We start from the raw sequence: 144,179 nt of genomic DNA, 5'->3' as shown, positions 1-144,179 counted from the left end.
GAACTCAGAAAAAAAGTCCTAATTTTAGTTTTTGAGAGCACTAACCATAATTTTGATGTAAATAAGGCCCTCTCATTTCTATAATTTCTAAAGGAAATGCTTTAGGTATTAGAGTTTTGATTAGATCAAGAAGACGTCAGGTGTGCCACACTTTTGTAATGAACATAGAATGTTAGCAATCTAGTTGTTCATTAAGATACTGTTGAGTGGCAGAGGGCAGGGGCACAGACTCAGAAAATTGAAGGCAGGTAGGAGGGTGCATAGGTAACAGTTTGTCCACACTGGGCAGGCAGGAAGGGCAGTGGCAGCACAACAGACTATGGAGGGCAGTAGAAAGGGGGGCAGAGCAACAAACCAACAGTGCAGGACAGGCAAGAGAGGCTGTGGCAATATAATAGACTATTGTGGGCAGAAGGAAAGGGCAGTGGTAGTACAACCATACAAGACAACAGACCAGTTTCAGCCAGGAAAATACCAATGTTTTTAAGCCCAAAGGGGTTTTATTTTATCTGTCCCCTGTCTACAATCGTCTCTTTTTCAATGTAAGTCAATGGGGAAAATCAATTCCCCAGTTTGTTTCCGAAATCTCCCTCTTACCAAGTTCAAAATGTTAGCAAGTGTGGTACATTGGATCATAGAAAGCAGGAGGAATTGGGGTAGGGACATGGACTTGGATAACAATTCAATTCAATTTAATAAAACTTGATTTCGGTTTTTGTTCAAAACCATAAAAGTACATATACAGTAATACTCACAATTCATAATACTTTTGTTAAAACACATATCTTGATAAAGTGCAAAAAGGTGCAAGCATATAATTTCTTCATTACATAAAAACCAGGAGATTGGAGAAATTCATTAAATAAAGACCACTACAAATCCATACATTTTCTGTATTTAACAATTGATTTTAAAAAATCAGTAACTTGGAAAATACTATCATTGTGTAAAAGTTGTAAATACATCAGGGCCAGTCTGATCTGAGTAAAATTAAGCTGTCTTAAAAGAGTCATCAGATAGCGCTTACGGGGGTATTCGTAAAACCTACATAAAAAAATAAAATGCAGCATATCCTGCGGAGACTTTCCGTCGCAGCCGCAGGGAGCTGCAGTCTTATTAAAATTGGCAGTTTTTTCCCTAACAAGCAGATGATGAAAAAGATTCAACCTGAACCTAGTTAATAGAAACTTTTCGTAAGAGGTCAGGGAACCCAATAAATACGGCTCGGTAGTTATACACGTTTTCAACATAACATAATTTCTGACACTCGGCTTCTGGAGCTCTGCTACTTCCCTTTGGGTCTTCCTATCCATGAGGAAGGCTCGCTTGATTACCTCCAAGTCCCCCTTAACAATGTCACTGGGATTATCAAACAATTCAGGGCGCCCCAGTCTAGAGAAACTGGATTTCAAATATTTTGCCCATGGGATAGCCAGTGCCTTGTCCCGAGACAAACAGTCCCTCACAATCAGGTGTGTCAGTGGGATGTCGGGATTCAACCACAGTTTTATCCAGCAGGTCAGTGGGCATAGGGAAAAGGTGTCACATATATATTGTGTCCCCAATTCTTCATGAACTGCAAGATTGGACGTGCCTGAGGGGACGCACAAAAGTCGCTTCATAAAAAAGTTTTCAGCAATCTGCAGCTGCTCACCACCAACATACCCCCATATTTCGCTGTCATATATAGCCGTTGCCACTGATTTGGTATTATAGAGTTGCAACATGGTGCCAGTAGGTTTTTTCCCCAGCTTTGAAGCAAAGTTAAAAATAGAGGCGTTCACCCTGACCAATTCTCCTTTCTTTTTAAGAAGATGCGGGCCCAGTTTAATTTAGTATCAAAAAGGACCCAAAGATAGGAGAATGTTTTTGATATCGGAATTACCGCTTCATCTATTTTAAATAAAACATTTCTTCTGGGTTTTTGACCTACTTGCATGACAAATGATTTAGAGTTATTAATCATTAGGTCTCTACCTGTCATAAAGGACTTAAAAGCATTTAAAAGAGCTTGAAGGCCCCTTTCAGTCCTAGATATTAAAACTGCATCATCTGCATATAAAAGTACTGGAATACCCCGCCGACCGACTCGACAGTCAGCCGGCACCTCCTGTAAAACGCTATCCAGGTCATTAATATAAAAATTAAAAAGAAAGGGAGCCAAAATGCATCCTTGACGGACTCCCTTTCTGATATCAAAATTATTTGTTACGCTCAGATCTTGAGAGTATCTGACATTAGCTCTAGTATTGCTGTGGAGATCCAGAAGAAAATCAACAATACCACTGTCCACCCCCTTCGCCCTCATGGACTGCCACAGCTTCCCCCTTTTGAACCAGTCAAAAGCTGAGGACAAGTCCATGAAGGCGAGGTGGATGGTACCCCTATGAGCCACTGTGTACTTGCTTAGAATTAGAAATAGGTTAAGGCATTGGGTTATTGTTGAACGACCACTGCAGAATCCATACTGGAAGATTGACATGATGTGATTTTCCATCCCCCCCCAGGATTGTGGACAGCCACTTTGCACTGCGGCATTAAATACAGACTCTAAAATAGGAGCCCAAAAGGAAGGCTCTGACTTAAATAAGTGAGGAGGAATCCCATCGGGTCCAGGTGCTTTCCCGGCTGTTAGTCCCATAATACCCTCAAGAACTTCACCCCTGTCAATGCTAATCTTCTCTCCAATAGTACAGAGTGCTAAGCTAGAGGTTTCTTCCATCGGGCTGCAGTATAATTGCTTAAAGTGCACTTCCCAGTCCCCTTTGGGTATATGGCATTCAAGTCCGTCGCCGGTCTCCTTAACAAGAAAAGGCTTTTTCATAATGGCCCAAAATCTGGAGCTGCTCTTTAAAGTTATGGGATACAGGATCTCGTTCCAGGCCTTTTCCCTTGGGAATTCCTTACGTTTGCCTATAGTAGATTTATATTCTTTCCGACAAAGTTGGACTGTCGCCTGTTCTCTTGGTTTAGCTACTAGGGCCAGCCTAAGGTTACTTGCTGCTTTAGTGCAATCATGATTGAACCACTTTGGGCCCACATTGACTACATTTTTAGCTGGTACCGACAACAGCTTCGAGACCTTATCTGAGAGTGTCTGGAACACCCCAAGCACCTTACTAGGCTCTATACCTTCTTGGGTGCAGATTTTAATTTCGTCGGCACATATGACTTTAATGTCTTTATACAGCAGATCTGGGGTGATCTTAGACCATCTCAGTCTACGTCTCCCATCAGTTGTGATCAGCCTTCCCTGACTGGGGTTAGCTATCCATGGTCCCAACAAACGTACAGTGAGCAGATTATGATCGCTAAATTCGCTCTCTTCAATGATAAAAGAGTCCACAAAAGACTGCATAGATAATGAAATCAGTACATAGTCAATGAAAGTTCCCCTTCCGTGGCCCTTAAACGTCGGTATCTCAAATCTCTTGGCAGGATCCATCAAGGCCATGGTTGTTGTCACATCTAGATCATTCAATAAATCATTAAAAAGTTCCCCCTCAATTGAATGTTCTAAATGTAAGCCGTTAGATCGTACACAGTTTAGATCCAGAATGCATTTAAATAGGGGGTCACCACAGGGGTGAACATTAAAGTCACCCATGATCATAAGATTATGTAGACTCTGTTTCATTGACATACTGATGAAAGCATTCAAAGTAGATAATTGACTAAAATCTGAGTATGAATTAACTAAATTATAAAAATTTACCAGACCAGCTAGACAATTTTCTCCATTTAAAATTATACCAAGAATTCCAGGGTTAGCAGTTGGTACTTTACGTACTTTACAAGTCAGTGCAACTGAAATATACGTAACCATCCCCCCTTAGGTCTTCCCCTGTTAGTTGCAATAGCAGGGACATAATATGCCTTATACCCTTCTAAAAAATTATTACATTCAATAGACCAAGTCTCCTGCAAACAAATTATAAGATACTGTTTAATGTAAATAATCCAATTATAATCCTGCATCTTGGCACCTAAGCCCGCAATGTTCCAGGAAATTACATTGTTAGGGCTCATGTCCCTTCCACTACTTGTTATTTCCACGAGGGAATTAGTGGAGGCAATACAATTAATCATTTTATCGTCAACTGTAGGATGGAATACAGGTTGCCTTACTGCGTGGTTAACAGAATAACTATCACTAGGAGCCGGATTAGAGAGTCAATCCACTCCTTCCAAACTGGAAAAAGCAGCAAAATGATTCAAAGTGGGGATGTTAAAACGAGGGCCCTCTATGTATCCCAAATTGAGTAACCAGGGTCTTGATGGGTTAGACAATAAGGTGGGGGATAGAAATACCTTAGATCATGTGTCATGATTCCTCCCTCTCCCCGGTCAGTGTACCAGTCTACAATATGTGTAATTACCTGGCTGTCTCTAAAGTTAATAATAATAACATCCCCCTGAATGTCCTTTGGTCTATGTCCGACCCATCCTAGTCTTCTGTCATGAAGAATCTCACCGTCAATATTGGGGGGCAGAGTCCTGTTTTGCTGCAACCAATAAACTACTTTATTTTTGAGTTCTTGATAGCTTTCTGTTTTCCCCACCGCGAATTCTGGAACCCCGGTGACTGTCACTACGTAGGGTGCTGCCTCAGGTGGCAAATCTATTTGTTGTGTGATTCCCCTCTGGTTCTTATTGGGTGGCCGCAAGTTGGTGATAATTTCATGGGGGTCATCTGATTTAGTAACTAACCCTCCCGAGCTGTTTCCATTATGTGTTGGTTGGGCTACAACTGTTGTCCTAGGTGCAGCGGTGTTATCCTTATTTGTGGGCGGTGGATCCTGATTGATCATAAGATCAGTTGGTTTCGGCCCTATATTAATTGCCTCAGTGGGCTGTTTCAAAACATTAATGGTTTGTTCCCTTGTTAATTCTATAATGGTAATAATTAAAGTTTCAAGGGACGACAGTTGTTCTCCAATTTTTTTAACCCTCTCCCCTAACGGCAAAATTAAGGATTTTACCAATTGCTCGATATTTCCCATTAGATCTGGGATGGGAGGAACTAGTGGCTGAAAATGGTCCCGTATGGTCTTTCTTGAAGCTATCGTGGGAGTCTTAGGGATGTCCGTGACATTTATTGGTGTTTCTTTACATATGCTGTTTTGTCCATTTCCCCCACGCTTTCTTTTTTTAGTTTTCTGCCCTATTGCCATAGGTTTTCTATATGATTTCTTTCTCTTTTTGTGCTTGAGAGGAGATTTAGATATAAATTCCTCTATTGAAGTATCAGATAGTATAGCTATTTTTGGGTCATGTAAGTGACTATCCCTGCAAAGTTCAGATGAACCTATTGAATCTTGAAGTAGCAGGGGAACACTTATGTCCCCAGTTAAGTCCGTAGGCGTAGCATCAACTGGAGGTGTAATTGCGTGTTGGATTTGTCCCAGAGAAGAACGCTTATTATAAAGCAGTTCCGACGAAAGGCGCCGCTCGGTGATGGCTATCTCACGTTCCAGGACTGATGCGGCCCTGGTGATGAATTGGTCCAATGTCCCTCTAACAGAGCCGCCCACCAGAGATCTTCTGCCCTGACTGAGGCGGGGTATCATCGTTTAGATGCTTACGTCAACAGTACAACAGCAGAGTACAACAAAAGGGAATAAGAGACAGATGGCAAAATTCTTCACAGTATGAACCACGTTCAGGCGCCCAAGTTAACTGTAGACAATAAAAGGATACAATAAGCTTACTGGTAGGGTCCCAAAGAGCACATGAAGGGGGGGAAGCCCAGCCCGGCCTTGTCTGGCCTCGGATGGCCGTAGACGGCCTGCCCTTTGCCCGGGCTTAGCCCGGCGTGTCCCGCGCGCGTTCCCGCGACACGGGGAGTAAGCGTTATTTAAAGTGCCTCCGGTAGCGGAAGATGACGAGGGCGGCTTCTGCCGCTGTGCACCATGGGAGGCGTAGTCCTCCTGTAGCGGCCGCTGTGGTTGGGAATGCGGCGGCGGGAGGACAGGGAGCAGCAGTTCAAAATGCCCAGCAGCGGCTTAGAGGTGGGACCAGGCAGGTCAGAAAATCCCCCGAGTTAAAGACAGTAACTTGGATAACAGAGGACAGGAGGGACATGGATAGATGCACCAAACTGACCTTATAGGGCAGGCATCCGGATTAGCAGCAGCACAATACACCACACAGTGCATGCGGGACGGCAATGCAGTACAAAAATCCATGGAAAGCAATAGGGATGGGACAGGACCATGCACATGGAAAACAGAGAACAGAGGGGTAAGAGGCAATGGCAGGAGAGAAGCAGCATAATGGACAATAAAGGGCAGGAGGAAGGGATCAGGGGCATTACAATGGAACACAAAAATCAGTAGGGAAGGATTGGAGGTCTGCACATGGAAACCAGAGAGCAGGGGGTAAGGGGGCAGGAGCAGCAAGCTGACCATGGAGGTCAAGAAGGATAGACACTAGAAGCACAACAAACCATGAAGGGCAACAGTGAGACTATAATGACATAAACATAGACACTGAAGGGAAGGTGGGAGGGGGTCAGGGGCAACTAGCTGACCACACACAGAAGGTGGCAGCACAGAAGACCATGCATGGCAAGCGGGAGGGTAAGTTTCAGCACAATGGCCATGATGAGCAAGAAGGAGATGGCAGGGGCATGCACAAAGGGCCATGGAGTTTAGATGGGAGGGGTCGGGGCTGGGCACAGACAAGATGGTTCAGGGGAAGGGGTGTCACAACAGACCACGTGGGGCAGGCAGGAGGTGCAGTTACAGCACAACAGCCCAGGAAGGGCAGAAGTGTGTGCCAGTAAAATGGACCATGGAGGACAGAAGGAAGGGTATAGAGGCATGGAACGTGGCCAGGCAGGGTAGAACGGTCAGGGACAGGTTACAGTCATTTGACAATGCTAAGTAGGTAGGAGAGTAGTGGCAGCTCAACAGAACACTCAAAGTTGATAGGAGGGGCAGGTCCATGGAACATGGTAGGCAAAAATTATGGAGCAGGGCCATGCACACAGACATAGGAGGGCAGGAAGCTAATTACAGAGGCTAAGCAGGAGGTCAATTATGGGGCATATAATTGGGCAATAGAGTGCAGGAGGAGTGAACTGGGACATCATGCTAAACAGAGGGCAGTGGCAGCACATTAGACCATGCATGGCAGGAGGGAGGAGGCTAGTGCATGGATTGAGACAACTGAGCATAGGGAGGAAGTGGATGGGCAGCAAGCAAGCTGTTCAGAGAAGGCGAGAAGGCCAGTAGCAGACCAACAGCCACACAGTGCTGAAATGGGGGAGCAGGAGCATGGACTTGGACAATGGATGGCAAGGAGAAAGGGAGGCAGGAGTAGTAAGCTTGGGTGGGGGCAGCACAATGCCAGGCAAAGCCCTGCTTCCAAGCCCCCACCATCCCTTGTGATAGGCATCTTACTTATCGTTAAAAAAAACTAGAGATTTGCTGAAAAAACCAAATATTACAGGAACGTTATAGTTAGACTCAGATTTCACTCATACAAAACCAGTGAAATTCAGCAGTTATAGTTACTTGAGTAAACTATAACTTATGCCCCTGCAATGCACTGCTTATGACATCAGACATTACATCATTCATGACATGGTCAGTGACATCGCTCATGACATCACTCATGACATCTCAAATGAGCTGTGAATGGAATGGAACTATAATTGCTAGAACGTTATTTAGGGATAGTGTGTGTATATTAACACCCCTTTATTTTATTTTGTCTAAGAACCATTACAATACGCAACTTGCCCAGATAAATATGTCTGATAGCCTTTCACTTTAAAGTAAAGTGTAGTCCATTGTTTATGTTGATGCTTGCAATCATAAGTATGTTTATTATGAACAAGTCATGTTGACGAACATACAGGTACGGCGGTCGAGGGGCAAAATATTCTGAAATTTCATTGTGTGTATATTAACACTTGTTTTCTTTTCTTTATTGTATGAATTCCTGAATTTTCGCATCTCAACCAGGCTAATATGGCCACCAGCTTTTTGGATTAATGTAATATGTAGTCCTTTGTTAATTTTGGCAACTGGAGGCATTTGTACATTTAAATAAGGAAGTTACAATGACGTCTTGTATCGTTATCAAGGTTCGGACGAGCCGAAATGCGTGGATCGCGTCCTTTGCAGAATAAATACTTCCAAACTACAACCTGAGTGCTGATTCCTTCCATGTAAGGGTGAGAGGAGATTGAATACATATATATATATATATATATATATATATATCTATATGTACACTGCACAATTCACCTGAGGCTTGAGCCGGGCAGTCTATCTTAAAATCTGTTGCTTCATTTTATTGCCAGCACCTACCCTGTGTGTCCGCTCCCCTCCTGCACCAGCGTGCCGTTTTTTAATCGCGACGCTGTAATCTCACCGATTTAAGGGTGTAGATTTAATTTTAAAAAACTGTATTTGCACTTTAGTTGGACTTACTTCTGCCAGCGCTGCCTCCCCCCAGAGTGTCCGGACGATTTTAGGGCTGGGTTTCCTGGGACTCGGGTGGAGTGATTTACGGCGGCCATCTTGGGTGAGTCAGCTGTATATAACCAAGGCAGGGGCTTGTATCTCGAGTACACTGCACAATTCGCCTGAGGCTTGAGCCGGGCAGTCTATCTTAAAATCTGTTGCTTCATTTTATTGCCAGCACCTACCCTGTGTGTCCGCTCCCCTCCTGCACCAGCGCGCCGTTTTTTAATCGCGACGCTGTAATCTCACCGATTTAAGGGTGTAGATTTAATTTAAAAAAACTGTATTTGCACTTTAGTTGGACTTACTTCTGCCAGCGCTGCCTCCCCCCAGAGTGTCCGGCCGATTTTAGGGCTGGGTTTCCTGGGACTCGGGTGGAGTGATTTACGGCGGCCATCTTGGGTGAGTCAGCTGTATATAACCAAGGCAGGGGCTTGTATCTCGAGTACACTGCACAATTCGCCTGAGGCTTGAGCCGGGCAGTCTATCTTAAAATCTGTTGCTTCATTTTATTGCCAGCACCTACCCTGTGTGTCTGCTCCCCCCCTGCACCAGCGCGCCGTTTTTTAATCGCGACGCTATAATCTCACCGATTTAAGGGTGTAGATTTAATTTTAAAAAACCGTATTTGCACTTTAGTTGGACTTACTTCTGCCAGCGCTGCCTCCCCCCAGAGTGTCCGGCCGATTTTAGGGCTGGGTTTCCTGGGACTCGGGTGGAGTGATTTACGGCGGCCATCTTGGGTGAGTCAGCTGTATATAACCAAGTAACCATGGCTCCGCGCAGCCCTCATTCATAAATCTGAGCTAGAATGTACCTTAACGAAAGCCAATGTACCCCATAGTGAAAGCGGTCTATTTTCCGTCAAACTAGGACCTAAAAACGTGGTCAATGGTCTACTGATATATCGCCCGCCTGGAGCAGCTGGACGTTTTATTAGTCAATTTATTGACTTTATTACTCAGCCAGCTCTCCGATATAAAAAGTTTGTCATTCTAGGCGATATAAATCTTCATTTTGACAATAGGGAATGTAAGGAGGCACAGGAGGTAGCGTCAGCTCTGGCTTCATTGGGGCTGAACCTACTATCTACCGCCCCAACTCACCTACATGGTCATCTTCTTGATCCCATTTTTGCCAACTGGGACGGTATCATAGCCCTCCCTCCGGTTGGCATAATCTGGTCTGATCACTTTGTCGTCCCGATCCTGGTCGACAACACACTTATTGAAAACAAATCAGTTAAACTCCCTTCCCTGAAGCGTAGAAACTTGAAAAAGTTTAACCAAGAAGCTTTCAGACTCGCTCTCCACAAACACTCTCCTCCGCATAGTAACTCCCTCCTGGAGGCCTGGCAAAACTTTGAAAAATGGCTGTCCACGGCCCTGGATGAGATAGCCCCCTGGACATCCAAGCCTCTTGCTAGACAATCCAAAACTGCTCCTTGGTTCTCGGAAAAATTAAAGCTTGCTAGTGCAAGATGCAAAATGTTGGAACGGAGCTGGAGGAAATTCTATAGGCCGGAGGACAAACTTTTATATAAGTGTGAATTACATAAATATTACAAACTAGTAAGATCCGAAAAAAGCTGTCATCTTAAAAGCAGAATCGACTCAGCAGACAATCCCACAAAAGAGCTCTTTTCTATCTACAAGGAACTTACGATCCCAATGAGGTTGGAAGCTAAAGACACTCACTCGAAACTACTATGCGACTCCATGGCTGACTTATTTGTGAATAAGATAGATAAAATCTATGCCACCTTTACGGAGTATGAGGCCAGCTCAAGTAAACTTGGAATAGCCAAGACCAGCAACACGGGGACTCCCGGTCTCACGAGCTTTATCACTCCTGTTAAACAAGAGTTATTGAGCATTGCAAATAGCATCCAAACTGGCTCTCCGAGCGATGTGTGCCCGCCGACTCGATGTAAAGGAATCTTGGAGACCACATTAATTGACCACATCAGCCTTATGGTGTCTCTCTCCTTTCAAGAATGCCAGGTCTTGGATGCTTGGAAAACTGCCCAAGTAATCCCCCTTAAAAAAAAGGCTAACATTCATATTACCCAATTTCAAAATCTTCGCCCTATCTCCCTTCTCCCCTTCTGCGCTAAACTTGTGGAAAAAGTAGTTAATAGACAGCTGATGAGCTATCTAAAAGAACACTCTCTCCTGCACCCCACTCAATCTGGGTTCAGAGCAGAGCACTCTACGGAGTCTGCCTTGCTTTTTTCCACCGAAACTCTGAGACAGATAGTGGATGATGGAGAGACAGCAGCGTTGGTACTTTTAGATCTGAGTGCAGCCTTCGACACCGTGCTGCACTCAACGCTGCTGTCTCGGCTATCTGACATGGGAGTAACGGGACATGCCCTGGCATGGATGGAGTCCTTCCTGGCTGACAGGCATTTTCAGATGCACTGCCCCCCCTTTAAGTCTTCTCTTAGGAAGGCGAGCCATGGTGTTCCTCAGGGCTCTAGTTTGAGCCCTACTCTATTTAATATCTATATGGAACCCCTGGCTCGCATAGTGGAGACTTACGGGGTGGGTATTGTCAGCTACGCTGATGACACCCAGCTGATGTTCAAGCTTACACCGGACCACAGAGAGGATGCCATTAATTTTTCCAACTGTCTCTCCTCTGTGGCAGCCTGGATGAATAAGAACTGCCTTCGCCTCAATGGCGATAAAACCGAGCTTCTGGTGGTAGGAAAATCTTCTTCCGCATGGTCCCATGTGTGGTGGCCTGCGGAATTAGGTAGCCTGCCTTGTCCAGCGGTCTCGGTGCGCAAATTGGGCATAACACTCGACTCAAATCTCTCATACCTACCTCAGGTCAGCAAAGTCTCGGCCAGATGCTTCAGCGTATTGAGGGTTCTCCGAAAGGTATTAGACCTCCTCCCCATGGACTCCAGGAAGACCATTGTCCATGCCCTAGTAACCCCCCATCTGGACTATGGGAACGCCTTGTTACTGGGATTGAGCAAAAAGGGACTCCACCAACTCCAGTGTGTCCAGAATGCCGCTGCACGACTTGTGCTCAAGCTTCCTCGCAGAGCCTCAGGGAAATCTGCCCTGTCCAAACTTCACTGGCTCCCCGTCAAGGAGCGAATCAAATTTAAAGCATTATGCTTTGCCCATCGCATCGCTCATGGCACAGGGCCTGATTATTTAAAAAGCCTTCTTACAATACACCGCCCCTCCAGAAATCTTAGATCTTCTGGGGATATGCTGTTTAAAATCCCTAGTCACCAGAGCCAGGATGGGTGGCTGCTCGTTTGGATATCTGGCTTCTAAGTGCTGGAATGAACTCCCACTCGAGATCCGTATGGAGCCCTCTGAAACTAGGTTTCGGGGAAAACTGAAAACTCTATTATTTCCACGCACTTAACCGTTTCCCCTCAGATGGCTATCCAGCTCTCCCTTCTCTAGCGTCTGTGCAGTCTTCAGCGCGGGGACACTCTGTTCTTGAGTAACCAGGCGCTTTACAAATGGCTTTAAATTAAATTAAATTAAATGTATATATATATATATATATATATATATAAAATTCACTGAAAAAACCACAGGTTTCAGGGACGTTATAGTTAGAAATTAGCATTTAAAAAACCTTAGATATTCACTGAAAAAAAACACAGGTTTCAGGGACATTATAGTTAGTCTGACATTTCACTCATACAAAACCAGAGAAATTCAGCCATTATAGTTAGCTGAGCTAACTATAACTCACGCCCCCGCACTGCACTGCTAATGAAGTCACATATTACATCACTCTGACATGGTCAGTGACATCACTGATGACATCTCAAATGACATCACTGATAACATCATCCACTGATTGTTCCTAAAAAGTTTAAGAATGTGATATATGTTATGTTATGTTATGTTATCTTAACTTATAGAGCGCAACAGCTGCCCCAGCAAAGGGGCGTCCCGGCACTAGAGCAAGAAAGACAACAGAGCAGAGACCATGCAAGAGACTATGAAGCCGCGAAAAGATAGGTCTTGATGGCCTTTCTAAATGCAAAGTAATTATCAAGGCCACGAATCTGCGCAGGGAGCGAGTTCCAGAGGGTGGCACCTCTAAAACGAAAATATTGGCTACCAGCCCGGACTCTGCAGGGCCGGGGAACCACCACCAGATGCTGGCCCTGTGACCGAAGACATCGAGTGGGGGCATAGGGCAGCAGGAGATCAGCCAAAGTGGGAGACGTGGCCAGCTTCAAAACCTGGAAAGCAATGCACAAGGGCTTGAATTCAATGCATCTGGCCACCGATAACCAGTGCAAACGGCGGATAGCATTAGTAACAGAGCAGAATTTATGCAGACCTAAGGGTGTTCTAGCAGCTGCGTTCTGTTCCCTCTGCAACCTCAAGACCTCAGCCTTGTTGGACCCTAAATACAGGGAACATGCATAGTTGAGTCTTGGCAGAACCATTGCATGAATGATGACCTGATGCGTGGAGGCATCAAAAAAGCCCAACAGGGGTCTAAGCCCCCAGAGGAGTCCAAAGCATGTACCGGATGTTCTTTTTGTTTGGACTCGATAATTTAAGGAAGAGTCAAGCCATACCCCAAGGTTCTTTATTGCCTGTTTGGGGGAGGGGGGTTTACCAAGGCTAGTTGGCCACCAGGGATCACTCCACCAACCATGGTCCCTTCCTACTAACAATACTTCAGATTTTTTAGAGTTCAGTTGGAGGCAATTGTTGTTCATCCACTCGGCCACTGCCGCAAGGTCGCCCTGAAACTTGAGGGCGTCCCGCTCGGTGTTATTAGGGAGTGCCACCACCAACTGAGTATTGTCAGCATAGGAGACCATGGTCAGACCCCTACAACTGGCAACTGCAGCTAAAGGTTGAACATAAATATTAAACAATAGGGGGCTGAGGGAGGAACCCTGAGGCCCCCCTTGATTAACTGGATGATTGCCAGAAGCAAACGGGGGAGCAATGACCGAGAATAACCTGTCATGGAGAAATGAGCTCAACCACTCCAGAGTCGAGCCTGTAATTCCGACCTCCCCAAGGCGTCGCAGCAGTATGTCATGCAACACGGTGTCGAACTCAGCGCTCAAATCTAACAGAATCAGCGCCGACGTTGGACCCTCATCAACAGCTGACCAAAGATGTTCCGTAAGCGCTAGGAGTGCTGATTCCGTGCTATGACCCGTCCTAAAACCATTCTGAGAGGGATCCAGAAGGTTATTGGCCGTCAGATGGTCCGATAGAATGGAATTCACATAGGCCTCTGTGATCTTAGATGCCCATGGAAGCAAGGAAATAGGGTGGTAATTCTCTGGTCTGGCTGGATCAAGAGTCGGTTTCTTAAGTAGAGTAATATATATGATGATTCAGTCAGTGTGTGACTGACTGTATAAGTGAGGGATTATACGTGTCGGCATGAATGTATGGGTGATTGACTAATCTGTGTGAATGTCTGTATCAGTCTGTCAGTTGGTGTGTAAATGGCTGTATGAGTTGGTGAGTCAGTACATGATTGGCTTTATGGGTTAATGATTGTTATGGGTGCTTGACTGTGTGGGTGACACCCTGCAAGAATGTGTGAGTGGGTGAATCAATGGGTGTATGGTTTCATGAGTGTCTCTGCAAGGGGCTGTATGGGTGAGCAAGTGTGCATATGGTTGTGCTCATGAGGGAGTGGATATCTCAGTGGTATGTGTGTGAGTAACTTCATATGTGAAAGGCCGTAAATGTAAGTGTTGTAGTATATAAGTGACTATATGTGAGAGTGAGGATTGTGAGAGTGACTGTATGGATGAGTGTGTGCTTGTATCAGTGATTGTATAAGAGAGTAAGTTTGTGTTAGTATCTGTATGAATAAGTGAGGTGGTGTATGTATAACTGTATAGCTGAGTAAATGGTAATGTGATTGATTCTTTGCGTGACTGACTAGTTGTGTGAGTAACTCTATGGGTGAGTTGCAGTGTGTGAGTATCTGTATGGGTATATGATTGCATATATCAGTAGCTGTATAGAAGAGTGACTGCATAAATGAGTGACTGTATTGGTGAGTTAGTGGATGTCTGTACGCCTATGAATCAATTAGTGGGTATATACTAACTGGTATTGGTGTGTCTATGGTTTCGAGAAAGGTAGTCTATATTTTAGAGTGGGTGTATCAAAGGTTATATTAGGGTGTGAAGAGGTGCATCAGATATTAAGTGGATGATGTCATCAGTTGTGTCAACAGTGATGTCATTTGAGATGTCATCAGTGATGTCACTGACCATGTCATGAGTGATGTAATATGTGACTTCATCAGCAGTGTATTGTGGGTGTGTAAGCTATAGTTAGCTCAGCTAACTATAACCGCTGAATTTCTCTGGCTTTATATGAGTGAAATGTCAACTAACGATAACATCCCTGAAACCTGCGTTTTTTCTGTGAATATATATATATATATATATATATATATATATATATATATATATATATATATATATATATACACACACACACACACACACACACACACACACACATCACACATATTAGTTGTACTAATTAACCAGTTTTAATGTTTCATTACCTAGGTTGGTTTATCATCAAATGTGAACAATAATGCCAATATAAGGCCCCATAAATTCGAGAGGACTATTGAATATTGCTAACACTTATAATTTAATTATTGCCCACGGGGGTGAGTGAATTATTGACTACTGATAACGCTCAAACTACGCTGGCATATTAGAGACAACATGTCAGATAACTTAATTTTCTGCCCACTGGGGCTGAATGGGCTAATTTAGAATGACAAGATTTCCAGCCGAACCGAGCATTTCCCTTTGGATATGATTGGATGCCTGTCAATGTTTTCTGAATGTAAAGCAATCCAAGTCACTATATATTTACATCCTTTTCATTTTTTATTTTGTTCGCTCTCATCACATGACGAGGCATTTAGTATAGGAATGTATTTAACTGCTAACTGTTATGCATAATGTGGATTCTAATGGAAATTTCCCCATTACAATCAAAAGAGTTTGTCTTCTAGCTCCGAATGTATGAGACTGCTCTTGAAGTCTGTTACTTATGTTTACACTTATGGTGAAATCACGTGATTTGTATTTAAATGTTGAAAAAACATATACTCGCACTCGTGATCAAGGAGGCTTGTCCCCCGAAGCGCGTCGAGTGAGCATTACTGAATTAAACACGGCCTGGACATTGTTTTGTTTGGAATTGTATTGAAACAATCTGGGCCCGCCGCTGCGAGTGGCAGGGGTCTGCTGCGAACTTTGAAGTTTGGATATATATATATAAATATACACACACACTCACACACACACACACATATTAGTTGTACTGATTAATCAGTTTTAATTTTTCATTACCTAGGTTGGTTTATCATCGAATGTGAATAATAATGCCAACATAATGCCCCATAAATTAGGTTTAGTTATTCCGTAAACATCCTGGTGTTGCGTCCTGTTGACTTCACTCTGCTTCTGTTGATTGGATCTTGTTTGCTATCCAGTGGTCAAGTGTTGGGGTCCGTGATTGTTTGCAGCCATTGGCTACTTTTCCCAGTGCTAGCCCAAAGGCTATGAATTTGAGGATTTTTGCTCCCCAAATTAGGGCGGTGTAAATTCCATGGACTACAATGTGTGCATTGTACTTCTAGATATGTCTACTGTGCTGGCTTAATAACTACGCTTTAAATATTTTAGTACTCATTCTGCCTCCCTCTACCAGTTCAAGATGTTTTTCCTATACTGACAGGTATATTTGCTGGAATTGTGAAGTAGGGCAGCACTGCACTGCCCCGCTTCACAGGTAAAGGCCAGGAATGCACCATATCCTGTAAAGTGCATTCCTGTACTTTACCCTTGTGCTGGCACCGTTTTGGCACCCTAGTGCCAATGCAGGCACCCCTGCACCATGGTGAAAAGGTGCCTGTATTACAGGCAGGATTGTATTTTTGCTGGAAGGGGTAACTTCCTGCACAAAAAACAATCCAGAGAGGTGTTTTCCTCTTTTTATGTGTGCTGCAGAGAAGAGCACACATAGAAAGAGCAAAATACAAGGAGAAATAAAGATAATTCTCCTCATTACGCCTCACCTGGGGAAGTGGCAGATTTTGATGCATTCTTAGGTTTACAAGTTCTTGTAAATATGGGAATGGATCAAAAACCATGGGAGTTGCAATTCCACCAATTTCTTCTTTGTACATTTGTTCTAGTATGATCAGGCCCATTTGCACGTATGTCTTTAATACACACAGACTTTTAAACAAGCACAGGAGCCCGCGCTTCGTTTTTATTTTTTTACGGGGATGCATGCACCCACCGCACATTTCTCCATTTTTTTCAACAAAAAAACAAAAAAATTTTTAGGGCCCTAGGGATCCTTGTGGGACCCCTTGAGCAGGTCTAGAGGGTAAAAATAATTCTTACCTGCCCCCTTTATACATTTTGAACACTTGTTCCACTAATTTCTAGATCCTCGCTTCTACCGAGGCACAAAATGGCTGCCAACACTTCCTGGTTTCGAATGTTGACAACCACTTGACAGCTAATCAGCATTCAGCGCATGATCGTGACAGTGAGCTTATAGTACGTGCAAGATGCGCACATCCACTGAGGCCATGGATATATGTGTACTTTTAATTGTCATTTTCTCAGGAACTACTGAACAAATTTACACCATATAAGCAAAAGGCACGAGTCTGAACCAAGGACTACAACTTTGCCAAATTTGGTGTAATTCCGTTCAGCTGTTCGGCCTGTAGCCGCGATGAACGGTACCTTTGGAAAATTGCATCGGGAAAACATGTTTTGGGGCCCCCCTTTTTTCTCAGCCCCCGCTACACGAATCACCCCAAGACTTTGAGGATAGGAGTGGACTGGAGCGCCACACCAGTTTTGAAAATTTCGCGAAGATTCGACAACCGGCGCCAAAGTTATTCCAATTAGAATGTTGCGGATTTCCTAATGAAAAAGAGGTCCTAACTATACCTACCTACTGGCGACCCCCAGCAGATAATATGTATGTATATATATTTACATATATATATATACATAGGAGGCGCTTTGTTTTCCATCACAAGCAGGAGAATTGGGCTTTCAAACTACTGCAACCCTGCATTCCGCCAAAAACATCAGGTGCAAATAACATTTTATGCATCACCTACCTGGAATGAAAACACTGCATTCTGGGGGTTGCAGTCCATGAACATTTCCGTGAACTGAAACAGGTAAAATTACTTCTCTGGGGGCGGAGCCATCTTGCATGTATAGGAAGACAGCAGGACTTTTACTTTCTGACGATGGAAACCTCCTGAAATACTTGGGCGCTGAGGAAGGAAAATCTATGCCGAAATGCATTCGCCAATATGTTGTTGAATAAAGTGCTTCCAAGGCTGTCCCCCGTGTGGCCTCTGCTCTTTCATAAGGAGAAGTTGCTTGGTGAAATTTTCTGTGTTTGCCAGAGACGTAGTTGAGAGGCCCCCACTTCGAAAGTTGGCCCGGACCACACTGGCTCTGCTCCGGCAGTTTTTTTGTGCTCTAAGTCATTGGATCGGCCTGGGCCCGCCATGATGTTCGGGGAGAGACAGGGCGGTGGTGAGGTTATTAACCTCATGCTTGGCAGTATGTATTGCCATTGCTGCCTCCGCCGAGATTTGACCTGAGCTTCGTGGCTGAAGCGGTGTGGGGACCCGAGGAGGCCCTTTGTTTTCCATCACAAGCAGGAGAATTGGGCTTTCAAACTACCGCAACCCTGCATTCCGCCAAAAACATCAGGTGCAAATAACATCCTATGCATCACCTACCTGGAATGAAAACACTGCATTCTTGGCGTTGCAGTCCGTGAACATTTCCGTGAACTGAAACAGGTGAAATTACTTCTCTGAGGGTGGAGCCATCTTGTATGTATAAGAAGGCAGCAGGACTTTTACTTTGTGACGATGGAAGACTCATGAAATACTTGGGGGCTGAGGAAGGCAAATCTATGGCGAAATGCTATGACAATATGTTGAGGAATAAAGTGCTTCCAAGGCTGTCCTCCATTGTGGCCTCTGCTCTATTATGAGGAGGAATTGCTTGGTGCTATTTTCTGCGTTTGCCAGAGATGCAGTTCAGAGGCCTCCGCTTCGAAAGTTGGCCTGGACCACACTGGATCTGCTCCGGCAGGTTTCTTGTGGTCTAAGTGATTGGATCGGCATGGTCCCACCATGATATTCGGGGAGAGACAGGGCGGTGGTGAGGTTATTAACCTCACGCTGGGCGGCATGTATTGCCATTGCTGCCCCGGCCGAGAATTGATCTGAGCTTCACGGCTCTAGCTGTGTGGGGACCAGAGGAGGTGCTTTGTTTTCCATCACAAGCAGGAGAATTGGGCTTTCAAACTACCGCAACCATGCATTCTGCCAAAAACATCAGGTGCAGTTAACCTTCTATGCATCAAAAGAAAGAATTTGCTCTCGAATGATGATGCAGCCACAAGTAGGTTTTTCCACTTTTAATGCAGACTAAAACAGGCCAGCAACTGACATCCCATCTCTTCAAAAAGAGGGCCTAACGCGTTTCAATCTGCCTCGCCCTTGCTTAAACGTCATGGAAGAGAAGGTAACAAACTGATTGCAGCCACATGATTCACTTAAATAAAGTGTCCGCCCACAGTGGGCCTTCCACTGCATCCTGGTATTTGTGGTACAATATTCCAATTTAATACTGGTGGGCTTGTTACTCGCTCGTAAAATGAATGAACGTTCACATCCCCAGTGGGTACATTAAAATGTCACTTTACCAAACTGCTTTACATAACAAGTCACACATTTTAGGCCTGCCATTCTGTTGCTGACTTGCTAGCACGTCACCGCAGATCCGCTGCTTCTCGTGGCGGTGCATCCTCGCGGTTGGACTAGCCATTAAATGTCAAAAGAAAGAAGTTGCCCTCGAATGACGATGCACCCACAGGTAGGTTTTTCTTCTTTTAGTGCACACTAAAATAGGCCAGCAACTGACATCCCATCTCTTTAAAAAGAAGGCCTAACGCGTTTCGGGCTGCCTTGCCCTTCCTTACAGGCCATGAAAAAGCAGGTAACAAACTGATTACAACCACATGATACACTTAAATAAAGTTTTGGCCCACAGTGGGCATTGCTGTAAGTTTCAATGCATCCTGATATTCGTGGTACAATACTCCATTTCAACCCTGGCGGGCTTCTAACTCGCTCTAAAAATGAATGAAAATTCACATAAATAGTGGGTAGATTAAAATGTCCCTTTACCAAGCTGCTTCACATAACAAGTCACGCATTTTGGGCCTGCCGTTCTCTTGATGACTTGATAGCATTTCACCGCAGATCTGCTGCTTGTCGTGGCGGTGCATCCTCATATATATATTATATATGATCAAGTGATCAAGTCCCCAGGGAGAGACAAAACGCGTAATGGCTGCCGCAGTTGTTTGGGAGTAAGAATAAACATTGGGGTTTAACAAGATTCTAGTGGTCCGTGCTCTTTCTTTGCGCATCTGGGAAAGGGCATATATATATAAGGTAAGGAGGCACCCGAGGTATTGAGAGGAGCAACGGTTGGTGTAAAGAGAGAAACGGATATATATATATATATACATATATATATATATATATATCCGCACAAATTCGGCGAGTACGCACCACCGCCAGCTTAGATACGGCAGGCTGCAGCGGAGTTCGCCAACCCCAATAGATCCACACAACAGTTGTTTTCTTCAAACTTTAAAACAACACGCTGCAGCCCATAGTCCTTTTCTACCAGTGAAATTTGACCCGTGACAAAGAGGCTAAAGCTGCGAAACGCGTCGGGTGAGGTGATTGTGCCGAATAAATTTCACTGGCAGAAAAGGACTATGGGCTGCAGCATGTTGTTTTAAACATTGAAGAAAACAACTGTTGTGTGGATATATATATATATGATGCCATTGATGTATTTGAAGACTCAGTAAAAACAGAGTTGGCCAAACTCAGATCTAGAAGTCCAACACAATCCAATAACAAACAATGGAATCTCATGAAAGAACAGCAAGTGGTTTTGGAAAAATTAAAATCGAATCCTAATTTGGTGTGCAAGCCCTCCGACAAAGGAGGTAACATTGTCTTCATGAGTCGGGAATATTACTGCACAGAAGCCTTGCACCAATTGAAAGACTCTACTTGCTACAGCAAAATAAGCAAAGAGGAATACAATCATGGCATTATCCTATATCATGAACTGCTTGAAAAATGGGTTGGTGAAGGAATGCTAAACAACAATAAACATAAATTCTTAATCTGCTTGAATCCAGTTATCCCAACATTTTACCATCTACCCAAAATTCATAAGAATGCAGAAACGCCTCCGGGTCGACCCATTATTTCTTCTAAAGGCAGCCTCACAGAAGCCATGTCCCAATATATCGACTTCTTTTTGATCGATGTTGTAAAGACCTTACCCTCATATATACGGGACACAACAGATTTTATCAGGACAATTTCCAACATAACCTGGGAACCGGATATGCTTATGATTGTTCTGGACGTTACTGGATTGTATACATGCATATCACACCATCAAGGCATTGAAGCAGTGCAGTAGTTTCTCAAGAGTTGTTCCTTACAATTTGTAATACACAACCAAATGCTAATTGAGTTTGTTTCCTTTTGTCTCAATAATAACATCTTTTTATTCCAAAAGCAACATTACAGACAGGTCAGAGGTACGGCGATGGGAACCTGCTTCGCACCCAGCTACGCAAACTTGTTCGTGGGCTGGTGGGAGAAGCAGGTTGCCTGGGCGAACGAAAATCAGCAATGGGTCTCATCAGTGATCGGGTGGCACCGGTACATTGATGGACTTTTCATTTTTTGGAAGGGTCCCAGGGTCAAAGCAGAGCCATACATCAAACATCTGAATAACAACTCTTTGAATTTACACTTCTGTGGCCAAATTAGCGACACTGAAGTGGAATTTCTAGATCTCAAAGTCACAATCAGGGAGGGTAGAATTTATACCTCACTATTTCGAAAAACTATGGCAGGCAACTCTATCTTAGAGGCCAATAGTTGCCATCCTAAACCCCTGAAAAGCAGTATCCCCTATGGGGAATTACTGTGGTTAAAAAGGAATTGCACATTAGAAAGTGATTTTGAAAAAGCGGCAGAAGAGTCAATTCAAAGATTTAAAAATAGAGGTTATTCAGAGCAAATCTTAGCTAAATCCTTTGAAAAAAGTTAAAAAGATATCTCGACTATGCCTTCTGCAAGATAAAGTCAGATTAGGGAAAGATGACCAAGACCACCTTTTCAGAAGATTCCAAAACAATCCAACAAGTATTTTTACGTAATTGGCACATCTTGAAAGCAGGTAACACCATTAGAATGGACATTTCGAATTATCCAAAAATAACCTATAGAAGGAATCGCTCACTCAGAGATTTGTTTGTGCATAATCAGTTCGATCCTATTCCTAGATCACCAAGATTGGGTAATCTCACAGGTTTCTTACCATGCCATCACTGTAAAGCATGCAGAACCAGTTCTAAAGTTACAAACTACCAAATACCTGGTAAAAATGTATCTAAAAAGATCAATAAATTCATGACATGCTCTACACTATACTGTGTTTACTGCTTAGAGTGCCCCTGTAAACTGCATTACATAGGCGGTATGATAAATCCCGTAAAAAAGAGAATCTTAGAAGACGCAAGAGCAATTGAGCATAATGACCCGAACTATCCGGTCGCCAGACATTTTGCTAAAAAACACCACAGTGATCGAACCCTTCTTCGCTACTTCTGCCTTGATCATATTTCCATCAAAGATCGGGGGAGACAGAGAAACACAGCTACATATATTAGAATCTAGATTCATTATTGATCTACAAACAAGAACACCCCTAGGCCTGAACACAGAAGAGGAACTATCTATACATTAGGCTAATAACATTACTCTGTCTCTTATGCCTCTTGAATCCTGAAACTAGTGTAATTATAATGAATCTCGCAGACCGTACTCTATTTGATTTAATTTATTAACTTTTACATTTGCACAGATTGAGATTATTACACAGAAGGTCCACTCCAATGATTATCGGGAGGCTTAATTGTTAGAGTAGAGGTACGTAGGCATGATGAACTAATAATGTGTGAAGCTAATGCTATTAACTTTTTAAATTTGATTAGATTTTTTGGACCATTAAGTGTAATGAGTTGAGCATGTATAATCAGTGTATATACTTTGTTTTGTAGTAAATGTAAACCAAAATGAATTTGTATATAGCCGATTTATGGCTCAATTTTGTTTGATGCAACCTTAACACAATCAATGTAAATATACACTATAAGATGGCCGAAACGTTAATGAATTCGCCAGAGTATATCATTACATTCCATGACTTAACCTGAAATGACATCACTGAATACCAAATAGTGTCAGTAAACTTTATTGTTAAAATGCAGAGCAATATGTCGTGCAGTCACAGTAAGAAAAAGGCGCTATGCCGAAACGCGTCCTGTGTTACTAAATCATGGTGAATAAAACCGTTTTGTGACTTCAACCATACAAGTGCGGTCGATTCTTTTGCAGACTGTGAAGGAAGCTGAGCCAGATATAAATATAATATATATATATATATATATATATATATATATATATATATATATATATATATATATATATATATATATATATATATATATTCACTCAAAAAACTATAAGTTTTAGTGGTGTTATAGTTAGCTGGACATTTTACTCATACAAAACCAATGAAATTGCTCCTATATAGTTAGTTGTACTAACTATATTTCGCGCACCCGCAATCCACTGCTGATGATGTCACATATTAGATCATTCATGACATGGTCAGTGACATCACTGATGACATCTCAAATGACATCACTGATGACATCACTGATGACATCATCCAGTGAATGTGGTTTGCTTCGCTATTTAAATATGCATTATATATATAGCAATTTACATTGAAGAATGAGTGGATATATATAAATAAATATTTGGATGGAGGATTTAGTAGCAGTGTAATTGACTGTTTACTTGACCAATTTATAATGTCTCACTAAATATAGTGGATAGTGACTAAACTGTGTGAATATCTGTATCACTTTGTCAGTTGTTGTGTAAACTGATTCTACAGTTGGTTACTAGCTATGTGAAAGTCTATATTAGTTATTGATTAGTTAACTGAGTATTTGTATGGGAGTGTGAAAGTGTGTGTGGTTTGGTGGGGGGGGGTGTGACTGTCCAAAGATGTGTGAATAGTTGATTCAGTAGATATATGAAGTTAAACTACATGTTCTAACAGTTTGGGTGAGGGAATCTCTTTATGGGTGTGGTGATGAGCAAATATATTTCTCAAAGGTACAGGTCCAACAAACTAGAAAAATAAAAGGCAGTGTATGTGTCAGTTGTTGTATATAAATAAGTATACATAAGACACAATGATTGTGTGAGTGACTGTATGTATAACTGTATACTTGTAATAATGATTTTATAATTCACTAAGTATGACTTATTATCTAAATGAATAGAAGAAGTGGTGTTTGTATAAGTGTTTTGCTAAGTAAATATGTAAGTATGATCCATTGTTTGCATAAGTGAGTAGGATGACTTCATATGTGAATAGGATGCGTGCTGTTGTTTAATGTTGATATAGATGTATAGGTATTTTTGATAGTGTTCTATTGTTCATTGACAGCAGGTATGAGTGAATCCATAGGTAAGTGATTAGATGTGTGTATACATCTATGAATCACTGAGTGGATTTTTAGATACTTGTATTGCTGTGACAATGGATTTAAATATGATACTCTGTATTTTACAAACAGTGATGAAAAATTGTAATAGTGTATGAAAAGGTGTATGTGATTGTCACGTGGATGATGTCATCAGTGATGTCATTTGAGATGTCATCAGTGATGTCACTGACCATGTCATGAATGATCTAATATGTGACATCATCAGCAGTGGATTGCGGGTGCACGAAATATAGTTAGTACAACTAACTATATAGGAGCAATTCCATTGGTTTTGTATGAGTAAAATGTCCAGCTAACTATAACACCACTAAAACTTATAGTTTTTTGAGTGAATTTCAAAGGTTTTTTAAAAACTAATTCCTAACTATATAACTCCTGAAACCTATGGTTTTTTCAGTGAATTTCAAAGGTTTTTTTAAATGCTAATTCCTAACTATATAAGGCCTGAAACCTATGGTTTTTTCAGTGAATTTCAAAGGTTTTTTAAATGCTGATTCCTAACTATATAAGGCCTGAAACCTATGGTTTTTTCAGTGAATTTCAAAGGTTTTTTAAATGCTAATTCCTAACTATAACTGGTGTGTAACCTATGGTTTTTTCAGTGAATATATATATATATATAAAATTTCTATGGCAAAATGAAACCCCTCATTTTGTTCCTTTTCAAACTAAATGTATTAAGTGTTACCACTTTATTCCAATCAAGATGACTTCAGGTGTGCCATACTTTTGTCATAAGTAAGACTGTTAGCGTTCTAGTTGTTCTTTAGAACACTCTGGGACATTCTGTCATTGGGCTATAGTTGGGCTACATCTGGCTGATATTTGGGCTACATTTGGGCTCTTTTGTCTCTGGTGGCCATCTTGGGAGACTGCATATCAGAATTTTTTTAATGAAATATAAGAGGATTTGAGAAGTCACTCAAAATGTGCCCTAATTTTTCTATCTTCAGCACTAATCATAATTTCTATGGCAAAATGAACCCCCTCATTTTGTTCCTTTGCAAATTAAATGTTTTAAGTGTTAACACTTTATTCCAATCAAGATGACTTCAGGTGTGCCATACTTTTGTCATAAGTAAGACTGTTAGCGCTCTAGTTGTTCTTTAGAACACTCTGGGACATTCTGTCATTGGGCTATAGTTGGGCTACATCTGGCTGATATTTGGGCTACATTTGTTTTTTTTGTCTCTGGTGGCCATCTTTGGGCTACATTGGGCTACATTGGGCTACATTGGGCTACATTTGGGCTCTAACATATATATAGCCCAATGTAGCCCAATATATATTTTTCAAAGTTAATTTTAGTAAAAACCACTGGAGCACATATCTTGAGACATAGCAAAGGCACATCGGGCTACCAGTCCCTACAATTTTGCCAAGTTTGGTGGTAAACCATTCAGCCGTTCGGGCTAAAAGTGAGTCCAACCGCCCCATGGAAATTAACATGGGGAAAACACGTTTTGGGACCCCCCTTTATCTCGGCCCCCGCTTGACGAATCTCCCCCAAACTTTCAGGGAGGGAGCGGAGCGCCGCGAGGCAAACTTAAGGAAAATTTCAGGAAGATTCCTCAACCGGCGCCAAAGTTATTCCCACTAGAATGTTGCGATTTCCCTATGGAAAACAATCCTAACTATATATACCTACTGGCTATCGCCAGTAGGTAATAAAACTTCTATGGCAAAATGAAACCCCTCATTTTGATCCTTTTCAAATTAAATGTATTAAGTGTTACCACTTTATTCCAATCAAGATGACTTCAGGTGTGCCATACTTTTGTCATTAGTAAGACTGTTAGCGTTCTAGTTGTTCTTTAGTACACTCTGGGACATTCTGTCATTGGGCTATAGTTGGGCTACATCTGGCTGATATTTGGGCTACATTTGGACTCTTTTGTCTCTGGTGGCCATCTTGGGAGACTGCATATCAGAATTTTTTTAATGAAATATAAGAGGATTTGAGAAGTCACTCAAAACGTGACCTAATTTTTTTTGCTTCAGCACTAATCATAATTTCTATGGCAAAATGAGCCCCCTCATTTTGTTCCTTTGCAAATTAAATGTTTTAAGTGTTAACACTTTATTCCAATCAAGATGACTTCAGGTGTGCCATACTTTTGTCATAAGTAAGACTGTTAGCGGCGCTCTAGTTGTTCTTTAGAACACTCTGGGACATTCTGTCATTGGGCTATAGTTGGGCTACATCTGGCTGATATTTGGGCTACATTTGTTTTTTTTTGTCTCTGGTGGCCATCCTTGGGCTACATTGGGCTACATTTGGGCTCTAACATATATATATAGCCCAATGTAGCCCAATATATATTTTTTCAAAGTAAATTTTCGTAAAAACCACTGGAGCACATATCTTGAGACATAGCAAAGGCACATCGGGCGACCAGTCACTACAATTTTGCCAAGTTTGGTGGAAAACCATTCAGCCGTTCGGGCTAAAAGTGAGTCCAACCGCCCTATGGAAATTAACATGGGGAAAACACGTTTTGGGACCCCCCTTTTATCTCGGCCCCCGCTTGACAAATCCCCCCTAAACTTTCAGGGAAGGAGCGGAGCGCCGCGAGGCAAAGTTAAGGAACATTTCAGGAAGATTCCTCAACCGGCGCCAAAGTTATTCCCAATAGAATGTTGCGATTTCCCTATGGAAAACAATCCTAACTATATATACCTACTGGCTATCGCCAGTAGGTAATATATATATATATATATATATATATATATATATATATATATATATGCAAAAAAGAAGGAGAGAACTCTGGGTAGGTCTCAGTTAAGGTGGAAAGCAGCTCCTGTTAGAGCACTCTCAACACCAGCAACACTCTAGATCTGCTCACCTCAAATGTCTGTTTTTCTATCAAAGTTTTTAAGCATAGGATTAGACAGTACTATCCATGCCGAGATAGAAAATGACAAAGTCTTTCGCCATTTAAACAGCAAAGTCTTTAAGCATAGGACTAGTACAGTGCAGTCCTTGCCGAGCTGTCAAATATCAAAAGCCATTTATCACTCCAGGCACAATATTACAGCTTTGAATTGGTAAAATACCAACTCAAGCCAACCTGAAATGAATAAAAGCAACCCCTGACACAGTGTTTCGCTCTAATTAGAGCTCTTCAGAGAGGTATAGCTTTGTCCAGACACAAGGGAGCACCCAGTATTAAGTCAAAACAAAACCATTTCAGGCATAGAGTGACGCATAAATTATGCAAAAAAGAAGGAGAGAACTCTGGGTAGGTCTCAGTTTAGGTGGAAAGCAGCTCCTGTTAGAGCACTCTCAACACCAGCGACACTCTAGATCTGCTCACCTCAAATGTCTGTTTTTCTATCAAAGTTTTTAAGCATAGGATTAGACAGTACTATCCATGCCGAGATAGAAAATGACAAAGTCTTTCGCCATTTAAACAGCAAAGTCTTTAAGCATAGGACTAGTACAGTGCAGTCCTTGCCGAGCTGTCAAATAACAAAAGCCATTTATCACTCCAGGCACAATATTACAGCTTTGAATTGGTAAAATACCAACTCAAGCCAACCTGAAATGAATAAAAGCAACCCCTGACACAGTGTTTCACTCTAATTAGAGCTCTTCAGAGAGGTATAGCTTTGTCCAGACACAAGGGAGCACCCAGTATTAAGTCAAAACAAAACCCTTTCAGGCATAGAGTGACGCATAAATTATGCAAAAAAGAAGGAGAGAACTCTGGGTAGGTCTCAGTTTAGGTGGAAAGCAGCTCCTGTTAGAGCACTCTCAACACCAGCGACACTCTAGATCTGCTCACCTCAAATGTCTGTTTTTCTATCAAAGTTTTTAAGCATAGGATTAGACAGTACTATCCATGCCGAGATAGAAAATGACAAAGTCTTTCGCCAATTAAACAGCAAAGTCTTTAAGCATAGGACTAGCACAGTGCAGTCCTTGCCGAATTTATGCGTCACTCTATGCCTGAAAGGGTTATATATATATATATATATTCACTGAAAAAACCATAGGTTATAGACCATATATAGTTAGGAATTAGCATTTAGAAAACCTTATTTTACTCACACAAAACCATTGAAATTCCATATATAGTTAGTTGCACTAACTATATATCGCGCACCCGCAATCCACTGCTGATGATGTCACATATTACATCATTCATGACATGGTCAGTGACATCACTGATGACATCACTGATGACATCTCAAATGACATCACTGATGATATCTCATTTGACATCAATGGTCACATCAATGATGATATCATTAATGTGATAATACAATGCATCTCCTCACACTTTAATATAACCTCTGTTACACCCAGTGTTAAATACAGAGTATAATTTTTGAAACCATTGACACACCAATACTAGTTACTACATACGCACTCACTGATTCCTACGTCTACACACACATTCACTCATTCACCCATACAATCATTCATACATACAATCACTCATCTTTACAACACTATCATATGCACTCATACACCTATACAGACACTCACACTCTGCCACTCATCCATGGAGTTACTCACACACCTAGTCAGTCCTGTAAAGAATCAATCACACTTCCATTTTCTAATCTATACAGTTAAACATAGAGCACCTTACGTTTTCAACCATATACTAACACATACTTAGTCTCTTATACAATCATTGATACAAGTACACATTGATCTGCACAGAGTCACACACCTCCCAGCCAGCCACACACACACTCAGTCTCCCATGCAAATACTTGGGCAATCAATCAATAACCCATATAGTTACTCATATAGCTACTGATCAACACATGCTGCAGTTTACAGAACAACAGACATAATGATGCACAAATTAAGACAGTTTAGTCACTAACCCATGCACTCAGTGAGACACATTTAATCACTCACTCATACATTCAGTCATGCACCTACTAAATCCTTCGTCCAGACACTTATACTTCCACTCATTCTTCAATATGTAAGACATATTTTAACTTTACAGAAACACACAGTCACTGGATGTTGTCATCAGTGATGTCATCCGTGATGTAATTTGAGATGTCATCAGTGATGTCATCAGTGATGTCACTGACCATGTCATGAATGATGTAATATGTGACATCATCAGCAGTGGATTGCGGGTGCGCGATATATAGTTAGTGCAACTAACTATATATGGAATTTCAATGGTTTTGTGTGAGTAAAATAAGGTTTTCTAAATGCTAATTCCTAACTATATATGGTCTATAACCTATGGTTTTTTCAGTGAATTTTCAAGGTTTTGTAAATGCTAATTCCTAACTATATATGGTCTATAACCTATGGTTTTTTCTGTGAATTTCATTGGTTTTTTAACAGCTAATATCTGTAGCTGTAAAATGTATTCTTCTTTAAATCCAAAAATATATTTTATATGTTTATGAATAATTTTTTTTAAAAATATTTTTTTTTCTTCGTTCCCGCTTCGCGAATCGGGAAGCTTCCCGTTAGCTGACCTTGATGCCGCGAAATAGACCGCGAGCCGGTAAACGTTTCTTTACCGCAAGTGCCGCGTTAGAAAACAACATCGTGACGCCTCCCGTCCGCATGACGTTTCACGTTGTCGCGTGATACGTCATATGACGTGCTACGTTAGCGAACTGGTACGCGAAGCGAGTCGCAAAGCGCAGGTTTCTGGAAGCAAACCGGGAGGCCCTGCAAAGCGCTTAACGTAAACACAGCAAGTCATGTGACTTGGTAATAACACTTTTCATTGGTTCATTTCACTTTTGGTTTCCTAATGATGTAAGACTAGGTCATATAATCTAAAATGAACACTTTTGATTGGTTGAGAACTCTTGTTTTTCCCAAATGATGAAAATCCCTCCTTCTTTCCTCACTCTGACTTTCATCATTGTGAGAGAAAGACCCTTTGTGATCACTGAGCAATGGCTTCTTTAGTAGCTTCAGCTGGTGCTTCCCCACCACCTCCACCACATCCAAGGAAGAGTGGACCACCTGCTCAAGTTGTAATTCAACAAGAAGAAGAAGAAGAGGAACAGGAGGACGAGCACGAAGAGAGGCAGTTTTTTCCTGAGCAGCCCAAGACGTCTCACCGGAAAGAAAACTTCATTTGGCAATTTTTTAAAATTCCCAAAGGTCAGAAAAAAGTAAATGCAAGATACGTAACTTGCCTTATATGTCAAGATAGACTGTCCAGAGGGACCGACAAAAAATACAGTTTCGGAAACTACACAATGCATCGCCATATGACTAGGTGGCATCCTAACAACTACAGTGCTGCACAGTTTCGGAACGACCTAGATAATCTCCCTATTATGGCCAGAAGATCTGTTGTACCGGAAGTAACGGGACCAGAGGGCAGGGAGATGGTGCCAAATATACAAATGAGATTTGGTGATGTAAAACACATCTGCGCATTTTGCGATGGATTCATTTCCTACGGAGAAAAAAGCATCACTCTGATCAACAGAGCTATTGACTATCATATGCAAGTTTGTCCGAAACGCCCAAAATAATAAATACTTCTTTTTTTTGTTTTGTTGCTCCTGTTGAGCCCTTTACAATGAATCGTTTTCATTGCCCCCTCCAAGAAAAACCCCAAAAAATATAAAACTGTTCCGAAAAATTCAAAAACAGTAAAAAAATGTTCAGAAAAATAAAAAAAAAAGTTCTTTTCAGAACTACCTCCCCGTTATTAAAAAATTGGTACAATATTTGGAACTGTGCCAACCTCTATTTCTCTTAGTTCGCTTCCTAGTTCGCTCGCCGGTACGCGAACCGGAAGCGAACCAAAAACAGTAAGTATAAGGAAAGGAAACAGACACTTATGTTAAAAGAAACACAGCTATAAGGGAGTAAACTAGAGATACCATTACCCGTAATCCACTGCTGATGATGTCACATATTACATCATTCATGACATGCTCAGTGACATCATCAGCAGAGGATTGCGGGTTTTTTGGCAACATGCCTTATCCACGGTTTAATAACGCTGCCTTTTGCTTTATATAAGTTTTCAAATTGTATGAAATATATACCAATAGGTCGTTATGAACCTTTAGGTAGTGCTTTTCTTCATGAGGTCTGGTCGCTTCCATACACATACAGATGTTTCAAAGATGATCAAGAAGTTTATCTGAATGGAGAGGAATGCACTGAGACGCCAGATCATTCACTAATGTGTAGGCACATACAGTTACACGGTTCATGCAACAAACACCGACCAAATATGGCTTGCGTGTTGCAAGGCACGCCAGTTCCTGCTATCATCCCCACGTTCAAGTTGTTGGAAAATGGTAGTTATTTGATGCTCAATAATGAAGATTGTTCTGAGTTAATTAAAAGTATTCCTTTTATCGTAACAGTAAGTGAACGGGTTATTTGCTGCAGAAATGTTCTATTTCCTCCCACACATGAACATAGGGAGTTTTCAATCTGGCCACAAATACCAACCTTGGGACACGTTTCAACGGCATGGCAAGAATAAGAGCTCTTTTGTCTCAGAGAGAGGTGGCCTTGAGTTCGGCCCGTGAAACTTTCGTACTTCACATAGCGAACACCCATACAGAGGTGCACACCCTTTTCAATTAAGATTTGCCTTTCAATTTCAGCAACATGTTTCCGACTATCTTTAACGCATCCTCCACAAAGTCCCTGGCACACTTTTTTAAAGTTGTTACCAGTGGTCTCGTGACTTCATTTGAGAAAATCTTTGGAGTCATCCCTGCTTCCTTTCATTGTATTTTCTGCACTCTGGTTCGTAGATTGGCATTTTTACTTGCATTACCAGCGGACGCTCTTGTGCTTTTTTACATTTTTAAATATGGATGTCCCTCCTATGCAACCTCCGACCCTGCAGCTGCTGACACTGTTCCGCAATCGCATGCTAGAATATTATGGCACAATGCCGTTGGCGATATTAAGCACGGCATATGGATTATCTTTTCGGTTCTCCTACTTCACCTGTGTCCAGCCTGTATTTCACTGCCTGACCTGTGATTTCGATTGGGCCATTGATTTGTGTCTCTGCGGACCGGTTTCTCCTGACGTCGACTTTAATCAGCTGATGACTCCTATCATTACTCACGAGTTGGTTTGTCCTGGCGAAAGGATTATGGCTGTGGCATTGATGCATGGACTACTTGGTCCCTGGAATTTACTGGCGGCAGCACAGTCTTTCTTGGAACAGAGCTTTCTTGAAAACCCACCGAGCTGTCCTCTGATGGTGATAGAGGATCCGGTGCTGGGAGAGCACGTATGTTCTTTTCCGCTTTTAAATTGTTTTCGGATGAAGACGGTGACTTCCTATTGGAGGCTGTTGCAGCTTATTTTGCATACACAGTTATGTCATAGACCTTTTTCATGTTTGATATGCTGAGTACTAGCATTTCATTGACAATTCATTGACTTATTTGTCAAGTTTTTATTATTTACCTTGCCTATTGGCTTAAGACTCGATAAAGTACTTGGCTGTTTTATTTTTCTTTAGCATTAAATTTTCCTAGTTTTTAATGCTTTACCTTGCGGACCGTCCACATATAAACTTGCAATCTGCTCTCATGAGATGGCACTTCTATTATCTTATTCAGTTCGTTTCCGGATCATGAGGAGGTGTCATCTAGGTCCTGGATATCTTTACACCGTGTTAAGTTAGCATGGGCTCATTACCGGTTTAAACGCCATTTTTCCTTTTTTGCAACTTCTGCACACGACACTTAGTTGTTGCTTTAGCTTTCCACCTAGTAGTTCATCGTGGTTTACATGAGAATAATATGTTATTGGTCTACTATCTGCTTTACTTGTTAAACTATATCTGTACAGCGAGTGCTAAAGTTTCAAGAACAACACGATACAGAATTGTTATGAGGTCTGATCTCCACGACTTCATACTCATAACATAAGTGCAACTTCTGCCAATTCTGGGCATGAGGCGGGTTTTATATTGCTTTGCCGAACACACATACACAACAGTTGATGCGGTTCACATGAAGAGAGAGCTGGTGTATGCTGATGTGATTCCTTCAAATCTAAGACACTAAAGTATGGGCACGCCCTAAACCAACACAAAGAGACCTTCTTAGCAAATAATATAATATGTGTATTAGGGAGGGTGAGATATAAGCAGCCGCGGGCCGTGGAGGGAGTTACGATGGGGCAGGGAGGCGGGGAGGGGGAGAAGCAGGGTGGAGCCCTCTCTACCTTGCCCCTCCCCCTCCCCGCCTCCCTGCCCCACCGTAACTGGGGGTCGCCAGTAGGTATATATAGTTAGGATTTTTTCTCTATGGGATTTTTGAAAATTCTATGTCTAATAACTTTGCCGTTTGTGGACGGAATTGGCTGAAATTTTCAGGAAAATGGCACATTTTGTTTCTGAGCAGCCCTTGAAAATTTGGGGGGGGTTCGTCCAGTGGGGGCCGAGAAAAAAGGGGGGTCCCAAAACGTGTTTTTAACATTGAGTTTTCCATAGGGCGGTTGGCCTCACTTTTAGCCCGAACGGCTGAATGGATTTGCACGAAACTTGGCAAAATTGTAGGGACTGGTAGCCCGATGTGCCTTTTGTAGGTCTCAATATATGTGCTCCAGTGGATTTTGAGAAATTAACGTTTAAAAAAAGATATATATCTGTAACAGCGGACCGGGCAGCGGCCTAGGACGCGTACTTTTCGCGCAACGGAGCTTTGTGAAGCGAAGCTGATTGGTTCTCCGGCGTCTGTCAACATTCCAAACAGTCCGTAGTGGCCGCAAACAGTCCGTAGTGGCCGCCATCTTGTCTCTCGGTAGGATCGAGAGACAAGAGGAGGCCAAAGCGAAGGGGTAAATGACCATAAGGGGGAATAGTAGATCCTCGCTGACCCCCTAGGTTTGATGTGGAGGTTTTAAAAGGGCCCCGCGGGGCAAAAAAAAAAAATTATAATAATAATCTTACGGCTGAATGGATTTGCACGAAACTTGGCAAAATTGTAGGGACTGGTAGCCCGATGTGCCTTTGCTAGGTCTCAATATATGTGCTTCAGTGGATTTTGAGAAATTAACGTTCAAAAAAAGATATATATCTGTAACAGCGCACCGCTTCGCGTACTTTTCGCGTTACGGAGCTTTGCGAAGCGAAGCTGATTGGCTCTCCGGTGTCTGTAAACATTCCAAACAGTCCGTAGCGGCCGCCATCTTGTCTCTCGGTAGGATCGAGAGACAAGAGGAGGCCAAAGCGAAGGGGCAAATGACCATAAGGGGGCATAGTAGATCCTCGCTGATCCCCTAGGTTTGATGTGGAGGTTTTAAAAGGGCCCCGCGGGGCAAAAAAAATAAATAATAATAATAATCGAACGGCTGAATGGATTTGCACGAAACTTGGTAAAATATTAGGGACTGGTAGCCCGATGTGCCTTTGCTAGGTCTCAATATATGTGCTTCAGTGCATTTTGAGAAATTAACGTTCAAAAACAAGATATATATCTGTAACAGCGCTCCGCTTCGCGGAGATAAAATTATATCTGTATTACCTAGCTGTTGCTAACACCAGTTAGCGACGGCTAGTAGGAGATAGCGACCATCTTGGCCCCCACTTTGCATGTGAGTGATATTTATCACTAATGACATGCAAAGTGGGCATGCCAAGATGTTAGCGACTGGAAACAGTCGCTAACATCGCTATCTCCTATTATCAACTTTTGGAAATATTCGAGATAAGCGCGAATATCTCCAAAAAGTAACAGCTGCCCTGAGCAGTTCTTAGCCATGTTATCCTATGGGAGGTGGATAACATGGCTAAGAGGATTAGCTCGGTAATGCATGAATATCGCTGAGTTTTCAGCGATATTAATGCATTGCGGTCGGTTTTTATCGTATTTGCGATAAACTTTGATAATAGCAAGGTTTATCTGCGATAATTTCTGACGGTAAAAAAATCTTTGCAATGCATCGTTAGGGATAAATATCGCTTAACTTTGGTAATATGCCCCAACGTCTGTTAACGTTCGATTCGAAGGAAATCAGGAAGTGTTGAAAAACATTGTCTGCGCCATCTTGTCTTTTTTCAAATGCCACACTTTTGTCGTGCACGGCAGCCATTTTAGATGCCTTGACCAGACCCACTCTGTGCACGCTGTCGATCCTTAGCATGGCTCCCCACCCTCGCAAGCATCTCCCCCAGGCAGTGGTCACCCCCGCTCTCTGTCTTATGCATGGGTAATAAACCTCCCCCCATCTGCGCTGCTCTTTCCTGAGAATCACACCCTGTGCCCGCCCGACACCTCCCTTTCGCCCTATTCACTACTGCACCCTCTGACACTCCTTTTCCTCTGTGTCCGATTGTCCAGGCTGGTCCTAGGGTATCAGCTAGCCCTGCAGATGTAGTTTATGGCCACAGCTGTAAAGATTCACCCCTCTTCAAAGGAGTTATAGTAGATCAAGGCCCACACTCGATGAGATCCGTCACAGCAGAAGCGTTGCTATTATCTGAAAACCATCCTGTATTGTGATTGGGGAGGGGACCGAGCGTGAAGCGGAAGATTCCAGGGATGACTCTTTGTACATCAAAGTTTTTACAATTATGTGTCACATTAAAAATATATAGCACTCCGACAAAGTAGTAAGATTATAAAACTTTAATAATTTATAAATATATACAAGAAAACAAAAATAGTAATAACATATAAACATTTTTAGGGAAAAACAACGAAGTAGCGGTCGGCTGTGCGAATAGTCCCAACGCAGCACAACGTCCAGATTTCCGGCGTGGGGCGGGTCATCAGTAGCAAACTGTTGTGCGAATAGTTCCAAGGCAGCAGAACGCGCTGAAATCTAGATGACACGAAAGTGATGTCTAGTAAGTTGCCACCCAGCAAATAACGGCGTGGGGCGTCGCGGGGGGTGGGTCTTCAGTAGCAAACTGTTGTGCGAATAGTTCCAAGGCAGCAGAACGATGGCACCAAGGTGATGTCCAGTAAGTTGCCGCACTGGTTTTGGTATCCTACAATGCTGCTCCGAATAACGGCGTGGGGCGCCCCGGGGGAGGCGGCGTGAACGGGCCTCTCCAGGTGGAGTGTCATCTGTTGTAGTGGGGCGCCCCTTTACCGTTTCAGTTGCCATTCCGTCCGTTTTTGGTCCACTGTGTCAAAAGCCGCAATTCAGCTGAGTTGCGCCCACTCTTGCGGTGCAGCGATAGGCGGCTGTCACAGGACTCTCAAAATGGCGGCAGGCTCTTTCCTTTTTGGGCCTGGTCCACTGAAATGGCCCTGGGACACCTTGGAAATCGGACGCTTGTCTGCTAGGTCTTGGACCCCATTCTCGAAAGCGTCCCCTCCGCCTTGAGAATTCATCAAAAGTTTTGGGGGCCCCGACTCCTGCAGGCTTCTGGTGGGGAGCGGCTGCCATGATTGCTCGCGGAATGACTACGACGGAGCTACGAGATGGTGGTGCTCTCATGCTGACGCCAGCTTCAGTCTGAAACATCCAGAAACAAGGTGGGGCTTTCATCGTTTGGAAAAAAAAAAAGTTTTCATCCAATGAAAAGTGTTGTTTTTAGGTCATATGATCAAGCCTTCCATCATTAGGAAACCAAAAGTAAAATGAACCAATGAAAAGTTTTATAAACAAGTCACATGACCTGTTATGCGGCATAGGGTATAAAATGCGGAGAAAATACGTTGGCACGTGAGGCGGCGTCAGTAGCGGACCGATGTGCGAATAGGCCGAAGGCAGCACAACGCGCCAAGATCCGGATGGCACCGAGGTGGTGTCCAGCAAGTTGCAGCACTGGTGTGGCCATCCTACAATGTTGAAAGTCGGCGTGGGGCGCCCCGTTGGCCTGTGAGTTTGCGTCAGTAGCGGACCGATGTGCGAATAGGCCGAAGGCAGCACAACGCGCCAAGATCCGGATGGCACCGAGGTGGTGTCTAGTAAGTTGCCGCACTGGTGTGGCCATCCTACAATGCTGAAAGTCGGCGTGGGGCGCCCTGTTGGCCTGTGAGATGGTGTCAGTAGCGGACTGATGTGCGAATGGGGCCAAAGGCAGCGCAACAATATTTTCTGACGAGAAGACACCACAAGGCGCTGAGATGCCAAGATCCGGATGGCACCGAGGTGATGTCTAAGTTGCGGACTGATGTGCGAATGGGGCCAAAGGTAGCGTAACAATATTTTCTGTATGGAAGATACCACTAGGCGTTGAGATGCCAAGATTCGGATGGCACCGAGGTGATGTCTAGCAAGTTGGTGTGGTCATCCTACAATGCTGAAACTCGGCGTGGGTCGCCCCATTAGCCTGTGAGATGGCGTCAGTAGCGGACCGATGTGCGAATAGGCCGAAGGCAGCACAACGCGCCAAGATCCGGATGTCACAGTGGTGGTTTCATAGTTGAGAGGCACTTCATCTGCAGTGGGGCGCCGAGATCCGGATGGCACCGAGGTGATGTCTAGCAAGTTGCTGTACTGGTGTGGTCATCCTACAATGCTGAAAGTCGGCGTGGGGCGCCCCATTAGCCTGTGAGATGGCGTCAGTAGCGGACTGATGTGCGAATGGGGCCAAAGGCAGCACAACGCGCCAAGATCCGGATGGCACCGAGGTGGTGTCCAGCAACTTGCCGCACTGGTGTGGCCATCCTACAATGCTGCGCCGAAAGTCGGCGTGGGGCGCCCCGTTGGCCTGTGAGTTCGCGTCAGTCAGTGGGGGCTGTTTGAGGATCTGACTGCATTGGAAAGCAATGTGATGCTGTGCGTCGCCCCCAAGATGGAGGTTCCTCGGCTGCAGTGGGGCGCCCCTTGGTGTTTCACTCGCTATGCAGCTGAGTTGCGTGCGCACTTGTGGCGAATAGGCCGAAGGCAGCACAACGCGCCGAGATCTGGATGGCACCGAGGTGGTGTCCAGCAATTTGCCGCACTGGTGTGGCCATCCTACAATGCTGCGCCGAAAGTCGGCGTGGGGTGCCCCGTTGGCCTGTGAGGTGGCGTCAGTAGCGGACCGATGTGTGAATAGGCCGGAACCAGCACAAGGCGCCAAGATCCGGATGGCACCGAGGTGGTGTCATAGTTGAGAGTTCTGAGCAGCGCTTGTAACACTGTCTGAAGCTTATTTGCACCTGCTGCAGCTTCACTATTGCCCTGGTGTGGCCTAAGATCGCCCATGACATAGGCGGCCACCTCCCGGGGTCCGGCGGAACTTTTTTCCTTTTCCTTTCTGCATCTTGTCCCAAATTCGTTTGACCTGAAGACACGACCAGGTCCCTGAATGTGTGCAGGGGGACGCTATTGATTGAATCAAAATGGCGGCTTCACACAAAGCTGACTCAAGCGTTTTCTGGTGGTTTCATAGTTGAGAGGCACTTCATCTGCAGTGGGGCGCCGAGATCCGGATGGCACCGAGGTGATGTCTAGCAAGTTGCTGTACTTGTGTGGTCATCCTACAATGCTGAAACTCGGCGTGGGTCGCCCCATTAGCCTGTGAGATAGCTGTTCTTTGGATTTGGGCCTGGTCCACTAAAATGGCCCTGGGACACCTAAGAACTCGAACGCTCGATTTTTTTTTCCTTTCCTGTACATGCAAAAAAAGGTAAATGCCCGGTATGTTACACGCTTCATCTGCCACGATGAACTCTCCAGAGGAAACGAAAAAATATATAGTTGTGGTAACTATACCATGCATCGTCATATGGAGAGGTGGCACCAATTAATTATAGTGCTGCATAAAAGAGAGATTTGGAGGAGAACCCCTGACCTGCTAGTACATTCATCAAAGAAGTGGCACTGAGAGCTTCAGAGGCAAGGGAAACGGTCCCAAATATTTAGAAGAACTTTGGAAAGATTAAAATGACATGTTTAGATTGTGGTAAATTAATTTCATGTGGGCAGATGAGTGTTACTCTAATAAATACAGCATATGAACATCATCATAGTCGATGGTTGGTAGAGACATTTTGACTATATCCTGGACCTGCCCGTCCTCGCCCAAAATGGCGCCGGAATAAATGGGACTCGTAACTCCTTGTTGTGTACTGGTTGCAGAACCTTGAAATCACGAGATACGTATGCAGTTTTGAAGCACATGGCGGGCGGGGACGAGAATTGATTGAATATTTCGACATCCCTATTGATATTAAGTTCTGATGTGTTATTGATTACTGTACTGTTGAAAGTTCGAATTAACGTCACCCATGGTACTTGCCCGCAAATGTATATCTAGATAATTTTATTGTAACTGGCCCTGTCGTATTTTAATTATAAAATGTACGTCCACCGATTCCGTAACTGTTAGACACCTTAGTTCTTGCAACCTAATGGCCCGCCCGTTACGTTCCTCTACAGTGTAAATGTCTACTCATCACATACGATTACAGTTTGCTCCGTGGCCGGCCCACGTGGTTATAGGCTCGTATTTGTATAATGAAATTTTCACAATAAAGGTTTTTAAAAGAAAACATGGTAGTAGTATATACATTGGTAAAGTTTGTAATAATAGTCACTGTTTTAGAATCATTAAAAGGCAAGTGAAATAAAGCAGACCAATTACATGAAGGGTAAAAGGTATAATACGAAGGAACGCAGTAAAGATAAATGGTCAAGGGCTGTTGTGTTTTCTATTCCTGCAACATAAAGTGATCGATAAGAATCTCATATTCAGGCGTATCGGCGACTAAGACAGCAGGTCGACCCTCTTTTGCTCAACGGCTCCATCATGGGACGAAGAAACGCTCTTTTTCTCGAAAAAAGAATATATTTTACTTGCAGGACAGTTGTAAAATTTCCGGGAAAGTACATTAGCCTGGAACATTATAACATATATTTAAGAAAAAATAATGTTCGGAAGTAATGAAAAGCGTAATTTTTAGGTCATATGAGCAAGCCTTTCATCATTACAATAAGAAAAGTAAAATGAACCAATGAAAAGTTTTATTAACAAGTCACATGACTTGTTATGCTTACGTTACGCGCTGCGCGCCCCGGATGACTTCCGGATGCGCTAACGCGGCGCGTCATATGACGCATTACGCGACAACGCAGGTCCAGAATATAGTCAAAATGTCTCCACCAACCAGCGGTCGGAACACAACCCCTTTCAGCAGGCTAAATAGTTCTGTTAAATGAGAACAGAAGGGACAGGCAACAAGAACCATCAGTGAAAGAGGGGAGGGCTAGTTCTTCTCTACCGGGTTACATTGGGGCGCTACCGGAACTGATCGAATTGGTAGTCTACAGTGTTTCTGGATGTTTCAGACTGAAGCTGGGGTTAGCATGAGAGCAGCATCATTTCGTAGCTCCGTCGTGGCCATTCCGCAACCAATCATGGCAGCCGCTCTTTATCGTTATTTTGGGCGGGGTGGGTGGCGGAGCCGAGCTGTTTTGCAGCCATCATTGTGTGGAGTTCAGTTCATCTCACTAGTTTTGTATTTGTCATGAGGGGTTGTTCCTAATGTTTCTATTTTAGCGAGGTCAAAAAGAGATCCCATTAGTGGCCTACTGATTTTGCTCGATTCCTTTTCTTTTTTTTTACACGATTTTTCGTTATCTGCAAAGACTAAACAGAGTATTGCGACTCTGTGTTTGTTTGTAAATAGAGAATGAACCAAAGAGAACTAATTCTAAAACAGTAAATACTTGGATAACAATCAATCAAATGGAGAGAGAAGCAGGCACGACGGATTACAACGGGGGCAAAGGCCTGCGTTAACTACCTTTCACTATCTGCAAAGAGAGAGTACTCCTAATAGAAATGAGGGGGGGGGGCACCATTCAAAGCAGATCAGTGTGCATAAACACGAAAATGTTTTCACTTACCACGTACTTGACATTCGACAGCTTATGATATTTGCTATTAAAAAACCATTGAAATTCACTGAAAAAACCATAGGTTATAGACCATATATAGTTAGGAATTAGCATTTACAAAACCTTGAAAATTCACTGAAAAAACCATAGGTTATAGACCATATATAGTTAGGAATTAGCATTTAAAAAACCTTATTTTACTCACACAAAACCATTGAAATTACATATATAGTTAGTTGCACTAACTATATATCGCGCACCTGCAATCCACTGCTGATGATGTCACATATTACATCATTCATGACATGGTCAGTGACATCACTGATGACATCACTGATGACATCTCAAATGACATCACTGATGACATCACTGATGACAACATCCAGTGACTGTATGTTTCTGTAAAGTTAAAATGTGTCTTACATATTGAAGAATGAGTGGAAGTATAAGTGTCTGGACAAAGGATTTAGTAGGTGCATGACTGAATGCATGAGTGAGTGATTAAATGTGTCTCACTGAGTGCATGGGTTAGTGACTAAAGTGTCTTAATTTGTGCATCATTATGTCTGTTGTTCTGTAAACTGCTGCATGTTTTGATCAGTAGCTATATAATTAACTATATGGGTTACTGATTGATTGTCCAAGTATTTGTATGGGAGACTGAGTGTGTGTGTGGCTGGCTGGGAGGTGTGTGACTCTGTGCAGATCAATGTGTACTTGTATCAATGATTGTATAACAAGGTAAGTATGTGTTAGTATATGTTTGAAAATGTAAGGTGCTCTATGTTTAACTGTATAGACAAGAAAATGGAAGTGTCATTGATTCTTTACAGGACTGACTAGGTGTGTGAGTAACTCCATGGATGAGTGGCAGACTGTGAGTGTCTGTATAGGTGTATGAGTGCATATGATAGTGTTGTAAAGATGAGTGATTGTATGTATGAATGATAGTATGGGTGAATGAGTGAAGGTGTGTGTAGACGTAGGAATCACTGAGTGCGTATGTAGTAACTAGTATTGGTGTGTCAATGGTTTCAAAAATTATATTCTGTATTTAACACTGGGTGAAACAGAGGTTATATTAAAATGTGAGGAGATGCATTGTATTGTCATATGAATGATATCATCAGTGATGTGGTCATTGATGTCAAATGAGATGTCATCAGTGATGTCATCAGTGATGTCATTTGAGATGTCATCAGTGATGTCATCAGTGATGTCACTGACCATGTCATGAATGATGTAATATGTGACATCATCAGCAGTGGATTGCAGGTGCGCGATATATAGTTAGTGCAACTAACTATATATGTAATTTCAATGGTTTTGTGTGAGTAAAATAAGGTTTTTTAAATGCTAATTCCTAACTATATATGGTCTATAACCTATGGTTTTTTCAGGGAATTTTCAAGGTTTTGTAAATGCTAATTCCTAACTATATATGGTCTATAACCTATGGTTTTTTCAGTGAATATATATATATATATATATATATATCAATCAATACCAGAAACCCAAACAGTGAAGTGGACCACATGGAAGCTTCTTTTAGAAAACACTGGGTTTATTCACAACTTGCTCGTGACATAAAAACAAGGTTGCTGCCTCTGTCAATGTTCGTGGCCAAACGCGTTTCGGGATCACCATTGATCCAGCGGGCTATAGAAAATATATCATAAACAACGCTACCCAACTTCATAACCTATAAACAAATTCTAAACTAAATATGGACCCATTTATAAACCTGATATATTTTTGGGCCTACTGAATCAGGTGGTCAGAATAAATCTATATACATATTATCTACAAACTATATACATATTTATACATTTGCAGAAAGAATATTGTCATTAGAATAAAACCCAACCATTTAAACGACCACCATAGGCGACGTGATCTAGCTAATAGTAACCTACACTTCTGAATAACCAAGACCAGCTTGTTTGTCAAAAGTAAGATTTTATTTACTAAATTATGGTATATAAGTTGAAAGTTTTATAATTGAATTTTATTAGCATTAAAGCAAGCATGATTGTAATGAAATATGAGAAAAATACAATTTAAGCAAGTGAATCAAATTTAAGTGAATATATAAAATTTAGCATTTCTAAAACCTAATTCCCTAACTGAGCTAAATAGATAGAAATTAAAGTAAAGTTCTTTGAGGATTCTTACGTGCTCCACGCAAAGTCCAGCAGCACATCACCCTCATCGGAAAGTCAGAAAGCAGCAGCCAGCCCAACCCTAAGGGCATGACTTTTTATACCTTTCTACGCTAACTAAACTAAGCAAAGGAAAGTTTTCAGAAATCCTCGACGTCCCATTGGCTGAGAGTGACAAGTGACATGTCACCCAATTCTCAAAAAGTTCCACTAAATCATATTTCATAGAGACCATTGTTCCTTCCACGTGAAGCCAGAAGCTTCCTCAGATTGCAACTATGTATTAAGTCATTCTCGCAGCGTCCGTAGACTTTCAATACAACTTCCGCGGATGCCAAGTTAAGGACTGACAAAATGTTCACTTTCGACCTTGGCCATGTCCGACAGAATGATGTCAGCTCATCAGTTTTTGCTTTGTGAATGCAGCTTCAATAAACGTTTTAATTCAGAATGGGCGTCTCGTGACTTTCTGCAGAATTAAATGTCAGCTCTTTTTCTGCGGTTCAAATGACTAGGCCCAAAAGCAGGCAACTTATGTTTTCTAGTATAAAACAAACACAAGAAAAGTATTAATGTAAGAAATAAAGTAGATTCTGTATCCACCCCATGGTTTACTAATTAATTAACCCACCCGATTAATCAAAATGTTACCTAGCCATTGCAAACAAATAAAGCAGCGTTTATATTTACCAGTCTCCGTTTTTCCAAGAGACCCATATGCACCTAGAATAGTAGAAATGACATCACACAGACAAGGAAAAGCAAAACAAGCACATGCTTCTTTTAAGTTTGCAGCAGTTAGTAATGACAAAAACGAAAACAATAAATTATTTTATTATTTTGCACGAACAAAAAGATGCAACATTTATGCACGTTTATGAGCACACATGTTAGTCCCCCCACGTGTAAAGTTTAATCTAAGTTGTATTAGCACGACATATCACAAATCATTAATATTATTATTCATGTTATGGAAATGTGACTTTGCGAGTTTAAACAAAATTTTGTTTTCTATCTCGCTCCATCAACTCCCTCATCTGGTGATTAACAAATCACCACACCAGCACTCAAAATTTTGGTAAATTAAATTTATAAGAAATCGATTCAAATTCATTTGTATCAGTAAACCTAAAAGTCTGTTTCTGCATAATCTTTGCAATTAACATGACGCTCTCTATGTAACTCCTGTAATTCGATCTCCCTTTCTTCTTCTTTTCTGAGTTTATAGATTCTTTTCTTTTCTTTCAACTGTTTCTTTCTTTTATGTAACAAACAACCTAATTTGGTCAAAATAAAAATGAATACTATTATAATCAAAGGTGCCAGAATCTTGCCAAGAATTGAACTTCCGATATTATGAAACCAGTTTTTAATTGCTTGAAATCTTTTTGAAAGTTTCCCAGTAAAATCTTCTTCTTCTAAAGGAATTATCTCTGAATGCATTTGTGTAATATTCTTAATATACATTTCAATATTCTTACTTTCATCAGGTATATATGTACAGCAATGTTGGACATGTAAAATGCCACAGACTCCTCCCTCTTTTGCTAGGAGTATGTCTAAAGCAAGTCGGTCTTGAATTACCATAGATCTAATTGCAATAACTTCAACATTCACTAATTGAAATCCATCAGCAGTGTCAGTTGATAATCTATCAACTATAGTGGACAATTTTCTAATTCTCCCAGCATTTAGGGTTATACCAACAAAAGGAATTACAGCTTGAAAAATATCTCCCAGAACTTCAGTAAAAGTTTCTCTTTTAGCTCTATTTACATAATTATGAATTTTAAACAATCCTTCTGAATCTCTGTCAACATGAAACACTTTAGGAAAAACAATTCCCACATAACAAGTTCCATACCAATGGTCTGGAAGGTTGTAGTAGGCTTTGTCACCGCAAACAAAATAAATCCCAGGAAAGATAGGATCTTTTCCACCTTTAAATCCCCAACCTCCCATAATCTGATAAGTATCTTCACAGTTACTTGCACCTACAAAATAATTATCAAAAAGTGTATTATCTCTTCTAATGCAAAGTTTTCCACTAACTGGTTTGTCTATGTGAATTGCAATATTTTCAAGCATTTTGCCATTTAATCTCTCATCCTCTTTTTGCCAGAAGGCTGACTTAGTCTGCTTGACTAATTCATTTCTTTTATAAATTGCTCTTCTCTCCTCAACCATATTCAAGAATTTCTTTCCTTCAGCACTTAATTTACATGTTAGATTATTCTTGTAAGCATACTCATATGTGAGTTCATTAGTAACAAGGAAATATTCTCTCATCTGTTTTGCTTTCTTATGCTTATTTAAAGCATTATCAATCTTAACATTAGCAAAAATCTCATCATAATTTGAATAGTAATATTCTAAACGACCAGTTTGATAAAATAAACTAGTTAATACACTACATGTTACAGCATAAGTGAGAGGAAGCATATTATATGTTACTCCCTCAGAAACAGAAGCAGGTAATTTAACACAGACATAGCAGTCTTTAGCATCCATTACCTTTACATATTCACTCAAAAGCTTTGTGAATGTATTACTTGAAAAATCACCTATTGATTTATCTTGATGAATGTTAGGCTGATGATCAATAACTGTTGCAGATGCACTATGTTTAGTTTGGCTAACCAGAGCTTTGCTTGTTATGTTAACTTTGTGTAATTCTCTATTCATTTCTAAAGGGATAATCACAGCTAGTACCAACCAGAGCAGAATTAAAATGAGCAGACATATCAGAGTCATCTTACAGCATCTTTTAAAAACAGAACACTTTGAAGTGCTCTCCTTAACATAAGGCATTTTTAGGTTAGTTTTAGCCTCAAAAATAAAAATAAATTTTAAAATTTATATACACCCCCCTTTTAAAATATATTTTTCTTTTATAATCCTAAACAAGATTTCTTCGACCTTATGTCATACATAAGTTTTCTTCAACTAAACAGTTTTTCTTCGACCTTGTGTCATCTAACAAATTTTCTTCAGCCTTTTGCCAATTTAATAATCCTGTACTTCAATCATTGTCACTAATTTCTTGGATTTCGTTTTCTTCTTCACTACTATCATATATGTCAATAACAGGTGGAATTACTAAGTAAGTCCACTCAGGAGACTTGTATTTCTGGTTTGGTCTTATTATCCTCTTCCCTTTTCTTGATATCACTTCAATTTTTCTTCCAACTCCAACTTCTTTTCCAGGACTCTTTTGACTACTGATTTCTTCAACTTGTTCTATTGGTTTCTTGATCAATCTGACTCTTAATCTTCCACCAGGCCAGTAGTCTGCTTTTCTCACGTACTTTTTCTTTGGTTCAGAATTATTTGATTCTGACTTCCAAGTTCTTTTCTTTCTCTTTTCACTTTCACCTTCCACGTCACTTTCTTCAGTTTCGTAGTCTGAAATTTCAATTGACTCAGGAACTTCTCTATTCGGCAATTTCACTCCTTCAGGAACTTCACTTTGTCTTCCATCACTGGTACTCGGTAATTCCTTCTCCTCCTCTTCCTCAATTACCTCTAACTTCCCAGATTTCGGATTTTTGTTCCTTACTTCAGAGTTTGTTCTCTGCCTTTCGATACTCTCCTGGTCTGAAACTTCTTTTGGTTCAGCTTCTTTGTCTTCAATAGAGACAACCGAATCCTCAGTTATCTTCCCTTTTAACAGATTCTCTTCACCTTCAGAATCTATTTCAATTATTTCTAAGTCTTTTCTTGTTACATTTCCATTCACAGGCACAGTTTCCAGATGTCGACTTTCTTGTCGATCTTCAGAATCTGGAATTACTTCACCTTCTGTTCTGTCTTCTACTTCAGAATCAGAATCATCTGTGGTATCACTTTCAACATCAGAACTCTCAGGAGTTGGTACTGGAATAGTATGACTAGGATGAATCCAACGTTTCAATCCTCTGCACTTTACAGCATTAGTAGTGATCAAGATTATCTGCCTAGGTTTCTGCCATCTAGGAGCTAGACAATTCCTCCTCCGATGTACTTTCGTTCTGACCCAATCGCCAGGTCTCAGATCATGAGTCAAAACCTTTTCATTTGATTGAGCTTCAGTTCCCACCTGATTAGACACAGAAGTTACCATATCAGATAACCTTTTACAGTAATCCAAAATTGCACTGTCATTTATGCTCAACAGTTTACCTATAGGTACAAAAGCTTGCCTCATAACTCTTCCCATTAAAATTTCATGAGGACTCAAACCTGTCTTTTTATCTGGTGTACTTCTTAATGACATCAAAACAAGTGGAAGAGCATCTGTCCACTTAATACCTGTCTCAAGACACATTTTTCCAATTCTGTTTTTGATTGTTCCATTTATTTTTTCAACTACACCTGATGCCTCTGGTCTGTATGCACAGTGTATTTTCTGCTCAATGCTCAAAGCTTCGCAAATTAATTTCATCAGTTTGTTATCAAAATGACTTCCTCCATCACTCTCAATAGTGACTGGAAAACCGTACCTTGGGATGATTTCTCTGAGCATTAGTTTTGCTACTGTAATTGAATCACAATGTCGTGTAGGGAAAGCCTCTACCCATCTTGAGAACAAGCATACAATTACAAGCACATATTTCAAACAGTTGTGTAAAGGCATTTCAATGAAATCTATTTGTAACCTGGTAAAGGGACCACCCTCTCGACCAATTGTTCCTGTCCCCACCACTGATTTTCTGTTTGGATTCATTTGTTGGCATGACAAACACCTTTGACAAAAAGATTCAGCAATAGTTCTAAATTTGGTATTGAACCATGTTTCTCTGAAAAGTCTGACCATAGAATCTCTTCCTAGATGTGCAGGACCATGATATAATCTGGCCATGTCAGCAATCAAACAATTTGGTAAGACTACTCTGCCATCTTTGTAAACCCACACTCCATCTTCTTCACGTGGTCTACAATCTGATCTTAACCATAGGTCTTTTTCTTCATCATCTGCTTCGTTTTGTAAATCTCTAATCTCATGCCATGTTTCTACAATAGTTGTTAGCATTAATGAATTTGAATCAGTTTCTTTACTCCTCTCCCGATTATATGAATAATTTTTCCTTGCGCAGTACTTTGCTGTTTCGTCTGCGAAGGCATTTCCCTTGGAAATATAATCAGTTCCTCTAGTGTGCGCTGCACATTTGACTATGGCAATTTCTTTTGGCAATTGTATTGCTTCAATTAATCTTCTAATGAAAACTGCATTTTTAATTGGTGATCCTGCTGATGTCATGTATCCTCTCTGTGACCAGAGTTGTCCATAATCATGTACAACTCCGTACCCATACTGACTATCAGTAATGATGGTAACTCTTATATCCTTTGATATTTCACATGCACGAATTAAAGCAATCAATTCAGCCACTTGTGCTGAACGAACTCCTTCAAGACATGATGCTTCTTCAACATCTACAACTGTACAAACTGAGTATGAAGCTTTCAAGACACCTCCTTCGGATCTTAAGCATGAGCCATCTACAAAGTAGACAAAATCCGATTCAGACAAAGGTCTGTCTTTGATGTCTTTTCTTGGTTTAGTGCAGAATTCCATGACATCTAAACATTCATGTTCTGTCTCAATGTCATCAACAATTTCAGAATCAGGCAGTAATGTAGAAGGATTCAGATTCAGACATCTTGAAATCGAAACATTATCTGCTCCCAGTATGATTTTCTCATACTTTGTCAATCTGCTACTTGTTAAATGTTGAGTCTTACCTCTTGTCAGTAATATTTCAACTGAATGAGGCACAAAAACTTTTACAGGAAATCCCATTATGATTCCTTCACTTTGTTCGAGACTGATACTTGTAGCTGCAACTGCTTTCAAACAACCTGGTAATGCTTTTGCAATTGGATCAAGAACTGCAGAGAAGTATGCAATAGGTTTCTTTAAATTTCCATGTCTCTGAATTAACACAGATAATGCACATCCTTCTCTCTCACTGCAGTACAGTTCAAAATCTTTCTCATAATTTGGCATACCTAAAGCAGGAGCTTGACATAAGCTCTTTTTCAGGTTCTCAAAAGATTCCATCTCAGCATCATTGAGAATAATTGGATCTTTTACATCTGATTTGGTCAGTCTTTGTAGTGGTTTTGCAATTACTGAAAATCCACTTATCCATTGTCGACAGTAACCTACCATTCCCAAGAACATTCTGACCTGTCTTTGTGTTCTTGGTGGTAACATTGCTTGAATCATTTTTATTCTCTCTATTGTTACTTGTCTTTTTCCTTTTGCAATTCTGTGACCAAGATATTTTACTTCTTGTTTGCAAAACTGTAGTTTTGCTGGGGACACTTTATGTCCTTCTTCTGCAAGGCGATTTAACAGAATTATTGTGTCTGTTACACAATTTTCTCTTGTCTTTGCAGCTATTAACAAATCATCAATATACTGCACCAACGTAGACCTGCCAGGTAATTCTAAATCTTCTAATGATCTTTTTAACAGTTCGTTAAAGATTGAAGGACTTTCTGTATAGCCCTGAGGGATTCTTGTCCATCCAAGGGTCTTACCTTGGAATCTGAAAGCAAAGATTTCATAACTGTCTGGATGTAAGGGAACAGTAAAGAATGCATTGCAAAGGTCAATGACTGTATACCATTCAGCATCATGTGGAATCTGAAATAGAATTACTGCTGGATTTGGAACCACAGGACAACATGGAATGACAATTTGATTAACCCTTCTCAAATCTTGTACGATCCTAAATGTTCCGTTAGACTTTTTAACTCCCATAATTGGTGAATTACAAGAGCTACTCTTCATTTCCTTTAATACACCTTGCTTGATTAATTTTTCAATTATAGGTGTAATACCTTCAATTGTTTCTGTTTTCATTTTATATTGTGGAGTGTTTGGAAATTCTATTCCCTGTTTCAATGCAATTTTTACAGGATCTACGTTTTTCATCAGACCCATCTCATTTCCAGTAAAATCCCATATTTCAGATTTCACTGCTTCTTTTAGCTCTTCAGGTAAATCCTTTTCTTCAAATGCAGGAAACAATTTTGTTTCTTCTGCTTCCATCATCATCATTGTCATTCTGTATAAACCATCTTCCTCCATTGTTTGTAACTCAACTCCATCAGGAGAACAATATATTCTGCAATTCATTTTACATAGGATGTCTCTGCCTAATAGATTTACTGGACTACTATTACAAACCACAAATCTGTGTTTATCTCTGTAGTTTCCAATTTCAACTGGTATTGGATCAGTTAAATCTGTTTTAATTTGCTGATTACTTACTCCGACAACTTGGATGGTATCCCCAGAGAGAGGTAGGTTTTCGATTTCCACTGATCTAACAGTAGAACGGGTAGCACCAGTGTCCACTAGAAAAGTGATGTCTACATCATTAACTTTCCCGTTTACATAAGGACCAGACTGGTCAACCTCAAGAGTGGCTCCAACAACACACTCTTCCTCCTCTCTCGGGCACCGTCAGCAATAATCATCAGAATCACTGTCTTGACTTTCTGCTAATAAAAATTGTTGTGAAGCATTTTGCATTTGAACCCTTTGCTGCTTTTGCTGTTTTTGTGGCTTTATTACCTGTTCACTTCCCTGAAATCCCACGTTTGGATTATATTTTTGAACTCCCCCACAATTCGGAAAAGGTGGTTGTGGCAATTGATCTTGATGATTATTCACCTGTTGTTGTTGCTGTTGCTGTAACTGTCGCTGAATATTAAATTCGTTTAACCCCTGTTGCATCTGTAGCTGTCGCTGCAGGTCAACACCATTCTGCATCTGTGGATTCAATAAGGGATTCTTTAAGTTTTTAGGAGGATGAGGACACTCGTCCCTCCAATGTCCAATTTCGCCACAATTAAAACAAGGTAATCTTTGTTTCAGCTCTTCTATCTTTGGGCTAAATTTCTTTGGGAAATTATTACCTTTAAACTTTCCTTGTATCTGGTTTGTATTTCCAGTTTGAACAAAATTAGTGTTCTTATTTCCCATGCTGGCAATCTGTTGCTCAGCCACCTTTACCTGAGCCCACATGGCTTTCTCCTTCAGCTTTTTCTGTTTTACTTCTATTTCATCGCTACAATATTTTGCTTTTCTTAGAATATCATCTACAGATAGTGATTGCCATCCGACAATACTAGTTCTGATCATTTCTCCAATTTCAGGTTTTAGTCCATAAACAAATCTATAGATAAAATGACTCATGTCTTTTTCATCTAATTTTTCATAACCACTGTATTGTTTAAAGATTAACAATAGTCTTTCATAAAAAGAATGAACTGATTCTTTTGTTTCCTGTTCTGTTCTCTCTATTTTAACCCAATCGACTTCTTTGGGTGGAATTTTGTTTTTCATCCAAACAATTACTTTTTCATAGAAATCCATTACAAGTGGATTTGGGGCACCTGTTTCTTTAATTCGCTCAGGTTCTGTTTTTGGCCAACTAATAGATATTTTACATTCTGTCCAAAGATCAGATGGAACTACAATGTCAAAAAATCCATCTAAATCAATCCACAGAACTTTTGACACTTTGATAAATCTATCAACTTGCCTGTACCACTCAACTGGTTTTTCTCTCAATTTTGGAAAGTCATTTGTAAATAACAGAATGTCCTGTCTCGACCAAGGGACATGAACATATCCTCCTCCTGCTACTTCTCTCATTGGAAATTGTTTTGACAATTTTTCCAATCTTTCATCTTCCTTCCTTTTCGTCCATTTTACTCTCCATTTATTCAGTTCTCCTAGCTTTTTGATATAGACAATCAAATCTTTAATGTGAACTATTCTTCCCATTGAGTTCAAACTCTCAATGTCACTTTCTGAAAAGTCTAATCTGTAATGCTTTGCAAAATTCTTTTGTTTACTCACATCGATTTCAAGTTCTGCTGCTAGATCCTCTAATTGATCATATTTATTTTTCGTTTTCCACTGAATGCTTTTGCAAATGAATAGTAGTTCATCATCCCGATAGTAATTTAAACTATCTGGACCAATTGTTCCAATTATTAATTCTTCGATATTCGCTTTTAATTTGGCCACATCAAGTTTTGGTGTGGTTACTCTGACTTCAGGACTCCCTATATCTGACATAGCACCCATTGGTGTTTTTGGAGATAAATCCTCATTAAAAGTTAAATCAGGCATTCTTGATTTAGAAGTGTTTAATTCCGTTAAATCTGAATAAAATTTTTCAGCAGCCTTTTGAATTTCTGTATTTAAAGGAATAGTTAATCCATTTTTGTTTGTATCCTTTTGATCAAATACAGGCTGAACAGGACCAATTGTTACTGGAACTGTGACAGCTTCCATGCCTTTTGTCATTCTTTTAATTAATTCTTCTTTAGATCTTAAATATTCATTATAATCAACATCCTCAACATTTCTTGCCTCTCTTGCATAATCTTTTGGAGGTTCCCTTGCTCTTGGAGTCATTGTAAAATGTCTACCTTCATTTCGAGCATTCTCGAATTCTGATCTTTTAGGAGTTTCAGTGATTTCACAATTATTTGGATAAAGTTTAGGAGCTTCACTAATAGGAGGTGCACTCGGTGAAGTTTCAGTAGAAACCACCGGAGTAGACCATGATCTAGGAGGTCTCAAAGGCTGATTAGGCTGATTCTTTCTATTAGTTGTATATATTTCTTCCATAACTGCATCCTCAGATTCACTTTCCATAGATTTCCCTGTAGGAGAACCCATTACCATTTCATGAATTAAATACAATCCTTCACTCATGTTTCCCTGTCTCCACATTCGCAATCTATCTTCATGAGTTTCTCTTTTCCAAGATGGATTTTTAGAAGGTCTTTTAATTCCACTAGCTTCTCTTTGTAACTGATACATCTCGTCTTCCCACTCAACTAAAGCTTCAAATTGAGTTGGTCTCGGTTTTGGAACAAGAGCATTCATTTTCTCTCGTAAGTTTCTTAAAACTCTTACATTAAATGAACCATCATCAGGCCAAGCTAAAACACCGTCGTTTTTAGTATAGCGTTTCCAACTGTCAAACCATAAGACAGTATGATATCCGTATTCACCTTCCATATACGCTGCAGGTGTTTTATACTTATGAAGTAGTTTACCACCTCGCGTTTCGATTTTCTTGTCAGGTGAAAATAAATTTTTGAATTTCTGAAATAATGTTGTCTTTTTCTCAACATGTTTAAAATGATAACTCATTTTTAAGAGTTAAATCTAATTCACAAAATCGTTCGTAAAATATTTCCGGGATGTTCCGCAAAACAACCAATCCGTGCGCGAAACACACCAACAAGCCAATGACAGTTGAGCTACGTCACTTTTCTGCTCAACCAATAAATTTGGAGATTTTCTGAAGGACCAATCAGCTCATTGGCCGTCAGAGACTCAAGAGCCAATCAGAATACAGCTTGTGACGTAGGTCACCCAATCCCAGCGCGGCTCTGTGACGTACACAGCAGCTGCGGTTTCTCGCTTCTCACTCCTGGCGCTTACCCCTCCTTCACAAAATCTTTTCACAGCGCCATTTTAAGGACACTTTTCAGTGTAAATTAATTCTTAACAATGACTATAAAGACAACATCTGTTCGTTTCACTATTTAGGATAGTTTGCATACATTCAAGTATCCACACTTCGGAATAGACGGCGCTATTCACACTAAGGATAATATTCAATTGTCAGTAGAGTAACCTTACCCCACCCTTCTAACACGTATAATTATGAACTCGCTTTGCTCTGAACCCACCGCGAAGTGAAAGTTCTAAGAGTTCCACTTGAACATAAAATACAATTCAAACTCGCACTTTTACACGGAAAATTCCCTAATTTCAAACACACATGAAATCCGTACAGGACTCTCACCTGTTTATAGATATCATGCACCGTTAGCAAAATAACGACGTTATCCGTACAGGGCTCTCACCTGTTTATAGATATGAAACATGTACCCGTACAGGACTCTAACCTGTTTATAGATAATCATGCACCGACGTTAATTTTACCCTTCACTCAAGTTCGGATATAACTAATACTCTCATCACAGTGAGTTTTATGGAAGGCACTTTGTCCCTATTCTCATGCTGCTTTGATTTCTTAGAAAACCCTCACTATACAAGATTCAGACCTAGCCCTAAAACTGTGTTGCTCGGCGACAACACTATGGTACACGGCGATACCTCTTGTGATACTCGGCGATATCACTACAAACAGAACAGATGGCTTGCGTGACTAATTTCTCGCCACACAATCTATACCGGTATAGCTTACAGATAGCACGAAAAACGAACTCAACAAGTGTTAAAACATCGATCCTATTTCCATACCATAACGCAACCCTTAGCAACCAACATATTACCTTGGTTACCCCTTAGCAACCATCCTCTGCTACCAGAGAATTGATCCAGCGGGCTATAGAAAATATATCATAAACAACGCTACCCAACTTCATAACCTATAAACAAATTCTAAACTAAATATGGACCCATTTATAAACCTGATATATTTTTGGGCCTACTGAATCAGGTGGTCAGAATAAATCTATATACATATTATCTACAAACTATATACATATTTATACATTTGCAGAAAGAATATTGTCATTAGAATAAAACCCAACCATTTAAACGACCACCATAGGCGACGTGATCTAGCTAATAGTAACCTACACTTCTGAATAACCAAGACCAGCTTGTTTGTCAAAAGTAAGATTTTATTTACTAAATTATGGTATATAAGTTGAAAGTTTTATAATTGAATGTTATTAGCATTAAAGCAAGCATGATTGTAATGAAATATGAGAAAAATACAATTTAAGCAAGTGAATCAAATTTAAGTGAATATATAAAATTTAGCATTTCTAAAACCTAATTCCCTAACTGAGCTAAATAGATAGAAATTAAAGTAAAGTTCTTTGAGGATTCTTACGTGCTCCACGCAAAGTCCAGCAGCACATCACCCTCATCGGAAAGTCAGAAAGCAGCAGCCAGCCCAACCCTAAGGGCATGACTTTTTATACCTTTCTACGCTAACTAAACTAAGCAAAGGAAAGTTTTCAGAAATCCTCGACGTCCCATTGGCTGAGAGTGACAAGTGACATGTCACCCAATTCTCAAAAAGTTCCACTAAATCATATTTCATAGAGACCATTGTTCCTTCCACGTGAAGCCAGAAGCTTCCTCAGATTGCAACTATGTATTAAGTCATTCTCGCAGCGTCCGTAGACTTTCAATACAACTTCCGCGGATGCCAAGTTAAGGACTGACAAAATGTTCACTTTCGACCTTGGCCATGTCCGACAGAATGATGTCAGCTCATCAGTTTTTGCTTTGTGAATGCAGCTTCAATAAACGTTTTAATTCAGAATGGGCGTCTCGTGACTTTCTGCAGAATTAAATGTCAGCTCTTTTTCTGCGGTTCAAATGACTAGGCCCAAAAGCAGGCAACTTATGTTTTCTAGTATAAAACAAACACAAGAAAAGTATTAATGTAAGAAATAAAGTAGATTCTGTATCCACCCCATGGTTTACTAATTAATTAACCCACCCGATTAATCAAAATGTTACCTAGCCATTGCAAACAAATAAAGCAGCGTTTATATTTACCAGTCTCCGTTTTTCCAAGAGACCCATATGCACCTAGAATAGTAGAAATGACATCACACAGACAAGGAAAAGCAAAACAAGCACATGCTTCTTTTAAGTTTGCAGCAGTTAGTAATGACAAAAACGAAAACAATAAATTATTTTATTATTTTGCACGAACAAAAAGATGCAACATTTATGCACGTTTATGAGCACACATGTTAGTCCCCCCACGTGTAAAGTTTAATCTAAGTTGTATTAGCACGACATATCACAAATCATTAATATTATTATTCATGTTATGGAAATGTGACTTTGCGAGTTTAAACAAAATTTTGTTTTCTATCTCGCTCCATCACCATCTCCCTTCTTCGGTGGCGCTGAGTGAAAGCAAGCGATCTCGCTAAGTTTTAAGTGTTCGAAAAAACGCCTGCTCCTAAGTAGGGGCGTGGCCGTTACTGCGGCCTTCTGGGCGTTGTAGTTCATTCAAAGCCCAAGTGGGTAAGCGAGTTCAGTTGCCTGTAAACACAATTCATGCCCCAGTGGGTTGAGGGGGCCTCCAGCTTCTCTGCCACGCAGCTTTGTAGATGCAAACTGTGTTTGTGTGAGCGCGCACTGGAATAGCGCTCACACAGCTTCCCTCCATACGCAGAACACCAGGTGGAGCTGCTGGTCCGCAAGTGAATGCGGGGGTCCTCTTCGCGACCGGGACGGCCGCTAACATCAATCAATACCAGAAACCCAAACAGTGAAGTGGACCACATGGAAGCTTCTTTTAGAAAACACTGGGTTTATTCACAACTTGCTCGTGACATAAAAACAAGGTTGCTGCCTCTGTCAATGTTCGTGGCCAAACGCGTTTCGGGATCACCATCTCCCTTCTTCGGTGGCGCTGAGTGAAAGCAAGCGATCTCGCTAAGTTTTAAGTGTTCGAAAAAACGCCTGCTCCTAAGTAGGGGCGTGGCCGTTACTGCGGCCTTCTGGGCGTTGTAGTTCATTCAAAGCCCAAGTGGGTAAGCGAGTTCAGTTGCCTGTAAACACAATTCATGCCCCAGTGGGTTGAGGGGGCCTCCAGCTTCTCTGCCACGCAGCTTTGTAGATGCAAACTGTGTTTGTGTGAGCGCGCACTGGAATAGCGCTCACACAGCTTCCCTCCATACGCAGAACACCAGGTGGAGCTGCTGGTCCGCAAGTGAATGCGGGGGTCCTCTTCGCGACCGGGACGGCCGCTAACATCAATCAATACCAGAAACCCAAACAGTGAAGTGGACCACATGGAAGCTTCTTTTAGAAAACACTGGGTTTATTCACAACTTGCTCGTGACATAAAAACAAGGTTGCTGCCTCTGTCAATGTTCGTGGCCAAACGCGTTTCGGGATCACCATCTCCCTTCTTCGGTGGCGCTGAGTGAAAGCAAGCGATCTCGCTAAGTTTTAAGTGTTCGAAAAAACGCCTGCTCCTAAGTAGGGGCGTGGCCGTTACTGCGGCCTTCTGGGCGTTGTAGTTCATTCAAAGCCCAAGTGGGTAAGCGAGTTCAGTTGCCTGTAAACACAATTCATGCCCCAGTGGGTTGAGGGGGCCTCCAGCTTCTCTGCCACGCAGCTTTGTAGATGCAAACTGTGTTTGTGTGAGCGCGCACTGGAATAGCGCTCACACAGCTTCCCTCCCTACGCAGAACTTCAGGTGGAGCTGCTGGTCCGCAAGTGAATGCGGGGGTCCTCTTCGCGACCGGGACGGCCGCTAACATCAATCAATACCAGAAACCCAAACAGTGAAGTGGACCACATGGAAGCTTCTTTTAGAAAACACTGGGTTTATTCACAACTTGCTCGTGACATAAAAACAAGGTTGCTGCCTCTGTCAATGTTCGTGGCCAAACGCGTTTCGGGATCACCATCTCCCTTCTTCGGTGGCGCTGAGTGAAAGCAAGCGATCTCGCTAAGTTTTAAGTGTTCGAAAAAACGCCTGCTCCTAAGTAGGGGCGTGGCCGTTACTGCGGCCTTCTGGGCGTTGTAGTTCATTCAAAGCCCAAGTGGGTAAGCGAGTTCAGTTGCCTGTAAACACAATTCATGCCCCAGTGGGTTGAGGGGGCCTCCAGCTTCTCTGCCACGCAGCTTTGTAGATGCAAACTGTGTTTGTGTGAGCGCGCACTGGAATAGCGCTCACACAGCTTCCCTCCATACGCAGAACACCAGGTGGAGCTGCTGGTCCGCAAGTGAATGCGGGGGTCCTCTTCGCGACCGGGACGGCCGCTAACATCAATCAATACCAGAAACCCAAACAGTGAAGTGGACCACATGGAAGCTTCTTTTAGAAAACACTGGGTTTATTCACAACTTGCTCGTGACATAAAAACAAGGTTGCTGCCTCTGTCAATGTTCGTGGCCAAACGCGTTTCGGGATCACCATCTCCCTTCTTCGGTGGCGCTGAGTGAAAGCAAGCGATCTCGCTAAGTTTTAAGTGTTCGAAAAAACGCCTGCTCCTAAGTAGGGGCGTGGCCGTTACTGCGGCCTTCTGGGCGTTGTAGTTCATTCAAAGCCCAAGTGGGTAAGCGAGTTCAGTTGCCTGTAAACACAATTCATGCCCCAGTGGGTTGAGGGGGCCTCCAGCTTCTCTGCCACGCAGCTTTGTAGATGCAAACTGTGTTTGTGTGAGCGCGCACTGGAATAGCGCTCACACAGCTTCCCTCCATACGCAGAACACCAGGTGGAGCTGCTGGTCCGCAAGTGAATGCGGGGGTCCTCTTCGCGACCGGGACGGCCGCTAACATCAATCAATACCAGAAACCCAAACAGTGAAGTGGACCACATGGAAGCTTCTTTTAGAAAACACTGGGTTTATTCACAACTTGCTCGTGACATAAAAACAAGGTTGCTGCCTCTGTCAATGTTCGTGGCCAAACGCGTTTCGGGATCACCATCTCCCTTCTTCGGTGGCGCTGAGTGAAAGTAAGCGATCTCGCTAAGTTTTAAGTGTTCGAAAAAACGCCTGCTCCTAAGTAGGGGCGTGGCCGTTACTGCGGCCTTCTGGGCGTTGTAGTTCATTCAAAGCCCAAGTGGGTAAGCGAGTTCAGTTGCCTGTAAACACAATTCATGCCCCAGTGGGTTGAGGGGGCCTCCAGCTTCTCTGCCACGCAGCTTTGTAGATGCAAACTGTGTTTGTGTGAGCGCGCACTGGAATAGCACTCACACAGCTTCCCTCCATACGCAGAACACCAGGTGGAGCTGCTGGTCCGCAAGTGAATGCGGGGGTCCTCTTCGCGACCGGGACGGCCGCTAACATCAATCAATACCAGAAACCCAAACAGTGAAGTGGACCACATGGAAGCTTCTTTTAGAAAACACTGGGTTTATTCACAACTTGCTCGTGACATAAAAACAAGGTTGCTGCCTCTGTCAATGTTCGTGGCCAAACGCGTTTCGGGATCACCATCTCCCTTCTTCGGTGGCGCTGAGTGAAAGCAAGCGATCTCTCTAAGTTTTAAGTGTTCGAAAAAACGCCTGCTCCTAAGTAGGGGCGTGGCCGTTACTGCGGCCTTCTGGGCGTTGTAGTTCATTCAAAGCCCAAGTGGGTAAGCGAGTTCAGTTGCCTGTAAACACAATTCATGCCCCAGTGGGTTGAGGGGGCCTCCAGCTTCTCTGCCACGCAGCTTTGTAGATGCAAACTGTGTTTGTGTGAGCGCGCACTGGAATAGCGCTCACACAGCTTCCCTCCCTACGCAGAACTTCAGGTGGAGCTGCTGGTCCGCAAGTGAATGCGGGGGTCCTCTTCGCGACCGGGACGGCCGCTAACATCAATCAATACCAGAAACCCAAACAGTGAAGTGGACCACATGGAAGCTTCTTTTAGAAAACACTGGGTTTATTCACAACTTGCTCGTGACATAAAAACAAGGTTGCTGCCTCTGTCAATGTTCGTGGCCAAACGCGTTTCGGGATCACCATCTCCCTTCTTCGGTGGCGCTGAGTGAAAGCAAGCGATCTCGCTAAGTTTTAAGTGTTCGAAAAAACGCCTGCTCCTAAGTAGGGGCGTGGCCGTTACTGCGGCCTTCTGGGCGTTGTAGTTCATTCAAAGCCCAAGTGGGTAAGCGAGTTCAGTTGCCTGTAAACACAATTCATGCCCCAGTGGGTTGAGGGGGCCTCCAGCTTCTCTGCCACGCAGCTTTGTAGATGCAAACTGTGTTTGTGTGAGCGCGCACTGGAATAGCGCTCACACAGCTTCCCTCCATACGCAGAACACCAGGTGGAGCTGCTGGTCCGCAAGTGAATGCGGGGGTCCTCTTCAAGTACCAGCATGCTTGTTATTGTGACTCACCTGAAAAGTCCACTGGGATTGATTACGAAGCATGCAAAGATGGTGCTGTGACGAGCCTTTCAGCACACTGTGAAGCTGCCATCCCATGAAGAAGGAGCGATTGCCAGCTCCGAAACGCGTCGGATTTTAATGCTCTCCACATTGTGCATTGCCGGTTTTTATGAAATAAAGGTTTTGCAACCATCAGCTGCTGTGGGCGTTCCTGCAACGAGGCAAACTTTTGATGGATATATATATATATATATATATATATATATATATATATATATATATATATATATATATATATATATATATATATATATATATATAATTTTTATTTTTTTCACTTAAAAAAACAAAGGTTACAGGTATGTTATATTTAGGAAATCGATTCTGGAAAACCATAGAAATTCACTGAATAAACCAAAGTTGGTAGAAAAAGGGGGCGGGCTGCAAAGACCTTGCAGCATTCCCACTGTGTGGAGCTCACTGAAGGTAACAGGAGGGCTTGTTGGCCCTCAAGGACCCTTAACAGCAAAAGGGAACTTCATCCCCCAACCAGTAGTGCGCCAAGAGGTGCATTTACAGAGTGGTGGAGAAAGGGGGCATGGCCTCTGATGACCTCTCAGCCATCCCACTGTGTGGGACTTGCTGGAGGCAAAAGGTGGGCTTGTTGGCCCCCAGGGACCCTCAGCCCCCAAGGGTACTTCATCCCCAGCCAGTAGTGTGCCAGGGGGTGTGTTTGAAAAGTGGTGAAGAAGGGGGGTGGGGCCTTATTCATTTGCCAAGTGGCTTTTTAAAAAACAATTTTCTCTGATTAGGGGAGGGAGTCTGCATGGCACCGTTTCCCTTGGACGATTTCAGCCCGAGGACCCTATCCTCTGGAGCCCAGCAATTTCTGTTGTGTACCCCCAGGGCACCCAGTGTCCAATGGGACCATTGGGGGAGCCCGAAGACCCCATGCTGCTGGCTCCCCGCCTAATGCAGGAGCTGGCATTGCTTTCAAAGACAGGTAACTGCTGAACATGCAGCTCCCTCTCCGTGAAAGCTATTCTGCTGGAAGCAGATTGTTGGCTGTGGCTTGGTGGGAGAAGCCAAAACAAACAGCTTTTTCTTGGGGGGGCACCCAGGGACATAGCAGGAGGAGGCCTGGTTGGTGGCGATCCCCAGGGTCATCTATCTCCCCAGGAGGGGTGTTGCATGCCCCCCTTCTTTCTGCTGTGTATGGCCTGGCCTGGGGAAGTGGCAGTCCCCTGGGCCAAGAAAGAGCCCCTTCCAATTATTTAATAAGAAGATGGCCCTGGGGCGGTGGGTGTCCTCAAGGCCAGAGGGTTCCCTAGGGCACCCCAATGGATAATCATCAGAGCCCGGGGAGGTGGTGGTTCCCAGAGCCAGGGGGGTCTGAGAGCCCCCCCATAATATTACATTAGCCACAGGGAGGTAGTGGACCCCGAGGCACGGTGGTCTAAGAGGACCTCAATTTGTTTTCTGACATATGGCCCAGGGAGGTTGTGGTCCCCAGGGCCTGGGGGGGGGGGTCAGAGAGACTCCCCTTTATAAAATAATAGGCCATAGGGAGGTGGTGGTTCCCAGGGCATTGATAAGCCCCAGGATGGGGGGACCATGTGCCCCCTCCTTTATTAGCAACAAGCTCCTGGGACCTTTCCCCCCAGGGGCTGATTACTGATGCACTGCAGGAGTCTGCGCTTTGCTTTTTTTTAAAAATATAGTGTGATCTGCGGTTCCAACATGACTCCTGTCGAACTTTTAAAAAAAAAAGAAAGGCTTTGGGACACTTCCCTCTTTTCTGCTTTTTTAAATGTTTTTTTCTAGAACAAGTTGGCTGTCAACAATTCCTGGTTTGAAATGTTGTCAACCAAACAGATCTCAGCATGAGAACAGGAGGGGTTGAAAATCTGTTGCATCCCTATATATACAAATTTTGATTTTGGTTAATCTCTCTAAAACTACTCAACAGATTTACATCAAGTTGCAAAAGTGCACTTCTTTGGACCAACATCGACCTTCTTGCCAAATGTGGTGTAATTCTGTTCAGCAGTTAAGGCTGTAGCTGTGTCTAAAGTTCCTATAGGAATTTATATGGGGAAAACATGCTCTGGAACTTCCCTTTTTTCTTGGTCCCCGCTTGGTGGATTACCATGTAAATTTGAACATAGCAGATGCAGTGGGTGTCATACTAGTTTTGAAAAGTTTGCGATGGTTCCTCAGACAATGCTAAAGTTATTGCCAAATTAAAAAACTCTCTTCCTATGGAACCTATATCCTACCTACAACTACCTACTGGCGACCGCCAGTAGATTATATATATATAATATATATGAAGTGAACGTCGTATTGGTTTTGAAAATTTCATTAGGATTTATCTAACGGCACCAAAGTTACTGGCAAATGAAAAAAAACGCTCTTCCTATGGAAACTTCATCCTAACTATATCCACCTATGTGCACCAAAATTATTGGCAAAGACAAAGATTGTTCTTCCTATGAAAACTACATCCTAACTATAACTACCTACTGGCAACCAATGAAAATTTTAGTTTTAGGGTTGCTAATAACTTTGGCACTGTTTGATGAATCTCTACATACCTTTGAAAAAATTACTACTTTTTGTACTTTTTGACTAGTTTTCCCTTGGAAAGCTTCAGAGTGATCTGTCAAGCAGGTACTGAGAAAAAGGGGTGAGGTCCCAAAATGCATTTCCCTCATTTATTTTTCCATAGGAATTTTAGACACAGCCACAGCCCAAATGGCTGAACAGATTTACATCAAATCTGGTACAAAGCTAGATCTTGGTCAAGGAAGAGGGCTTTTTGAGTTTTGGTGTAGATCCATTAATTGGTTTTGGAACAATTAAGATTAAAAATAATATTATATCACACTGCACAAAATCCGCGAGCCAACTCTTATGCTGAGATCTGATGGCAGCCATTTTAGGATTCGGGACTCCTTATAAAATGCAAACAAAAAAATAGAGGGCATAGTAGGTATACCCTGACATCTAAGCCTGGTGTTAGGGTCGCAGAGGGACCCTGTCTGGGGTAAAAAATGTTCTTATTTTTAAATGTGCCTCAAATTTTAAGAGGATCCACACATTCACAGCAAAAGTTACATATAAACAAGCATGGGCTTGGCGCTTGTTTAAAAAATTACCAGAGGGTGGGCCAGGGAAGGGTGACTTATGCATTTATTTTGGGGAACTGTAGTGTGGCCCTCAACCCAGAACCTCTTAGAGGCTCCAGGGACCCCATCACAGTGTTTTAAAGAGAGGGGGAAACTAACTGGAGTTTTTACACTGAGGTGCCTGCGACTCTCTCAACTTGCAAACTATCGCCCCTGACAAAGAGCCTCTGCTCCAAATGCATTGGGGACGCATTTGTTATTGAGTTTACGGATACACCTTTGTTGGAAAATTGTTATTATTATGGATTCCTATTTCACTTTGGATTCACATGTATGGAATTTGAATGGCTCATCATATGACGTAATATGACTTGAATACCAGTTCGTAATAAATCCCATTTATATTGGAGTACATTTTTGATTATTTGGCGATTAATGATACAGCGATTTTATCGTGTATGGAGGATTCGAGATTTCAACCTTACACTGCATAAGCCTCACTTATCAGATTCCTAGTCTAGCACCTCATGGTCAGGAGGTGAACATCTCGAACACTCAAACCCTACCTTCCAGCATTATCTGACGATTAATTTGATTACCCAGGATTGCAGCGGTTTTCTCTTTTCATTTTGAAAGAGAGGGGAGTCACAAGGCCCCGCTCAAGGCCCAGGGACCCCATCCCTTGGGGCCGGGGTAATTACTGTGTCCCAGGAAGCCTACCCCAGAACACTGTAGTTGCCCTATTCCGACCAGCGAAGGCAGGTAAACATATGTTTTCTCCTACCAGATGGTAGCAGACATACATGTCTGCTTCCACACAGCGGGAGATTTAATAATGCTCCTACTGGCTAGGAGCAAACTTCTGTTCTGTTTCAATGGCAGCTCCTGCACCATGCAGGGAGCTGTCTGGTGCCACAGGGGCAGAGGGGCTCCCCCGCAGCCCCCAACCTGTTGCTTGGTGGGTGCTCCGGGTGGACTACAAGCCCCTCCAGCAAGCACTGCTAATTATCCAGCATATTACATCAGTCATGGAATCCTTTATGACATCATTGATTATTTCACTGCAATATTTGCAATGAAATTACTGATGAGAAAACTGTGCATTGCTGGGCCTCGAGTTATAGCTACCTTAGGACACAAGTTATAGTTTCTTGAGATAACTATAACTGATCAATTTCTGTGGTTATTAGAATTTAAAATGCAATGTTGTTATCGAACATTTCAACTAATTAAAATGATACTTTAACCTTTGTTTTTTCAATTAAAAGAGATATTTATAGCACCTGCTAAATACCAGAACCATCGGGTGCAGCATATGCTTAAGGCGGTAAATACCTCCTCTACCGAATTTTCCTCTTAACAGTGAGGTATTGCATATGGAATTTTGTGCTTTCAGCACCATGTTCCTCTGCATGTTTTGGAATATACTTCATGTTTTGAACTGGTAAATCTCATCATCTTTCATCAACTGAAATGAATCAGGGAAAATTGTAGGGGTGCAGTAATTACCTCAGAAATCTTTGTTCTAAGGTAGAGGTGCAGGGCAGTAGCCAGAGCGGCTGACTCCGGAGTGTGGCGCTCACGGTTTGATCACGGGCGCCAGGTCAGCTCAGCTTCATCTGCCTCTGGGCAATAGCTTACTTAATCTCCCCGACAGCCCCCAATGCCTGGGTACTCTTGGGAGTGATAAGTCTTTACACTTTGCAAATATGGCATTTTTTATTTATCATATTTAAGTGTGAATACGTTGCTAAAGAGATATTTAAATGGGGACAGAATGTACTTGTTTGCACATAATCAAGCCTTTATCCACAGAGGGGGTGAAGTTGCGCCCATATTGAAAATGCAGAAGTCTGACATCCCTGCCGTTCCATACCTGCTGTGCATCATTGACTTCGAGGACAAGCTAATGGGAGTTTATACTAAGGAGTTCTGGCCTACAGTAGCTTATTGGCATGGAGCTAGGTTAATTAATTGCACTTTATTGGCATTTGAAAAGAGTGACCAGTGCAAACCTGACATCTGCATTTATTGTACACTTTCTGCCTAGATAAGTGATTGACCAACGCTAGACATAATTTGCACTGATAGACCAAAGTAAAATTGGCCTTTGTTCTGAAAAGCCAATGCAAAAACCATGTGTGCCAAATAGAAATTGCAAACCATTTACACTGACTAAACTGTGCTATAATATAATTGGTGAAGTATGGAAAGTCCATTTCAGAAACGTTAAAGCAGCTCCCACAGTGGAGGATATTTTTAATATTGACAGCAGGAAACTGGCAGATGTCAAGATGGCTGAGGTGGAAGAGGCAAGGTGTAAGGGGGAAAGCACCTGGGCCGTACAGTGTGGTCTGATTGATTTATTGAAACTCAACACCGACTTTTGGGCCCCTCTTTTGACTAACATGTTTAGTAACCTTGCACATTAAGACGTTCCTGCTTCCTGGCGTACTTCAACCATTGTCTCTATATTCAAGAAGGGCAACAGAGATCACCCCACTTGCTACAGGCCAATTTCGCTGATTGACAGCACAGTTAAAATGTTAGGGCGTATTATATATAATAGAATTCAAGAGTGGGCCCAAGCAGAGCCCATCTTGCATCCTTCTGAATGTGGGTTTAGAAACAAGAATGGGACAATCGAGCACTGCGTAAATCTGAATTTGTCTGTAAGAATATACACCATTGCAAAGTGAATGTCCTTGTATCTGACTTACATGGACCTAACTGCTGCTTTTGATTTTGTCAACCGGCCTAAGTTATTGCAAATGCTGTTACTACTGGGCTAGGATGCTTCCCATGTTCATTTTCTTGCATACCTGCATAAGGACATGAGAGCTAGGGTTAGAGTTAGCGACAATGCTGATTTGACCAATGATATAGAGAGCAACAGGGGTGCCAGACAAGCGGGTGTACTGGCCCCCCTTCTGTTTATCTTATATATTAATGATTTGCACCCGTTTTTGGCAAGTGTCACCAGTGATGATCCTGTAATCAAGGGGGATTGCCTCCCTACACTCTTATATGCAGACAACGCCATGCTTATGGCCCACAAGCCTAAAGCACTGCGGGGCATATTATCAAGGGGGCGATAGGCAATTTTTGTCGCTTTAGTGGCCGTTTTCGGCCGCTAAGATGCGATAATACTATCGCCCTATTAGCAAGCTGTCGCTAACATCAGTTAGCAACAGCTTGTAGGCGATAGCGAGCGGTTTGGGGCCCGCTTCGCATGTCAGCGATATTTATCGCTAATGACATGCAAAGTGGGCGTACCCAACCTGTTAGCGACTGAAAGCAGTCGCTAACATCGCTATCGCCTATTACCAACACAGGCATAGCGATGGAAATATTTGCGCTAAGCGCGAATATCTCCAAAAACTAACACCTGCTCAGACCAGTTCCCAGCCAATATAACCCAATGGGAGGTGGATATAATAGCTAAGAAACTGTCAGCGATAATGCGTGAATATCGCTGTATTCTCAGCGATATTCACGGATTTTGCCGCTATCTCCGGCAATTTTATCGCTTTTGACATAAACGTTGCTAATAGCACATTATCTCGGCGATAAAATCCTGTGATGCGCGCAACAAAAAATTGCCGCTAACCCTACTTAGCGATAAATATGGTTATTTGTTGGTAATATGCCCCTGTGTCTTTTAACATTTGCCTTTGTTGAATTTATGGTCAACCGTGGTTTATGCCCTAATTTCTCAAAGTCTCATTTTATGGCATGTGGCCCACTATGTATCTAGCTCTCCTCTTTGAAATTGGCCAAAAATCGTTTGGCTAGCGTTAATAGCTTCTCATATCTGGGGTTATGTTTTCTGCTTCTGTTGCTTGGACACCTGGTATTGTATTTTGCTGAATGCAGATTTTCCAAGGCAATTGGGGCATATTATCAAAAATGGCATTACAATTATCGCCGCTTTAGCAGAACCTGAGTTTCTATGGGAATTCACAAGGGCGTATTATCAAGCTCATTATCGCCGCTTTAGCGACAGTTTCCTGCCGCTAATGCAGTGATAATTTTATGGTTGGCCTTGATAATATGGCCCTTGGTTCTCTTCTTTGTCTCCCTCAACCTGGGAAGGGGGCAATTGGCATCGGTGTTGCAGATTTATAATCCTCAGTGTGTCCCTATTGCCACTTACATAGCCGCACTGCAGGGCTCTGCAAATTGCAAACCCATAACATTTGAAGAAAATAGATGCTGCAGGCGTGTTCGCGTGTTAACAACTTCCACCACTCACATCTTTAGTCACAAAGAACTCAATTTACAATATATAATTGATTACATCAGGGTGAGCCCTTTAACATTCTAGTTGTCGATCTGGAGTAACGAGAAGGCATTGCTGACTAGAGATATAATACTTGACTGCCACTCCTGTGACAACAGACACCGAATCCCCTGGTTGGGTTATGGTGAATCAGAAATAGGTGGAATTGGTATGCTGAGGGCCTTCTTTGAGCCATGTTCAAGTTTTAATAAAAAGTATTATCAGTTTTTTATGAATCTGCAAAGTAAAGGCGATTTAGAATTATAGAAGGGATAAACTCAGATTATGGCATATTTGTCTTTGAGATTCCCACACCGTTAAATATTTTAGTTTTCTGCTGGGTTATCTGCTAAATCTTGCTTCTATTCCTTGCCCATTATGAATTTTAGACCAGGCTGTATTTAATTCCTTTGTTTAAGAAGAAGTTCATAATATTAGGCAGTGTACAGCCATCTTCTCACTGGTTCTGAAATAATCTGATGAAGAAATCTAGTTACATGTAGGTTCATTTTTAACTCATGCTGTAAGGGCAAGTCGCACTTCATTGCTCTAATGTTGGTTGCTAATATCTGTTATCCCCATCATATTTACTGTTCTTGGCATATGTATTTTTAACTTCTCAGAAATGTTTTGAATCTGAATTTAAATAACTTGAAGTAAGTAATTACAGGTAAATTGACAATTGAGCTGTCAGACCAGTTAAAAAAATCACATTGTCACAGAAAAATACTAGTTTAAAAAAAATCACAATTTCACCGACTAAATAGGGGAAACATTCGCTGACTGATTAGTGAGAACATGACTTTTATAATGGCTCCCAGTGCAAAAAATGAAATTTAACCAAATAAAAAGCACTGATTGACCAGTGCAAATATTGGGGCAAAAATGGCAACAACTGTACAATTTTCTAGCTAATTCCCCAGTGCTTGACTTCCACAGTTGTTTTGTCCTTTGTATACAGTCGAGGTAAAATATCTCCATTTTCCCCAAATATATGTTCATTACCAAGGCTGGAATTGCTGATACTTTTTGCAAAACACTAGTTGCCTGATCGTTTAATTAATAAATTAACCTCACTGCCATCCAGTATGAGTCAATAAATGCAAGATTTCTTTGAGTGTATGGCTCATCAAATTATTAATTGTGGCAATAAATTACTTGGAGTAGTTAAAATTCTCCAATATCCTCTCACCTGGTATCTCACCTAACATGGTTTAGATATATATCAACTTGTAGAACGTCAATTAACCAAAATGCCTCGTAGTGAAGTGACATTTTGCAATCTTTGACCTCGATAAAATCACAGGAAGCGACATCATATGACCTTTGACCTTGAATTTTCCCAGGAAGTGACGGCACAAGACAATCACTCTGATGACCTAACAATAATTAATATCGCTGACATTCCTACTATAACTACATGGTTAACAACACAACACAGACAAATGTCTTTTTAGATATATCATCTATATTAAGGTGCTTGCAATGATATATCAAGGAAGCCTTTACCTGATCTGTAGTAAGTGAGCAAAATGAGTTTGTTATTCTGACATCTTCCAGGGAAGACAGGATGGTCGGAGAGGGAATTTCTCTCCCCCTGAGAAGTTTTTTTTAAAATTGCCTCTAATAGTGAATTTTATTTAAAAATTGTTCACATACATGGGCTAAAAGGCAATAGGCTCTGAAAGCACTGATTAAATATCCAAGACCATTCATGGTGTACCAAGCTCATTAAACCTGACAGCCCCCATGTTTAAAAAATTTCCTATATTTGCCCATATGTCAAAAGTGACCTATTGTTAGTATGAGATTTTTGTCATGGGTGGCCTTTTTGCCTAAACATTATGTTGCATATTCTAGTGTTAAGATTTTGCCGATGCTGCCGTCAGTGTACTATGGGTGGCCCTCATGTCAATTGTTACGTTTAATATGTCAAGGACAGCATTTTGATATAGATGCCCGTGACATATGCCATGGTTTGTCTTCTCACATTAATTTCTGATAATTGGCCAGTGCACACATTTTGCTACAGGGGCCGTCCATGCCAGGAATTTCCTCCAGTATGCTGTTCCCTGCCTTTTTTCCCCAGGTGCCCCATGCCCATATTTACCTCTAACGTGCCAGAATTTTGTTGTGGCTTCCTCTCAGTAGCAGGTCCTGGAGGGAGTGCTGCCGGGCGGTGATGCAGGGGAGGGGCATGGTGGGTAGTAGTAAACTCTGGATTATGGGCGAATGGCGGTAAATATCCAAATAAAATTAATTTCATTGTGTGCGTTGCATCGTATTTGGCGATGCAGCGCATGCAAACATTTTATTTATTTATTTATTTGTATACTAACCTTCGTTCGGCAATTATCCGGACTTTATTACCCACCCACCCTGCCCCTCCCCAGTCCTGCGTCACCGCCCGGCAGCACTCCCTCTAGGAGCCGTTACTGGTTCCTCTATAAACCAAGAAACAGACTCGGTCCAATAGCAATCTTGCAAGCATAACAATACATTCTCACTCATGCCCACTTACATTCCTTTATTATTATTATTCACACTCACTCTCATTCACTCACACTCACAGCTGCTCAATAATTTCTCCTCATTCATTTTCATTCACTTTTACCCTGACACACTCATTAGTATTCTGTATTACCTTGACTCACTTATACTTTCAAATTCACTTTTACACACTTGCAGAATCTTTCCCCTAAACTCTCTCACCCACATGCACACAAACATACATTTAAAAGTATTTCATTTAACTTATGTAAGATACCAGTAAAGATCCTGTTCCAGATTCAACTGCTCCGCTTTTTATTACACTAATAGTGAACAATATACTATTAATCATTCTTAATGTTATAAAAATGAGCAGAAAACAAGGATGTTAAAACCTGATGCTGATAATGTGAGCTGACCATTTCTTCCTGGCAGTGATATTGCCACCTCTGAGACCAGGGATCGCAACGGCAGTATCAGGGGTAGCAAGGACAAGCCAGGGTTCACAGCTGCAGCCAGCAACGCAAGATATGTATTTCACACTACAGCATCGACAGCCCCCGGTGACCGCCAACACGAATCTCCAACAATGATCATCTACAACGCCTAACAGGAGCTTTGCGCTACAGTGATGACTGTTCATGATTCCTGCCTGCTCTTCACGCTAAGGCAAAGATCATTTGCATCACCCTCACTGCTCCTCGCGGCCTCCCCCACCAGGAAAGAAACTCTTGGTGCTGGACTGTAGAAGGCAACATTTTCAGCAGGATTGACCTAGTCCTTGTACCTAGCCTGCGCCTCATTGTGGTCGGGCTGAACTTGTGACTTTCACCTGGTCTCGCATGATCAGATAACCATGAGTGGCACTTTGTGCTTTTAAGCCCTATACTTACCTTAAGTCTTTGAAAATTAATACCTTTGGTTTTATTGATTGGATTTTTGTTGCTTTGTGTCAAATAATTTATTAAATTGTTCTCTGTTTTTCTTAATTGGTGTAGAATTTTCAGTATGTTGCGTTTCTTCTTTTTAAGTGCTGCATAAATACTTTACACATTGCCACCTTGTTAAGCCGGACTGCTTTTTTGCAAACTCTAGCACAGTCACAGGCTAATATAGCAATTTTTGTGGTTCGCCCTCACAACAATTCCGGCTGTTGCTTGAGAAAGGCTCACAGCTCTCTCAATCAACAATATTTTAATTCCCCATTATTTCCATTGCTCAAAAATTACGGAGGATAGGAATGAAACGCTTACAAGGGAGCGCCAAATCGCCTCTGGATCCTTGGATTACGTTTTAACTCATTAGCTGTTTAAGTACAGCATGTGCTAAATTCAAAGCAGGACCTTTTTTTGTTTGCTCCTGCTCAACAGCGTGTTTGGTAAGGCAGAAGAAGTTTGCAAACCTTTTTTTTTTATTGAGCAGAGCAGAGAACAAAAATATAACATAGCATAAGTCCTCAAAGTGCAACAGCACTCATATTTCCAAATTTGACGCACATATATCGTATATACATTTACACCTATAACATATATACAATTAAGAACTAGAACCCTTCAGACAAAGATAAACGCATCTTCAAATAAAACGAAACAGAGAGTCCGGAACACCCTATGTTCATAAGTGTCAAGAAAGCAATTAATTATTTACACCTTCCACATCTAAAACTACCCTAAGGTGACTATTGCCAGGTGATCATCAAGGATACGAGTGAATCAGTTGGTTCATCAGTGGCTTTTTTCATTTACAAAATCTTGGCATTATTAGTACAGTACAAAACTTTTTTTCCCTTATTTCGGGTTTAAAGTGCAATGCATAAAAGTGCTTAATTTTCTAAAGTTAAAGTGCTTAATTTTCTAAAGTGCAAACGTGCTAAAGTGCTAGGATTCCTGTAGTATAGCCGAGTTGTCAAAGAACTTTCTTTCCTCGTCGCCAATAAAATGTAGTGACTGACTCCACGCAGGTAGATGATTTTAGGAGGATTTATTCAAGTTAGATGGAGATCAGAAGTACATTAGTATTCAGCCCCACCAGGAGCAGCCAGCAAGGCGCTCAGCCCTTCTCCAACTGTGAGATTGATCCACCAACATTCTAGATGACATCAACTCAAGAGTTTTCCACTGGTGGAGCAGTGGAAGACATGTAAAACATACCAACCAAGATACTACATACTTCCAAACCACTGCAAACCTTTTTGTTGCACCAATCCTTTTAGCATATGCTTCCTCAAATCTCTTTATTCTTGCCATTTTATTTACCCATTTAGGGTGGGATTGAATCACTTCTGACCTCCAATTCTGGAGAATTAATGAGCTTGCTGATGTAGAGCCGATTGATATATATGTCTCTTCATTTTTGGTCAAATCCGACCTAGCTTTAGAGAGTCCAAAGAGAGCCACTTCTGTCTCAGGGTTGATCTTTTTTTCTAGTGACTGGCTCATTGCTAAAAAAATGTTTTTCCTAAAGGTCTCAAGCTTCGGGAATGTAAAAAATATATGAAGCCAATCCCCTCGCCTTGGGAGAGACATTAATAGCATTTATTATCTACTTCCGGATGACATTTGTTTAGCTTTTTCGGAGCATAATAAGCCAGCCATCATGACAAGAAGGCCATCCTTTTAAAATTAGCCGCTCTCAGGGCCTTGCTTCCTAATTGGGCTATAGCCTGCCAATCCTGATAAGAGAAGGAACAATTCGTCTCCCGAGTTATTTTCCCCAAGAATTCGTCAACCAATGGAAGTACCTTGTGCTTCATAAGTAAGGAATACCAATGTCCCACTCCCTTCAATTTGACTTTAAATAGATCATTAGCCAGGGGAGTTGGAGCCCCGCTTACCGTGAAAATGTGATCTGCATATATTCCAAGTACCCTGGCTTAATTCGGTTCCCTACCCTACATTGTACGCCTTCCCAGGGAATCACTGTATTACCAATGAGAAACTGGCCCAGATTCTCAAAGCCAATATCTTTCCATCTCCTAACATGGCTTGAATGAATATGCAGGTCAAACCCCCTACATTCATCCAATTTCTAAAAGGCAAAACCGGACACGTTTGCCTGTTTAAGCAACAACTGGAGTCGGTTGTAATAGTCACGAACAGTCTTATAACGGGACTTTTTCGGTAGTTGTGCCATAAGATCTAATAATGCAGCCTTGTAGTATATGGGGATGTTTGGTAGGGCTAAGCCCCCCTGATTTGTCTCTAAGTGTAGTATGGGCATTTTAACTCTTGACACCTTTTTGTTCCAAACAAATTCTCTAAACATAGAGTTGATTTCCTTAAAATATTTAGCATCAATTTTTAAGGGTACATTGACAAACAAAAATATTAATAATGGAAGAATTTACATTTTTAGGAGTGCACGACCAATCAATGTCAAAGGCATGAGGGACATTTGTCTAATAAGGTTTTAATTTTAATTCGTCCAGCTATATAGTTCAGATTGAATAATTGATCTATGTGGCACGAGACACCGATACCCAAGTATCTAATTGGCTCATCTTTCAGGTCCTGAGTTCTTAAACTCGTGGGTAAGCAATCACCATTCGAGTTAAATATTAACATCTCTGTATTCTTTTGGTTTATTTTATAGCCTCCTATTTGTTTAAAGGTGGTAAATTCTAAAAGGGCTTCTTCAACTATCTATTTTTACGGGCAAAGGTACATAATTATATCGTCTGCAAATAATTTTAACTTTGGCATCCCTTCGCATGGAGCTCTAATAAGGGAATTTCAAAGAATTCTTATAGCAAGGGGTTAAATGAAAAAAGTAAACAGAAGAGGAGACATCGAACACCCTTGTCTAGTACAGCGGTTTATTTCCATGGTCCCTACTGCGTCTCCATTAACAATCACCCGAGCTTGAGCACCTTGGTAGATATTTTTTAGCAAGTTTAAAACTTGAGCCGGTATACCGAATTTACCACGACCAAAGAAAAGTGCATCCCAATTTACTGGGTCAAATGCTTTTTCGGCATCGACCATGGTAATGAGGGTGGGTATTTTATTGTTTGATACATAATCAAGAGCTTGAATTAAAAATCGAGTATTTGTAGACATGTACCTTCCCGCTACAAACCCAGCTTGGTCCCAGTGAATAAGCTCCTGGGCAATAGACGTAAAGCGTTGTGCCCAGATTTTCATTAGTATTTTAAAATCTGCATTGAGAAGACTAATAGGCCTATATGAGTTAATATCTTTACCATTTTTACCCTTTTTAAAGAAACTGACCAATATGGATTCCTTAAAACTTGCGGGAACACATCCTCCTTGGGTGATGTTGTTAAAAAGATTTACCAAAAACGGGGACAGCTCTTTTAAAAAAGTTTTATAAAACTCTATTGGAAGGCCGTCAGCACCGCAGGCTTTTGCTCCTGAAATAGACTTAACAACATCTATAATCTCTACTTCAGAGATGTCTAGCAGGAGCTGTTCCGCCGTAGGCCCTGAGAGAGTAGGAAGCTCGATTCCGTCATAATATTTGCTGATTTGATTTGTTCCAGCTTCATATCTAGTTGTATATAACTGGGAGTAATGATCTAAAAAGACGTGAGCTATCTCCTCTTTGCCCGTTAAAGACAATCTAGTTTTGGGGTCTGTCATTTCTGTAATGATGGATGCCTCCTGTTTGGTTTTCACGCTACCAGCGAGCAGCTTGCCAACCATCTGACTCTCCTCATATGCGCGCTGTAAATAGGTTCTAGAGCTAGCAATCTCTTCCAGAGTAAAGAACTATTTTAACTCATATTTGGCCCTATCTAACTTTGCCTTAGTGTCCCCTATACCTACAGATGGAGCATATCTGATTTTTGTTGCTTCTACTATGGCCTGCTGGAGTTTAGAACATTTCTCTTTCCTTGATTTAACTAAAGAGGCGGATAGTGCAATCATTCGCCCACGAAGGGCAACCGTAAACGCTCCCCAAACGGAGAAAATGTCTGCCGTATTCACGTTAATCTTAAAAAATTCAACCATCTAATCTTTTGTATTATCCACCCATTGATGTTCCTGCAGGACCTTTTTGCTGAAGCAGAAATCTCTCACCCATGAGTTGTTCTGTATTAGAGCAGAGATGTGTGCGGGTGAGTTTGACACCAGATATAGGGAAAAAAATGATATTGGAGGCTGAGTGTGTGTACATTGGACTGTCATAGCCTGCATCCTGATCAGTTAATTTTGCATGTTTATTTCACACACTTACATATGTGTGTATTACTTTGCAAGGTTTACGCTTTTCATAAACAAAGAAACTAAGATGAGGCAATTTCGAGTAATATTCTAATGGCATTTTGAAAAAAGAGATACATTAATCATCTCAAAATCAGCAACATTTTGATCAAATGTGGAAACAGAAATTGGACGCAGAGCTCCAAGTTGCAAGGCCCACTTTTCCAAGCTAACTCACTGTATCACCATGTGACTAAAACCACTTAGCAGGAATCTATGATGTTATTCCTCTGTCTTTTCCAGTGTTAGTCCACGCGCAGAATCAATGCAAATATTTTCAGATTCCACTCTCCTCCCACTGTGTGCTCATGCTCCATTTCTCTAAATATTAAAAAAGCACGGTCCTATGAGCCCAAAAATGAGAGCACACTGGAAGTCAATAGTTTGAATCTTCTTTTGAGCATCCTCACACTATTCCCTTCTTGAGGCTGGAGGTCTCATGAAAATGTAAGTTATGGCCCTTACTGTAAAAGGCCTGAAAAGATGCTTTTCTAAACATACATCATGTTTGCCTGAAAATGAGAAAATCCTACTCCTTTTCCTGGGTCTTCTTGTTTTTCATGCAATGTACTCCTGCTACACTTATTAATTCCCATCCCAATCTCTTATCTGTCATTTTTTTTTACTTCTGGGCGGAAAAGCAAGCTGCTAGCAGAATTTCTCTGACAGACCAGGATATTTTTTAGCATTGGTGTAGAATAATATTTTTCATACTAATATATCGTGTGATCTGATAGCATTGGCTCAGCTAGTACCATGCTCTCTTACACTGTTGGAATGCTAAGACTGCATTTAAGTAAACCCTGTCTGCCCACTGCTAAAATAGGCATCTCTTAATTTCAGGCGCAGATGTGACTTGTCTGCAGTACATATTGTTCAAGTATATTATGTCACATGAGGATTGGCGTGAGGCCTTGTCTGGCTTTTAGAGAAACAAATACAGGTTTTGCTGGAGGGTAAATTGACCAAAATTTGTCTCTACTTTACACAATGTGACAAATCAGGTCCCCTATGTGGAAGATCTGGGCTGCGATGTGCCAGAGTGAAGGGACTGACATGTTCTTAGCTGGAGGCAATGCGAATGCGTATAAATATTAGATGTTTTGCGAAAGACCTGGAACATGGGCTCATTTGACATGAGTCTGCTGTGCTGAGTATCAATTTTTGGAAAGACTAGATCACAGTAGAAGGACTTCGTATGCCAGGACAACATAAAACTTTAAAAGGTACCTGCCTTCAAACTATGATCATATTGTGGAATGAGCATCTCTCAGAATATGCCACGGGGAGGTGGCAGTGCTAAATTACCTTGTCTACTCTGGCCACCGGTGGGCACCCACTGTTGATCATCCCTTTGTTTTGTTTTTTTAATAGAGTTTTATATAGCGGGAACCAGACCCGATAAATCAGGTATCAGAGCGCTTTACATGAGCACCAGTTTTGTTACAGAAGGACAGCTTCATTTTTGTTAGGCGTGGGGAGATTAACAGCCTGATTCATGTACAATCCGTTTTGCGTGGCCCTAATAGCGAATCATAGCGACTCGCTATTGAGGACACGCAAAACGGCATTCATGTAGGAATTGCTAATTAAATAGCGATTCCTACATGTTCTTTATTTGCGAGTAGCAATTTGCTACTCGCAAAAACTCCCCATTCATTCCTATGGGCCAAGAGGCCCATAGGAATGAATGGGGAGTATCCCTTATTTGCGAGTAGCAATTTGCTACTCGCAAATAAGATAGCGATTTTAAGGGTGCCAGGGGTGTCCAAAGGACACCCTGTTGCACCCCTAAAAAGCACATTTGAACAGGTGTTGCGCACACACATGTCCAAAGGACATGTGTGTGTGCAACATGCAACTTAGAAAAATGCTTTTAAAAGCATTTCTCTGAGTTTTTGCTATTTACCGAGAGGTCTGACCTCTCGGTAAATAGCGGCCCCAAAAGTGCTAAATCGCAATTTCTTGATGTGTCATGAATAGCATTTGAGGAATCTCGAATAGAGATTCCTTAAATGCTATTCCTCGCATATTTGCGACTTCTTAAATAGCGATTTTTGCATTTGGTATCATGAATACCAAATGCAAAAATCGCACTCGCAAAGGGCCAGATTCTCAGAATCTGGCCCTTTTGCGAGCGCTATTGGCTACATGAATCAGGCTGTAAGTGATTTGCCTAGGATCACAGGATGTTTGTCGAGACTCTAACCCGGTTCCCCAACTCCAAGGTCGACCGCTCTAGCCATAAGGCTACATCCTCTCCCCTCTTGTGCTTGGGAAACAATCTTCCACATAGCAATATACCACTTTTGTGACTGTTAGAACTGGCACCCTGAATACACTGATGTGCACTTGACGGCTTCACAGAGGATAGGGATAAAATGACTAAGTCTGTGACAAAGTCAATGATTTCAAACATGTATGTCTTTAGAGCTTACTCGAACTTGCATACCTCTTCTATGGGTACCTGCAGTTTACCAACGTTCTACCCATTCCTGTGCTGCACACTTTGGGGTAGATTTGCAAGCCCCTATTGCCACTTTTGCGACACTTTTCCCATGTTACAAATTACGCAAATGTGGCACAGGGGCCTTGTATATAAGCCCCTTTATCTTTTCGCCGCTGCCCAGATGAAGAGCTCTCTATTTTTCCAGTTCCCATTGGATCTGGTCTGACCCCTCCTTCCATCTTCACACCAGTGATTGAAGCAGGTCGTCCTATGCAAAATGAGTTTCATATTAGTTCTACAACTACTGATTTCACTTCAGCATTACCTAATGCGGTTGCTCAGAGATGACTGGGGCCTTGGCACTCAGGGGCTCTCTTTGTGAGGGCCGGTAGGTTTGGAGGATGGTGCAGGAGACTGAGGCTGTGCCAGACTATAGAGTGGTGGGAAACAGCAGGATGGTTTCGCACTTGTACCATATAAAATGATTCATATTTTATGAATGCTTGTCTCGTGTATGACCTAAAACTCACTTTTGTCTGCAACTTGACCGAAATCTTACATATCGTACAACTTCATTTTTTTTAAACTGGTAGTATTATTTAATGCCTCATATTTCTCTATTTTGAACACATTTTCCAACGAACACCAATTTAAAGGCTTGAAGGACAAGGGGGCTTATTTTTAAGCACCTTGTGCCCACGGTGCGTCACTTTTAATATGGGAAAAAAGACGCACCAGCGGTGCAGGGGGTTTGTAAATAAGCCCAATACTCTTTGAAATTAATCAAAAATATGGCAGTGAATTATTTTATACAAGGATTTATTGGTTATTTGACCAGTGTTTCTTCAATTTCCTTCCATCTGCCATTCTTTCACTCAAAGCTTACCTTACTTTTAGAAGCTACTGCTAATGAAAGAAGTATGTTTTATAGAAAAATCAATCAAGCATATTATTAAGTCTACAAGGTCAAACACAGCCAGTCAGAATGAATTTCATTTAATTTTAGAAGGAACATTAGTTGTTATAAAGCAATATCTATCTTTATCCTGAGAATGGCTTTAAGTGTAATTGACAAATTAAAATCACAGTTTCTCTTGATAAACTATATTCCTATTTCATAATAAACTATATGTTTTTGCTCAAGTGGTTAAAGCACTACCACGGGGAATGTAACTCAGACACAGATTCAGTACAGTTTTGTTCCGGGGTTGCATCACTATTATGGTGCAACCCCGAAGCCAAACCCTTTTTGGCATTGACTAGGCAACGTAAAGCCACTTTGCGTGATTTAGTAAATACAAAGTAATACAAGGTCTGCGCATGGCGCTGCCTTACATTTCTTCGCCTCGGGGAGGCATTCTCTGGGTGGAGCCCGGATGTTCCCATGGATCCACTCAATTGATTTTGATGCAATCTCACATTTACTAAAATGAGTACAACCGGGATGGTGCCAAAATCTATGCTTCCCTGTAACAGGCACAACAGAGAGAAATAGTAAGAGGAAATTGCTTCTAAGGATTTTTTTTTTTGTGCCGAAAGGTATTGATAGAGCAAGGATTCACACGAAATGCGACTTGCTTGTATTCAGTCTTCTCGACATAACGTTAATGTACTAATCAACTTGTTTTGTCCTATTAATATTGCATTACATGACATCTAGTTGGAGCTTGCATATGTGCTTTTACTAACGATAATCCGCTTGCATTAATAAGGCCGCTGCTACGCTGGATTTCTTACTTTGCATACGTCTATCACACTCACGTGACGTACTTTCTGCTTTGGAGGGAATCTTTTGCTTCTGCGCACTAGTACTAAGATGGCTGCCTGTGTCCTAAAGCATGCATGAAGCTTGCACTGCTGCGTATGCTAAGCTGTTCGTTCTGCCTAATTTCTAATGCAATAGTTAAAATAAAGTAATTGGAATAGAGTAGAGATAAGTGGTATACAGTACATTCAGTTGTTCTTTGTTCTAAAACTGTTTCTTTTCTATTTTTCATATGTATCGAACTTTGGGCCTGACATGTATTTCTGAACTCCATCTTTGGAGGAACTGCGACTGCGCAGAAAAGCTCAAGTCCATGAAGCAATGACCTTTGAAACTGAGCCAACTTCTGACTTGCTAGAAGATCAATCAATCAATCAATCATAGACATTTGTATAGCGCGTTACTCACCCGGTAGGGTCTCAAGGCACTGGGGGGAGGGGTCCGCTACTGCTCGAAGAGCCAGGTCTTGAGGAGCTTCCTGAAGGAAAGGTGATCCTGAGTCAGTCGAAGGTGGATGGGGAGGGAGTTCCATGTCTTGGCTGCCAGGTAGGAGAAGGATCTTCCCCCGGCGGTGGCTTTACGGATCCATGGTACGGCGGCGAGGGCGTGGCTGGTCGATCGTTGCTGGCGGGTGGGCGCGTAGAAGGTCAGGCGGTTGTTGAGGTACTTGGGGCCCAGGTCGTGGAGGGCCTTGTGTGCGTGGGTGAGGAGCCTGAACGTGATCCTCTTGCTGACGGGGAGCCAGTGCAGGTCTCTCAGGTGGCCAGAGATGTGGCTGTGTCCGGGGATGTCCAGGACGAGTCGTGCGGAGGCATTCTGGATGCGCTGGAGTCTTTTCTGGAGTTTGGCTGTGGTTCCGGCATAGGGGGTGTTTCCGTAGTTCAGTCAGCTGGTGACGAGTGCCTGGGTGACTGTCATCCTGGTTTCAGTGGGGATCCATCGGAAGATCTTACGGAGCATGCGCAGGGTGTTGAAGCATGATGACGAGACGGCGTTGACTTGTCTGGTCATCGAGAGGGAGGAGTCCAGGACGAAGCCCAGGTTGCGTGCGTGGTCTGTTTTTTTGGGAGTGGTGCCCAGGGCAGGGGGCCACCAGGAGTCGTCCCAGGCGGAGGGCGATGATCCCAGGATGAGGACTTCCATCTTGTCTGAGTTCAGTTTGAGGCGGCTGTTCTTCATCCACTCGGTGACGTCTTTCATCCCTTCGTGCAGGCTGGTTCTGGCGGTGGTGGGGTCGTTGGTGAGGGAGAGGATCAGCTGGGTGTCGTCGGCGTAGGAGATGATGTTGAGGTTGTGTTTGCGCGCGATGGCTGCGAGAGGGCTCATGTAGACGTTGAAGAGGGTTGGGCTGAGTGATGATCCTTGTGGTACGCCGCAGATGACTTCGGTGGCCTCGGATCTGAACGGGGGAGGCGGACTCTCTGGGTTCTTCCGGCAAGAAACGAGATGATCCATTCCAGTGCCGTCTCTTGGACTCCGATGTTGTTGAGGCGCTGCACTAGGGTGCGGTGGCAGACAGTGTCGAACCCTGCAGAGAGGTCCAGGAGGATGAGGGCCGCTGTTTCCCCGTTGTCGAGCAGGGATCTGATGTCGTCAGTGGCTGCGATGAGGGCGGTCTCGGTGCTGTGGTTGGCTCGGAAACCGGACTGCGATGGGTCGAGGGATCCGTTCATCTCGAGGAAGGCGGCAAGCTGTCTGTTGACGGTCTTCTCGATGACTTTGGCAGGAAAAGGGAGGAGCGAGATGGGCGGTAGTTCTTGAGGTCTTTGGGGTCTGCAGTAGGTTTCTTCAGGAGGGCGCTGAGCTCGGCGTGCTTCCAGGTCTCCGGGAAGGTGGCGGTGTTGAAGGAGGTGTTGATGACGTCCCGGAGTTGGGGTGCGATGATGGAGTCGGCCTTGTTGAAGACGTGGCGGGGGCAGGGGTCGGTTGGTGATCCGGAGTGGATGGTGTTCATCGTGTGGGTGGTGTCTTCGGTGCTGACCGGGATCCAGGAGCAGAGGTTGGTGGTGGGGGGGCGTTGGTTCGGTGGTTGGGTGCGTGGTAGGTGCGCCAAAGCTGTTGTGTATGTCGGCGATCTTGTGGTGGAAGAACGAGGCGAGTGAGTCGCAGAGGTCTTGCGAGGGGGTGATGTCTATGTTTCCGACGCTGGGGTTGGAGAACTCTTTGACGATGCTGAAGAGTTCCTTGCTGTTGTGGGCTTTGTTGTCCAGTCATATTGTGAATGCTGTCTTCTTGGTGGTGCGGATCAGCTGGTGGTGTTTACGGGTGGCGTACTTGAGGGCAGTCATGTTGTTTGTGGTCTGGTTGTGGCGCCAGGCTTTCTCGAGGGTGCGGCAGTTCTTCTTGGAGTTCTTAAGGTACGTCGGTGAACCAAAAGGCTTTCCTGCTGCCGGGTCTGCTGGGAGGGTTCTTCAGTGGTGCGAGGTCATTTGCGCAGTTGGTGAGCCACTGTGTGAGGTTGCTGGCTGCTTCGTTAGGGTCCGTTGTGCTGGCGGGAGGGTTCTGGCAGAGGGAGGCGGTGAGCTGCTCGATGGTGATCTTGCTCCAGCTTCTGCGAGGAATCTGTTGCGGGTAGTGGTGGGTCGTTGTTCTTCTGAAGGTGAAGTGGATGCAGCTGTGGTCAGTCCAGTGGAGTCCGGTGGAGTGGCTGAAGGAGATGTGCTCGCTGGAGGAGAAGACGGGGTCAAGCGTGTGGCCAGCGTAGTGGGTGGGGGTGTTCACCAGTTGCTTGAGTCCGAGGTTGGCGAGGTTGTCTAGTAGGGTGGTGGTGTTGCTGTCCTTGTTGTTCTCCAGGTGGAAGTTGAGGTCCCCTAGGAGGATGTAGTCAGCGGAGGGGAGTGCGTATGGGCTGATGAAGTCTGCGATTTCTTCGCAAAATTGCTGAGAAGCATGTAAATTCTGTGCTCTCTTCCTTCTTAGAGGTTAGTAACTCCCTACACCCCACACAGACAGGTTTCAGAAGCAAGCAGGGTACTGAAACAGCCTTGATTACAGTGGTGGAAGAAACAAGGTAGATCATGGACAGTGGAAGTTGTGCGACCATACTACTTTTGATCTCAGCGTGGCCTTTGACACCGTGAATCATTCCATTCTGATTCAGAGGCTAAGAGAAGTAGGTGTCATGGGCCAGGCGCTTAATTGGCTGTGCTCCTTACTGTCCGACAGGTCATTTGCAGTGGTTGAGGACAATGTATCCTCCCCCCAAATACGTCTTAAGTGTGGTGTTCCCCAGGGTTCATCCCTCAGCCCTATCCTATTTAACATATATATGAGGCCGTTGGCTGAGGTAGTGTTGCCCTGGGGGGTACAACTGGTGACGTATGCAGACGACACCCAGCTCATCATCTCCTTGACTACTCAAGCCGCCCGTATGATAATCTTTCCACCTGCCTTGACAAGATCCATGAATGGATGGATAAATCCTTCTTAAAGCTAAACGGTGCGAAAACGGAGGTGATGATGCTGGGTTATAACCCACCCACCACTGTTGAAAATTGGTGGCCTGCCAGCCTTGGCCAGCCGCCCCCACCAAAGGAGCAAATCAAGAGAATGGGGGTCTGGCTAGACCCAGCTCTGAACTTTGCGGTGCAGGCCCGGACGGTAGCAGGTACCTGCTTCGCTCTGATCAGGCTACTGAGAAAAATTGTTAAGCTCCTTCCTTTTGAATCTAGGAAGATAATGGTGCAAGCACTGATCTTATCACGCCTAGATTATGCTAACGCACTATACCTCGGGACTCCTCTAGGGACAGTTAAAATTCTTCAGACAGTACAAAATTGTGCAGCACGAATGCTGTTGAATGTCCCACGAAGGTCATCCGCTAAGCCTGGATTGCGCCAGCTTCACTGGCTACCAGTGCAACAGAGAGTGGAATTTAAAGCCTTGACTATGGTACACAAGGCAGTCAATAAAATCGGACCAGCACTTATTCAATCAATGTTCTGCCCATATAACCCCAAGAAGACTCTGAGATCCAATAACAAAAATTTGCTTGTGGTTCCCAAAACAAGGAGAGTGCGTACGGGGGGGAGACGTTTTTCCTTACAAGCCACACATTTATGGAACAACCTCCCTGAATCAATCAGAATGGAAGTAAACCATTTAAGATTTAGAAAGCTGCTAAAAACATTCTTGTTCGCTTAAACCTCAGAGAATGTAATGAGCTTAAAGCGCTGGGATGCCTCCGGGTAGCCGCTATACAAATGCGTAATTCATTCATTGTATTTTAAAATCTGCATTGAGAAGACTAATAGGCCTATATGAGTTAATATCTTTACCATTTTTACCCTTTTTAAGGAAAGTGACCAATATGGATTCCTTAAAACTTGCGGGAACACAGCCTCCTTGGGTGATGTTGTAAAAAGATTTACCAAAAACGGGGACAGCTCTTTTAAAAAAGTTTTATAAAACTCTGTTGGAAGGCCGTCAGCACCGCAGGCTTTTGCTCCTGAAATAGACTTAACAACATCTATAATCTCTTCTTCAGAGATGTCTAGCAGGAGCTGTTCCGCCGTAGGCCCTGAAAGAGTAGGAAGCTCGATTTGTGATAATATTTGCTGATTTGACGTGTTCCAACTTTATATCTAGTTGTTTATAACTGGGAGTAATGATCTAAAAAGACGTGAGCTATCTCCTCTTTGCCCGTTAAAGACAATCTAGTTTTGGGGTCTGTCATTTCTGTAATGGTGGATGCCTCCTGTTTCGTTTTCATGCTACCAGCGAGCAGCTTGCCAACCATCTGACTCTCCTCATATGCGCGCTGTAAATAGGTTCTAGAGCTAGCAATCTCTTCCAGAGTATAGAACTATTTTAACTCATATTTGGCCCTATCTAACTTTGCCTTAGTGTCCCCTATACCTACATATGGAGCATATCTGATTTTTGTTGCTTTTACTACGGCCTGCTGGAGTTTAGAACATTTCTCCTTCCATGATTTAACTAAAGAAGCGGATAGTGCAATCATTCACCCACGAAGGGCAACCGTAAACGCTCCCCAAACTGAGAAAATGTCTGCCGTATTCACGTTAATCTTAAAAAATGCAACCATCTAATCTATTGTATCATCCACCCATTGATGTCCCTGCAGGACCTTTTTGCTGAAGCAGAAATCTCTCACCCATGAATTGTTCTGTATTAGAGCAGAGATGTGTGCGGGTGAGTTTGACACCAGATATAGGAAAAAGAATGATATTGGAGGCTGAGTGTGTGTACATTGGACTGTCATAGCCTGCATCCTGATCAGTGAATGTTGCATGTTTATTTCACACACTTACATATAGGTGTATTACTTTGCAATGTTTACGCTTTTCATAAACAAAGAAACGAAGATGAGGCAATTTCCAGTAATATTCTAATGGCATTTTGAAAAAAGAGATATAATAATCATCTCAAAATCAGCTACATTTTGATCAAATGTGGAAACAGAAATTGGACGCAGAGCTCCAAGTTGCAAGGCCCACTTGTCCAAGCTAACTCACTGTATCACCATGTGACTAAAACCACTTAGCAGGAATCTATGATGTTTTTCCTCTGGTTTTTACAGTGTTAGTCCACGCGCAGAATCAATGTAAATATTTTCAGATTCCACGCTCCTCCCACTGTGTGCTCATGCTCCATTTCTTCTAAATATTCAAAAGCACGGTCCTATGAGCCCAAAAATGAGAGCACACTGGGAGTCAATAGTTTGAATCTTCTTTTGAGCATCCTCACACTATACCCTTCTTGAGGCTGGAGGTCTCATGAAAATGTAAGTAATGGCCATTACTGTAAAAGGCCTGAAAAGATGCTTTTCTAAACATACATCATTTTTGCCTGAAAATGATAAAGTCCTACTCCTGTTCCTGGGTCCTCTTGTTTTTCATGCAATGTGCTCCTGCTTCACTTATTAATTTCCATCCCAATCTCTTATCTGTCATTTTTTTTACTTCTGGGCGGAAAAGCAAGCTGCTAGCAGAATTTCTCTGACAGACCAGGATATTTTCTAGTATTGGTGAAGAATAATATTTTTCATACTAGTATATCGTGTGATCTGCGGGCCCACCTGTTTGCATTGGCTCAGCTAGTACCATGCTCTCTTACACTGTTGGAATGCTAAGACTGCATTTAAGTAATCCCTGTCTGCCCACTGCTAAAATAGGCATCTCTTAATTTCATGCGCAGATGTGACTTGTCTGCAGTACATATTGTTCAAGTATATTATGTCACATGAGGATTGGCGTGAGGCCTTGTCTGACTTTTAGAGAAACAAATACAGGTTTTGCTGGCGGGAAAATTGCCCAAAATTTGTTTCTACTTTACACAATGTGACAAATCAGGTCCCCTATGTGGAAGATCTGGGCTGCGATGTGCCAGAGTGAAGGGACTGACATGTTCTTAGCTGGAGGCAATGCGAATGCGTATAAATATTAGATGTTTTGCGAAAGACCTGGAACATGGGCTCATTTGACATGAGTCTGCTGTGCTGAGTATCAATTTTTGGAAAGACTAGATCACAGTAGAAGGACTTCGTATGCCAGGACAACATAAAACTTTAAAAGGTACCTGCCTTCAAACTATGATCATATTGTGGAATGAGCATCTCTCAGAATATGCCACGGGGAGGTGGCAGTGCTAAATTACCTTGTCTACTCTGGCCACCGGTGGGCACCCACTGTTGATCATCCCTTTGTTTTGTTTTTTTAATAGAGTTTTATATAGCGGGAACCAGACCCGATAAATCAGGTATCAGAGCGCTTTACATGAGCACCAGTTTTGTTACAGAAGGACAGCTTCATTTTTGTTAGGCGTGGGGAGATTAAGTGATTTGCCTAGGATCACAGGATGTTTGTCGAGACTCTAACCCGGTTCCCCAACTCCAAGGTCGACCGCTCTAGCCATAAGGCTACATCCTCTCCCCTCTTGTGCTTGGGAAACAATCTTCCACATAGCAATATACCACTTTTGTGACTGTTAGAACTGGCACCCTGAATACACTGATGTGCACTTGACGGCTTCACAGAGGATAGGGATAAAATGACTAAGTCTGTGACAAAGTCAATGATTTCAAACATGTATGTCTTTAGAGCTTACTCGAACTTGCATACCTCTTCTATGGGTACCTGCAGTTTACCAACGTTCTACCCATTCCTGTGCTGCACACTTTGGGGTAGATTTGCAAGCCCCTATTGCCACTTTTGCGACACTTTTCCCATGTTACAAATTACGCAAAAGTGGCACAGGGGCCTTGTATATAAGCCCCTTTATCTTTTCGCCGCTGCCCAGATGAAGAGCTCTCTATTTTTCCAGTTCCCATTGGATCTGGTCTGACCCCTCCTTCCATCTTCACACCAGTGATTGAAGCAGGTCGTCCTATGCAAAATGAGTTTCATATTAGTTCTACAACTACTGATTTCACTTCAGCATTACCTAATGCGGTTGCTCAGAGATGACTGGGGCCTTGGCACTCAGGGGCTCTCTTTGTGAGGGCCGGTAGGTTTGGAGGATGGTGCAGGAGACTGAGGCTGTGCCAGACTATAGAGTGGTGGGAAACAGCAGGATGGTTTCGCACTTGTACCATATAAAATTATTCATATTTTATGAATGCTTGTCTCGTGTATGACCTAAAACTCACTTTTGTCTGCAACTTGACCGAAATCTTACATATCATACAACTTCATTTTTTTTAAACTGGTAGTATTATTTAATGCCTCATATTTCTCTATTTTGAACACATTTTCCAACGAACACCAATTTAAAGGCTTGAAGGACAAGGGGGCTTATTTTTAAGCACCTTGTGCCCACGGTGCGTCACTTTTAATATGGGAAAAAAGACGCACCAGCGGTGCAGGGGGTTTGTAAATAAGCCCAATACTCTTTGAAATTAATCAAAAATATGGCAGTGAATTATTTTATACAAGGATTTATTGGTTATTTGACCAGTGTTTCTTCAATTTCCTTCCATCTGCCATTCTTTCACTCAAAGCTTACCTTACTTTTAGAAGCTACTGCTAATGAAAGAAGTATGTTTTATAGAAAAATCAATCAAGCATATTATTAAGTCTACAAGGACAAACACAGCCAGTCAGAATAAATGTCATTTAATTTTAGAAGGAACATTAGTTGTTATTAAGCAATATCTATCTTTATCCTGAGAATGGCTTTTCAGTGTAATTGACAAATTAAAATCACAGTTTCTCCTGATAAACTATATTCCTATTTCATAATAAACTATATTTTTTTGCCCAAGCGGTTAAAGCGCTACCACGGGGAATGTAACTCAGACACAGATTAAGTACAGTTTTGTTCCGGGATTGCATCACTATTATGGTGCAACCCCAAAGCAAAACCCTTTTTGGCATTGACAATGCAACGTAAAGCCACTTTGCGTGATTTAGTAAATACCAAGTAACGCAAGGTCTGCGCATGGCGCTGCCTTACATTTCTTCGCCTCGGTGAGGCATTCTATGGGTGGAGCCTAAATGTTCCCATGGATCCACTCAATTGATGTTGATGCAATCTCACATTTACTAAAATGAGTAAAACCGGGATTGTGCCAAAAGCTATGCTTCCATGTAACAGGCACAACAGAGAGAAATAGTAAGAGGAAATTGCTTCTAAGGATTTTTTTTGTGCAGAAAGGTATTGATGAAGCAAGGATTCGCACGAAATGCGACTTGCTTGTATTCAGTCTTCTCGACATAATGTTAATGTACTAATCAACATGTTTTGTCCTATTAATATTGCATTACATGACACCTAGTTGAAGCTTGCATATGTGCTTTTACTAACGATAATCCGCTTGCATTGATATGGCCGCTGCTAAGCGGGATCTCTGACTGCGCATGCGTCTGTCACACTCACGTGACATACTTTCTGCTTTGGAGGGAATCTTTTGCTTCTGCGCACTAGAACTAAGACGGCTGCCTGTGTCCTAAAGTATGCATGAAGCTTGCACTTCTGCTTATGCTAAGCTATTCGTTCTGCCTAATTTCTAATGCAATAGTTAAAATAAAGTAATGGGAATAGAGTAGAGATAAGTGGTATACAGTACATTCAGTTGTTCTTTGTTCTAAAACTTTCTTTTCTATTTTTCATATGTATCGAACTTTGGGCCTGACATGTATTTCTGAACTCCATCTTTGGAGGAACTGCGACTGCGCAGAAAAGCTCAAGTCCATGAAGCACTGACCTTTGAAACTCGACCACCTTCTGACTTGCTAGAAGATGTTCATGGGAACGTCAACTCCTGACCCCTGTGAAGGAAGCTGAACTAAAATTTGAACTACATTGTAATCATTATTGATAGATTCACTGCCGAGTGGAATAAAAGTGCATGGGAAAATGAATTGATGGGCAGGAACACAAACATTTATATTCATTCTAAAAGTTTCATTTTTGTATGGTGTGATGACCTCTTCTCATTCTTTTGTCCAATCAAAATTGGGGATCCTTACACTTGCAACATTGGGGGGTGGTACACTGACCTGGAAATTAGTATAACTAGGGCAGGCTTAGTTAGTTAATTTGTCCGACTTGTCCGAATAGCTGACCTGTTACTGACCCAACGCACTCAATAGGTGATCGGGAGCAGAGGTGCTGGCGGAGCCCTCTGTCAGAAGGTTCGAAACCCACTATCGGGGTTTGAGAGCTGAAGGGCTGGCGAAGCACTATGTCGGCAAGATCGATAACTCTTACCGGGTTCTGGCTGTTAGCTGCAGAGAGGGAGTAACACAGGCGTTGCAACTTTAACTGTGGGTGCCGGTCTTAGCCTGTGGTGGTCCTGTCCTGATCCAATTTGGCTTTACCTGTCCTGATTTTGATCTGCACCTGCTTGCCTATATGGTGCCTGCACTTTCGGGGTTCTGTCCTTTAAACAGACCCGTGGCCAGGGTTAGTTCTTCACGCCATATTAGGTAAATATTCAATGTGGGTATGCATTGTACTGTTTCCTTCTCTCCCCCCCCTAATGTCAAATGCGTAAAGTTTGCTTTACAAAATCTCTGCATATTTTCATTCTAATCATTATTTTCTTGTTTGAAAGATTTCTGATGTTTATTATTTGGATTAAGACATTTAAGAAATTTAGATAAAGAGTTTTAACCTTTCCCGAGTTAGCGGTTATTATACGAGTGCAAATGTTATTATTCTACCTATTATTCTAACTCCTTTGATCCCTTAGGACTTTAGGTACCGATGACAAGGATTGGTAAGTCAATGGTATAGGTCCTAATTGAAATTCATAAATCACTGATTAGAGTGAGTGCACAGGTAACCTGATTAAACTCAAAATAAGTTGTGTTGTTTTATGGGCCCAGTTCAGTATGGTAAACTGAGTCGGGTGACCTGCGCGCTCTATCAGTATCTTTTCCTGCACAAAACAGGTAACACAAACCAGGCCAACCTGTAAAGCAGACACCCTTGCACCATGCTGCAAGTGGGCCTATGTTGGAGCTAGGCACCCCACAGGAGCAGTTTTACTAACATTTTGCATCATGGATGTGCCACTTCTTTAGCGCAAAAAACACAGTTGATGGACAGAATGTAGAACAATGTCATAAATTCACCCCAGTACAAGGATCTGGGCCTAAATCCATTGTTTTTTTGCACTCCACACCACCCTGGGTTAGACACTGGCTATATGCAAATCAGCTCTGACCCTGTGCCTCATGGGAACAGTCCAGTCCGAACTACCAAGCCATGTCTTTCCCAGACCGGAATCAAGCATCCAAGGACCGGTTTCTGGCTATCAGCCTTCATCAGCCTGGATAGCTTGACTCCAGTGGTGTGGAGAGCCTGGGACTCACGTCTGAGCATACCCAGTCCACTCGGGGTGAAAATTGCAAAAAACACAGTTGATGGACAGAATGTAGAACAATGTCATACATTCACCCCAGTACAAGGATCTGGGCCTTTAATCCATCGTTTTTTTGCACTCCACACCACCCTGGGTTAGACATTGGCTATATGCAAATCAGCTCTGACCCTGTGCCTCATGGGAACAGTCCAGTCCGAACTACCAAGCCATGTCTTTCCCAGACCGGAATCAAGCATCCAAGGACCGGTTTCTGGCTATCAGCCTTCATCAGCCTGGATAGCTTGACTCCAGTGGTGTGGAGAGCCTGGGACTCACGTCTGAGCATACCCAGCCCACTCGTGGTGAAAATTGCAAAAAACACAGTTGATGGACAGAATGTAGAACAATGTCATACATTCACCCCAGTACAAGGATCTGGGCCTTTAATCCATCGTTATTTTGCACTCCACACCACCCTGGGTTAGACACTGGCTATATGCAAATCAGCTCTGACCCTGTGCCTCATGGGAACAGTCCAGTCCGAACTACCAAGCCATGTCTTTCCCAGACTGGAATCAGGCATCCAAGGACCGGTTTCTGGCTATCAGCCTTCATCAGCCTGGATAGCTTGACTCCAGTGGTGTGGAGAGCCTGGGACTCACGTCTGAGCATACACAGCCCACTCGGGGTGAAAAATTGCAAAAAGCACAGTTGATGGACAGAATGTAGAACAATGTCATACATTCACCCCAGTACAAGGATCTGGGCCTTTAATCCATCGTTTTTTTGCACTCCACACCACCCTGAGTTAGACACTGGCTTTATGCAAATCAGCTCTGACCCTGTGCCTCATGGGAACAGTCCAGTCCCAACTACCAAGCCATGTCTTTCCCAGACCGGAATCAAGCATCCAAGGACCGGTTTCTGGCTTCAACTGTGTTTTTTGCAATTTTCACCCCGAGTAGGCTGGGTATGCTCAGACGTGAGTCCCAGGGTCTCCACACCACTGGAGTCAAGCTATCCAGGCTGATGAAGGCTGATAGCCAGAAACCGGTCCTTGGATGCTTGATTCCGGTCTGGGAAAGACATGGCTTGGTAGTTCAGACTGGACTGTTCCCATGAGGCACAGGGTCAGAGCTGGTTTGCATATAGCCAGTGTCTAACCCAGGGTGGTGTGGAGTGCAAAAAAACGATGGATTAAAGGCCAAGATCCTTGTACAGGGGTGAATGTATGACATTGTTCTACATTCTGTCCATCAACTGTGTTTTTTGCAATTTTCACCCCGAGTGGGCTGGGTATGCTCAGACGTGAGTCCCAGGCTCTCCACACCACTGGAGTCAAGCTATCCAGGCTGATGAAGGCTGATAGCCAGAAACCCATCCTTGGATGCTTGATTCCGGTCTGGGAAAGACATGGCTTGGTAGTTCGGACTGGACTGTTCCCATGAGGCACAGGGTCAGAGCTGATTTGCATATAGCCAGTGTCTAACCCAGGGTGGTGTGGAGTGCAAAAAAACTATGGATTAACGGCCCAGATCCCTGTACTGGGGTGAATGTATGACATTGTTCTACATTCTGTCCATCAACTGTGTTTTTTGCAATTTTCACCCCGAGTGGGCTGGGTATGCTCAGACGTGAGTCCCAGGCTCTCCACACCACTGGAGTCAAGCTATCCAGGCTGATGAAGGCTGATAGCCGGAAACCGGTCCTTGGATGCTTGATTCCGGTCTGGGAAAGACATGGCTTGGTAGTTCGGACTGGACTGTTCCCATGAGGCACAGGGTCAGAGCTGATTTGCATATAGCCAGTTTCTAACCCAGGGTGGTGTGGAGTGCAAAAAAACGATGGATTAAAGGCCCAGATCCTTGTACTGGGGTGAATGTATGACATTGTTCTACATTCTGTCCATCAACTGTGTTTTTTGCAATTTTCACCCCGAGTGGGCTGGGTATGCTCAGACGTGAGTCCCAGGCTCTCCACACCACTGGAGTCAAGCTATCCAGGCTGATGAAGGCTGATAGCCAGAAACCGGTCCTTGGATGCTTGATTCCGGTCTGGGAAAGACATGGCTTGGTAGTTCGGACTGGACTGTTCCCATGAGGCACAGGGTCAGAGCTGATTTGCATATAGCCAGTGTCTAACCCAGGGTGGTGTGGAGTGCAAAAAAACGATGGATTAAAGGCCCAGATCCTTGTACTGGGGTGAATGTATGACATTGTTCTACATTCTGTCCATCAACTGTGTTTTTTGCAATTTTCACCCCGAGTGGGCTGGTATGCTCAGGCGTGAGTCCCAGGCTCTCCACACCACTGGAGTCAAGCTATCCAGGCTGATGAAGGTTGATAGCCAGAAACCGTTCCTTGGATGCTTGATTCCGGTCTGGGAAAGACATGGCTTGGTAGTTCGGACTGGACTGTTCCCATGAGGCACAGGGTCAGAGCTGATTTGCATATAGCCAGTGTCTAACCCAGGGTGGTGTGGAGTGCAAAAAAACGATGGATTAAAGGCCCAGATCCTTGTACTGGGGTGAATGTATGACATTGTCCTACATTCTGTCCATCAACTGTGTTTTTTGCAATTTTCACCCCGAGTGGGCTGGGTATGCTCAGACGTGAGTCCCAGGCTCTCCACACCACTGGAGTCAAGCTATCCAGGCTGATGAAGGCTGATAGCCAGAAACCAGTCCTTGGATGCTTGATTCCGGTCTGGGAAAGACATGGCTTGGTAGTTCGGACTGGACTGTTCCCATGAGGCACAGGGTCAGAGCTGATTTGCATATAGCCAGTGTCTAACCCAGGGTGGTGTGGAGTGCAAAAAAACGATGGAATAAAGGCCCAGATCCTTGTACTGGGGTGAATGTATGACATTGTTCTACATTCTGTCCATCAACTGTGTTTTTTGCAATTTTCACCCCGAGTGGGCTGGGTATGCTCAGACGTGAGTCCCAGGCTCTCCACACCACTGGAGTCATGCTATCCAGGCTGATAGCCAGAAACCGGTCCTTGGATGCTTGATTCCGGTCTGGGAAAGACATGGCTTGGTAGTTCGGACTGGACTGTTCCCATGAGGCACAGGGTCATAGCTGATTTGCATATAGCCAGTGTCTAACCCAGGGTGGTGTGGAGTGCAAAAAAACGATGGATTAAAGGCCCAGATTCTTGTCTCGGGGTGAATGTATGACATTGTTCTACATTCTGTCCATCAACTGTGTTTTTTGCTTACTTCTTTAGCGCAGTCACAATGCAAAATGTTATTTGTGATTTATAAATCCAAACAAATCAGATTTGAGTGGCTTTGTGAGGGATTTTCCCAAAATGCAATGCAAGACAGTGCTTTGCTCTGTTCAGCCTTGCATTCCTTTGTGTTAGGGAAGCGTTCTAGGGGTGGAGCATGGAAGTACCCATGCACCTACTCCTGGATTTTGGCACATTGCCACATTTACTAAAGCTAGTGAACCTGGAAATGTGTCAGGAAGCTACACCTAGGCATAACAAGGAGAAATATCTTTAGATCTTTTCCTTACTTCCTCTTTCCATGTGTGTTGCATTTTGCAGCACACATACAGAGAGGAATATGCTTTTAAGTAGTTTTTTTTAAAGACAGCCAAAGTGCCTCAGCACTAGGAGGCAGTGGGAATGTGCCATTTTTTAGTTGATATTACACATTTCTGCTGTCTTCTTTCATGCAGCACAATGCAGTAACTTTGTTTTGCTACCCTGCGTTTTGTGAAATGTTAATAAATATGTCACTCAGTGAGTAATGTGCTTGTCACAAAGATCTCTGTGGAGCAGGCTATCACAGGTTTGAAGTCTTGCAGGGAGGATGCAACAGTCCATTAAAATTGTAACCATTATCATAGAGAAATGAGTTCAAAAGAATAATATGATGACTTTGAAACAAGGAACCTCGGCCTAAATTCCAGCTCAGCAAGTAACCAAAGAAGATGTGTGACTTTGGGTACTATGTAGAGTGTGCTGTTTACTACTGTCCGCATTTCTCTTGTGAAAAACATACCGGTTTCTCTAAATCTTTATCAAGTGGACCACATGCACATTCTCCACAAATACTTATGCACATACTATCAAGTTAGCGATGCTTGTGCTGCAATAATTCTTTCTGTAAAGCACTTTAGGTACATCCCGTACCTAAATCAACGAGGTGATGGAGCTACAGTAATAAAGAAATATACATTTCTATTGCTCAGATGTCTATGGGGGTAGCCGGATCCAGCGGCGACCAGCAACCTTAAAATACGGTGGGCCATGATGCCCAAAACACTTACCACATATGCCACACACAGGGTCTCAATGCGGTATCCATCTGGCACTCTCCTCCTCTGCACTGCCTCGGGCAGAAAGGGAAGAACTTCTTCCCTCGTACAACCCGAACCAACCAATGCTGGAGCTGATTGGTTTGAAGCCGGCTCGCCCAGTGCTCATTTATAGGCTGGAGGCCAGCGGCTGCAATTCCTCAGCTGTTTCTCAGCTATGGGATGGTAGGCTCTGTAGTGCGCAGGTCAGATTGGTTGGCTGTAGGCAGCCAGCCAGCTATTTTGATATGTACGCTGGCAGGGGGCCGCATTAATAGTGTAATTGCACTGATCAGCCCCGCCCGATGCCCTCATGCTGTAACAGAACGAGCCTGGGACACATTAATAAAATGGTATTTTTTAACCTTGCATTAATGTGTGTGCCTGTTGCACTCGCAGCAGGCAAAGCGACGCTCCTCTGCCATAATGGAGGAGCTGCCGCTGGCCGGATCACAGAAGGTGAGCACTGGTAGGAGAATCATGAAACATTTTTGAGTGCCGCTGCTTTATGTCCTTGGTGGTAATTAAGGCAGTGCTTTATCCGAAAACCTTTTACAACTGTTATTTAGCAAGTGGTTAATTCATGTTTGTCATTGGAATTCGGAAGGAATGTGCTGCTTTTCTCTAGAAATTTTGCAGCATTTCTTGACCTTTCTAAAGTAATTACAGAGTATAACAGACAACAACACAATAACATAAAACCGACAAAAAAAGACTACAACAATAATATACCAGCAACACAGCATAACCACAATCAAATGCAACATAACACACACACTCACACATATATAACACCGCCTTACTACCAAGGACATTTTAAAATACAGGTTAATAATCTTTTGTGCAAAAAAAACAGTTGATGGACAGAATGCTGAACAATGTCATAGATTGACCCCAGTACAGAGATCTGGGCCTAAATCCATCGTTTTTTTGCTCACCATGCCATTCCAGTTTGAACCCAGCCATATGCAAATCAGTCTTGACCCTGTGCCCCATGGGAACAGTCCAGCCTGAACAGCCAAGCCAGGACCTCCCTGGACAGGAAACAAACATCCTAGGACCGGTTTTGGGCTTTCAGCCATCATCAGCCAGGATAGCTTGATTCCAGTGGCATGGAGAGCACAGGACTCACATCTGAGCATACCAGTCCTACTCTGGGTGACAAATGCAAAAACAACAGTTGATGGACAGAATGCAGAACAATGTCATACATTCACCCCAGTACAGAGATCTGGGCCTAAATCCATCGTTTTTTTTGCTCACCATGCCATTCCAGTATGAACCCAACCATATACAAATCAGTCTTGACCCTGTGCCCCATGGGAACAGTCCAGCCTGAACAGCCAAGCCAGGACCTCCCTAGACTGGAAACAAGCATCCTAGGACCGGTTTTGGTCTTTCAGCCCTCATCAGCCAGGATAGCTTGATTCCAGTGGCCTGGAGAGCACGGGACTCATGTCTGAGCATACTCGTCCCACCTTGGTATCGCAATAATCTTTTGTGCTCCAGCCCCAAATACCTCTAATGATTGCTTCACCTCCTTGTTATAGTAAGCCTGGCATTCATTTAATGTACTTATTGGATAAGATTCAGGGGTAAATAAAAGGACAATCTCTGCCCCAGCAACAGTGGCATAGGAAGGAGTGTGTGGGGGGCGGCGTTCTGCCCCGGGCAGCATGAGCTTTGGGGACGGCAGCACCCCCCCCCCCCACTCTTCCATGTGTTTGCCTTAATGAGAACAAAGAAGAGGCAAGAGATCAGGAAACCATGCAGGGGAAGGACTTTTAGAAGGGGAGAGTATAAAAGTAGCCAGCAGGCAGATTTTCATATGTTAAAACTTTGTAGAAGAGCTGGGAAATCAGGTGTCCCAGAGATAGAAACAAAGCTGTGGTCATTGAAAATGTTGAGAACACCCACAAAGTGAGCCTTTTGTGAATATACCAAACATTTCATATGCATGTTTCTGACCTAGATGTAAGCATGCATTTATTCTAAGGGGACTGCAAATACCCACATATTTTCTGTGGGCAAACTGCAAGGTATTTCATAACAGGGAAACAGATTTACACGTGGAGAGCAACAGGGGAAAAAGTCATTTTTAGTACCAGGAGGGTTGTCTCCCTCATCAGTATGGTTGGGGAGACAGGCCTACATCCAGAAATCAATATATTTAGTAAATTTCATGCAGATACATTAGGAATTATGTGAATGAGGTGTGGGAGAAATTACAATTTCACACATGGAGTTGCATAAAGTCGGAACACTTCACCATTGGTGTAAGTGGGAGAAGGTCCCAATTTGTCTGAGGTGCAGCAGCAACCATGCAGGTAAAAGCGTTGGGGCCGGGGGGGGGAATTTGACTGACGACAAGGAAAAATTAAATAATTAATTTTCCCTCGTCGTCTGTCGAAAACCCCAACCGGCCCACCACTCTTACCTGCACGGACCGCTGCCGCTGAGGTGATGTTTAAATGGCTTTGACTTAGTGAATCCAGGTGAAGTCTCCCAAATTTGTACAAAGCAATTAAACTGATGGGGATTGTCTCATGGGTGGGACATCTTGGACCTGGAAACATGTGGTGGATGTGCACCAATCCATCCTCGTGCAGGTGCAAGGTGCATGGAGAGAAAGGGGAGCTAACAGTTTGGGGGGTCTTTGCAAGACAATAATTTCTCTGGTCCTGATGTGTGGGGACCTAGGGGCATCTGGGAACTGCTCGGATCCAAGAGGATGGAGGTTAAGGAATTGCGCTGGTTGAAGTGGTTGGGTGGGAGGCACCTGGTGTTAGCTTAGGCCGGGAGGGCTTGGGGTAAGAGACTGTTTAAGTCCGGGTGGAGTGTGATGTCAAAGGTCACAATTAGGTTCCCTGTAAGGAACTAAGCTGCATCCCATTCTCTGCAGCAGGCTGCATAGGCGAAGGGGAATGGAAGTTGACTTTTTGACTTTCTGTGAGTCAAAAGAGTTGGCAATCTGAATATACTAATCAATGCGGTCCTCACGTAGATATCACTTGCATTCATACTAGCGCAGTCAGTAAGTTCTGTTTGTCTCAGAAAGTTTTGTTTGTCTCCTGTCCCTTGAGTTATTTTTGCACTTGTCAACATATCTAATTGTTATATTGCAGCATGTAGGAATGGAGCAGCTAATCTACTCCACAAAACGGCGGAAGGGACCACATATTACCGGATGTATGATGTTACAACGCACACTTTTACAACGCATACCCTTACAACGCATTTTTTACAACGCAACATCCATTACAACGCATTCCATTACAACGCATGCCATTACAACGAAATTTAAAAAACTACATTTACAACGCATTCCATTACAACGCATAGTACCTTTACAACGCATACCATTACAACGCATAACATTACATTGCATGTTTTGGTAAGTATTGGATAGTGTAGGGGTAAAATTACTATTCTAACTCCAGGGAGTGCAACAGTAGGGTAAGTGTTGGATAGTGTAGGGGTAAAATTACTATTCTAACTCCAGGGGGTGCAACAGTAGGGTAAGTGTTGGATGGTAATGTTATGCGTTGTAATGGTATGCGTTGTAATGACTGAGTTGTAATGACATGCCTTGTAGTGGTGTGCGTTTTAGCGTCATGCGTTGTAATTGTTGCGTTGTAATTGCATGCGTTGTAATGGATGTTGCATTGTAAAAGTTTTGTTGCAATGGTAGTGCATTGTAAAAGTTGCGTTGTAAAGGTTGTTTCCCCATATTACCCATTGTAGAGTTTGCATTGACTGCCCATGACAATGTAATGAAAATCACATAATTTCATTGCTCTGAACATAGTTTCATAGAGGAGAAGAAAACTTTATGGGAAAAAATCTCTAAGTGCAAAAGTCCAAGAAATCTGTACTCTTAACCATGTAGATACTGCTCATGCTTTGGTAGTAGGATTCATGACAAAAGGTCGGGCTACCTATTGCTCAGGTTGGTCAATGCAACATAGAGCCAAATGTACTAGGGACGTTTGCAAAGGAGCATCTGCAAATTGCAAACCAACTGGTTCGAGAATTGCCTTTCAGTTTACGATATTTCTGAGAAACTAAGCAGTCGCTTCGCAAAATTGACATTTGCACTTATCCTACAACTTTCACATGAATATGAGGCAGCACGCATCTTGTGGCTCACTATGAATGGTTGCAAGCTCAAGGGTAGAAGCTTGAAATGACAGTTGATCTCTATCCCTGGGCTCGCATTTTCTGGATGTCAACAATTATTTTGAAACAGCTTGTGTCTTTTAAAAGGGCAGCTCCTGCTTCAAAAATTGTTGAAATCCTGTGAAGACATTGGTGGTGCAGGCAGAGGGCGCCTGGTCCAGTTCCTACTCAGCTGGATGCATCCGGCTTTGATTCTCAAATTTTATCACCCCAACCTGTATGCTGGTAACGATCAATAGTTTAAAGCTGCAACTTTTGTCACAATTTATTGATACACAGCAAAAAGAATTGCAAATAGTAGGGGTACACCCCATTGACACTCCTTCCAAATTGCAATTCAGTATGGGTCGCAAAAGACATTTTGCAATTTGGAAACACAAGTGGAGGGGTGTGGTGCCAGAGCAGCTGACTTCGGAGCACAGGGTTCACTGCTCGATTCCCGCATCCGGCGGTAGGTCAGCTCAGCACCATGCGACTCTGGGCAATAGCTCACTTAATTTCCAAGAGGGTCCTCAGCGCCTTGAGACTCGTAAGGGTGAGTAGTTTGCGCTTTACAAATACGGATTATTACCTTTCCGATTGAGAAAATTGTTTTTTTACATTGCGGCATAATCTTTTGTGGACTTTAGGCAAAAGGTTGTGGCTTTGGAAATCGCAGCACTCATGACTGCAACAGTTTTGTACATCGGGTCCTAGGTGAAACTGTAGCTGATATCACAGGAGTAATATCAAAGCACTAGAATATTACTCAACTCGTTCTCAAAACCAACAGTTTATAAACTTGGGGGCAGATGTATCAAGTGTTTTTTTGTCGCAAACGCTGCGAATCGCAAAATAGCAGCGTTTGCGACAAAAAAAGGGAAATGGTATGTATCATTCAAAAAGCCTTGCAATATTAAGGAATCGCAAACTTTGCGATTCCTTAATATTGCGTAAGCATTTAAGAAATCGCAAATTGCGATTTCTTAAATGCTATGTATTAAGCATTTCAGTTTTGCGAATTTAGGCTAAGAAATCGCTAATTACCACCAACTTGTAGTTGTGGTAATTTGCGAATTCTTTTACAAATGCACTTTTTGCAATTTGTAAAGGTGCCATGTGACGCTCATACATGCCCTTAGGGCATGTATGTGCGCCATATGCGCACACATGTCAATTTCAGGGGTGCAGAAGGGTGTCCTTGAGACACCCCTGCACCCTTGAAATTATTCTCAATTTGCGAATAGCAAATTGAGAATAATTTCACATTCATTCCTATGGGCCTCCTGGCCCATAGAAATGAATGGGAAATTATTCCTTAATTGCGATTAGCAATTTGCTAATCGCAATTAAGAAATTTTAATAAATCGCAAAAAAAAAAGCGAATTTCTACATACATACCGTTTCTCAAAATTCCTTAAAAATTGCTATTTGAGAATCACAAAAAGGTGTCTTGATACATCTACCCCTTGATCTTTCCACTTAGATTTTACCATATTCTTTTTGTCCCAAGAAGGCAGTGTAGGTGAATACTGTACTTAACAAGCAATCTGAAATAACAAAATGCAGTCAAACTTCCCGCAAATATTTGTCACAAACTAAAAAACCCTCCTTATGTACACAATATTTACTTGTGTGATCTGAAATTAGTTTATATTTATCTCTTTATAAAAATAACTGCAGTGATCACTAGCTGAGACTCCCACCGGATAGTCTTCAGTGGGCACAACTGGAGGAGCTGGGGGGCAGCTGTGTCCTATCAAGAGTACAAGATAGAAACACAGTGATAAACATGCACAGGCTCAAGGTTGGCTGAAGGTAAAGGAATGCCTCATTTGCTGAGCTCAGGAACCATGAAGTGAAACCAAATCCATAGTAATAGAGCTCTGCTTATGTGCAGACGCCTAGCCTGGGGCAACAAACATGAACTTTTATTAACCGCCACCTTGAAGAGGCAGGAAAGGTTACCAGCGCAAGCAAGTGCTCTTTGTTTTGTGGTTTGAAAAAAAACATGCTCGCATCGTTCACAACTGAAGTCAAAGAACTTATTGTATTTATGTCTGAATACATTGGGAATACAAAGTGTTATACGAATGAAACGCCATGTTCTGCCTTCTCTCTCAATCTAACCACAGGAAGTCGTTTTAATGTATGTTTCAGGTTGACTCCATTCACCAGGACGCCATGTTTTCTCCTCCATACTTTTCTGTTACAAATAATTTTTGGAATGATTGTGAGTGCAATTGATTTGATGAAAGGAACACATGACTACAACTCTTAGAACACATTGTCCATAAATATGGAGCCATGTGGAAACCCTGTTAGGATATATGGAGGTAGTTGGTAAAATCGGTTGAAATGATTTAAAGATGCAACCAAGGGTTAGAAGTAGAGATTCTGAGACAGGTGGGTGACCTGCTGCCCACCAGGAGAGCAAAGGTAATAACCTCCGCTGTCCTGGTAGACTACCACCAGCAGCTTCATTTAGAGATCTCCATCAGCTTGAACATCTCTTTGACATCAGAAAATCCTCCACCACTGTGGCTTCTCTGAGCAAGGTTTTTGTGAAATAAAACCTACTCGATCAAACTCCTCATTGTGTGGATTATTAACAAAAGTCTTGTGAAAAATAACAGTGAAAAACTAAAATAGGAGGAACATGAAATTGCGCAAATGTGTGCTGAAAAGAGATCAGTATTTCCAGTATTTTTCTAGTAGGCTGCCTAAGGACGATGACAGTGTTTTTCTAAAGACAAATGAACTGTTGAGAGTCAGGTGCACTGGAAATGGAGTGATCAGACACCCCATGCCCTAGCCCAATCAGAATTCTGGATGTTTATGTTTTGACACATGGGGGCTGGATCTTTAGTGAATAAGGGTATAATTACTAGTGTTAGAATTTTAAGGGAGAGCTAGAGACTTTGACTTTAAGAGAGGTGAGGGCTGTGTTGCTGATTTCTTTACTTAACTGGCTGGCTGTTGTTCTGCTGAACCTGACTCTTTAACTTTGCTCCTCATAGCTTCATGAGGGTGCCTAGCTTACTCTTCTGGCCGGAGAGTGGCTTTCCAAACTATTAGCGTTTTGTGCATAGTTATTTTTAGGTCCGTATGATATTTTGAATTTGCATTCATCTTATTTGCAAATGTTCTTTTGTCTCTCCACCCATCCACTTTCTCGTGGCTCATTGTGAGATGTAATATGAACTACTGTTTTGATGTTTCTCTTGTCTGATGATCTATGATTCAAGCTGTATAGTACTTTCTGAGCATTTCATGATCACTTTAAAATTAGATAAAAGCATTTTGATAAGTAACCAGAGTCTGTCATTATTAATGTAAATTTGATTTTAGTATTTGAATTACTTTCTTGTATGGTCTTCATAAATTAGGGTTCTGTCTATCTTTGCCAATCCCTCTCAACTCTCAAATATCCATCGAAAAGAGAAGACCTTGGAATATGATGAATACAGGTAACCTGTTTTTGTAACAATCGTTTAGAAGCACGCAGAGGAAGGGACTGATAAGGTGCTGCAATTGGTTCCTGATGGTAAAATTTGGCAAAGCACCTTTGTGCTGCATCAACACATTGTCCAATAAATGAACCTCCAGGGTTGGAAGCATTGAAAATATGGAGCCACATGGAAACCCTGTTACGATACATGAAGGTAGTTGGTGAAATCAGTTTAAATGATTTAAACATGCAATTTGAGTTAGAGATTTTGAGAGTGGCAGGTGACCTGCTGCCCCCATGAGATAATAACTTAAGCTGTCTTGCTAGACTACGACCATCCAGCTTCATTAGAGATCTCCATCAGCTTCAACATCTCTATGAAATAAAAAAAGCCTCCACCACTGTGTCGTCTCTGATGACATGAAAGGTTTCTCTTCCGAAGGCATTGACTGTTTTTCTCTTTTGGACTGCCAAGCATTTACAAGTGTTCCAGAAGAGAAAATAAGTAAATCAGATTTTCCAGTCTAAATAGGATGCTTTAATAACAATTGGGCTGTTAGTGCAAGTTTTCCACCTATGGAATCAGTGGCGACACCACCGGAGTAAACATGACTGCTCGATTAACCCTTACTAAATCAGGCAGATCATCAGTTTGGTAGACAGAGCACTTCATCCAAGTTTGTGATGGAGTACTCTGTCTGCCAAACCCTCAATCACATAGAGCTGCAATTTTGCAGGGAAATGTGTTCACACAACATATCATTTGTTTTATGAGTGATGTGGGATTATAATTGATTTGTGCTTATGGGCAATTTGACTTTGTGGATTGTGCGCCATATAATTTCCATTCACTGACAGATAGGTAACAGTTTCTTATTGAGAACCTTCAAGAGTGTTGAACAAGTATAACTGGGTCAGTTCACATTCCGAACACCCTCACAACTAATGTAGCTTATAACCAATAATTTCAGTTCAAAGTTAAAAATGAAAGTTTCATATTTACACAAAGCCCCACCAGAAGCATTTTTTGTTTTCTTTCCTGAAATATTCACATGCATGCACATTGATTTTGTGCATTTGCTAAGCATTTTTTCTAGAAAAATCTGTGTCTAGCCCTTTTATTAAATGTATTTTGGGCTTTCGAAGGGCAGTAATGATATATGATATATGGATAATTTTTATTAAAAGGTTTGAGACATAGATATGTAGTTAACCTTGCAGCATCTGACTCATCCAGGATTGGGGTTATGAGTGCCTTTCTGTGTGGGTGTGTAGAGTTGGTGGGTGACTAATGGTTTCAAAGGGAATTATTTATGACTTGACAGTCTTTCATGGAGCCCTGTTCCTTTAGTCTCCGGGGCCCCTCTCCTTGCATTTATCTACAATTGTGATATAACATAATTAGGGGTTAGCAGAAACTGTTGGTGTTTATTGGTTGTTTAGGATTGGAGACAGGCATGATACTAATATTTGATTTGCATCTTTTTATGCTGCTGTCATAAGAGGTTATTTATAGCGTCAGTGCAAAATGAATATCTGCCTTCTAAAATTGATGCTACTATATAAGCACTAAAATACAAATCTACAAAACAAAGTATGAATAATTATTTCGTTTTTTAGCTGTAAGTATAGCCTTTCAGTTATTGCAGATTGCAAAGAATTTCCAAGAATACAGATTTATGAGAAGATGTTAAGCTAGAGTTCAACAGGTGGATTGAGCACCATTTCTGTTAGACCTGACACCTTTGGTGTGGTGTTCCTCCTAATGGTTTGCCTTCATCCCTCGTGTTTTGCTGAATTTATTTTTGTCTTTAGGACTCTGCACACTTCACCATTGCTAACTAGTGCTAAAGTGCTTTTGCTCTTTCCTTTAAACAATGGTATTACTGGCCTACACCTAATTGATGTATATATATTACATGTACGTCCCTAGTAAATCATACTACATCTATCCAGGGCCTGTAAATAAAATGCTACTAGTGTGCCTGCAGCACTCATTGTGATATCCACTACAGTTGCCTTTTAAGACTACTTGTTTCAGGACGGCCACTGCATACTGTACTCCAGTTTTAAACTGCCATTTTGACCTAGCAAAATCAACCTTTTGCCAGGCCTACACCTTCCTTTTTAAAACATATGTGCCCCCCTAAGGTAGACTGTTAGAAATTCAGTCTCTACTTAACAGAGGTTTTCACCCTCTCCAAGTAGGGACCACAATCCAAGTCAGGGTTAGCAAGAGACACACTTTTTCTTAACCTGTGCTCACTCTCTGGGATCTTGCAATGACCAGGCTGGTGTAACTTAAGAGGCACTGTGTAAGGTATTTATGCAACATACACACACAGCAATCCAATAGAAAGCACCATAAAAAGACTTCACACGGTTTTAGAAAAATAGAAAATATTGTTCTTCTTAAATTAAGACCAGAATAAGAAAAATTCAAACGTAGAATTCGAGATATGAATTTTTAAAGATTGAACCAAAAATAGTGCTTCCAAGTCACTAGCGGTCAAAAGGTTACTTGAGGTTGCAAGGACCAGTACAGATCCAAATATCAGGCCGACCACGATGGAGGGCATGTCGACTATAGGACGCAGACAGGTCCTGCTGAAGAATACTTTGGCAGGAGCAAGTGTTGAAGTCGAGAGCCTAATATTGAAGTGTATGCAATGCGTCGTCCTGAAGATACGCAGAGCATCATTGTTGACCCACGCAGCCTCTGCATTGCATCAAATGTCAATGCAGTGGAATTCGTCACAAAGTCGTGGCGATGTGGCGAGTTTTGCAGGAATCAGCTGTCAAATCCACTTCTGAGTCCCAGAACTGGAGGGGGCACCTGAGGCAAGGGTAGGACTCACAGCTAGTAGAGTCCACCAGCACCAGTAGGATTGCAGAAGTATTTTGTGCTCCTGAGACTTCAGCAACAGGAGGCAAGCCAGCAAGCCCTTGAAGTCTCTCTGGGTTCAAGTGAGATGGGTCCAGTCATTGTCCTCAGCGGGGCAGAGATAAGCAGGCAGCAGGCCAGCTAAGCAAAGCAGAGAAGCAGTTCTTCAGAACAGTTGGTCAAGGCAAAGTTGCAATCCTTTCAACACGGCAGTCTTTACTCCAGCAGAGTTCTTCCCAGTTCCAGAAGTGTACTACTAGGGTATTGGTAGGGTCAGAGCCCTATGATTGATTCCAAAATGTGCCTTTAATGTAGGAGGTGATGTGAGAAGTTGGCCTGATCAATGATGTCTCCAGTTCTGGGGGCACCTTATATCAGTCCAAACAATCCCTTATAGTGATGGTTGTAAGTCAACCTTATAGACAAGCTATCCTAGGGGTAGCATGGACTAAGCAGCCTTAAAGGCTTAACTTCAAAGGGCGAGTAAAGCGAGCTGTTTTACCATATACAATCCTGTAATATCAAATGAAAGGACACCACACAAGTTATATATTATCAAAATATATGTATTTATTCTTAGAATAATCCCCACTACTCTTTATGAGCAATGAAGCACAAGCGTTTAAATAAAAGCACAGTATAACATAGACAAGTTGCACGTTTTGGATGAGGCCGGTGGCCACTCAAACCATATATCAATAAAGTGGTATAACAATCACTAATCGATCTGGGGTAAAGCCTAGGGCCTTGGGAATCGCTTGGACTACGATGCACTAACAGCAGTTAGGGCGGGAGTAGCCAGCGGAATTCGGGTGCAGTGCAGAAAGCACAAGCTTGCACCAATGCATAGTCAATGGTGCGTAAAAGTTATCGAGTTACAGTTTTAAGAGTCTTCCGACTGGGCTAGAAGGACAAAACTTTAGACTTAGACACTAGAGGTGTAAAACACTACAGGAGCACCGGCGTTCAAGAGTTACCTCACCCACAGGAAGCGGGTGCACAGGTGCAAAGGTGTGTCGGGTTTCGTCACGAAGATCTAGGGTGCCTGGAGATGAAGATGCTGCAGGCGTCCAGAAGAGAAGTGTCCGGTGCGATCCAAGGATGGATCGAAGTTGTAGAGTACCTGAAAGCAGAGGGGACAGAGTCTGGGTCACTAGCCAGTGACCAGGAAGGAACCAGGAAGGAACCAGGCAATGTTGGGCGCAATCAGGTAGATGTCGTGTAGCTTCTCTCCGCTGCCACGTGGTCTCTGGGGCACCGAGGATGTACTGGAGTGGATCACAAGCTGTCCCACAAAGGTTCTCGCTGTCGGCGGTGTCGGCTTCAATATCGGAGTCAATAGGCCTTGGCAAATGCAACCCACGCAGGAATCGAAGATGGCTTAACACTCGGACTAGCAAGGTCTGAGCGGGTGCTACTTTTCAGGGGAGCGAGTGCCAGTCTGGAGCAACCAGACTAGTGGTGTAAATTCAAGGTTTCATTGGTACTGGGGCCACTAGCCAACAGGCAAGCGACCGGACCAACGCATCAAGCAGAAAGATGCAAAAGGGCCCCACACAGCACTCGTCGAGTGTGGAGGGGTGAGCTTCGGTGCACAAACTGCTCGGGGTTGGAGATTCTCAGACTCCAATGCACAGCTTCAAGGGGGCCTCAGATGCTGCACGGTCAGCCCTTCATTGTTTCTCCAAGATGGCCGCTCCCACGCTTCAGGTCGCCTCCACGGGTCTCAGCTCTGCAGGGACTGTGTATCGGCTTGTTAAAAGGCAGGCACGCTGGGTCTTGTCAATCTATGTCGCTCGAGTTCTGGCGGGAACTGCAACAAATCAAACGTCGAGGTGCTGGATGGTGCCTGTTTGCACAGGGTGGTCACTCCTTGACCACAAGGGAGATTCTTCAGTCTTCCACGAGGAGTGGGATGTCGAAGGGTCCAGAGTTTCGTTTCATAAGTTTCAGTCAGGATAATCTGATGTGCATTGGCACTGCTCCCACCTATATTCCAAATCTGGGGGCTGGACTACCTGCTAGGTCCCTCCTATGGGTGGGACCTATGAAGGGGGTGGTTACACCCCTTTCCCTTTGTCCAGTTTCACACCAGGACTGGGGCAGGATGGCCCCAGAACCGGTTTGACTGGAATCTGCCCAGGGACACCTTGTGCGCCCCAGGCAGTGTCTAGTTTCATTCAACCCTCCCTGCTACAATCCACTATCTCCTGTCTGGGGTGGTGTGACACCTCCCTGTGACAGGAAACCCTTTGTCCAGGCATCCTCTGCCGAGTTTTGGTCAGCAGCAGGAGGTCAGACATGTGTCTGTGGAAGCAGCATCCATTTTGTGATGCTGGGGCTCTGGTTAGGATTAACCGCATTTTAGTAAAGTAACATGCCTGCAGAAGGGTGGGATGCTATCCCCATTACCAGGACTGGAAAGGGGATAGTATTCCAATGTGTATGATACCAAACACGACATGTTTTGATAAAGCCAAACCAGAGTTGCAATAACCGTAAGGATTATAATGCACTTAAGAGTATATGGGATGGCAGTATCAATGGAATAGCATTAAGGAATTGGTCCCAACACTGCAGTCAGGCTCAGCTCATGCTAGAGCACCATCTCACATAAAACCAAGCACTCTGCCTCCGGGACTGTAAAGACCTGCCATAGGAGTGACTGACGGGTATAGATGTGTCCAGATATAGGTTTAGACATAGGTATACTACATCTAAGCAAGGGGTGAGTACACCACCTTGCCCCAGCTGTGGGAACAGCCAGTTGTGTCGATTTAAGTACCAGCCAGGGGTGGCAAAAGATATGCTGCAGCCCCTGGTAGGCCTTGGATGCACCTATGCCCTTGGCACCTAGTGTGCACTGGATAGGGGCTGACAAGGTGTCCAGTACCAAATTGGTTATGTACCGATAGTACATGTCTGTGAATTTTGAGAGAGAACAGCAGGCTGGGGGTCTGATTAGCAGGCCCACAGCCACATTAAGTCGAAAACCAGTGAAGCAAAAAGCAAAAATTGGGGTGACCATAGGATAGCAGACCCTACTCTTGTCAGACCTCGTTCAAAGTCGATATCCTTGGTTTGTAAGGGTTTGGTTCGACAAGCTGCTCCCACCGTTTTAGCCCTTTGGAGCTGGCGGCAGCGTCTGGCTAAATCGTGGTCCTGCTAGGATAGTGGGTTCCTGGTTGTTCCATTAGCTTAGTCAGTTAGCGTTCTAGCGGCAATCTGTAGACCGCCATTTCGAGTGCGCGGGAATTCTTCTCTGCACACTTCAACTGTTGTTTCCCGGCGGCAGGTCGCGCTTCTCTGGCGTGCCTTTAAGCCCGCATTTCTGACAAGGTTTTAGTAAGCCCTTTTGTTGCCTTAGCACTTCGAGTCTATTAGAAGTAAAACCTCTTAGTTAGAGGCTAATTTTGGTGATTTCTGAGCTCAGCTCTCCTCCGTTCAAGATTCCGTAAGCGGCTCTCTGGAAGTGACTCAGCAGCCGCTCCTTCATAGCCTCCTGTTCCGTGTCTGGAGTTGGAAGAAGAAATACTTGTTTCCAGAGTCCCGAGTTCAGAGTGGTATTCGGTAGGAGTGTTTCCTACTGAGACTGAGTTCCTGTAATTCCGAAGACAGCTGGTAGGAGAGTTTAGTATTATTTGAGAGCTATTTTTGTTTACTCTGTTCTGGTGTCTACCGGCCAGATTCAATTCCCTCGACCCAGTGAATTCTCAGGAACTGGTAGAGACTTTGTTTGGAACACTACTGTGCCCTGATATTCAGCCTACAGAAAACTCCTTCCATGAACTTACAGAACCTTTCAAAGTCATAAGGATTGTGTAATCACCGAGATAGGTTTTCATCCAGAGAGTGAGTCATATCTGCAGAACTCTAATCCAGTCTACTTGTCTACAAGTATATAGGGGTACTTAATGATATGCATATGATTAATACCAATGTATACCATCTTTAATATCATCTATAGACGTCATTGACTTCTTCCATGGCTTGTCAAGTCTGGGTCAAGCAGCACACTCATTCTCATTGGAAAATATTTACAGAGAGCAGCTAAATCCACACAGTTTGCAGGTAGGACTCAGGTTAGGAGGAATTTAGTTCTGTGCCACAGTATTATTTGAACGGTATTAATGTTGTGTTCAATCTTGTAGGTGAGACCAGACCAGAAATACAGAAGAGTCTTGGTGACACCCGTGTGGCAGTCTCTCTTTTCACTCCACTTTCCCTTTCCCTTACTCTTCTGGGCTTAGAGAAATCTGGGTCTAGGGGAGTGGGGGAGTTGGGAAATATTCAGCTGGGATCCTCTCCTTCATGCCATCAGCTTCCACGGAAATTCAAGGAATTCAGGTACACTTTGTGACAGATTGAAGTGCCCTGTATTTCTTCCGTCCGAGCAAGATGGCTGAAGGCTTAGATGTGAAGGCGTTAGCGTCAGTACTAGAGGGGTTACAGAAGCAATTGAGTGAAACCAGGGAAGAGGTTAGGAAATCCAATTTAGAGGCAGGCTATCTTCGTCAGAGATTAGATCAACTCTCTGTGAGTCCCAGTCCGAACTTCGGGGGGTTAAAAGCTCCAACATTTGATCCTTCCCCTACTTCATCCTCAAGTTTAACTACACAGGTTGTACATGCCATGTCTCCGACCATTCCTTTGGCGGCCCCAGAGAGGTTTCAGGGAGATCCCCATAAGGCTCAGATATTTATGACCCAGTGCTCTTTGCATTTCCTTTGTAAGCCAATCCTATTTAAAGAGGACCAGTCCAAGGTGGCTTTCTTGCTTTCTTACCTGAGTGGTGACGCAGCTGCATGGTCCATGCCCTTGGTAACTTCGAATAGTCCAGTCTTGTATAAATTCGAAGACTTTAAAGCGGAATTTCTGCGAATCTTCGATAGAAGAACCATTTCCCAGACCACCGACAATGAACTATTAGATTTGAAACAGGGGAGTAAAGAATTGGTGGCCTCTCTGGCGCAGTTTAATAAACTAATTGTAGAGACTAATTGGCCAGCAGAAAAAAGGGCAGCAATCTTCTACAGAGGACTTAAGGATGAGCTGAAGGATGGTCTTGCTCAAATTCCCAAGAGACCTACTGATGTTTCTGAACTCATTGATTTAGTGCTCCAAATCGACCAAAGGCAATCTGAGCGGCGGAGTGAGAAGCGCAAGGATTTTAAACCAATTCCTCCTCGTCTGGATCGGGTGCGAACAGAACCTGTCAAGAATGTGGAAGGCATCATTGGAGAAGAGCCCATGCAAATAGGTACTGTGAGGGGCCCTCTCACGTTGGAGGAAAGAGAGAAACGCCGAATAGGAAAACTTTGCATGTACTGTGGTCAGTCTGGTCATTTTGTCAGGGAATGTCCAAAGAGATCAAAGTCTAAGCAATGGGTAAAAGACAAATCCCACCAGTAGATGGAGTTGCTCTGGTGGGAGTTTCGCAAGAGACAACTCCCAAATCTCAATCTTTAGCAAACACACTACAGTCTGCGGCTCCTCACTTGATTTTGTCCTGTAAGATCCAATTTGGGAATTCTTCTGAGGATGATGTCGCGATTATGTTGGATTCTGGGGCAACCGGAAACTTCTGTGATATCCAGTTCGCGAGATCTCTGGGAATCCAATTCGAGAAAAAACCCCGCCCCGAGCCGGTGCGGGCAGTCGATGGAACCAATCTATCATCGGGACCCATCGTTTTTGACACTGAGAAGATCACCGTTTTGGGACCTGGAGAGCATCGAAGTTATATTCATTTCAATTTAATTGATGCTCCACAATTTCAGATGATTTTGGGATTACCGTGGCTCACCGAGCACAATCCTCACATTGATTGGGCAAGTCGTACGGTGGAAAGGAATTCCCTTTTTTGTTCGGAGCATTGTTTTCATACCCCATCTGAAAAGATGCAGGCTTCCATGCCATTGGGATTAGCTGATCATGCTCAAATGATTTGTGCGGTAGAGATGCCTGAGATTCCCACTGAATATCAAGACTTAAGAGAGGTGTTCAATGAAAAGGAGGCGAATAAATTGCCACCCCAGAGAGAATACGACTGTCGAATTGAGCTGGAGCCTGGAGCCTCTTTACCGTGTAGTCGGATCTATGCTTTATCTAAACCTGAAAATCTCCATTTGAAAGAGTACATTGAGCAGAATTTGGCATGTGGCTTCATTCGACCATCTCAGTCACCAGTGTCTTCTCCTCTCTTCTTCATTCCAAAGAAGGATGGCTCTCTGAGGACTTGCATTGATTATAGAGCCTTGAATCTGGTGACAAAGAAGAACCGTTATCCTTTGCCCCTCATCTCAAAACTTCTAGATCAAGTGAAGGATGCTTGCATCTACACCAAGTTGGATTTGAGGGGGGCTTATCACCTAGTTCGTATGGCAGAAGGAGAGGAGTGGAAGACGGCCTTCCGAACTCGGCTGGGGCTATTCGAATACCAAGTAATGCCCTTTGGTTTATGCAATGCCCCCGCAGCCTTTCAACATTTTGTAAATGATATCCTGTGAGAGTTCCTGGATCGTTTTGCAGTGGTATACATTGATGATATCCTCATCTTTTCTGACAATCAAGAAGATCACGTGGGCCATGTTCGAGCAATTTTGGAACGACTACTGGAACACCATCTGTTTGTGAAATTGGAGAAATGCGTTTTTCATTCCACCAAGGTGGAATTTCTGGGATTTATTCTCTCTCCAGAAGGAGTGTACATGGATGATTCTAAGCTTCAAGCAATTCGTTCATGGCCAGCTCCTAAGACAGTGAAAGAAATTCAAAGTTTTTTGGGATTTGCAAATTTTTATCGAAGGTTTATCCAAAATTTTTCTGAAAAGGTTAGTCCCATTACTAAATTGTTAAAGAAGAATGCTCGTTTTGATTGGAAGGAAGACTCGGAAGAAGCTTTTCAATCCTTAAAAGCAGCCTTTGTCTCAGCACCCATTTTGCAACATCCAGATATAAAGGAACCTTTTTTCATTGAAGCCGATGCTTCAAATCTGGCCATTGGGGGAATTTTGTCTCAACGCCATAAACAGACAGGTCAGCTGCATCCTGTGGCATATCACTCAAGAAAATTATCTTCCGCAGAAATAAATTACTCAATAGCAGACAAGGAGCTGTTGGCCGTGAAGGATGCCTTTCAGGTTTGGAGACATTATCTATTGGGAGCAAAGCACGTGGTGACAGTCTTCACGGATCATCGAAATCTGCAATTTTTTAAATCAGCACGAACCCTTACCCCCCCGTCAGTTACGTTGGTCGCTCTTCTTTGCAGATTTTGACTTTGTTTTGACTTATAAACCTGGATCTGCCAATGGAAAGGCCGATGCTCTTTCTCGTCTCAGCACTGAAGGAGAGGCGGAGAGGACCACGGAGGGTTATATCATTCCTCAAGACAGAGTGGTGGCCACTTTGGAAATTGGAGATTTAATCAGAGAAGAATTCTGCAAAGAGGAATTTTCCAATTGGACCACGGAAGGTCAGGATCGGGAGGTAAGAGATGGAAAGCCATTTGTACTAGGAAAAATGTTTGTTCCAAGCGAAACCCTGCAAAAGAAAGTCATTCAACAGCTCCATGATCATCCCCTAGCTGGACATAAGGGAGCAGACAAGACTTTGGAACTAGTAAAGAGGACTTTTTTTTGGTCAGGGATGGACACTCAGGTGAGACAGTACGTAGCCACTTGTGAGCAATGTGTTAAGGGAAAAAGCTCTAGACAGCCTCCTCAGGGTTTGCTTCTACCTTTACCTACAGCCCCATCTCCTTGGCATACCATTCTAATGGATTTTATTGTGGAATTGCCTTCCAGCCAGGGGTACTCAGTCATTTGGGTAGTGGTAGATCAATTCACCAAGATGAGTCACTTTATTCCCTTGAAGGCCTTACCCACTGCCCCACAATTGGCCTCGTTGTTTGTCCAACATATAGTCAGGCTACACGGTGTCCCAAAGGTTGTGATTTCGGACAGGGGGCCACAATTTATTTCCCGATTCTGGAGGTCATTCTTGAAAGGGTTGGGAGTGGATTCCCGTCTGTCTACCAGTTTCCACCCCGAGACTGATGGCCAGACAGAAAGAGTGAATCAGGATTTAGAGCAGTATCTTCGCTTGTACTTAATGGATCAGGAGGGAGAGTGGCCTGATTTGTTGAGCACTGCGGAGTTTGCGTATAACAATTCCGTTCATTCAGCTACAGGTTTCTCCCCATTCTTTTTGAACTCTGGTCGACATCCAAATATGTTCCTGGGTAGGGTGGAGGCAGAGGTCCCAGCTGCTGAGGAAGTGATTCAGAACCTACAGAAGACATTTCAGTTGGCTTCTCAGAATCTTTCCAAAGCAAAACTTGGATATAAGAAACAAGCAGACAAACGAAGAAGAGAGAGTCCAAATTTTAATGCTGGGGATTTGGTCTGGATTTCTACCCGGCATATGAGACTAGTTGGGAATAGGAAGTTTCAACCTAGGTTTGTAGGTCCATTCCCAGTTGAGCGTATGATCAATCCAGTCTGTGTTAAGGTCACTTTACCTAAGTCCATGAAAATTCACCCCACATTCCATGTCTCCTTAATCAAACAGAGTCCCCCAATGCTGAGACAAACTCGCCCCCCCGTTTCTGTGCAAGTTCATTCAGCTGAAGAGTTTGAGGTGAAGAGAAGTCTGGACTCTAAGAAGAGAAGAGGCAGTCTTTTCTATTTAGTGGATTGGAAAGGTTTTGGCCCAGAAGAGCGATCTTGGGAACCCAGTTCTAATGTCCATGCCTCCAAGTTGGTTGCTGAATTTCACAAGACTTATCCACAGAAACCCAGGGAGGGGTCTTTGGGCGGGGGTACTGTCAGACCTCGTTCAAAGTCGATATCCTTGGTTTGTAAGGGTTTGGTTCGACAAGCTGCTCCCACCGTTTTAGCCCTTTGGAGCTGGCGGCAGCGTCTGGCTAAATCGTGGTCCTGCTAGGATAGTGGGTTCCTGGTTGTTCCATTAGCGTAGTCAGTTAGCGTTCTAGCGGCAATCTGTAGACCGCCATTTCGAGTGCGCGAGAATTCTTCTCTGCGCACTTCAACTGTTGTTTCCCGGCGGCAGGTAGCGCTTCTCTGGCGTGCCTTTAAGCCCGCATTTCTGACAGGGTTTTAGTAAGCCCTTTTGTTGCCTTAGCACTTTGAGTCTATTAGAAGTAAAACCTCTTAGTCAGAGGCTAATTTTGGTGATTTCTGAGCTCAGCTCTCCTCCGTTCAAGATTCCGTAAGCGGCTCTCTGGAAGTGACTCAGCAGCCGCTCCTTCATAGCCTCCTGTTCCGTGTCTGGAGTTGGAAGAAGAAATACTTGTTTCCAGAGTCCCGAGTTCAGAGTGGTATTCGGTAGGAGTGTTTCCTACTGAGACTGAGTTCCCGTAATTCCGAAGACAGCTGGTAGGAGAGTTTAGTATTATTTGAGAGCTATTTTTGTTTACTCTGTTCTGGTGTCTACCGGCCAGATTCAATTCCCTCGACCCAGTGAATTCTCAGGAACTGGTAGAGACTTTGTTTGGAACACTACTGTGCCCTGATATTCAGCCTACAGAAAACTCCTTCCATGAACTTACAGAACCTTTCAAAGTCATAATGATTGTGTAATCACCGAGATAAGTTTTCATCCAGAGAGTGAGTCATATCTGCAGAACTCTAATCCAGTCTACTTGTCTACAAGTATATAGGGGTACTTAATGATATGCATATGATTGATACCAATGTATACCATCTTTAATATCATCTATAGACGTCATTGACTTCTTCCAAGGCTTGTCAAGTCTGGGTCAAGCAGCACACTCATTCTCATTGGAAAATATTTACAGAGAGCAGCTAAATCCACACAGTTTGCAGGTAGGACTCAGGTTAGGAGGAATTTAGTTCTGTGCCACAGTATTATTTGAACGGTATTAATGTTGTGTTCAATCTTGTAGGTGAGACCAGACCAGAAATACAGAAGAGTCTTGGTGACACCCGTGTGGCAGTCTCTCTTTTCACTCCACTTCCCCTTTCCCTTACTCTTCTGGGCTTAGAGAAATCTGGGTCTAGGGGAGTGGGGGAGTTGGGAAATATTCAGCTGGGAGCCTCTCCTTCATGCCATCAGCTTCCACGGAAATTCAAGGAATTCAGGTACACTTTGTGACAACTCTCCTATAGGTGACTTCAAAGGAGCTCTCTGAACTGCACAAAGACCTCTCTGAACCCAGTGCTGTCTGCCAGGCTAACTGTGGTTGGTGAATCAGTGCTTTGTGCATTGACAGGACACTACCTATTGAAGTACACTTGTCAGCCCCATCCATTCCTCCCTTCTCAGAGAGACCCATCAGAATGCAGATGAATGCAGATGAGTCCTCAGACTGCAGATGAGCCTCACCTCCCTGTGTTTGCGAATGTCTAGAAGGAATGCACAAAGTGTAGCTGTCACCCAGCCAAAGTGTTTAATGAAACCATGCTGCAGGTGCACAGAGCTAAGTTATTAGCAGAGCACTGTCTACTTTCTAAAAGTGGCATTTCTAAAATAGCAATGTCATGTCCAGCTCTATCACATAAGAGGAGTTATCATTACCATTCCAAAGATATGAAACATGATTTAGATACTACTTTCTATTCATAGAGTATAGCTTAAAAGTGTTTTAAGGAATTCACAATGTTAGCCTATTAGATAAGCAGGGCTCACAGTAGCGAAAAAATAATTTAGTTGTGTTTGTCACTACCAGGACATGAAAAACGTAAAAGTACATTTCCTACCTTTTAGTTACACAGCAACCCACTCATAGGGCTACGTAGGGCCTTCGTCATGGGTGACCTATGTGTAATGAAAGGGGAGTTCAAGGCTTGGCAAGTGGTTTTAAAAGCCAGGTTGAATTGGCCGTAAACTGTACACATAATCCTTGCAATGGCAGGCCTGAGACAGGTTTGAAAGGCTACTTGAGTGGGTAGCATAATCAATGCTGCTGGCCCACTATTAGCATTTGGATTACAGGTCCTGGGTATATTTTGTCACACATTACAAGTGACTTATAAGTAAACTAAACATGCGAATCAGGTATATAGCAATGTCACCATGGTTTAAGGGAAGAAACCATGCACTTTAGCAGTTGTCAGCAGTGGTAAAGTGCTCAGAGCCCTAATGCCAACACAAAGATACAACAAAAAGTGGAGCTAAGCTGGCAAAAAGTTGGGGGAAAACCATCCTAAATATGACATGTCTAACACCTGCCCCGGCCCTCCAGGTGAAAGTGGCATGATCTACCCAACCTCTAGGGAGTTCTCTTCACCAAGGTGGAAAACCCTGGACAGACAATCAGCATTTGATTGGTCTACTCCTGGTCTGTGAAGGCCATAGGTTGGTCCAGTCCGTCTTCCTGCTCCTCTGCCATATTCCGAGGCATCTGTCTGAACCACAAACTCTGGGGTCAAGTCAGGGACCCTGAGCACAGTGTCTGTGCACACGGCATGCATCAGAGAGTGAAATTCAGTTTGGCATGCCTCTGTTCAGATCACACTTCTGAGCTGCTTTTTAGAAATGAACGCTGTCAAGGGGTCAATAATGGTGCCAAATCCCTTGACAAATACCCTATAGTACCCAGTGACGCCTAAAAATGCCTAACCTCAATCTGAGTTTTGGGGGCTCCCACGCCATGACATTCTCTATCTTGGCCTGGAGAAGCTGCACCTTACCCCTGCTCGCCAGGTATCCAAGGTACACCACAGACCTCTTGCCATAACTGACAATTACTGGTTTTGATAGTCAGGCCTGCCTGTTGCAGAGCCCGATGCACTTCCTGGAGGTGAAAAAGGTGGCCCTTCTGACTGCTATTGAAGACAGCTATGTCATCCAGATAGGTAGCTGAGAAGGCCTCAATACCAGTGATTACCTGGTTCACCAACCTCTGGAAGGTGGCAGGGGCATTCTTGAGTCTAAAGTGCATCACTTTAAACTGATAGTGGGCCTCTGGGATGGAGAAAGCTCACCTCTCCTTGGCACATTATGTTAGAGCGATCTGCCTGTACCCTGATGTAAGATCAAAGGTACTGGGCAGCCCCTAACATGTCAATCAGCTCATCTGCCCTGAGAATGAGCATCAGTCTTTGTCACAGGATTGAGCGCTCTATAATCCAGCCAGAACCTCAGTTCAAGTGTGGTGCCTACTGGGCCAGGTTTTGGCACCAGAACCACACGACTGGACTAGGGGCTTCTGGACTTTTATATCACCCACAACTTCAACATTTTAGAGACTTCACTCTTGTTGCTGGCCCTCACCTTATCCGACAACCTGTAAGATTTATTCTTATGTGGGAGTTTGTCTCCTGAGCCCAGACCATGGGTGCAAAGGTGGGTAGTCCCTGGAGTAAGGGGAAAAGAGGAGAGTACTGTACCAACACTTAGGGGCAGTAAATCAGCTGCCCAGTAGTTATATTGCGGGAATGGATCACTCCTTCCACAGACCCATCCCTCTCATGAGTGTCCAAGAAGTCAGGGAGAGATTCACTCTCCTCTTCTCCTCTCCATCTGCTACCAACAGCATGGTGAGTGCAGACCTCTCAAATTGTGGTTTGAGGCGATTGATGTGAAGCAGCTTGTGAGGTTGCCTGGGGTTAAGGTCTACCAGGTAGGTAGCCTTACCCTTCTTAGATATCACCTCATGGAGCAAGGTCCAATGGTCCTGGAGGGCCCTGGGATCCATCAATTTCATCACTCACACTTTCTGCCCTGGCTGTAATTTCATAGTGGTGGAATTTTTGTCCACTTCCTTCTGTGGTGGCTCCCTGTATGCAATCAACAGGCATGGGAAGAGGATGGCCCACTTATTCCCCAGGGCCTCAGGTAGGCCTCTAAACATGACTTTCTAAGTATTGTTGAATCTCTCAACACGCCTATTGATTTGTGGATGGTAAAGAGTGGAGAACTTACAGGTTACTACACATTCCTTCCACATTGACTGCATAGAAGCAGACATGAAATTTGTGCCACTGTCAGACACAGCTTCTTTGGTGAAACCAATTCGGGTAAAAATGCCCATAAGGGCATTTGTCATATCAGGTACAGTCATGGTCTTAAAAGGAATTACCTAGTGGCATGATTCACCCGAAACAGGATGAACCTTTTGCCTGAAGAAGTCTGGGGATCAATAGGGCCTGCGGTGTTGATGTCAACCTTCTCAAATGGTGTGCCAATGACTGGCAGTGGGTTAAGGAGGGCTTTTAGCCTTTGCCCTGTCTTTCCACTAGCCTGGCAGGTTTTACAGTTCCTGTGGAATGCATCTGAGGATGTCCTGGCCTAAGAAATGTTGGACAAGCCTTGTCTTATCTTGGTCCAAATGCCCTGCCAGAGGTATCTCATGAGCCAACTCCAATTGTAAGGCCCTGTAAAATTCAAAGACCAACAGCGCCCTTGCTGTCCCATGCACGGGAGACTTGGCTCACTGTAAAGGAGGTTTTCCTACTGGTAAACGTGATAACTCCTAGAGGCATCACCTGCTGCTAGGGCTTCAGCCTGTTTCCTCATGCCATCAAGGGTTGATCACTCCATCTGTGCCCTACAGACTCCTTCTTGGTGGGGTGTCCTTCTACCTGCCATCCAGCAAGTGTAGGCATGTCATTAAGGAACACAGTACCCTCCTCATTGGGCTCTAGGGCAGCCACCACAAACGCCCCATCCACCTCTCTAAGAAGACACTTAGGGGCTGGTTTACCACGCCCTCCACCTTTCCCCATTTGAGCACCTGGCCATTGTTCAAGGTACCAGCTTTTTTTGACTCCCATCCTGGGCAGTCGTGGACTTGTCATTGCACAGATCCAATCAGGTAGGCACAAAATCTCCACATGAGCCTTGCACTCCTCTTTCCAGAAGTGTGCTCAAGTTCATTATCCAACAAGCAGTCTACAGGCATGGTAGGGTTCACAGCAACTTTCAGAAGACCTGTAACCCCTCACACTTAAATTAATCCCGGCCCCCTGATATACCTCCATAAAAAATTGTTGTACAGAGATTTTTATTTTGGATTTGTGTTTTTGGATCATTAGAGAAGTAATTTGGCTTGGCTTGACATTGCTGATCCGGACTGAATTTTTCTGGACAACATTTAAAACAAGCATTTACAATGCAATGGTCTCGGCAATATTATAGGTAGAGCTATTGGTATTGCTCATTATTTTTTTATCTTTTTTGTATCCCTAAATAAATGGCATTGTCATTTCTATTGGCATTAGCTTATTTTTTTGCATATGTGATACCTATTGCATTAGCAGAGAGAGAGAGAGGTATTGAAATAGAGAGAGAGTGAGGTAGTGAGAGAGAGAGTGAGGAAGATAGAGAGTGAGGTAGTGAGATAGAGAGTGTGAGGTAGTGAAAGAGTGAGGTAGTGAGGGAGAGGGATGTTGTGAGGTAGTGAGATATAAGCAGAGTGTGATGTTGTGATGTAGTGAGATAGAGAGAGAGGTAGCGAAAGAGAGAGTGAAAATGAGTTAGTGAGATAGAAAGAGTGAGGTAGTGAGCTAGAGAGTGATTGAGGTAGTGAGTTAGAGAGAGAGTGAAGTTGTGAGGTTGTGAGCTAGAGAGTGAGGTAGTGAGAGAGTGAGGTAGTGAGGTTTTGAGAGAGAGACGTTGTGAGATAGTGAGGTAGTAAGATAGATAGAGTGGAGTAGTGAGGTAGAGAGAGTTATGTAGTGAGAGAGAGGTAGATAGAGAGTGAGGTAGTGAGAGACAGAGAGAGTGAGGTAGTGAAAGAGTGAGGTAGAGAGGGATGTTCTGAGGTAGTGAGATGGAAACAGTGAGTGAGTTTGTGAGGTAGTGAGGTAGAGAGAGTGAGGTAGTGAAAGAGAGTGAAAGTGACTTAGTGAGATAGAAAGAGAGAGAGTGAGGTAGTGAGATAGAGAGAGAGAGTGAGGTAGTGAGTTAGAGAGAGAGTGAAGTTGTGAGGTAGTGAGATAGAGAGTGAGTTAGTGAGAGAGTGATGTAGTGAATTTTTGAGGGAGTGAGTCGTGATATAGTGAGGTAGTGAGAGTGAGATAGAAATAGATAGAGTGAGGTAGTGAGATAGAGAGAGAGTAAAGTTGTGAGGTAGTGTGTTAGAGAGTGATGTAGTGAGAGAGTGATGTATGTAGAGATAGTGATGCAATGTGGTATTGAAAGAGTTATTTAGTGAGGTAGTGAGATTGTGAAGCTGTGAGATAGTGAGTTAGTGAGAGAGAGTGAAGTAGTGAGAGAGAGAGTGAAGTAGTGAGAGAGAGAGTGAAGTAGTGAGAGAGAGAGTGAAATAGTGAGAGAGATAGTGAAGTAGTGAGAGAAATAGTGAAGTAGTGAGAGAGAGTGAGTCAGTGAGAGGGAGAGGGAGTTAGTGAGAGAGAGAGTGAGTTAGTGAGAGAGTGAGTGAGTGAGTGAGAGAGAGAGTGAGGTAGTGAGAGAGTGATGTATGTAGAGATAGTGATGCAATGTGGTATTGAAAGAGTTATTTAGTGAGGTAGTGAGATTGTGAAGCTGTGAGATAGAGAGTGAGTTAGTGAGAGAGAGTGAAGTAGTGAGAGAGAGAGTGAAGTAGTGAGAGAGAGAGAGTGAAATAGTGAGAGAGATAGTGAAGTAGTGAGAGAGATAGTGAAGTAGTGAGAGAGAGTGAGTCAGTGAGAGGGAGATTGAGTTAGTGAGAGAGAGAGAGAGTGAGTTAGTGAGAGAGTGAGTGAGTTAGTGAGAGAGTGAGGTAGTGAGAGAGAGAGAGCCAACTACACACACATACAGACCCACCCACACAGAGTCACACACACACAAAGTGTATCACCCACAGACACACATACAGAGCCACATACACACACAGAGCAGCAAGCACAGCGAGGGGGCAGGGAAACAACTCCGCTTCTCTGATCCATTTGTGACTCGCCACCTTCACATCTCCTACCACACAGCGCCTAGAGGCAGCACAGCGTTGTGCAATTGCATTCATGAATTCATGACGCTCACAGCTCGGAGGCAAGGCTGCAAAGCGGTTTGTGGCCCTATGTTTTTCATAGCTGTCAAGGGATTGTATTACATATCTTTCACCTTCAGGCACATTACATCGTAAATGGCAAATGTGATGCTAATGGCTTCAGTACGTTCAAAAACAACGCTTCGACCATTAGTACTACCTAGAGACGTAACTAGCTGTTTTAATAACATACGATTACTAGTGTAATTTAAGTCAAAACAGACTTAGCTGCAGGGAGCACGGCTGTAAATGTCCCCGGACCCAGTGCCAGGTTTTACATCGGTCAAGCCTATATTCCCATTTATTCGACACCTGCCCTTGCAGTTTGTGATAGAATACAACGAGTTCAGTTAGACAATACAACACAAGTCCTACGAACAACTGTGGCACCCCAGAGCCTCTATGGACTCTAATTAAGCAATGCAGGCGGTGAGCCACGGGGCTCTACATACAAAATGCCGCCTTTGCCCTGGTGGGCTTTTAAAACCAATGGCGCCTCCTCGAGCCTCTCGGGGCTCTGACAGAACTGTGGCGCCTTCTTGAGCATCGTGGGCTCTTAGACAACAAAATGCCCCCAAGATACTGGAGCCTCGCCGGGCTCTATCTTATACTCTGCCCCCGAGCCTCTAAGACTCTCTGAAGGTGTGCCCCCTGCCCGTCTACACTCACCGGGCTCTGTGGACTCCTGCGGAGGCTCGGAGGGAGCAGCACGTCTCCTCTGCCTGGCGGCTCTTCTCTTCTCCCTTGACTTCTCCTCTGGTGCCGCGGGTGGTTATCGGAACCACTCCGTGCACATCGGTGCACATCGCTGCAGGGGGACGCCACGGGCCAAGTTGGACCTACAAAACAGAAAAAAAACATAACATTAGCAAAATAGAAGACATAGCTTACCTCAAACTGCAAAAACCAGCGTATCGGAACAGCTTCGTGCACATCGGTGCACATCGCTGCAGGGGGACGCCACGGGCCAAGTTGGACCTACAAAACAGAAAAAAAACCTAACATTAGCAAAATAGAAGACATAGCTTACCTCAAACTGCAAAAACCAGCGTATCGGAACCGCTCCGTGCACATCGGTGCACATCGCTGCAGGGGGACGCCACGGGCCAAGTTGGACCTACAAAACAGAAAAAAAACATAACATTAGCAAAATAGAAGACATAGCTTACCTCAAGCTGCAAAAACCAGCGTATCAGAACCGCTCCGTGCACATCGGTGCACATCGCTGCAGGGGGACGCCACGGGCCAAGTTGGGCCTACAAAACAGAAAAAAAACATAACATTAGCAAAATAGAGGACATAGCTTACCTCAAACTGCAAAAACCAGCGTATCGGAACCGCTCCGTGCACATCGGTGCACATCGCTGCAGGGGGACGCCACGGGCCAAGTTGAACCTACAAAACAGAAAAAAAACATAACATTAGCAAAATAGAAGACATAGCTTACCTCAAACTGCAAAAACCAGCGTATCAGAACCGCTCCGTGCACATCGGTGCACATCGCTGCAGGGGGACGCCACGGGCCAAGTTGGACCTACAAAACAGAAAAAAAACATAACATTAGCAAAATAGAAGACATAGCTTACCTCAAACTGCAAAAACCAGCGTATCAGAACCGCTCCGTGCACATCGGTGCACATCGCTGCAGGGGGACGCCACGGGCCAAGTTGGACCTACAAAACAGAAAAAAAACATAACATTAGCAAAATAGAAGACATAGCTTACCTCAAACTGCAAAAACCAGCGTATCGGAACCGCTCCGTGCACATCGGTGCACATCGCTGCAGGGGGACGCCACGGGCCAAGTTGGACCTACAAAACAGAAAAAAACCATAACATTAGCAAAATAGAAGACATAGCTTACCTCAAACTGCAAAAACCAGCGTATCGGAGCCGCTCCATGCACATCGGTGCACATCGCTGCAGGGGGACGCCACGGGCCAAGTTGGACCTACAAAACAGAAAAAAAACATAACATTAGCAAAATAGAAAACATAGCTTACCTCAAACTGCAAAAACCAGCGTATCGGAACCGCTCCGTGCACATCGGTGCACATCGCTGCAGGGGGACGCCACGGGCCAAGTTGGACCTACAAAACAGAAAAAAAACATAACATTAGCAAAATAGAAGACATAGCTTACCTCAAACTGCAAAAACCAGCGTATCAGAACCGCTCCGTGCACATCGGTGCACATCGCTGCAGGGGGACGCCACGGGCCATGTTGGACCTACAAAACAGAAAAAAAACATAACATTAGCAAAATAGAAGACATAGCTTACCTCAAACTGCAAAAACCAGCGTATCGGAACCGCTCCGTGCACAGCGGTGCACATCGCTGCAGGGGGACGCCACGGGCCATGTTGTACCTAGAAAAAGGAAAAAAAACATAACATTAGTAAAATGGAAAACATAGCTTACCTCAAACTGCAAAAGCCAGCGTATCAGAACCGCTCCGTGCACATCGGTGCACATCGCTGCAGGGGGACGCAATGGGCCAAGTTGGACCTAGAAAACAAAGATGAAACATAACATTAGCAAAATAGAAGACATAGCTTACCTCAAACTGCAAAAACCAGCGTATCGGAACCGCTCCGTGCACAGCGGTGCACATCGCTGCAGGGGGACGCCACGGGCCATGTTGGACCTACAAAACAGAAAAAAAACATAACATTAGCAAAATAGAAGACATAGCTTACCTCAAACTGCAAAAACCAGCGTATCGGAACCGCTCCGTGCACAGCGGTGCACATCGCTGCAGGGGGATGCCACGGGCCAAGTTGGACCTAGAAAACAAAGATGAAACATAAAATTAGCAAAAATAAACAAAATGGCTTACCTCTAAACGGAAACAACAACAACATACATACCCGCCTAAAGAACTTTGTGCATAGTAGTGCACACAGCTGCAGGGGTACGCCACGGGCCATGTTGTACCTAGAAAAAGGAAAAAAAACATAACATTAGCAAAATGGAAAACATAGCTTACCTCAAACTGCAAAAACCAGCGTATCAGAACCGCTCCGTGCACATCGGTGCACATCGTTGCAGGGGGACGCCACGGGCCATGTTGTACCTACAAAACAGATAAAAAACATAACGTTAGCAAAATAGAAGACATAGCTTACCTCAAACTGCAAAAACCAGCGTATCGGAACAGCTCCGTGCACAGCGGTGCACATCGCTGCAGGGGGACGCCACGGGCCATGTTGGACCTACAAAACAGAAAAAAAACATAACATTAGCAAAATAGAAGACATAGCTTACCTCAAACTGCAAAAACCAGCGTATTGGAACCGCTCCGTGCACATCGGTGCACATCGCTGCAGGGGGACGCCACGGGCCAAGTTGGACCTACAAAACAGATAAAAAAACATAACGTTAGCAAAATAGAAGACATAGCTTACCTCAAACTGCAAAAACCAGCGTATCGGAACAGCTCCGTGCACAGCGGTGCACATCGCTGCAGGGGGACGCCACGGGCCAAGTTGGACCTAAGAAAAAGAAAAGAAACATAACATTAGCCTAAAAAAAGAAACATGGCTTACTTTTAGACGAAAACAACAACAACATACATACCCGTCTGAACAGCTTCGTGCACAGCGGTGCACACGGCTGCAGGGAGACGCCACGGGCCATGTTGGACCTCTAAAAGACAAAAAAAACATAAGATTATTGCAAAAGAAAAGATAGCTTACCTCAAACTGCAAAACAGCCGCGGATCGGAACCACTCCGTGCACAGTGGTGCACATCGCTGCAGGGAGACGCCACGGGCCATGTTGGACCTAGAAAAAAGAAAAGAAACATAAGATTAGCCTAAAAAAACAAACATGGCTTACATCTAAACGAAAACAACAACAACATACTTACCCGTTTCAAGAGCTTCGTAACAGCGACTTCTAGCAGAGACGATCAGGGGAAAATGGCATTTAGAATGCTACGGCCATTTTCGGACTTGGGGGCGTGGTTTTGAAGTTCTGAGTGACAGACAACGTCACTGTCTAAAGAACATCAAAAATGACGCCCCCAAATCCGAAAAGGACGGGGCTACATCGGAATGACGGATCTCTCCTCCAATGGCTGGCCTCCGTTTCGGAAGCCAGCCAATAGGGAAGAGACAGGGCAAGGAGGCGGGATCTACTGAGCTACTAAGAGACATTAAATCTCCGACCCCAGACTGCGCAAGCGCAGCCTTTAGGTCCTCGACCTAAAAATGGTGGAGGTGTTCCAGTGATAATGTAATATATACTTCATTTGGTGTCAAAACACAGGTGTTAGGGGTCAAGCAATCTTATAGAGACAGAAAATAACTCCTCAGAGCAACCCATCCACCATTTTCTAAAATGGTGGCTATAATTGAGGAAAAAGAGACATATATAGAAATGAAACACATAATTGTTTTTAATCCTTTTCTGTGTACACCAAACAATATTTATGATCTGAATATGAAAAAATTACCTTCATTATCCCTGTTTTAGACACATTTTTATAGTTCACTTTATTTCTTTGTTTTGGCAATTGCTCGTGGTACATTTGCAGAATGTTGAACATTTGAGAGGGGGGGCATGACGGCCGGAGGCTAACGGCCGTGACGGACCTCCACCTTTTCTTATGCGGTGCACGCAGGCGCGAGGAGAGAATCAGCAGCAGCTGTAGCAACTAGTGACCAGTGAACGGAGAACGGAGCGTTTCCACTCAGTGGCCCCGGGATTTTTGATATTCTGAACCCCCCGGACTGCGGCGGAAATTGGGCAAGGGTCGTTTATCAGCCGGCATCTACCTAGTGAAGAAGCAGACACGGTGATGTGCGGCCCCCTCCCTTGACTCGGAATCAGCACGGCATGAGCGGTGAGCGGTATCGGCTCCAGTGGCCGTAGCCTTTGTTTGTTTTTAAAAGCTAAGTGGCTACACACCCTTTTAAATCCGACTTCGTATCGGAAGAAGGCGTGGGGGTAGGCGAGAAGAGCTTAGAGTTTATAAGTGCTTTCATAGTGCCTCTTTGACTACCGCTCAATATTTTCCGTGGGACTTCGTCTCTGGACCTTTCCCCTTTTCCTTTTCCAGGTCATCAGGTCAAAGATAGACCGTTTAACTCTCAAGGTATTACTGGGAAGGCAATAGGAAGATTCCCGGATGGTTAATAGAGGAGTCTCAGCACCCCACGAACCGGCTTGGTTTTGCGAGTTTGGCGCTATTAGATTCTGGAGGGTTAATGCTGGAAGACGGGCTCAGAGCATAATACAGTGGAGAGGTTATATCGCAACGCTATCTGCACAAAGCGAGAGGAGCGAGAGGAGCGGGAGTGAGATTCTCGAAATAAGGAGCAACGGGGGGCAGTTGGTCTCGATAACATTGCTTAAAAATCCAGAGTTGAAAGGAGTCGATAGTAGAACAACCTATGTTCCCTTGAGCTTCTCTGGTGGACCGTTGTATATATCTTATAAGAGTAGTAGTGTCAAAGACTCTTGTATGGAGACAGGTAGTCTCGACATAGCTAATCTGCAGGCCAGTCCCCCCTCAGTCAATTTGGGTAAACCCCTACTAATTGCTCCTGATCCTCTCTCAGTGGCTAATAGATACACCCTCCGCAGCCGGGTGGCCAATTTGCCCCAAGCTCACCCTATCACATCTGCCCCTCTCCCAGTAACTCATGTGAAGGTTTTAGCCCAGAAGAAAGGGGCTAAGGCGAAAGGGTATAGAGGAAACCACGACATTGGTGATTCAGAAACTCCACCAGGAAAAGGAAAGGGCAGGAAAAAGGTGAAGGGAAGGACCCCTGCTTCCTCTAAAGTTACACCTTCTCTAAAAACGTTCTATAAGGTTCTCTCCACTAGTACTTCGAGTAAGACTAGAGATCTATCAAGAGATATGTCATCTCCGACTATGGAAACTCTGAAGGAAGCCACTCAGACCGAGATGCCGGAGAGTGATAAACCTACATCCATCGCTTCACCTACACAATCGGGTCTTTCTGGTCCTCCATCCCTAACATCAACAATGTCTCCTACGGTCAATTCGGTCAATTCGCTCGATCTAGTACACCCAGAGGTGGAACTCTCAAATAGCTTTTCAGCATTGGAAATTCAAGACGAGCAAGCTGGACTAGATGAAGTGGGTATTGTGGGTATTGAGGATGCCTCTCCGCCTGTATCGGACATTCAGCATACTCCTGAATCTGCAGTAGCCTCTGCGGTTACAGCAGCTCCAGGAAGCCCTGCAACTTTAGCAGATATCCTTATGGGTTTGAGAGAAGATCTGGGAGGCGCTTCGCTACCTCGGAGGCTAATCAACAAGCTATTCAGGCCTCGTGTGAGATGCTAGCTCGTAAGGTCGAGGATGTTTCATTAAGAACGGATGCCCTGGAAGCAGAACTGCCCAAGATTCAGGAAGCGCTAGGAACGTCGGCAATTAACATTGACAATCTGGTCAAGCAGAATCGGGAAATGAGAGAAGATATAGAGAGGCTGGAAAACCACTCAAGGAAAAACAATATCAAATTTCTAAATATCCCGGAAGATCTTGAGGGCAATGACATCAAAGCATTTATTACGGCCCTGCTTAAGACTACAGTGTTGAAGGACTCCCCCAACACGGCCCAGGAATTATTGGCGGATATTCAAAGAGTCCATCGTGATCCTTTCCGGCGGAATCCTAGTAAAGAAAGACCTAGGAAGATCTTAGCCAACTTTCTCACCTATTCTACTAAGGAGAGGATTTTATCACTAGGACTGAAAGCTGGCCAGATCAAATCTGCCTCTTTTTCCACTCCCTTCACTTTCACTATTCGATCAGATATCTCTCACATCACGGCATCAAAGCAATGGGAGATGGGCAAGAGACTGGCAACCTTTAATCCTCTGGGGGCTCGTGCGCAAATGAAATTCCCTGCTTCCTTGAGGGTCATGTGGAATAATCATATGTATAATTTTCGTCAGGTGGAGGAGGCAGATTGCCTGATAGAGAAAATCAAAGCTGGGAATAAAGGGGAGAGTGGAGTATGTTTGCAGGGGTTGATGCCATCTGGGGCAGCTGGGTCTGGGTCAGGGTCAGGGTGAGCGATAATACTGATAATACTGATTTTCCCTGATGGGTCTATTATGAACTCCAATGGTAGGAATTAGACCAGTCCAGTATATCCATTGATTAAGTCAGATGCTCTATTTAGTAAGGCAGTAATGCGTTTTTTCTTTTTTCTGCTGGTTTCTTTTCTCTTTTTGGATTACTTCTTAAACACCGTGTAGGGGGGGGGAGGGCCCGTCGTAGAGCATGTTTGCTCAAGAAGATAAAGAGGGTTCCCCAGGGTGGGATGGGGGGGGGTTGTTGGGTCACGGGGGGGGGTATGCAGTGTGGAAAAAAAAATGTGTCCTTATCTCTACGAATTGTACAAGAAATACTTACGCCAAGCAACATTCTATTATTGTATTGCTCAGTCAGGTGCTGGAGTAAGAGGGGGGCAGGAGTTTACAAAATATGGTGCAGGCTGATATAGGTTTTTTATCTTGGAATGTTAATGGGCTTAGATGTATCCGACGTAGAAGATTAATATTTAAATATCTAGAGCAGTCAGAAGCTAAAGTGATCTTGCTCCAGGAAACCCATCTGACATCTGTAGAAGCTAAAGAGGCCTTTGGGAGAGTTAGATGGATTGATGCTTTTTGCTATTCAGATCAATCCGTCACTAATAAAGGGGTGGCAATATTAGTTAAAGGTGGCTGTGGCGGCTCAATAAAATCATTTTTAACTGACCATTCAAGCAGATGGGTCCAGGCTCTGATTAACATTAGGGTGAGGGATCTGACTGCTGTTTCATTTTATGGCCCCAATATAGACGATCCAGTATATATACATAAGGTCCAGGACAACCTGTCAGGAGTCCGTTCAATGTTACTTATAGGAGGAGACTTTAATGTTCTTCTTGACCCTAGGCAAGATCGTTCCAACCACTGTCTGGTGGTAGTGGCTCCAAAGACACGACATGCAATGAAGAATATGATCCTAGACCTGGGACTAATAGATGCTTGGAGAGCGAAAAATGGCCCGATCCCAGGTCATACTTATTTTAGTAAAAAACATGGCCATGCTTCGAGATTGGATTATATTTTATTGGACCGAGAAGGCTTGGAGTCAATGAAGGACATGGACATTTTACCTAGTGTGTTATCCAATCATTCACCTATTCTGGTTACTTTCAATTTAGGGGGAGACAGGCCGAAAGCAAATCCTAGATGGACTCTTAAGCAAGGGGCCTTATACGATCAGGAAGTTGTCTCTAGGATAGATACCTCCTCTGTCAGTTTTTTTTCTGATAATTTAGGTTCGTCATCCCCCGAATTTGTATGGGACGCCTATAAGGCGTTTGTCCGCGGCCAATTTCTTAGCGTAATAAGCTCCTGTAACAGGAAAGAGGCTGCTAAGTTTAAAATAATAGAGGATAAGATCTCCACTTTAGAAACACTGAGAATGAACCTAAATGTGGAAGATGCTCCCCGAATTTCATCTGAAATAGATCTTCTCCGCCAGGAATATCGGGGGCTTCTAGATCAGAAGGTTAAGGCTCAATGGGCCTCATATTCCATGGAGAATTATGAATATGGAGAAAGAGGAGGCGCAGTGCTGGCAGGGAAAATAAGAGCAGACCGAGTCAAGAACAACATCAATAGGTTGATTATAGATGAACAGGGCACGATATCATGTCTGCAGATAGAGATGGAAAAATGTTTTTTTTCTCACTTCTAGGAGCTATATAGAGAGGAGCCTTCCAGCAGTTCAGTAAACGCCATGCGCTGGTTGGAAGACAAGGAGTTACCAAAGCTATCGGAGGAGGGTCGTACCTTGCTGGATAGTCAATTTACAGAAGATGAGATTAAATTACAAATTAATAAAATAAAAAAAAATAAAGCAACCGGACCTGATGCTTTACCGGGAGAGGTCTATAAAATATTCATAGATTTATTAGCACCTAGACTGTGTGAATTGTTTCATTTTATTTATAGCCCGCATGGTAAAATTCCACCTTCTTGGAAAGAGTCCACCATCGTCTTGCTATTAAAACCAGGTAAAGACCCTCTCAGGGCGGAGTCTTATAGGCCAATCTCCCTGCTAAACGCCGATTATAAGATCTTTACTGGTGTGTTGGCAGGGAGATTGGCCAGGCTGGCCCCGTCCTTGATTAATCCAGACCAAAAAGGTTTTATTCCGGGGAGGCACATCCATGAGCTGACTCTCCAACTCATAGGCTGTATAGATCTGGCGGTGACGCGGTCAGAGCCATTGGCGGTGGCTGCTTATGATGCCGCCAAGGCGTTTGACCGCGTCAATTGGGGATTTCTGTGGGATGTGCTTAAAACTATGAGGTTTGGGGGGACCTTCATTATTACCCTGAGGAGCTGCTATGAGGGAGCCTCAGCAGCAATACTGCTGAATGGACTGTTGTCCCCTCAATTAAATGTGGGGAGAGGGACTAGACAGGGGTGCCCTATATCGCCCCTTTTGTTCAATATATACATTGAGCCCTTGGCACAGGCACTTCGATTGGATAATAGAGTCACCCCTTTTAGAATAAATGACTATTCCTCCCAATTGGCTCTTTATGCAGATGACTTAATGATTTACACCAGTAATCCGGCGGAGGTCTTCTCCAGAGTAGAGGAGATCATGCTGGAATATGGACAGCATTCTGGGTTTTTATTAAACAACACTAAAACTGAAATAATATGCTGGGGAGTAGATATCTGGGACGGCCCGCAAAGTAACCAGTTCAGATATCTAGGAGTTCTAATCACCTCCGACCTTGATAATATTGCAAAGGTCAACCTGACGAAGGTTATGAAGGATATCAGTTTGTTGTTTTTGAAGTGGCAGAGTATCCCCTTGACGATTTATGGCCGGGTTAACCTGGTTAAAATGGTTATTTTGCCCAAACTAACATATATATTTAATGCTATACCCGTAACTTTTCAAAATAAAGTTCTGGGGGAAATTCAGTGGAAGATAGGTAGCTTCATCTGGGCAAATAAGAGCGCTCGGTTCTCATGGAAAAACTAAAAAGGAGTCTGTTAAAGGGTGGAATGGCGCTTCCGGATGTTCTCAGGTATTCTTTCTTCTTCCAATTAAAAAACATCCGCACCCTCTTAACCGCTCCAGACGAATCTCATTGGGGCCGGATATTAAAGGTGATGCAAGATCTAGAAGGGGGAGGTCCGGGTTTTTTGTATAAATACGGGTCCCCAAGATTCTTCAAAAAAGTCCGTCTAAAGGTTTTCAGATCTGCCTTGACGTTGTGGTGCAGACTGAAGAGATGTTGGGGTATAAAATATTATTCAGATCTGGCCCCATCTGGGACTCCCCTGGCACCCCATTATGCCTAAAAGACAGTCTTTCTCAAGCTGTTAGGAGTGCAGGTGTGGTCAGACCTTGTCACGGCGGAGGGTGTTCTTCCGTGGGAAGTTCTGCGGGCTAAGATAGGGGATTCTTTTTCCCGTTTTAAATACATTCAACTCCGCTCCTGGTATGTTACAGAGAAAGATAATATAGGGGGAAACTGGGAAATTGAGGTAGCACTCCAGTCTGTTGGTGGCAGGAAGAAAGAGGTAGCCCTCTGGTATAGAGAATTGCTGAATTCGGAAGAGACCACAGCCACGCCTCTAAACCAGGTATGGAGTGCATCTGTCTTTGAGGCCTCTGCCGCTGAGCTCTATGAAAGATCTCTTAAAAGTTTATATAGGTATGTTAAGTCGGCCTCATTGAAAAAGAACCACTATTTTGTATTAAATAGGTTGTATTTTACGCCCAAAAAAATAGCTAAGTTTGTATGTCCCTTCCTTTGTGTCCAAGGTGTGATTCAGCAGAAGCGGATGATATACACATGTTCTATGATTGCCCTGTGATTGGCCCCTTTTGGACAAAAGTGGGAGAGACACTGGATAGTGTTTTAAAAGTAAATATTGGTTTGAATGGGGTGAGGGTAATATTTGGGTTGGACTCGGAAACCACTAATGAGCTCAGTGAGGAACAGATTGCATTAGTTTTCTCTCTAATTATTATCGCTCGTAGAGAAATCTGTATGTTATGGAAAGATCCAGCTCCCCCACTACATGATAAATGGCTACAGTCTGTTCTAAAAACTGCACGGCTAGAGTTGGGGCTATATATAATAGAAATACCATAGTTTGGCTCCCACTTTGGGAATGGGCACTCGAGCTGAGGATGGTATCTGACTCCGAATTGTCCAATGATTACACCGGGCCCGGGATAAAGGGGTAGCCAGGTCGGCTTCGGGTTCAGCAAGGACCCCGACCCTGGGCGCACAAGAGAGAAAAAAAGGGTTGTTGGTGTCTTTCTTTTGCAAGTGCCAAAGGTGAGATGAGGACAATAAAAAAAAAAAATAAAAAAAAAGAACATTTGAGAAAAGCATACCGACAGGGACATCTTTTTATGGCACAGGTTTTGCAGGTACATGTATGTGTAGGTTCTGTGGGTAGAGGCTTTAGATTTTAGGACCCCATTAATATCTTCCCAAACACATTAACATAGATCTTTCTCTACATATGCATGATCCTAAACATTAACACATCTTCTGATCAAGTAGAATGCTCTTTTAATGTGTCCATACACAGAATATATTATTGGTGGAAGGTCTGATCTCTTGAACTCACTGTACCAAAGATCGTCAAAAGTGTAACAACCAACATTAATTTCCCACACACACACAAGGTATTTTTCTTCATCTTTAGAGTCACATTCTTCTTCTGTCTCAGCAAATCCTTTTAGAAACTTCACAGGTTCAACAGTTAAAGCTCTTGTTTGTTTGTTTAAATTTTGCTCATAGTGTCATCACCTGTAAAAATACGTGCCTTTTTAAAACACTGTGCATCTCTGGGTCAAGTTTCTTGAACAAAATATGAAGCGGGATTACGTGTATTTTCTCTCCTGTTCCATAACATATCCATAAGTCTGGCACTCCTTGAATTATTAACATTGCAACAAATCTAAGTAGCAGAATTCTGTGCTACTGCCATTTGACACTACATTGACTCAATTGGAAACATTTTGAACATCCGACTCAACTTGTGGCACAACACGAAGGTGATCTTCCTCCAATTGGCTGTTAAGTTCTTGAACAATATGGCCCACACCTTTTAAATATATATGTGCAGGCACCATCTCCTCATTGCTACAAATACAACTCCACAAGGAAGTAAGGGTCATAGGGAACAATTTTATGGACCTACAACAGATCGAATCCCCAAATCCTATACATAATAGCAACAGTACAATCTGCTGGTCTGAAGATACACTAAATGCCGAAAAAGAAATAGAAAATAGCTGTGGTTTCTTCCAAATCAGTTATACCCAAATTCGGACAGCCTGAGAGATTAAACAAATCTTATAGAGGGAAGATGAGAAAAGGATTTCCATCAACTGCCCTTCGTGGCCAGTGTCATCATTTGGAATTCCAGTTTCCCTGTCACATCACCCCATTAGCATAGGAGATGATACTGTGATCTGGGAGTGTGAACCAGATAGCCAAAACACTATGAAGACCAATGAAAAATGACGAACAGCCTATAGTCCAAAATACACAGACCAAGTCAAAAGTGCAGTGCAAAGAATTTTTTGTGAAGAATTAAAAAAGGACATGGCAGCAAACCCAACAATTTTATTAATGCTTGCTACCACGCCTATTAAAAAAGATGCAGGTGCGGTTTATAACAAATATGCCGCAGGTCTTAGGTCGACTAGTTTCAGCCAACTGGGCAAAATCGCCCTGGCTTTCTTCAGGACCTTCTAAATATTAGCTACTGCAATACGTAAAATATAAAAAAACACAAAATACAAATCAAAATAAAGACGTAATCACAGTGTACCCACTTGTGAACATTACAAATACCTCTGTACAAGATGGATGGCTACCATGCCTGAAGAGGAAAGAAAGCATAATTATGAATGTGAATCTCTCACACATTAAGAACCACCCAATACTCTTTCCTTTCCAGTAAAAGTGCATCATTGGGTACACTCACCTATCCTGTGTAAGGTATTAACCTCACATCACCTGGCACAGACTCTGTTATGTAGGAGGCCCCGCCCTGTGAGAGAAGTAATTTAGAAACTATTACTCACATTAACGGACATGAGAACTATGTGGCAGTTATGTAAAAATTGCAGGGACAGCATAATTGAAAATATCTGCTGCTCCGAGATCTCGATCCTGTCTTAAAAAATACCTAGACTACATGCCCCAGTCTTTCAAGGCAATCAAAACGATTTCATGGAAATTTGCAAGCATTATATTCATTAAAAACAAATTCAGTTGTTCATAAGTGGCCTCCTCGGTCAGTGCCAGAATAACCCAAACTGATGTTCGCTCACTTGCATTTCCATTATCAAAGGGAAAGCAAAAAGCATGCTACCGAGCCTTGCTGCATTAATGTTAAATGAGCTTCTACTTCAAAAACGCTCTTTTAAAAGTATCCTTCAGCCGCTTACCTCTCCGTCGGTGCATCAGTCCTCCTTCTGAGACTGGGGAAGGTGACGAGCACCGAGAGGCGGCAATTATTGTGCTTGATTTCCGGGTCACGTGACTATGGTCACGTGATCCTAGAGTTCTATCCGAGTAAACTGTAAAGTGACGTCAGTTTCAGCAAGCTCGTAGTTTCACGGTTAATTTTTCGTTTTCTTAAGCGTTATTTACATCGCCCACAGTATGCTTTAGATGACAAATACTATGTTATTCAGTTATGTGTTACCGATTCCTACAGCATTCTCAGCTATATTGCAAGAGAAACTACTCGATGTTTTTTCTAGTACAAATACAAAAAATACTCCCATAACCCGATCAGTACCACATAAGTATGGCCCATTCGAGAAATATTGTAATACGGCAGACCTTCAGTACCGGGTCACGTGGCTATGGTCAGGTGATCCTAGAGTCCGATCCTATTGAACTACCAGATGTCATCAATAAACTCGAATGTGTAGTTTTCGAAGACTCATATACACGCATCAGCCTCACAACAATCTGATCGTATTGCCACTTATGGGTTCACATATGCCGAATCTGTGTTGTTGCAACCCGGTTGTTCAAACAAAAATTCAAATTAACCTTTTTATTTTTTATTTTGATTGGGCAATTCATTAGGATATCTATATTTTAACTGTTATGTTATGATTAGAGTTAGAGGATAGTATTAAGCCCTTAGAAGTTTAGTCGTATACAAACATAGCGTCCATCTTGCTCAAGAGGACAAGAGAAGTACCTGCTACTGATTGTATTGCAGAATCAACAAGTAGAGTAGGTAGGAGCATTTATAATGAAAGAATCATGTGTATATGAGAACGAAAAACAAATAGGGTGGGTGTCATAGTAGAGTCCACGAAATCGCATCATTTAATCCTCGTGTATCACTAATGAGCCTGAAAACCCACCTTTGTTCCCTTAGGAATAAGAATTTGGTTTTATCTTTAACATGTGGTGGTATAAAAGGTTTTTCCAACACGGTCCAGAGGAACTCATCTGGCTTATGGTTGGTTTCCAGGTAGTGTCTTGTGAGTTTGTGTTAGATTACCTGCAACGGAAAGTACTCATATGCTCCAATATATGTTGACGCACTTTCCTTTCCTAGTGGTCATCCCAACATAACGATCACCACAAGGACACTATCATGTACACCAAATTGTCGCTATTACAGTTGGAAAAATGCGGTTGTATCCATGGTCTCGGTGTCCTGATGTCTATCGTTTTCTAAAACGATAGACATCGGGACACCAAGACCATGGATACAATCGGACTCGGACTCTGGGATCACCTGACCATGGCCACGTAACCCGGTACTGAAGGTCTGCTGTATTACAATATTTCTCGAACGGGCCATACTTATGTGGTTCTGATCGGGCTATGGGAGTATTTTTAGTATTTTTACTATTTTTTTTACTAGAAATAAAATCGAGTAGTTTCTTTTGCAATATAGCTGAGAATGCTGTAGAAATCGGTAACACATAACTGAATAACATAAGATTTGTCTTCTGAAGCGTACTATGGGCGATGTACATAACGCTTAAGAAAACGAAAAAGAAACAGTGAAACTACGAGCTCGGTGAAACTGACGTCACTTTACAGTTTACTCGGATAGGACGCTAGTATCATGTGACCATAGTCACTTGACCCGGAAATCAAGCACAATAATGGCCGCCTCTCAGTGCTCACCACCTTTCCCAGTCTCAGAAGGAGGACTGAGGCACTGACTGAGAGGTAAGCAGCTGAGGGATACTTTTGAAAGAGCGTTTTTGAAGTAGAAGCTCATTTAACATTAATGCAGCAAGGCTTGATAGCGTGCTTTTTGCTTTCCCTATGATTATGGAAATGCAAGTGAGCAAACATCAGTTTGGGTTATTCTGGCACTGACCGAGGAGGCCACTTATGAACAACTGACTTCATTTTTTATGAATATAATGCTTGAAAATTTCTCTGAAATCGTTTTGATTGCCTTGAAAGAATGGGGCATGTAGTCTAGGTATTTTTTAAGGCAGGATCGAGATCTCGGAGCAGCAGATATTTTCAATTATGCTGTCCCTGCAATTTTTACATAACTTCCACATTGTTCTCATGTCAGTTAATGTGAATAATAGTTTCTAAATTACTTCTCTCACAGGGCGGGGCTTCCTACATACCTGAGTCTGTGCCAGGTGAGGTGAGGTTAATACCTTACACAGGATAGGTGAGTGTACCCAATGATGCACTTTTACTGGAAAGGAGTATTGCGTGGTTCCTAATGTTTGAGAGAGTCACATGCATAATTATGCTTTCTTTCCTCTTAAGGCATGGAAGACATCCATCTTGTACAGAGGTATTTGTAATGTTCACAAGTGGGTACACTGTGATTACGTCTTTATTTTGATTTGTATTTTGTGTTTTTTATATTTCACATATTGCAGTAGCTATTATTTAGAAGGTCCTGAAGAAAGCCAGGGCGCTTTTGCCCAGTTGGCTGAAACTAGTCGACCTAAGACCTGCGGCATATTTGTTATAAGCCGCACCTGCATCTTTTTTAATAGGTGTAGTAGCAAGCATTAATAAAATTGTTGGGTTTGTCCTTTTTAAATTCTTCACAATAAATTCTTTGCACTGCACTTTTGACTTGGTCTGTGTATTTTGGACTATAGGCTGTTAGTCATTTTTCATTGGTGTTTTGGCTATCTGGTTCACACTCCCAGATCACAGTATCATCTCCTGTGCTAATGGGGTGATGTGTCAGGGAAGCTGGAATTCCAAATTATGACACTGGCCACGAAGGGCAGTTGATGGAAATCCTTTTTTCATCTTCCCTCTATTGGGTTTGTTTAATCTCTCAGGCTGTCCAAATCTGGGTATTACTGATTTGAAAGAAACCACAGTTATTTTCTATTTTTTTTCAGCATTTAGTGTATCTTCAGACCACCAGATTGTACTGTTGTTATTATGTATAGGATTTGGGGATTCAATCTGATGTAGGTCTATAAAATTGTTCCCGATGACCCTTACTTCCTTGTGGAATTGTATTTGTAGCATTGTGTGCAACTGATGGCTGCGGGTCTTTTTATTTACAGAACTAGTACACACTGTTTGGTGTATTGTGTTCTTTTATAGTTCTCTCAAATTGGGAACTAGTTGATCTCTTGGTATCCTGTTATCATTGTATCTAGGCTAGTGATCATTTCCACTATTTACTTCTGCTGCTTAATGTGTTTTGGCTATGGAAGAATTTAGTGGTTTGGCTTTTGATGATGCCACCTATCAGAGTATACTTGATAGTACTCCTAGCATACTGGACAACTTTATCAGTCCATCAATTTCTGCAACTGACGATTGGGACTCAGCCACTGCACCTAAAAAATCTCAGTCACATACCGTCATACATGGTGCTATCATGCTGAAATATCTGCGCGGTAATTGCGCACCCCCTGGACTAATTGTGACCAATGCCCCCAGGCTATTTTTACAGGACAAAGCATTCCGTAAGGATTGGTCCCTAATAGCCTGGCGGTGTACCAGGGATTGGTTACTTTTAATCATATGTACTGACAAGAGGATAGCTGACGCCATCCTTGTGGAAATACAAATAATGGAAGCCCAGATCACCACGGTTACGAGCATTTTCATAAATAAAACAAGAAGAATCAAACAAAGCTAATAAAGATCTAAAACATTCAATTCTTTTATCTAAAATTGAAAAATTCAAAAAGGATTTGGCAAAATTTAAACATGAGGTGGTATATCCCTATACTAGTGATGAGTATGTGGCACCTACTTTCAACAACAGGGGAAAACCCCTTGGCTCATCATACTCAGGTAGCAGTTCGGAGGGCAATTCAAGTGATTCAGATCTCACAGATACCAACCGACAACAATATAGAGGTAGGGGTAGGAGATCATTCAGGAGAGGATATAATGGACCACCTTTCCAACAATGGTGGCCACCCACTCCGTGGGGTTTTCCTCCTGCTCATTTCCAACCACCAGGTCTTTAGAAATCACACCAACCTGAATTTTCCCATCAGCCTTTTTTAGGGGCAGGCCAAGGCAGATCTCTAGGGTGATATCGGAACCCACAGAATTACCAATCACAAGTACATTGGAATCAACCTTCAGAAATACGCAACCAGATTGGGACCCGCTCCAAAACCAAACAAGGCCAGAATCAGGAGCAGGGGGGAGGGACAATGAAACAAGATTTGATAGTCAACCTGAGTTGCAAAGTATTGACACAAGATGAGATCTCAGTCCTTAATAGGGGTCTGGGTTTTGTGACTACGAGCAGGGGCGATGACTTTACTGTACATTGTGAATTAGCACAGTTTTTCGGAAAGTGCGGTTGCATCATTTTTTGAAAGACAAAAAACAGCCTGATAGCCAACATGATCCTACTAATACAGGGCTAAAGAATCGGTCCACATTCAACCATCCATTGCATAGTGGTCCACCGCAGGTACTAGCGTTCGAAATGGTGGTACTAGTGTGGAAAAGTAAATTTTGCCATGGTCTGTGTCCCTACGTGTCCCCCATCTTATGTTATATGTACATGATTAATATGCATATATATATATCCCTTATGATCGATTAAAGACGCAATTACAGTTGTGTCCAACTCTAGTATGCCAGTTTCCAGTTCTCGTGAAAGCTACGAGTATTAGGCCTATGTAAAGCTACGTTGCCACGTTTCTCAGTGTGCACGTTATTTCATTGTAAAGTCCCCGTTTCTAGGCCTCAAAAGGGCCCGGACTCAGATTCAGCTCCTGTCTCCTGAACCCTCGCTGAGGAGCGATACAGCCCCCACCTGTATCCCTGACCCTTCACTTACTTCCTGCCTCACAGTGCCCGGCTCGGCCTGGCTCTGCCTGCCAGTCTGCCAAGAGTATGTTATGATTCTAGTTATCAGTCCAGCTCTCCTTCTCTGCATTCCTAAGCTACTGAATCGCATCAATAGTTTTAGTCATCGTCTAGCCTTTACGTCTCCATGTAAGAGAAATACTGTATTTATGGTCATTTAATATTCCTCAACACACACTACATGTAGAATAATGCATGCACCAGTCTTAGTGTCTGTTAGCCTTTGCCCTGATAACTTTTGGATTTCATCAACATGTTCTCTAAACATCAGATACTAGATAGTGTTTAGGTACATGTCGCTCTGACTCTCCAGACTTTCGTCTCACCTTCTAGCTCAGAAGTCATAGCCCCCAGCTTCTCCCTAGTTACACGTCATTGCCAGCTTGCGCGCACCACTAGGTTAGAGGTCCCGGCTCCTTAGGTAGCCCCCTCCATGTTTCCGCCCCGTTTATGACATATTCTGTTACGTCTACATCACATGTCTATGTACACGCCTCTTGTTACACCTACTTTCACCCTTATCTTTCGCGACTGCTACAGGCCCTGCCCACTGTTACGCCTACTGTATGTACTGTAATGCAATTGTTTTAACTATATATACTTGTGTACTGTTATTAAAAGCCAGCGCGCTCATTCCAGATCCTGCCCGACAGCTGTCGGGGCCCCCCTGTTGGCTAGCCATCCCAGATCTTGCCCGTGCAGGTTGTCCTGTTCCTGTCCTTTATGCTGTATTAAACCTGCAAACTCCTACTACCTCGAATCTTGACTCTTATTTATTGAGCTATCTGTTATTGTTATATCCAGTCAAAAATAGAGGTATTATTTATTTATTTACCACATAATGGCGCCCGAATAGGAACTTGCCCTTTCCCCACGCGCCGGTGAAGCCACGCAAGCCCCCTGATCCTCTGCAGCCGTGACGGAACCATACCGTGCACGTGCAGATATTTCTGCTTCAAGTATCCCTCAGGCCCACGGAGGAGACGGAGGTTGCGGTCCAGCATCCAGACGAGGCGGTGGAGGAACGCGGCGAGTCCCGACCAGAGCCCAAGCCGAGAGTCCAAGGTCCGAGGTATCCGGAGGCCCACCCGTAACAGAAGTCCGAAGTTCGTCTGTCCGTCATCGTAGCAGTCCAGTCCAGTCCGAGGCCTTCCGTTCTTGCTGCCCGGTGAGTACCGTTGCTGGGGTAGTATCTAGACAGGGTCAATTGCATTGTCTCTGGTCCGTGGGTTTGGGTACACAGATCCAACACGAAGTGTCCACTTAGGTGGATGCGGGTCCTGACGTGTCTCTTTATGAGACCGGTAAGTTTCGTACTGTTTTAGCAGTGCATCTAGTTTCTGTTCTAGTCCGTTCTGTTCTCGAGAAATTCATGTATTCTGTTTTCAGTATTCCAGGTAGTGTTTTGTCCGAACTGTTATTTTAAATGTCATTCATGTATTTCAATGTCGTGGTATGAAAGTGGTGTAATCATCGTGTTCATTGTGTATTGTATTGTGTCTAGACTCCAGCCCAGTCATGCCATTGTTTTCCAAGTTACGTCAGTTAAAAACTAGGGAAGGTCTGTTAGAAGAAGCAGTTCCTGTCCCGCCTAGGGACAGTCCAGGTCATTTTATGTATCAAAAGCATGGCATAAGTGCCATATTATATCTAGATTTATGGGTGGAGTACACCAAACAGTTAGAAGAAAAGTACAGATGGCCCGTATCGGGTACATGGGATGCCGAGTGCATCATGCGAGTAGAAGTATTATGGAAAAAGAAAGCCAGACAGTCACAGAAAGATGCCATCGAGTTATGGCGCAAAGAATCTCATAAAAGAACCGAAAAAGAAATCAGAAAGTCAGAATTAAGTAGAGAATCCTTAGAAAGAGCCCAAGAAAGGGAACTAATCGAAATAGGTGAACGAGTTAAAACCGAACAGTCAGACAGACAGAGGAATGCCCTCATTAAGGGTATGTATCCTGTTCTTGCCGAGGGCTTGCCAAAAGCAACCCCGGAGGCATCCAGTAATTTTCCGCCACCTTTAGTTCCGACCAAGCTACGTCACAAACCGACCGCAGCTGATATTTTTCTCTCGTCCTATTTGGACGACACAGTCCCAGAATATGCAAATCCTGTTCCACCAGCTCCTGTAAATAATGTAAATCCTGCTCCTCCAGTCACCGGGGCACCTGTTACAACACCTGTTACGGTACCCCCGGTCCAGCCCGTAGTACAAATTCCCGCCACATCAGTCACTCTGCCAGCACTAAGAGTATCAGTCGACGATTCCAGTATAGGGGCCGCGGGAGGAGGTCCTCCTGGTACCCCGCCGCCAAGTAGACGTTTAGGAGCAGTCGAGTTACATGAACGTGCGTTACAGCGTACGCCCAAATATAAGACTATTGCAGAAATCAGGCGACTTCTTACTGAATGCTGTTATGATCCAGTCCCAGGCGAGGATAGTATGGTTATATATTCCGTACGTATAAGGCAGGTGTCCGAGTATTTGGTCACCCTACCGAATATGAAAGAAGATCTAGACAGAATGTATCGTTTCATTCGTACAGGACAAGATCCAGAAAGTATTGCTGAAGTCATGTCTCTCAGGAAATCTGAGATCCAGTTTATGTTATTAAAGTTTCTGATCAATTGTTTAATACGGGAACAAGATTCCCCGACTAAAGATCCGACCGAAATGAAAATTCTGACAAAGTGGAGTGATAATATAGCCGAGGGTAAGCACAAGACACTCAATAGTATTGAGAGTATGTGCAAGTATTTCAAGCTACCGATCACATTCTGAAATCACGAATCGGTTATAGTGAACTTAGTACCATGCATGAACAAGAACTAGCCCGATCAGCAGTCCGATGGATTACTGATTCTACCACTTTTCCAGACGAAATAGTGGCACAAATGTTTCTGAAACTGCCCCCAGCCGAGCAGCGACTGGTGGGTATGTATATGATCCAACACCTCATTACATTGTATGAGGGTCAACATTCTGATCCAGGTCCGTTACATGATATCCTGAACGAGTTACTCCAGTATAGATGGAAAGGTTTAGGTACCGATTTAATTAGTGTCATTCTAGAACAGCGCCACAAATACAGAACGTTTTTGAACCCGCATTTTGTTCATGTCTCACCTCCAGAAAGTAAACCGTTTTACATAGACAGACAGCATCCGTTACGAGAAGTACACCCAGTTAGGACAACGGGTGGTGAAATGCAACGAGTATTTGTTTACACCCCAGTTACCAAGATGGAACTCTTAGAGATGAAGAAATTAATTCCCTGTCACGACAAAGATCCAGCAGGGTTCCACCGAGAATTAAAAGACATGCTCCGTATGGGAGAATACACGTATCCAGATATTATTAAAATGTTAAAAGTCCTGTTGCCTGCGGGCATATATGAAAAACTCAAAGAAAAAGATTGGGAGGTGGGAGAGAAAAAGATTGATTGGACAGCTCTAGAAGCTGAAGATAAGATACGAGTACCAGGTACCGGTCTTGGAGACAAATGTAAAGAATTACCTGAACTGTTAATACAAGTTTTGCCTAGATTATTAGCCACTAAAAAGGAAGACTGGGATGCAATCTCAGCCTGTAAACAGAAACAAGACGAAGACACTAGTGATTTTTATTCTAGATTTGAGAAATGTTTTATAATAAACAGTGGTTTGAAGACGAGTAGCGAGTCATACCCTCATCTTTTTGTTACTAAATTAGTCGAGAATTCAAGTCCACAAGTTAAAAATCGAGTTTTGAAAGTCGAAAGTACTTGGCAAGCTAGCACCCCGTCCCAAATGCTCCAGATGCTCCAGTATCACCAGAATAGAATCAGAGAAGAGCAAGAACACGAGAGAAGACGTATGAAAGACACGAAAATGAAAGTACTAGTTGCACAATCTGTTCCACAGGACAGTCAGAAGAGGGGTCCGAATCAAGCCAGTCATCCTGCAACTCCCGTTAAAGGGACATGCAATTATTGTAAACAGCCAGGTCATTTTATAAACGAGTGTGCAGTTCTGAAACACAACATAGCCACTGGTAAAACTAAAGAAAGACCACGTCCGCCTAGACAAGAACAAGTTTCACAGACTTCTCAGCCACAGAATGCACAACAGACAGTTCCAGCACCGCAGCCTATTGCTGCAACACAGCATGTTACACAGCAGATGTACCAGTATGCACAGACAGAGTACCCAGAGTATCAAGCGTATTCATGAAACAGCCTAGAGAGGGAGGTAGGCTTGCCTCTCATCGAGATTCCTGTAGATCAAGAAGGTCCCTATGTTCATAGTCAAGTATTAGGGAAAGACAGAAAGTTTCTGATTGATACAGGGGCAAGTAGGACTACCATTAGTCACGACGAGGTTCCAGGGGCTCCGCTCTCAGGCTCTAGAAATGTTTCCCTTGGATTTTCAGGAAAGCCTATTGTAAACGAGATATCAAAGCCAGTTACTCTAGAAGTAGGTCCATTGTCCCGAACTACTGATCTACTGCTTACGAAGTCATGTCCAGAAAATTTGTTAGGCATTAAGACACTGAAAGAATTAGGTGCAGTTATTTGCTGTTCCCCAGAGGGAATACGTTTGTTTTTACGTGACTTCAAGGGTCACTATGTTTTACGAGATTTTGATCCGAGATTGTCTAATGTTCCGCAGCATCTATGGGCGCAAGGTCCAACTGATGTTGGCTTCATGCAAATCACACCCCATCGTGTGACTCTCAAGCAAGGTATAGTCTTGCCACGAATCAGACAGTACAGATTGCCACCTGAGGCTGTAGCAGCCTTATCCAAAATTATTGACGAGCTCATTGCTCAAGGAGTAGTTGTAGAAACTGACTCCAATGTATGTAATTCTCCTATCATTCCAGTCATGAAACGTACTGATCCAAATGCACCCCCAGTATATCGATTAGTGATTGATCTTCGAGAACTCAATAAATGTA

The sequence above is a fragment of the Lissotriton helveticus genome, chromosome 3_1, assembly GCF_964261635.1.
Source record: "Lissotriton helveticus chromosome 3_1, aLisHel1.1, whole genome shotgun sequence".
NCBI lineage: Eukaryota > Metazoa > Chordata > Amphibia > Caudata > Salamandridae > Lissotriton > Lissotriton helveticus.
Note: the sequence above shows the minus strand (reverse complement) of the source record.